We start from the raw sequence: 115,964 nt of genomic DNA, 5'->3' as shown, positions 1-115,964 counted from the left end.
TGTTTAGGGTTTTAACATAACACGAGAGCGGAAATTTAGTACGCCACTCAGACGACGGCAGCGGGCGCAAGTTGAGGAAGGGGATATACGGTTTCCCGTCTTTCACTCGCGTTGCTAAAACATTTGATCTTAGGTAAGCAGCGCGTGACAAGATGAAAATGATAGAATCATGTGGAGAAAAACCTGTGAAGTCATAGGAATGGAATATGGGTTTAGTGGATTTGGTTTATAACTTACAGTTCAATGGAACCAAATTCAAAAACAGACTAAGAATGTACAAAACTACTTCAGATCTAGAGTATTACAAAAATTTCTCTCAAGATCTAGAGTATGACAACCATTAACTTACAGAAATCGTAGTTAGAGTTTTGGATTGTGACTTATATTTTCATGGAAACAACTCAAAACAGAACACGAATGTACACACTACTTGGGATTTATACATTTACAACAATTACTTTCAATATATAACAAAAACAAGGAAAAGATTTATATCAAACAAAAAAACATCAAGTTAGGGTTTAGATTATAAGTTAAACTAAATCAAATACAGAATAGGAAGTAAAAAAGAGTACAAAATCACAAGAAATTTCTTTCAATATATACACACCAAAAGATTTATATCAAAAAAAAAAAAACATCAAGTTAGGGTTTAGATTATAAGGTACATTCATTCAAACTAAATCAAATATAGAATAGAAGTAAAAATCACAAGAAGTTATTTCTAAGATATACCAAAAACCAGCAAAAGATTTATATAGAAAAAAAAAATCACTCAATAGGAAAGTTAGCAGGAAACTTACCAATTCTAGTAGCCTTAGGGTTTACATTTTGGATGTCTTCCTTTTTCTTCAACGCTACAGTGAATGGGTTAACATGACCATATGCCTCCATCTTGACTAACCATAGAAGTTTTCTCAGTTCTCCACAAACCGGCGAGAAATAAATTTCAGTAACTTTTTCCGATACATTTCCGAGCTTGTAGTCTTTAGCGAAATGCATTTCCGTCAATCGGCTCAACGATTGACCTAAAAAACGAGAAACCATTGCTGGTATTTGTTAGGGGTTTTTGCATGAGCAAGGAAGGTTTCTTAACCAGCAAAACCCAAATAGAGGTTTTATACCCTTTTTTTGTGGATTGTCCGAAACTAGACAGTCCCACTAAAACAAAAAAAAAATAGGGTTAATTCTATTTTGGCCCCCTAAAGATGACCAGGTTCTATTTTGGCCCCCTTTTTATTTTTTCCGTCAGTCAACTTTAACTGTTGACTTCTCTTTTCCTTTTCTAACCCTCTCTAGAAACTCTTTCCATCTGTATCCTTTGTCACTTTCTTTTTGCCGGTGGCCGGCGTCCGTCATTAAAAAGAAAAGAATCCTTTTTTCTTCTTGTTTTTCATTCCTCCCCTTTTTTTCACCCCACCACATGAACACCATCTATTCTTCTTTCTAAATTTGTTCCCTCTTCTCTCCCCCTTTTTCTCTCTCTACACTTTCAACTCTCATACCTCATCTCTCCCTTTCTCTCTCTCTCTCTCTACACTTTCAACTCTCATACCTCATCTCTCCCTTTCTCTCTCTCTCTCTACACTTTCATCTCTCTTAAAGTTCTGTTCTTTCCAGCTTCTCCAATCTAACTGAGATCCATCACTTGCAACCGCCTATTCCCACTACCTACCGTCTTCTTAAGATGCTTCCATGGCAGCACTTCACTTGTTCAAGTTAAACCCAAATCTAAACTAATCGATTGTCTATTTCCTGTTTTAATTGATGTTTTTTTTTTTTTTTAGATTCTCAACAATTTTAGACAAGGAATTCGAAGATAGGAGTCTGTGCACATTCAAATCAATATCAATGGTTGTCCTTTGAAGTTTCCAGAATTAATTGGGTCTTTTTCTTCTTGATTTATCACTCACTTTTTCATCATCATCTCAGGATGCATGAAGTACCTCCTCCAAAGAAATCAGAAACAGTTGGAGTTTGATTTCACATTTAGTAGAGAGTGGGATAGCAATTTTACCAAACAGATGAAGATTAATATTCAACCCTAATTCCATTTCGTAACCGATATCCCAATCTCTACCAATATCGAACAAATCAAAACAACATCAAATTTGTTGCTGATGCTATTGGCCTATACCCACAAATCTCTACCGATTTGATATTTTTTCAAATTTGTTTTAACTTTCAAGGTATGATCCATTCTCTACTAATATTCTGGATCTGAAATTGTTCCTGATGTTATTGGCCTACACCCACAAATCAAAACAACATCAAATTTGAAAACAAACATCACGCGTAGAAAAAAAAATTGATCTTTCGGAAACTGAATCATACCCATGTTTTGATTTCAAGATGTAATGATGCTTCTGGTTTTTCCGATCCTGTAACTTTTCTTGCTACAAAGTACTTCGTTTTATCTATTACTCCTGCCATTTTTTGTAGAGAGAGAAAAGGGATGATGGTGGAGGTGTGGTGTCCGGTGGGAGAAAGTGCTAATGGTGGAAGGAGGAGAGGAAAGAAAAGGAATTTTTATTTTTTCTAATGATTGTTGTCGACCGGAAATTGTTCGGCCATCGACGTCCGGCCATCGACGTCCGGCCACCGACAATGGACAAAAAGAAAGTGACAAAGGATACAGATGGAAAGAGTTTCAAGAGAGGGGTAGAAAAGGAAAAGAGAAGTCAACCGTTAAAGTTGACCGACGAAAAAACTAAAAAAGGGGCCAAAATAGAAGCTGGTCATCTTTAAGGAGCCATTTTGACGACTTGGCCATCTTTAGGGTGCCAAAATGGAATTAACCCAAAAATATATATACCTCTAAGGTGTAACCAGTCCCTTGGCTGGGGCACCTATACTTCAAAACATAGTGTAACAAAAAGGTGAGCATTAATGTAAAAGGTCAATGGGATCATTCTGCTCCACGTCGAGTTAAGCCAACTGTTGAAACCGACCTTATATTGGACTCAATGAGTAAAATTCATGAACATTTAATGCATTCCGAATGACAAACACCTTTTATTTATAGTTTAAATTTTTCATTTTAAACAAACATTCAATGTGGTCGTACCCCTTAATAATGCTCTTCAAGAAGCAAATCATAAAAAAGTGAGGGCACGATTCGATCTACGTGATGATACTTAACCAACCTATTTTATTCAAAAAAAATGTAATTTATATCTATTATGGTTATAAATTGCTAAGGAAGAAAATAAATAAGTCTAGTTGAGCAATTTAATCCTAACCGTCTTTTAAATAGTTTTGAAGGAGCTAGGGTCTTTCGCCAATTTATAAGATTATAATAAAAAAAAATGAAGAATTATCCATATGTTAAAAGTAAAATATAGTTAGATTAAATTTGTTTAGTCTTAAAGATTAGAAGTATGATTAGCCTCAATTAAAAAAATAAAATAAAATAGGACTACCCAAGCACTTTCACCAATTTTCAACACAAAAAAAAAACAATTTCACCAAACTTTAGACAATGAGCTATCCTCATCAAAAAAAAAAAACAATGAGCTAGGGTCAACCTTATGACCCATCACTAAACACCTAACCATTTCATACTTTAATACTTTCATGACCATACACACACACATATATATACATTCAATCTTCAACTCCTATTGTATACTCACGAAATAACGATAACTCATCATCTTTCATTATCATCTTCAACGACCTTAGTTGCAAAAGCAGCAACATTTTCTCAATCTTTCAAGCCAACTCACCATCGAAGTAACTACCAACTACGAGGAAGTACTCGTGGTGGTCGATCAAACGCAAGAGGTCGAGGCCGAGCTCGATCCATAATCAATGGGGATCTTATTCTCGTAACCGTAGTTCTTCTTCTTCCATACTTGGGAATCCTTCCCCAATCAGAAAATCAGTCTATTGTTTGCCAAATTTATAGTCGTAATGATCATTCGGCTTTACAATGTTATCATCGAGATGATTATGCATACCAACCCAATTATGTCCCTCAAAGCTTCGTTGTCTACCAACCTCAAGAAGTGCTCGTTGATCCTAATTACTATGCCGATTCAGGAGCATCGAATCATATGATCAATGATGCAACTAATATGACAACTCGAGAAACGTACTACGGAGGTGATCAAGTTGTAATTGGTAATGGTGAATTACTTTCTGTTGAGAATGTTGGTAATATCAAACTTGGTTCCCCTACTTCTTCTATTACTTTGAAGAATGTATTTCATGTGCCTTTTTTTTTTGTTGAAACATTTCATGTGCCTTCTCTCTCAAAAAATTTACTTTCGGTTTCTCAACTAACAAAAGATCTAGATTGTTTCGTTGTTAGTTATCGTGATATGTTTTTTGTACAGGATCGGCAAACGGGGAAGCGGGTACTTCAAGGTCTTAACAAAGGGGGACTTTACCAATGTCCGGGCAATGATTAAGGGAATTCTCTAAGAGTCTCCAATCATTAAATTTTTGTTTTCGAGGAAATAGTACTAAAAATAATGTGTGGCATATGCGCTTAGGACACCCACACTCTAGTACCTTTAAACAAATAATTTCAAATAAAATGCTTACTCATGTTAAGAATTGCTCATCATCTCATATGTGTGAATCTTATGTTCTTTCCAAACACCAACGTCTCCCTTACTCTTTATCAACTAATCATTCCAAAACACATATTTCTGTATTCACACAGATTTGTGGGGACCCTCTCCAGTAACATCCTCTCAAGGATTTAGGTATTTTTTACTATTTCTTGATGAGTCTACTCGCTACACTTGATTGTATTTTCTCAAAGAAAAATCTGATTTCTTAAAATGTTTTAAGGATTTTAAGAACATAGATGAAAATCGGTTTAACTCCAAAATACGAATTTTACAAAGTGGTGGCGGTGGTGAATTTTCTTCGACTTTATTAAAAGAATTTCTCTCTGAACATGGAATTTTTCACCAATTTTCTTGTCCCCATATCCCCCAACAAAATGAGATGGCGGAAAGGAAAATTCGTCATATAGTCGAAACGGGTATTGCTCTTCTACATCAAAGTCATCTTCCAAAGACTTTTTTGCATGATGCTTTTGGCACCGCCGCTTATCTAATAAATCGTTTGCCAACTCCGGTTTTGCAAAATCAATCTCCTTTTTTCTTCTTATTCAACCAACACCCAAATTACAATTTTTTTTAAAGTTTTTGGTTGTAGGTGTTACCCACTTCTTACACCTTATCGGAAAAATAAATTAGAATTTAAAAGTAAACCTTGTGTCTTTTGAGGTTATAGTGACCATCATAAAGGGTATAAGTGTTTCGACCCCACAACCATGAAACTTTATATCTCAAAGGATGTTCTATTTGATGAAACATTGTTCCCTTATGCATTACCTTCCTTGCATGATGTTACTCGAGAGGTTACCGTTAATGAAGCACCTCAATGGGTTTTTCTTGATATCCCTCCCCCTCTCCCTTCACCTTTGCCACAACCATCACCATCTCTCTCTTCCACAACCGAATCTAGTTCATCTTTTCCCTCTGCTCCCACATTGGACACTTCCTTGCCAATTTTGAGTCCTACTGACTTATCCCAAGATCTTCCCTCTAATGATGGTAGCTCTAAGAACCCACTTGCTTCCCAAGATGGCCTGAACATTGATGAGACTCCATTTGTTTTGCCCGTGAATGATAATGCTCCACCGCCGCCGGTTCGAACACAGACCTAGAGAATTAGAAGGATAGAAAGGCACATTTCATGATTTACAAAACCATGAAACAAGCTGATGATCTTCCTAAGCAACAATCTAGCTTCTTCATCTTGGAGACTCCGAATTTTTGGGTTGAGACTTAAGATCGGAAACAAAATGAAAATGATGAAGAGAAATATTTGTTTTTCAATATTTCAGTTAGTAGAGTTCGATTTTGCAAGAAAAAACTGTGAGAATTTGTTTACTAAGTTTGAATGCAACAAAGAAATGTCTCAATCTCCTATTTAGAGTTAATTAAGATTTTCGGAGTTCATCTAGTTTTTTTGACTCACTCATAAACCCCACTTGAGCCTCTTAATACAAGATTAAGATTCAAAGTTTGTAGATGAAAAATGGGCGCATCATTAGACAATTTTTTCATCTTTGTATTCATTAAAAGAATAATAACGAACCCATAAAAATACGTAACAATGAGCAAAAAAACACTTTCAGTGTTGACGAAAAGAAGACGACTAGTTCAGAAAAGGCGAATGAACCCGATTAGGTAAATAATTGTCACACACTTGTTACATAGAATCTGCAAGATTTAAAAAATTTATATAGACAACAAGGATGAATTGTTCAGACTGCATTTAGTTGATCAGCTTCTTCGAGGGCAGAAGGTCGAATCATGGCTTAGTTGATTCTGGGTCGAAAATTCGTCGGGGGGACATATTTGGGTTTGAACTTCGCAAGATCACAGAATTGAGGTAAGAGCCAGTAGGGAAGAAAAAAAAAATTAGAGGAAATACTAAATTTTCTCCATAACATCCTGCAAAACGTCAAAAAAACATGATTTCAGAATGGTGGAGTAAAAGTTCGAGGCGAGGAGTTTTAATATCAAGAACGACTAAATTTCAAGGCCTAGTAAAGATTTTGTTCTTTTACTTTATATGTAATTTGGAATTATTTTTTTAAGTCGGGTAGGGCCGTAGAGGCAGACATGTCTGTTTCAATGTTGACCTTTTCTGTGTTGATTCGTACATTCTTATTTGTAATCCCTTTATATTATATATTCAATCATCATTCGAGAAAAATTCTCAAATGATAAAGTTCATGGTATGCAACTTCCTAGAATGCCACTTAATAAGAGAAAACGATCAGAAAAGTAGAAGTTTTTAGTGCCCTTACCACTTTGTGCAGATGTCGCGGTTGGAAGTGCCGGAATTTTGATCCCTGTAGTACCGTTATTTAGTCACGTTAACGAACAAATCACAAGTATATATATAATTGTAGGCCGTTGGACAAAAAAAGCGAGGTAACAGGACTTAATCTGATTGCAGGATGAAGTTGGTAGAAGGGTTGTAGAGGGCCAAAGGAGCTGCAATATTGTCATTCAGATCACAGACAAAACTGATCCCAGAAGAGCAGTCAAATGTTGCAACTGAAGGCAAGCTTGGCAGAAGGCACCCAGATTCTGTCATCGGAAACGTATCAAAGCGGTAGAAAAGTGAAATAGTTTTGCTAAAATATAGAATTTTAAGAACAAATACTAACAATAAAGGAGTCGTGACTATAGTCCCACATGGACAAAGGGAAGTTTCATGACTGAGAACGTAATATCTAGGGTCTCTCCCAATCGTTCCCATAAGAAACGGTTCCAATCAAGAAAACACCACCTTCATGAAAACAAAGAAGCGAAATACCAAAATAGTACCTTAATAGTAATAAGTGTATCAACATACCTTGCAATCCGACTGTGGTTTCCAATTGTAAATACCACCATATCCAAATCCAGGGAAGGGAGGAAAAAGAGTCATGGGTCAGTAAAAGTCACACACTCAAAATGAGAACACGAGAGAGCATTTTATTTTTCGGTATCAAGAAACATACAGTATCGGTACTAACCTTGGAGAGAAAAATCTTTGAGTGTGATTTGACAAAGGCCATAAACATTTCTTGTTATATTATATTTATGTAGTTTCGTCCCAAGTAAAGAAGCACAATCCAATGCTTGGAAGTTGGTTATGAAGCTTTGCTTTTGCAAGTGAAACACGTAACTCTCCATGGCATTGCAACAAGTTGTTGGATTACTTATTCTATTTCCACAATCCTTGGCAACTCCTTTAGTGTCAGGAAAAATCAGTGGACAAACTAAAGGAAGAACAGGTACAGGTGAGTGATGTTATTCATATAGGTCAGTAATCACGTCGCAAATCAGGTTGTCATCAAAATAAAGAGAAATTGGACCGGCAAAATAACATTTAAGGATATGAAGTGCCACATACTTATATCCACATTTAATTGATTAACAAAGAACCAAGTTACTTGGTACTGTCGTACGGGTCATTATTGCCTAGAATCAATGACTCAATTAGTCGTGATTATAACCAATATTCAGCTGTCTAATCTTTAAACAACATCAAACCTTATTTGCGCCTATATATAACCTATTGTAACTTGGATAAGGGTTTAGCAAACGAAAGCATAAATTGGGCTCTATATATATTAAAGCTACAAACAATGGGTGAGGATCGAGCTTAACCATCTCAAACTTCTTTCTACAAAACATGTGTAAACCCCGCTAATCTAAATTTTCGAAATATTTTGCAAATTTCCACCGAAATTTGTCGACATTTCGTGCCTTGATAACAACCTTATAATAATTTATTTGATAAATTTAAACTTACCTTTATTCACATTGCAATTTGAAAGCCCTCTAAGAAGCTTCTTTGCAGATACAGGATCAAGTCTACTAGTAAGCCACCGCAGGACAATGATTTTACAATCATCAACTCTAGATGATTGTTCAGGCAAAACATTAGCCGTATCAGTACTCGATACACCATAATCTTTCATAGCAATGTTTTTTGCAGCTTCTGATATAGCACTCTGGCAAATCTGACTGCAACACTCATTAACCGGATCAATCTTCCCACAGGCAGCAAGAAGCTTAGAAGAATCCACGATGTTATCAAAATCACGAACGTCTTTAACTGGGCAATAACCTTCAGTGAGATTTGAAAGATGAATCGAACATATAAAGCAGGCATGCATATAACTCAAATTGTGAAGAGGTAAAAACCTCAATTGAAGTTGCTCTCGGATGAAGCCGAGAGAGAGACAATGAAGGCTCTCGCTTGAAGCCGAGAGAGAGAGATATGATCACACTCGGTGAAGCCGAGTGTGTGAGAGGGATAGCTTTGGCTGAACCGAGAGACAGAGAGATGGAGCTTCGGGTAAACCGAGAGGGGGAAAGATGAGATGTTGATCGTGAGAGAGATTGGTAAATACCTTTTGTTTATTAATCACTACTACTTCGGTTTGTACATTATGTGTTGGATCCTTTATATAGGTTTAAAATGGAAGAGTTTAAGGGGTTTAAAACTCTACGATGTTTATCTAAGTACATGTTTATCTAGAATACAACAATCATGATTGTACTAGGAATCCTAATCGTACTAGGTTTCCTATATACTAAGTTCGACCTCATCCACTCGGTTTAGCCAAGTGCAGTGGACCTTCCAACACTCCCCCTCAAGTTAGAGCGGGAATGGAAGTAACGCCTAACTTGCCAATGATGTTCTTGAACGGGTCTGCTCCAAGTGGCTTGGTGAAGATATCTGCTAATTGGTTGTCTGAAGTGGCGAAGCGCGTGGCAATGACGTTGCCTTTAATCTTCACACGAAAGATGTGGCAGTCTATTTCAATATGTTTCGTACGTTCGTGGAATACGAGATTATCAGCAATGTGGAGAGCGGCCCGATTGTCACAGTAAACTGTCATCGGGTCTGTGTGATCAATTCCAAAATCAAGTAGTAGATACTTAAGCCATTGTAATTCACAAGTGAGAATGGCCAAAGCTCGATATTCTGGTTCTGCAAAAGATTTTGCAACCGTTGGTTGTTTCTTTGATTTCCAAGAGAGTGGACTATTGCCTAACATTGTTAAATATCCAGTAGTTGATCTACGGGTTGAAGGATAGCCGACCCAATCTGAGTCACAGTATCCTGTGATATGAAGAGAGCTATTCGCTGATAAGAAGACTCCTTTGTCAAGGGTTCCTTTCAAGTATCGTAGAACACAATGAGCAACGTCTAAGTGTACTTGACTAGGTGATTGCATGAATTGACTAAGATTATTCACTGCGAAGGTGATGTCCGGCCGTGTGACCGTTAGGTATAGTAATCGACCAATGAATCGGCGGTAAACTGACGGATCTTTTAATGGATCACCGTCGGTGGGGCTGAGACGGAGCTTTTGTTCCATGGGAAATTCAGAGGGACGTGCCGCGGTTAGGCCAGAATCTTTCAGAATGTCAAGAGCATATTTCCGTTGACAAAGGAAAATGCATTGCGACGAGCGAGATACTTCGATACCGAGGAAGTATTGTAGACGGCCTAAATCTTTTAGTGAGAAGGCCTTGTTAAGGAATAATTTTAACTTGGAAATAGCATTATCATTATATCCCGTGATGATTATGTCGTCTACGTAGATAAGAACAAAAATCTGAGTGGAGTGCGAGCGGAAAGTGAAGAGAGAATAGTTGCTCTTTGACTGCGAAAAACCTCGTTCAATAAATACAGAAGAGAATTTAAAAAACCATTGACGGGAGGCCTGTTTAAGGCCGTACAAAGATTTATGAAGGCGACACACTTTAGACTCCCCCTGAGATGAGAATCCGGGTGGAAGCTTCATGTATACTTCTTCATGGAGATCGCCTTGGAGAAAAGCGTTATTAACGTCCAACTGGTGGAGAGACCAGCCTTTGATGGCTGCAATAGAGAGAAGAACTCGAACAGTAACGAGTTTGGCAACTGGAGCAAAAGTATCGTTATAGTCGAGTCCCTCGAATTGGGTGTAACCTTTAGCTACTAAACGAGCTTTATAGCGCTCGATGGAACCATTTGAATTAAATTTAATTTTGTACACCCATTTGCAACCAATAGGTAGTTTGCCGGGTGGTAGAGTAGTGATGGACCATGTCTTGTTTTCTTCCAAAGCGGAGATCACTTTGGCCATAGCTTCCTTCCAATGAGAGGATTTCATTGCTTGAGTGAAGGAGCTGGGGTCGGTAGTGGTTAACACCGAAGATAGGAATTGTTGGTGAGACGTGGAAAACGAATTGATTGAGAAGTAGTTTTCAAGCGGATACTTGACGGAACTAGTGTTAGAACACACATAGTCATCCAAATGGGACGGTGGTCGGCGAGACCGTGTTGGACGACCGGAAATCTCCACTATAGGTTCGGAGATTGCTTCGGCAGTCGGTCATTCAGACGAAGTTGTCGAGGACAGAAGTGTCCGTAGTCGCTGGAGGCGCTCCTGGTTGGGGAGTGTCATCAGCAACTTCTGAAGGCACCCCGGTGAGAGGTGATGTGGAAAAGGGACCAGAACCCGGTCCATCAGGGGTGTCTGAAGGCACCCCTCTATCAGTGATATCCCTGAAGGCGTCAGGAACAGTAGCTCCATCGGTGATGGTGCTGCTGTTCGGTGCCGAAACAGTGGGGGATTTTTTGTTTGCCGGAAAGGCGAAAGTGTCATCGTCTTCGATGGAGAGAAACTGCGCCGGTTGGGGGCAGGGTGATGTAGCCGAAGAGTAGGAGGAGGACATGGAAAATTTGTTTTCAACGAATGTGACGTCTCTAGAGACAAAAATTCGTCGTGTGGAGATATTGTAAACACGAAACCTTTTTGTCCATTGGGATATCCAAGGAAGATTCTGGCGGAAGAGCGGGCGTCCATCTTTGTTTTGACTAAAGAAATTCGGGGCATAACAAAGGCATCCGAATACATGTAGATGAGAAAGATTGGGAGGAACACCCATGAGGATTTCATGGGGAGATTTACCATCAAGAATAGGTGTCGGTAACGTGTTAATTAAATAGACCGTTGTGAGAACACATTCTCCCCAAAAGGAGAGAGGAAGGTGAGCTTGAAGTCGTAAGGAACGTGCCACTTCAAGAATGTGACGATGTTTTCGTTCAACTATCCCGTTTTGTTGCAGTGTATAAGTACAACTACGTTGGTGGGTAACCCCTTTTTCGATAAACCAACTTTGTAGAGATGTATATTCGGATCCATTGTCCGATCGAAGGGTCTTTATTTTGCAATTAAATTGTGTTGAGACGTAAGTAAAGAAGTTCATAATTAATGTATTCGATTCGGACTTAGAACTCATAAGAAATATCCAAGTACAACGTGAATAGTCGTCGACAAGGGTGAGAAAATATGGACACCCGGAGGTGGAAGGGACCGGAAAAGGTCCCCATAAATCCGCATGTACCAACTCAAACATATGAGAAGAAGAGGTGGTACGAGTGGGAAAAGGTAAACGACATTGCTTAGAAAGTGGACAAACATCGCACGGTACTTTATTAGATTAAAACTTAAAATTCAAACACGAAAGTTTGGAATTAAAATATTGAAAGCGAGTAAAAGATGGATGACCTAAACGGCAATATCATAAAAGAAAAGACTCATGATTAGAACTATCTTTGACTAGACTAGAAATCGAAAGGATGGGACGCTCCTTGCGAAGGAAGTAAAGGTCGTCATGAAGACAACCATGCCCAATCTTCGTCCTCGTTGTTCGGTCCTGAAAAAGACACAAATTACGGTCAAATAAGACGGTACAACGAAGTGATTTACAAATTTGAGATATAGAAATGAGATTGAATTGAAAAGATGGAATATGAAAAACATCTTCTAGATAAAATCTATTGGAAAAATAGATGGTACCAATATGTTCAACCTTGACCCGTGAACCGTCCGGTAAGCGGACGTATAAATCCGGTGGTGTGGTGGTGATGGTGAGATTGGACAAGGGTTAGCAATGGTGTGGCCGAATAGGGGTGTTGCATGTATATTATCGTGGGGACTGAGATGGGAATACCCTAGTTTGAGATTCAGTTTCACTAATTGATAGTATAAAGAAGGAGAATAACTAATTACAATCTATGATTGCGAACACAACAAAATTCTAATTGCAGAAATTATAATAGTTAGTTAGAATTCAAATTACAATCTATATGATTTCAAATAACAAATGAAAGAATTATAAGAAAAAACGATTGAGACAAATCAAAACCTGAGAAAACGAGCAAAGAAGGATCCTGAAGATGAGGATGATGTTTTGTTAGGGTTGAGGAGGATTCTTGAGTTGGTTCCATGGCCATTAATGAAATGGAACGAAGTGGTTATGATCTGAAAGAAGTTGAAGAAAACCTAAAAGGGATCTGATTTGAAGGAAGAATTGAGAAGGAGAAGAAGAGCGGGAAAGACATATGAATAACCGCGGGACCCGAATTTATAGAACCCATTTTTTCCTTCTTTCTTTCGTCTCTGATTATTCTATCTATGGGTCAACTGCCATATCTAGTTTGAGACTAGCCTAGTATGTGCGGTCTAGATTTTTCTTATACAGCTAATGTGAAAGAATTTGCGGTTTTAAATAAAATATAAAAATTAAAACTTTGAGCTCTTTGTTCGACGATAACTGTCATCGTCAATGTCCGAAACTTATTTTGTTTCTCCAGATTTCTGTCTCACACTCTAAAACTTTGAGCTCTTTGTTCTCTAATTCGACAACAAAAATCAAACAAGAGAAAACTGACCATGGATTTAGGTTGGTGAACAAGGAATGCATTAAAAATAAAACACAAGGGCACACTGCCACGGTTGATCTATTTTGTTTATCCCAAACTATACCTTTTCTTACTGGCACGGATCTATGACAAACTGCCATCGTTGATAGACGATGAAATTGAGGCAGTTGAGATCCACCGTGTTGTATTCGAACCACTATTTCGTAGTTAGAGATTCCTTTTGAGTTTGTGGATGGTTGAAAATCACACAATCAATAGAAGGTCGATTGTGGGCCACCAACAAGTTGAATGATAGACCTCGAGATGAACGAAGTCCTAGCTGGACCTGTAGACAGACAAAAACAAGTTGAACCGTGAAGTTGAGGCAGACAAAAACAAACTGCCATCGTTGATAGACGATGAAATTGAGGCAGTTGAGATCCACCGTGTTGTATTCGAACCACTATTTCGTAGTTAGAGATTCCTTTTGAGTTTGTGGATGGTTGAAAATCACACAATCAATAGAAGGTCGATTGTGGGCCACCAACAAGTTGAATGATAGACCTCGAGATGAACGAAGTCCTAGCTGGACCTGTAGACAGACAAAAACAAGTTGAACCGTGAAGTCTTAGGAACACCGAAATGGAATGCTGAGGGGGCTTCGCTGATCAAGCCAACAAAATATAAATAAAGTAAATAAATGGAATGCCGAGGGTATCACCGTGTTGTATCATCAGAGGGTGGCTCGACTCGTAAAATGGTCGGAGATTGTTTGTCAGGTTTGTTTCCTGGAGCAGGTCGAGAAGTCGACTCGATCAGAGGTTCTAACAGAGCTTCAAGGGTGTTGGAGCTTGAAGATAAAATGTCGTCTTCTGGAATGATTTACTAAAAGATAATAAGTGCAAGAGAGGAAATAAGTTCAGTAGACTGATTGAGAAGATATTCGAGTCATCTAGTTCTAGCTGACATTTGATCCCTTTCGAGTCTGAGTCTCCTTGTATTTATAGGCGACTCATGGACTCGTGGAGTCCGTCAGATCCGAAATACTTGGGGTTTAGGGTGCCCCGAACCCTAAGGGAGACTCATTCGAGCCGTTTATATGTCGCCTAAACCAGCTTGACCTTGTGATTGTTCCACTTCGACTCTAGACTCTTCGTAGTCAGAGATGACTTCAGAACATTTGAGATGGCGTGGGTCTTCGACTGACCTAGTCAAGTGGTACGTGGCTATATCTTGGGAGTTGAGGTTGAATCGACAACCCGCATGCTCGGTTGAGAGCGACCAAGGGGTACTTGGAGTATTATTACTTTTGATGGGTTATTGTTCGTCTAGATGGATGTTTCTATGGGGTTGGAACCATTCAGACTTCTAATGGATCAGATTCCACGCTGGAAAATGTCGAACTTGTAGGCGAGTGGGTTGGGCCCAAGTGATGTTAATGCAAAGTAGGTTGGGCCTAGGCGAAGTCGGCCTAATACGAGTTTTGGCCACTACAAAGTTCATCTCGTATCTTAGATATTTAGAATTTCTTTTGTTCAAGGATCTTTCGTAGATATCCTACCAAGTTGATAGATCTTCTAGAAGATGTTTCCTCCTTTGAGACTCTTCAAGCCCAAGTTAATCAAACACTTAAGATTTTAATCGACTGAGATCTTCATGAAGATTTGGGATTAAGTCGGTAAACGTGCGGCGCGCTTCTGCCTTCTCATGTTTAGGGCGTAAGGCACCGACCCTGCTTATGTGGACCACCTAACTCTCCTTTGAATCCCAGGGGAAGACCTGGTTGTGTTCCGACTTACTGATTCTGGACTTGGGTGACAAACCTCTTTGGACTCAACGGTCATGTTGCCTTGAGACGTGTGGACCCGTTGAACTTGTGATCTTTTCTTGACTTATTGACGACAGTCAACGGTTGACCATTTTATGTCTCATCAAGCAAGGATCGACTATAAACTGTCATCGTCGATGTCCGTTAATTATTTTATTTTCCCAGGTCTCTTTCACACACTCTAAAACTTTAACATCTTTATTCTCCAATTCGACAACAAAAAACAAACAAGAGGAAAACTACTACCGAGGATCTAAGTTGGGAACAAAGAATGCATTAAAAATAAAACACAAGGGCACACCGCCACGGTTGATCTATTTTGTTTCCGCCAAACTATATCTCCCTTTACTGGCAAGGATGGACGACTAATTGCCATCGTCGATGTCCGGTAACTATTTTTTTCTTTTCCAGATCCCCTCTATCTTCTCTGTCACACTTTAAAACTTTGACCTCTTTATTCTCCAATTGGGTAACAAAAACCAAACAAGAGGAGAGATATTACCTGAGGATCTAAGTTGGGAACAAGGAATGCATTAAAATCATATTAGAAGTTTCTTTTTGTTTGTTGAAACAATCACATTAGAAGTTGTGTTCAATTCTTTTTTCTTAGGGAAACCATTAGCACATGGTGATGATGGGTGGGTTTTGATTTCTCTTCAGTTGGAATCAATTTGGACCAATAAAAAAATAACGGAGCAAACTAAAGTTCTACATTTGAGAATTGTGAGTGTCATTTAACCAAAATATTTTTTGTTTGTGAGACGTAGTCTTAGAGTTTGACTTTGAATTTTACTCAATACATTGGCGGAACAATCTGTATGTTGATTTTAAATCGTATAGATGTTAAAAAATTGTTGACGAGAGCATGTGGTCAAAAAATATGTTATACATTAACTTTTGAGAATATGTTTTACAAATAGTTTATGTGGACTTTAAGCCATTTAGTTCGTCGGGCTTTAAGCTATTTTGTTGCAGTCAAAATTCCAAAAAGAAAACAAACAAAAATAAAAACAGATGCACCAGCCAGGAATCGAACCCGGGTCTGTACCGTGGCAGGGTACTATTCTACCACTAGACCACTGGTGCGGTGATGAAGGCATTCTCTGATACAGCTTACTAATCCATAAAACTTTATTATGATATAGATAGGTGTTGGTCTCCACTGTTGAGACGAAAACCACCCAAACTCCAAAATTTCTTGTTCTTGGTAACCCATAAACGTCTGAAATTTCACTTTCATGTGTTTGATTTTTGATTGACTAACAGCAATTCAACCAGAATGCAATATTTGTAAGTTCTCTCACTAGCTTGAAACCCTTTATTCTTTTCTTCCACCATTAATTGATTTTTTTTCTTCATACTTGCAATTTCATTTCATTTCTAGATGTGGTTTGAATTTGGATTTTATATTTATCCAGTGGTAATGAATTTCTCATACTGTAATTATTCTAAAAGAAGGAAAAACAATGAGAAAACTTTAGCATTTAAACAACAAAACAGAACAAAAAAATCTCCAGAAGTTTGTCAAGGGAGTTTTTTTTTTATTAAACTTCTTATGTTTTGCTATTTGGGACATTTTTTTCTTCTTATTTTACCTCACCTAGTAATAGAAAGTTTAGTAAGATTTCTAGCCATTTTCCTTGTTTTTAAAGGACATGGGTTTTGATTTTCTTCATAATATAGTTTAAGAATGCAGTTGGGAGTACTTTTTGATGAAACCATCACTTGTTTACTAGCCTTTCAGTATCCAAATTGTGATGATGTGTTAGTAAATTCAGAATTGCCGGTTTCGCTGCAAAATCTTTCACGAAAAATACCCAAATTCTCTAAGTGAATGGGTTATGTGTTTTTTGATGATAACACATTAACAATGTGCTTAATAGTTTAAACAACATTTTTTCCCCTTAAAAGTAATTACAGGCTGAGTTGTGTCTTTTCTTTGTTTTTATTTTGAACTTGAGTATCTCCTTTAAGGGTTCTATTTGCTCCATGTATCTTATGGTTTTAGTTTTAGTCTTAGACTTCCGCAAGCACTACATTATACCAGTTAATGGGGTTTGTGATATGGTTTGGATGATGGATCTAATTCCCTAGATGGACACCAACTTCTATAACAATGTCTTTTCTTTTTGGGTTTTATTGGTTTTATTGTGTTTACTGTCACATTTAGGCAATTAATCTTGGTCGTTACCTTTGTACCATATGCAGATAAATTTGTACTCAAGGTTATTCAACCGGAAACGGTCTGAACCAGGATCTCACCTATATATAGATTGATTGGATTCATTGGAACTTGTTGTTTCAGCTCCATGTAATGGTGAACCGTTCTTCTAGTTCGGTGAACCTCATATCTAATCCTTATCTAGTTATACACTGTTACTAACTCCAACTTTAATACCATGAACCCTTAAGTACTAGTTTCGGATAATGCTATACTTGGGTGAAGGAGTAGATTGTGGATCACCCCTGCTGATGTTCTTCGTTTATTGGTTGGAACTGTAAATGTTGAAACAAATTTGGTGGTTCAAGAACACATGTTAGCATGCTTTTCTTTTGTCCACGTACTACATGTAGACCGATGCTTCATAATTATTTTCTAATTGTAACTCAATTGATAGGGATTTTTTCTGGTCAATTTTAACCCGTTGCCCATTTTTTTTTCAGGATATAGTAAGCAATAAACTGGGAGGACTACGCACTTTCTTATAAAAGCGTGGCAGCGATAGGCAATGCTCGTTATTCCAGTTAGAAGGTTTCTAATCTTGGGTTTCAAGACGGCATGCTTGAGATTTGGGATTTGGCGTGTTACAAAATGTAAGTTATTGAAATCTCTAAACTATATATAAGCTGAATTGCGGTGAAAATTTTAGAGGCTGGTGTTCTTGGGTTCTCTCATAGAAGAGATCCACGGATACTTCTACTCTTGGGCAGAGTAGACTAGTGTGCTAAAACGTCTCCTATGTGGAGTCTACATTGTCCTAGGAAGCCTTAATAGGATCACTATAAAGTTTTTTTTTTCTTTGGGTTTGCAGTGCCGTAAACTGCACCTTGCTGCCCCTTTTGCTTTGGAAGTGTACCCAGCTTCAGTACAACTTTTTTTTTTATCTGTCAAATTGTTCAAAAAATCCCTACTAAACTTTTGCACTATCATCTCTCCCACAAATAGTTAAATCGGGTTTAGGGTTTTGGGTTTGTCTTGGGGAATTCCTCGAAACGTAATAGAATGCTTAGAATAGTGAGAAGTTCTCAATATTCCAGAGACAGGATGTGAGACTCGGAAGAATACTTCGGTTGCAATCATGTGTTGCATATGAAGAAAGGTGACATCAGGATTTTCAAGGAAAGACCATCGTCTGAGGAAGAGATATTGATGTAGGACAGCAACAGAACTGATGTAGGACAGCAGTAGAAGTTGGAAAGTTTCTGTTTTAGTTGTTCAAATCCAAAGTCTGAATTTATGTTTTCATGTTTTCTGTTTTGTTTGTTAGTTCCTAGGTTATTTAATGTTTTCTAGTAGTCCCTAGGTGTCTTTGATGCTATATAAGCAGTCCTAGTAAGTTGTAATGATCATTCTATCATTTTATCAATTATCATTTGAGTTTCTACTCTATTTTCTCTGGTGGACTCCAGAATTCTATCAATTCAAAACTTACGCTGGTAAGTTTCTTTATCTTCAAGCTTACGTTGCTAAGCTTGTTTTTCGTGCTGCGTCAGATATCCAATTCCATTAAAGGATTGTATACCATTGAAGTAGAATGCATACGTGAGCTAGAATGAAAACGTACATAGATTTCTTATGTAACTGGGAGGCCTTAGTGCATAAGTTGTGACATGTTACATTTCGCTCTAGGCGAATGCAAGCTGTTGCTTAGGTCTTGTATTTGAGGGCAGTCTTTGGACCTAGTCCTGGTAAACTTTTTGTTATTTATTCAAAGTTTCCAAAAAAAAAAACGAATAGTTGAAATGAAAGAGTTCTTTCCTTTTTTTTTTCTGATAAATATTCCGGCCCTGAACGAAAATGCAGTACTGCTAATATGCTCATGTAAAAACTCTTAGTGTCCATAACATATATATATATATATCTATTTATTATTTATATACTGTAATAAAGCACGTTAATTGCATTGATTCCTAAGTAAGTTCATATGCATGTCCTCGTGGTTCATTATTTCTTATATAAAGTTGGATACTTAGGTAATACTAACATATATTCAATGTTCTTTTAGGAGATTATCGGTTTTAAATTTGCCTCTTAATACGGTTCCCCAAACCATTCTGAGGCCAATATTCACTTATACGGTCGATCAACCATCTATGCAATTCAATTCATGTCTATCTTTTATGAAAGACGTAAATAATTCATATACCATGCCTAGTTCCATCTTGAGAGTTCACTCCACCGGAACATTGCAATTTAGCACGGATGCCCGAGATCCATCTCAGGATGGGGAACATCTAAGGCAGCAAGCAAGTAAAGTCGTACTTCGAGATAAGAGTTCCTGCAAGGCATTTCAATTCGGCACAGATTATGAATCTTTAGATCCCTTTGACTACGAGGACGAGAGAGAAAGTGAAAGACGGAGGAAAATAGGGGTAGCGAACAAAGGGAAAACACCATGGAACAAAGGGAAGAAACACAGTGCAGGTAAAGATCATCTAGAATTTATTTACTGGACGCGAAGTCTGTTCTTATATTTAACTATTTATTTACCATCTTTCATTTGCAGAGACCCGTGAGAAGATCAGGAGGAGAACTATAGAGGCTCTGAGTGATCCCAAGGTGAAGTCATGTGAGCATCCGTAAATTTTGTACAATGTCATGGTATCTGTTGAAAACCTTAGACAAGAAAACTTCTTAGAAGTACACTCATATATCCTGTTTGATCTTTGCTCGATTAATGTTATTAAATATGTCTTTTTCTGAATTTGTTCCATTTTCAGGTCAGACAGAAGATGGCTGAATGTCATCGCGCTCATAGGTGCCCTTCCTCTATAATAGCGAAATAAATTTCTGGATGATTTATCTACTTTCTTCTTCACTTAAGCGTTAGGTGGTGCTTGTTTTTTTCCAACTGTTTGCATCTCACTCACCTGAGTCTGACTTGTTTTGGTTAGATGCAAGTTTGCCACTTTAGCTTGTTTTAGACAATGGGCTCTTATTTGGGACTTCTTTTATGTCAGGCTCAAATGAACCCAAAATCAGCCTGAGTCAGCCATTCAGACGAGTTACTTGCATGAGTAAGATGTAAACAAACATTCTGAAATCAAACTCGAGTCAATTAATATCTCGAGTCACATTTCATATACGAAATTGAAAAATCAAACACCATCTTAGTGAGATCAAATTGTTGAAAGTCTTCCTCGTCACATATTCTTACTTAATAAGGTGTTACTCACTGAACCTATGCCTCAAATGTTCTAATCCTGTAGTTCTCAGAGAGTCGGACTTGAATATGAATAACGAGATTTAAATTTTAACTAAACCCATTTCTTGCAGTGAGGAGAACAAGGCGAAAATAAGCTTTGCCCAGAAAAGGGTTTGGAGAAAGCGCTTGAAATTGGTAAGGTTGAGGGAGAACTTTTACATGCAATGGATGGAAAGCATTGCTGAGGCAGCTAGGCGAGGTGGGCGTGACCAACAAGAACTAGACTGGGATAGTCATGAAAAGATCAAAGCAGAGATGCTTTCTCGACGACTTCAGTTGGCTGAAGACAAGATAAGGGCAAAAGAAATTGCAAAATTAAGGAAAGCTAGAATAGCAAAAGAAAAAGAAGAAAAGATTGCAAGGATTGCCCAAAGGAGAAAAGAGAAGGAAGAGAAAGTAAAAGCTTGAGGCGAAGTGAAGAGGAAAACGCGGAGAAAGTCAACCGAAGAGAAAGAACAATTGGCTATTTCTAAGGGTTTAAAACTCAAGGAAAACTTAACAAGGGTAAGTTAACTATAAAATCTCGCATAACTTGTAACTTTGATCACCCACATGATTGTTGTACGTAACCAACTCGTAGGTTTTAAATAGCATTTGTCTCAAGCAGGATAAACATGCAATATGTCGGGGTCTAGCTTTTCGACGAGTCCTATCACCGAGAGTAGAATGCACTTGACCATTTGTAATATAGGTGATCAAAACACCACATAGGCAATTCATACATGACTAGTAGTTGACAGTTCATGCCGCTATTACTGTATGCTAGGGTTTTATCACACACATTACACGTGCGATTATCAAAATTCACACTCCAATAAAGAGATATAGTAGGCCAAAAACTGACCTAATCAAGTTATTAGCTATCTGAATTAACTCTCGTTTTGTCGGTATCTGGACTGTCCTATATTTGGTTGGCTAGTTTTCTTTACTGATATATTTATGGCATATACGCTTGATTGTGATATTGTTTCAATTTAGTGATGTTCGTTCTGTTTTGCTCATAGATTCCCAGAAAGAAAATGTTAGATAGTCAAGTTGCTGCACATGGGGTGTTGACAATTTGCACTCAACCGGCTATTGAGAAACTAGATTTAGAGATTATAGAAAGAGAAAAACAACGAAAAGAAATCTCACTTGCAGATCAAATTCGAGCTGTCAAGAAGCTCAGAGAGGAATTCAGTAGCAAGGAACCTCTGACGACTCTACCCTCAAATTTCCTCATTGAAGAAATAACAGGACAGTCTTGCTCTACCCGCAGCATCCATACAAAGGTAAGTTTACAAACTCCATCGAAGGTGCTGTTTTTTTTTTCTTGTTGACTGAATCTGACTCCTCCGAATGGACTTAAAACCAGCCCAAATCAGTTGTTCACATGAGTCAGATATCACGAGTCCGACAAAAACAAGCATTCTGAAATCCCACTTGACTCAATTCAGACCTCAAGTCAGATTCAGATCTGATTTACTAAGTCTCTTGTCCTTGTATTGTTCAAGTTTTAATGCTAGTAATTATTTTATGAGTTTAGATTTCGGAATCCGATGCATGCTGGTTGGAATCCGAGGAAAGTATGGACGAAATGCAGAAACCTTCAGGTGAGTCGGCCTATTCATCTGGGATCAGCATAAGACAGCAATAACAACATTTTTGTATATGCAAATTCAAAGAGAACATGAAAGAAACACTTTTTTTTTTCGAGTTCCTTTTGTATTTTATGTTGACAACATGAGTAGAACATTTAGTTCTTTAATTTCAGTTTTAATCTCATAATATAGATTGAAGGTTTCAGTAAATGAATGCATTTGGGTAAGAAACACTAACTGCAATTTGTGGTTACCCATTGAAGCCATGTAGACATGTAGTTAACCTGGTACCCGGGTAGACATTTCTGCGCTCTCATATCTCTTGCTCTCTATATCTCTCTCGGATAAATGGACACTTGAGAGCTTGGTCTAAATGGATTTGGGACAGATTTCAGAATGTTTGTTTTGTCTCAATTGTGATGCCTGACTTGTTTCAGTATGATTTTGGTTGATTTTGAATCAATTTGAGTCAGACGATTCAGCCGAGCCAGATGAGTCAGACTGGTCGAATTCAGACAAGAAAAATATGGGTTAATTAGTTCGAATCAACAAGAACCCCTGTTTCATGACTTTGGGTTTACGATGCCCAAAGAATATAACAAGGAGCAAGTAGTCTGAAGAATGTACATAACCTTCGTGTATTCGCGCCAAAACTGGTTAACTTACATTTAAACCTAATTTTTGAGTTGGGTTTTGACCTTGCAGACTAGTTCAAAAGAGGCACCTGAAACTTTCACTTCCATAAAGTAAATGAAGAATTGATAAGATTTTGTGTAAGTTTCTTCCTTTCTTTGCCTCTGTCCCCCTATATGTGACTCTAAGGCTCTCAGTTCTTCCTCGTTGAAATGTCGATCATGGTTCACAAACACAGGTTCAACCATACCGAAATCAATGGGTCTTATAGGCCAAATTTTAAAATCACAAACTTTATTTTTCTCTCTAAGTTTGAATCCCCATGCAATAAGTCGTTAAAGCCTCTGAAGTTGGTTCATCATTGAAGTCTCTTTCTCTCTCTAAACTCATGGCAAACGCACTAGAGGATATAATCTTCGAAACCTTAGAATCACAACCTTTATTTCTCTCTCCAAACGGTAGGATGAGATCATGAGATCGATTTTCGATGAAAAATCAATGTTTTTTTAACTCTACCACCATTACTAAATACACTTGAGATCAGATATGTATATGGTGTACAGATCAACTCGATCCAAACGAACGAGGGGCACTAATAAAACAATATGGTCCAATTGTAAGTAGTGTAGGAGCGCTTATACCATTACATCTATTCATTGAATAAGTGGTGCAGGATAGCTTTATGACCATTAGTGTGTATGTTTGTCTACAAGACAATTCTACGACGACGATGAATATGTTACATCTTTTACACGATAATTCTATGTCGATGATGAATATGTTACATCTTTTATACGATAATTCTGCGACGCTAATGAATATGTTACATCTTTATGACATATCAAAGTTAAACGACATGCGATCCTCTATTGTACTCATACAATCATGTTAGATTGAAAAAAACAAAAATCAACAATATAAACATTTTTTTTTTTTTTTTTGAGGAAAGAAAATAACATTCTGAATAGAGTAATGTAGTACTACTACTACTTCAAGGGGTAACATCTCAGAATGATACCAAACCCGAAAAGATAACAAATCACAAAACCATAGACTCTATCGTCAGGTAAAGAAGAAAAAAACCACCAAGCAAATAAAGCACATTTCATCACAACCATGTAAATCTTTTTCGTCTTACCGATTCACAGGACAAGCGAACTTGATCCCAGGAAACAGATACAAAAGAAGACTATCAATTAGGTCAGCTCTCAGCTCAGCTACTTTAAGCCCAAAATAATGCCGCCTCTGCTACAAATTCTGCTGCTACTGACAAACAAAACGAAAGAAAAACAATATAAACATTTTGACAAAGAAAAAAAAATTGTCCACACGTGGAAGAAGGTAAGAGCTGAAAAAACGACCGTTGCGATCTTAGGAGAGAATTCACAACCTCACCCGTTGCTATTACTCAAAATTATAGTTTCGTCGACATTTACAATTTCTGAAACCCTAGATTTTCTCATCTCTCTCATCTACTCTGGAATCTGGATTGACGAAGACGACGATATGGTTCGCCTGAAATTCTTCACTCCGTCAGCAGCAGTGTTTCGTTACTGATCCGACACCGCTCTGTAAGGATTCTCTAATCTCTCTCTCTCTCTCACTTACTCTCTTTTCTCTCTCTCAAAAACACACTGTCTCCCTCTCTCAAACCAATGATTTAGGAATTATCATGTTAGGGATACAGTTTATGAGTTATGAATTGGTTATTTAGTATTTGAAGTTAGGGTTTCCATGTTATTTTATCAGAGACCATCGAGTTGGTTGTTCACAGGCCGTATTCCAGGAGTTCTCCTGTCCACATAACTAGGGTTTCGGTTAGAGAAAGGATTACTAGTTCATGTTTTAGAGTATAAACATTTTTCTTGTTTAATCTGTTTCTCTTATTAGAATCAGAATTTACAAAATTTTGCAAGATAGTGATCAAGTTTCCCCCTTCTTTCTCACCATTCAGATTAAATGAAAAATCAAACTTTTTCTCTGTTTTGAAAATACAAAAAACAAACTCGGGTTAATGTGAACTGGGAACTGCATTTTCCTTTACTACTACTACTACTACTACTACTACTCTACCAATTACCAGAGAAATGAAATTTAATGTAGAAATTGTACTTCCATTACCAACTTGGGCTATGTTTATCTTTCAAAATAATACTCTGCCCGACTTGCTGGCAGATGTGTCCGACCACGTTAGCCGACTGTCACTATGTTGTATTTCCATGGTTTATAATGAGTTTTTTTTTTGCACCCTCATTTGCCCCCTAATTTTTCCGCAGTCCTCCTTATTTTATAATTCGCATAACTGTGCCAATCAGTTATAAAAATAATTGAATAACTTGTTTGATCTCATTTCCCTTTTGTGCAGAGAAAAAAACGAACCATTCCTCTTCCATTGTTTCTCCAGGCAACAGAAGCACTTCAAAAGCATAACAAAGCCGTTCCCTCCATTTTCCTTTGTTTTCTCTAACCGAAAAACTTCAGAAGCCTGCATTGTGTGTTTTGAATCTCACGAGGTGAGAGGTAAGCATAGCTAAATAGTTTTGTGTTACATGTTCTTTTAACTACTTATTACTGATATAATGTACGGTTATGATTTAGACACATCAGAACCATGTTATGATATGAACGTTATTACTAGGTCACGACCGTTGATTCTAATGAAATGATACAATGTGTGGGATACTTGATCCATTTCATCCAGAAATGGTTAAATATATTAGGGTACTTTTATACTGATTCATATTTAGTCACCTTTATATTAATGCATATTTAGGGTATGTGTGTTTCTAATTTGTATTTACGGTTCTTTTTATGTTGATATATTGTATTTTCTTTTTTATAGAAATGCAATCAGGTAATGTGGAACTCAATGTTTTGGAGACAATGGTTGAGGATGACAAACAAGAAGATGTTGACTCAAACCTACAAGTACCTAGAGTTGGGTTGGAGTTTGGTACCGTCGACGAATTGTATGAATATTGTCTTGCTTATGCTAGAAGAACGGGATACCCAGTTAGGAAGAAATCACAGAAAAAAAGATATGGAGTTTTAACATATGTTTCAGTATGTTGTGCAAGAGGTGGCAAAAATAAGCCGAAAGAAAGCAAACCTGTTCTGCCACAACTTAGTAGTAAGAGTGGGTGCAATGCCAAAGTTAGTGCGAAGCTCAACGGGAGTGGGAAATGGGAAATTACTATTGTCAATCTTGAGCACAATCATATCCTTAGTCCTGGAAGAGTCCGTCATTATAGATGTAATCGAAAGATTAATGCACGTGTGGCCAGACAACTTGATACTTGTGGACATGAGAACACCCCGTCCGAAGAAAGAGATTGTAGAGGAATGAGGGTGCTACGTCTTTCCGAAGGAGACAAAGCGGCGATTCAACAATACTTTTTGACTATGCAAATCAAAACCAATGGTTTTGTCTATAGCATGGATTTCGACGATGAATGTCGCTTACGTAATATTTTCTGGGCAGATAGAAGGTGTAGAGAGGCCTACAAAGAATTTGGAGATGTTGTGACATTTGACACGACTTACCTAACAAAAAATTACGATCTGCCTTTTCTCCCATTTGTTGGCATTAACCATCATGGACAGTCTATTCTCTTTGGTTGTGGTTTATTGTTTAATGAAGACATGGAGGCGTTCATTTGGTTGTTTAGGACATGGCTTTCTTGTATGGATGATAGGTATCCAACTGGCATTATAACGGACCAAGACACAACTATGCAAAAAGCTATTGAGGTCGTATTTCCTAATACAAAACACCGATGGTGTCTTTGGAATGTAATGAAAAAGGTAACTGAAAAACTTCGTAAGCACAATCAATTCGACTTGATAAGTTCTACTCTTCAAGGTATTGTTTATGACACGCTTAGTCCGGAAGAGTTTGAGTATAAGTGGGGACATATGATAAATGAATATAGCTTAGAGGAGGATAACTGGTTGGATAATCTATACAAAGAGAGAAAACGATGGGCACCAGCTTTTGTGAAAACATACTTTTCGGCCGGAATGTCTAGTACTCAACGTGGTGAAGGTAACAAAGCTTTTTTGGATGGATATGTCAACTCAAGAACGACATTGAAGGGTTTTGTTGAACAATACTGTGTTGCTTTAAGGGATAAAGATGAAAAAGAGGCAAAAGAAGATTTTAGGTCATATAATTTGGACATGGAATGTGTGAGTCCATTCGAAATAGAAAAGCAAATGAGGAACATATACACACTTTATAAATTTAGGGAATTTCAAAAGGAACTTATTGGAAAGATGGTTTGTGACTATGTAGATGTTAGGGAGCTTGGTCCCGTGTTCGAATACAACATTTCAGAGTGCAAGGAATTTGGTGATGTTGTTTGTAGGGTGTTATTTGATCCGATTGAGTGTGAAGTTAAATGCAGTTGTTTTCTGTTTGAATTTAAGGGGATTTTGTGCCGACATGCATTAATGGCATTGTGTAGAAATAAAGTTAAGGTCATACCGGATAAATACATCCTCAGGAGGTGGAGGAAGGATGTCAGAAGATCTCATACGAAGATTGGTGTGAACACTAATACAACACCTGAGCAAAAACGATATGATGACTTGTATCTTACATTCACAGAACTAGCAGATCTAGCTGTTGAGGATGAGAAATGCACAGCTCATTTACAAGATTGGATGGAAAAGTATAAGTTAAACGTCGATTCTCAGGATAAAATGGGTAGTTGTTTAAGGACAAGCAAGTCGAAGGGCGAGATGTGCTAGTACCTCGAGTTTTCAATTGATGGATGAACGGATGGAGTCATGGCCCATTGGAAACATTAGTATTGGATGGTTTGTATGGCTTCTGGACTTAGTTTGTAACTATCTTTTCAATTTTTCTTTTTGAGTGGTTCTTAAGACCGACATATTACTTCTGTTTATTTCACGAAATGCCCTGAATCTATTTTGAATGGCTTGAAATCATAGTGGCTTACTTTGAATGGTTTATCTGATTTTGGACAGCAGATATGGCATCGTCGTCCCTGGATCCTTATAACCAAAATAGTTGAAAAAACAACTTCGTTAGAGGGTTTGTTCGCCAAAAAATATTTGGATGTGAAAATCATTCTTTCTTATAGGAAAGATAACGTTTATTCTACTATTTGGCACACCACAAAACACACATTTCTAAATCACACGGTTCACTGTATAGGGTTGAAGTTCCTATCTCAATTCTCAGCACTTCTTCTCTGTAACAATCCACCAGATTCAAGTAATGTGCTTCATAGTTTCTATGCTATACTTTGTTTGCATGACTTGTATTCATAAAAAATGTTATATATGCTCTTAGGATTATTACTATATATGCATGAGAATCAAACTCATAAGATTATGTTAGTACATATAGCAATACCCTAACCATTATGATTCAACAGTTCGCTTCACTAATAATTACTTTCTGTATCATTTCATGCACTTAATGTTTACATTTCTTTCTCTATGTTTCTAAAAGATCTGAAGAGAAGGTTTTGTTTATCTGTTTCAGAGTACAAAAAATCTCTGATTTACAGGTTTCATTGCAATTACCAACTTTAAAGTTCAGGGTAAGGTAAGACCGATTCATCTGTACAGGTTCCATTGCAATTACAAACTCGAGAGTTCAGGGTTAGGTAAGACCGATTCATCTGTACATTGACTAACTAGTAAGTAAGAACAGATTACTGAGCCAAAGCCTGAAAGCCAGGTTCAGTTATAATGGCTACAATCAACCTTTACCCATAAAATTTTCCCTTTACTTTAACTTAGTCTTTTGGCTTTTGGTTCATTCTACATATCTGCTTGCCTCATATGATAGTTCTTTCAATTTCTAAAAGATGTCTATTTTACACGCTGAATACATTGATCATGTCTAGGTGGTCATGTCACTTGCTGCCACTTTATTGAGGGGTTTGAATCAAGTCAGAGATAAATAACATCAAATAATGCTTTCAGTAAAGGTCGAGTGTTTGAATCATTATTTACTTTCATGTTTGTTTAACCTTTTGTGAAACATTTTGTGAATTACGGAAAAATAGTGCTAGCTTCTATTTTGTGAAACGTTTTGTTAATTACGCTAAAATAGATGTTACTTGTGTGGGGGAAAGCTTTTATAAACAGGTTTATAAATTATAGATGCAATAACATAATGTAATGTTCTTTAGTATTTGTACATGATGCCTTGTATACATAGTAAGCAATTCATGAATTATGTTAATATCACATTCAAATCTTATTTCATTTAAAAATTTTTGGTTAAACAATTCCCATCTAGTGTTCATCTGGATGGATAGTGAACAGTTTTCAACTGTCTCGGACTCTCAGTTAGAAACATTCCGTTGAGGTTGATTTATCGAAGTTCGGCAATTGATTGAAATGTGAATCCTGATATGGTTTTCCACAACACTGACGTTGTATCATGCTTATGTTACACGGGAAAAATGCCTAGTGGGTGTTTTCTATTGTCTCAGACTCTCAGTTTCAGTGCCCATTCTACAAGGTAAGACAGTAAAACATTTGGGAGGTAGGATGAGGCTTTAAGTATGTTTAATATATAGTTTGTTATATATTTTCTGCATTATTTTCTTAGCTGAACATTTAGGTCTGCGATTGTAGTTGACATGAACAGAGACTTATACGGCATAAGCACTTAACCATCTGAATCAGATAGATAAGAGGCTGTTTTGTTGTTCAACTAGTTAGGTCCAGAGCATTAACATGATGACATTGTCTGTTCTATCTTACCCTGATTCTTATGAAGTCGAATTTTCTATTGCTAGTTACTTATCATCTATTACTTGATTTATAAATCACACATTTAATGGTTAAATGCTATAGTATTTGGAGATTAGGATTTAGACGCATATCACTCTTTGCCGAATGCAAGTGTTTATGGTCTTGTGATTTTCTTTATTTCACAAAAGAAGTTTCAGACAACTGCGACAACTGATAGATTTCCTTACTAGAGCTATCTTTTCTGAAGCTCATCTCTGTCCAGGTGCCACAGGTAGGCCTAATCAGGGTCTAAATGATCTTGATCCTTTAGTCTAAGTATCTCTTACTGCATTCAACTTGGGCAGGAAAATAGGTCGGGGTTTATGATCTTGATCCTTTAGTCTATATATTATGTCGTTCACTTAAGGGTGGAGAAAAAGCTTGATATTGGTCGGACATGGCTGCCCGAATTCGAAAAGGCCTGTGTAGGACTGCACCCGAAGACAGAGATGGCTTGTTCCAGGGCTTGGTGGGAAACCCTATTAGGCACTTTGTCCATGCCTGAGCCCATCATCTTCACCCGATGGATGTCTCTACATACTTGCCTGTTTGGATGCCCATTGTACTCCATGTGGGAGCCCCAAAGAGTTGCTCATCTTCATTCACGCGGAGAGACTTCCGGTTGATATAGAATTAATAACTCTTAACCCTACTCCTATATAGTATTCTAGTGTTTCTCTCTTTAAAGTTCTCTGTTTCCCCTCTGTTCGTTCTCGTTTTCCCACTCCATTTCTAGGGCAGTTGAGTTGTTGGAGAGAGTTTTTCACTCTCAACACTCAATTTCTCAATCTAATGAAATGATCCATTCAACCATTCAAATGATGAAAATGATAAGTTACAGTGCCCAAACACAGAAAACAATGATTCTTGTTAGATTCTAGGTTTAACATTCAGATTTCCACACCTACATCTACTTGCTTCCAAGAAAAGTCTCTACATATTTCAGTGGGGATGATCAATATTTTTTAATTTCTATACAGATTTAAGCTTTTTCCCTTAGTAAGTTATCAGTTGAGATGGTTAGAGGGCTGCAACATGTATAGGTCAAGAGGTCCCAGAGTGGAGACGGGGGGAACTGTGAGACTGTATTGGTCGACTACATCGTCAATAGCAACTGTGGACATTTTTAAAAATTTTCTCTGTGATCAAATATACAAATAACTATTTTACAACTGACAAATGAATGTGAACGGAAAGTTCACACTTTTCTTATGTACAGTTTGTTTTTTGTTTTCTTCATGTTGCTCTCTGTTTTTCTTTGGCAGCATGAGTACGGACAAACAAAAAATAAAAATGGGGGAATCTATTCGATTTGGTTCATATGGAATAGGTTGTCGTCTTTACCAACGGAAACTTCGAGTTACATATTACTCCCTGTTGGATGCACACGGACACTCAAACTTCTAAGTCAGAACATCTTTCGGATTTAATATAAATAGTGTCCGTTATGATTTTACCGACTGAAAACCGAGAGCTACCCTTATAAAACATTGAACTTAGTTATTCATCGGTAGGATGGGAATCACCATTCAAATCAAAATCTATCGTGAGATTATGGACACTAATACTAGGAAGTGCCAAGAAAGAAATGTGGGAATCACCATTCAAATCAAAATCTATCGTGAGATTATGGACACTAATACTAGGAAGTGCCAAGAAAGAAATGTTTTTTATATACATTCGAACCACTATTGGTCATATTTCTTTTCAGTGAGAAATAAAAAGAATCATATTAAGTCTTTTGTCGGGCTTGTTCATAAGGTGCCTAAGCTAAGTAATTGCGTGATATTATTCAACCAAAAAAATGTAATTGTGTGATACTATGAGAGTCCATGTCTCTCCTATTCAATTAGTATCATAATTCCTAAAACTTTGTAACTATACTTAATATTACTATTTAATAACTTATTATTTATGTAGATGTTTGCTTCTTTTTTATTATAAATATCAACCGTATCTCTATTTCTTGCTCCACGAATATTTCTAATTTAGTTTAAAAGACGCCAGGAATCGTCTCTTGACAGAAAGATTATTTGACCAAAATGTATGTATATGAAAAGTGAGACTGAGAGCAAAAACTGATCCTGGTGGTGAATGCAAATAACAGCGAACAGAACCGGTAAAAGTGGTAAATATATATAACATTCCGCTTAACTATATGTGCCGATCAAACGTTATATATATGGCTAAATGTTTGTGTAAGTGTATTTGGTTGCCTTGGATATTTCATCAAAAAAAATAACTTGGATACAACATCCAAAGATAGTTCAACAAAAAAAAAAGCATCCAAAGATAAAATTGTGATTTGAATTTACTCCATTCCCTTATTCCTTAAAATCTGTCGAGCATAAATAAATGTCAAAATGGAAAAGTCATAATCTAAAAGAAAAATAGATTCAACTTAAAAGAAGAAACAAAAGAGATCTTCTTTAAGGATTATCTTATCTTAATAAGATCTTTCAAATGTGTCACTCCTTGTTGACTTCTAACTTGACCCCTTCATACCATCTTATAGATCACATATTAACCATAGGATTTTTTCCATCCTATCTTATTAAATAATTGGCTTTAATTGAACAAAATCTAATGTGAAAATTAATAAATAACAAATCTTAGAGATTCTTAATAGGTACTTGTGGACGGGTAGAAAGTCACACGGTTAGAAGGATCGTCGGGTGGGCACCAGCAACTAGGCTTCGGGCCTCCAAATAGACGGGTTGACGGGCAGAAGGTCGGTTCTGGTAGCCGGGTAGACGGGTAGGCAGACGTCAGAGAAGGAAACAGCTACTGTCGGGCCAACGTCAGGGTAGAAAACGGGTACCAGTAGCCTGTAAACCTGCACAAGGGAAACACAACCGTGAAGTCCAAAGGGGGCACCGGAGATGGTGTCGGCCAAGGACCCTCCGACGGTCAAGTCAGTAACTTAGTTCGATGTAATAAAGTGAATAAACCGAAGATAGAGTTACTAATGATGGTAGAATCGTTGTAGCGTCGGGGTGGCACGACTCGTAGAGTGGCCGGAGCTCGGTTCTACGGAATGGTGAGTTGTGGTAGCTTCTGGACTACTTGGTCAGCAGAGTAGACTTCTGGTTATGGAAGAGTAGGATTCTGCTTGTGGAAGGGTAGATCTCTGCTTACAGAAGGGTAGACTCCTGCTCACAGAAGGGTAGACTAACGGGGAATGAGAGAAACGAGAAGCCTCTAGCAAGTTCCGATGTAGTTTCGTGGAAGCTTCTAACCGGAATCTCTGCCTTAGGCTAGCTTTAGACCAGAGGTCGTCGGGGTAGGTGATTTGTAGCCGGAGCTTAGTATAGAGTGATTGAAGTGATCGGAGTAGACTTCTGGAGTGCTAAGTAGAGAATAAGTAAGTAGTTTTCGAGTGAGAGTCTGAACCCTTTCCAAGAGTGAGGCTTCCTCTATTTATAGGGTGTAGAGGATAGTAACCGCTCTTGAGGGCGCAGGGTTGTTGGATCCGCAATAGTAGGATCACACTAGACTGCTTCCGTGGCCGTTGATCTCTTGAGAGAGAAGGGTAGCCTTACGATACCCGTTGCCCTAGCCTGTTCGTTGCCAGTAGAAATAGTCCACCACTCCTTCAAAGTAGCGCAAGACTCGGTCTTGTACCATGACCCCAACGTGTAGCAGAATGCTAGGATTGGACTGACCCAATCTCTAACAATTTGGCCACGTGTACGCACAACTAGCTGGAGTGTGGGTGGATCGTCATGGCAGACTTTATCTTGGCATGCCAGGAGCGTGGGCTTGGGTAGGCCTGCTTAGAATTTCTGGGCTTGCGAGGCATGTTGGGCTTTAGGTGGGCTTCCTTGCTAGACCGTAGAGGCTACTGAAGGCACCCCTCATATGTTACACGAGGGTGGGCGCATAAGGAAGGCCCAATGCTGTTTTTTGCCAATACAGTTTGTCCCCCACTCCCTGAGTTAGCGAGTGGCTGACTTAGGGAGTAGTTGTAGCTGGAACTATTAGAATCGTGCCCGGAAGCTCTGTATCGTTGTTTCGTTTTCCCGTGTGGTACGCCGAAGCGTTTTGACATGAGTCGGATAAAGCGGTACCATAGCTGGTGGCTAGCGAGTCAAGGAGACTCGTAATTGATGGAGAGAGACGGATGCCAGAGCGTTGGCCATGTTCGGGACGCGGCAAGTCAGGGGGGAAAGATGGTCGGGTTGACCGAAGGAAGAGGAGCTGAGGCGGGCAGGCGCGTCCTGCCCTGCAGGTGCGCGCAGGGCAGGCGCGTCCTGCCCTGCAGGTGCGCTCAGGGCAGGCGCGTCCTGCCCTGCAGGTGCGCGCAGGGCAGGCGCGTCCTGCCCTGCAGGTGCGCGCAGGGCAGGCGCGTCCTGCCCTGCAGGTGCGCGCAGGGCAGGAAGCTCCTTGCCCTGCTGGGACGCGCAGGGCAGGAAGTTTCCTGCCCTGCTGGGACGCAGGGCAGGAAGCTTCCTGCCCTGTCCCGAGCAGGTTCCTGTCCCGAGGCTCTCTATATATATATATATATATTTTTTTTTATATATATAATATATATATATATATGATACGTATATATTGGAGAAAGGTACCTGAAGTTTTTGTTCCCGGATCGTTGGTTTGGTTCGACAAGTAAGCCGGTTCGGCACGTGACGACCAGTGTCGTTCGCTCGACCTTGAGTCTTCGCAAAATTACTCCGCCAAGTTTTGCTCTTACTGGTGGCATCTCGTCCATAACGCCTTTGAAGGTTCTAGACGGGCCGTGTAGCAATGAGATGTGTCGGACGACGTGGTCCGCTTAACTTGCTTTTCGACTCATATATAAGGGGATGAGGGGTCTTGGACCCTTGTGTTTTGTTGGAGTCATTTTTTGGAGTGGAGTTTGGAGAAAAAGCTAGGAGAGAGAAAAACTTGAAGATCTTGAGGTAATCTTCGAATTTTTCTTCAGCGTTCTTCGTGTTCTTCGTGTTCTTCGTATGTTGGTAGAAAAACTTATATTTTGATCTCCTCGACAACAATTCGTAGCATGTTTTCCGTATTTTGATCTTGTGGTAGCGTAGGGTTCCACCAAATCATGTTTCTTGCCTGCCATGTTAGTATAGTGAACTTGACCCATGCATGCTAGAAAATGTGTAACGGCGGGGTAGAATCACGCCAGGCTTGTGGTAGTCGTGCAAGCTAGGGTAGGATTCCACCAAATCATGTTTCTTGCTTGCCATGTTAGTATAGTGAACTTGACACGTGCATGCTAGAAAATGTGTAATGGCGGGGTAGAATCACGCTAGGCTTGTGGTAGCCGTGCAAGCTAGGGTAGAGATTTCTTACCATGACTATGTGGGCTAGGGTAGCCGTATGTTTGCCTTGTTTTACTCTTGTTGTAGAATTCGGCCAAATTGTGTTCTCTGCGTGCTTTGTTAGTGTAGCGAACCTAACATATCCATAGCAGAATATGTGTGGTGACGGGGTAGGACCATGCTAGGCAGAAAACGTGTAATAACAGGGCAGAATCATGCTGGTCTTGTAGTTGCCAAGTTATCTAGGGTAGGACCTTGTTGCCACCACTGCTGGGGCTAGGCTAGATCCTTGGTAGGAGTACCTTATTCTTACTCGAACGTGTGCTCCGTAGGATGGACGAACGGGTAGGCGACTCTTCTAGTGAGTACGATGGGGCTTCGACACAAGACGGGGTTAGTTCGCGTGTTCCTGCTGGGCGACCTGTGGTGTTGATAAACCCTCCATCTGCTATTACCAACACATGTCTGAAGAGAATCAGGAAGAAATATAAGATACCTAAGGATGTGAAGCTTAGAGCTCCCGGGCCGTCTGAATTGGTAGACGGTGATACGACCGGTACTTCTTCGCGCAGGGCCCTAGCTTGTTTGGTTGGCGTGACGTGTCGTGGATGCCTCCGGGGTGGAGACTTGCTAGTGAGTGATATTTATTGTTTGTTTGTCGATGTTGACGCGAGTTTTGTCGTTTCCTGCCTTACCTGGTCTGTTGGTTCATGTAGATAGCGGGCAGGGCAACGAAATTGACTTTGTAGCACGGGACGCTGTTAGGCGTTTCGACTTCTGCCTGGCTCTTAGCCCCCTTGAGAGGCATTAGGAGGTCATGCTTGGCCATAAGAGAGTTGACGAAGTGACCCTTGGTATGTGCTTGTTGAGTAGAGGGTAAGTTGTGCCCTGCATTTTGCTTTGTACTACTCCGATCTGGGCAGGGATATGCATGCCAACGGCGGGGAAGCGTCATCTGGGCAGAGGTGTCGAATTGTCCGTGTGAACACTATCTTGCCATCTATTGTCCCCCCAGCCTAAGTGTAGAGTTAGTTTGCTCTGGACTTAGGCTGTCATTTTCGTTGGCGTCGTAGGATGGGAGAAGGTTGTCCTTTTCCAGCTTGTCCAAATTCGCCATTAGATTGCCGACCATGCACGCTGCAAGAGGGGTGGTCGATGGCAAATGCCATCGACCTTCGGAAACTCGAGTTAGTGAGTTTTTTACATGTTAAAAAAAAGGTAGCCAGAGGAGGTAGAGGTATGTGTTACTCTCCCTTAGGCAAAGTGTTGGACCATGCTTGTCCTGTTATCCTCGTCGACATCGTAGGATGGGGGAAGGGCGTCCTTCCCCAGCTTGTCCAAGTCTGCCGTTAGATAGCCAGCCTGCACACTGGAATGATGGGTGGTCGATGGCAACGCCATCGACCTTCAGAAACTCGAGTTAGCATCGTCCTGAGATGACAAAGGAAAAATTATGTAAAGGAGGTAAGGGCATGTATTACTCTCCCTCAGGTCGGACTAGGCTTGTTCTGGGCTTAGGTCGTCATCCTTGTTGATGCTGCAAGGTGGGAGAAGAGTGTTCTGTTTCCAGCTTGCCCATGTCTACCGTAGGATAATCAACCTGTACAGAAAAGAAGAAAGGGTGGTCGATGGCATTGCCATCGACCCTCCGACGCCCAAGTCAGTAATGTTCTGAGGAGAGAATAGATAATGGACAGAGGAAATAAGAATATGTGGTACTCCCTGTTCCCCTCTGAGGGGTTCGGTGTGGGCATGTTGTATGCTACCGAGTTACTGGAGCCGCAACTGCCCTTATGCTCCTTGGTCTGGGAGTTGAACCAACTTCACCAGGTGTCTATGTCTACGCTGGTAGACCAGCAGGTCTAATGGGGTGTGTCCCATTTTATTGTCAAGAATCCTGTCACAAAATGGGTGAGAGGGGTAGTCGGTGGCATGGCCACCGACTCTCCGATGCTTAAGTCAGAACAAGTGTTTATTAGAAGCGGTAAGTAAAGTAAAGAGGTAGGGTTAGAAGTGGTACAACTTTAGGTGAGTGGCGTTCCAACTGTTGTTAATGTTAAGCCCATCTTTTGCTTGGAGCTTGTATGCTCCCTGGCCTATCACCCTGGTGATTAGGTAAGGGCCTTCCCAGTTGGGGGCTAGTTTACCTGCTCCAGCCTCTCTGGTATTCTGGAAAACCTTTCGGAGCACCCAGTCGCCTACTTTGAAGGTACGAGCCCTGATGTTCCGGTTGTAATGACGGGCTACCTTTTGCTGGTATGCTGCATTCCTTATTACTGCCATATCTCGAAGCTCGTCGACCGTGTCGAGGTTGTGGTTGAGTTGATCCCAATTTGACTCTTCTGTAGTCCATTGACAACGTACTGATGGTACTCCAGCTTCCACCGGTATGACCGCTTCAGAACCGTAGGCTAGGGAGAAAGGAGTTTCGCCAGTTGGGGTTCTAGCAGTAGTTCGATACGACCAGAGAACCCCTGGCAACTCGTCTGCCCAAGCCCCTTTAGCTTTTTTGAGCCTCTTCTTCATAGTTTTCATGATGGTCTTATTAGAAGACTCTGCTTGTCCATTAGATTGAGGGTAGCGTGGGGTAGAGAAGCTAAGCTTGATTCCCCATCCCTTGCAGAAGTCCTGGAAGTCGAAACTAATAAACTGGGAACCGTTGTCGGTAACGATCTCCTTGGGTACCCCGAACCTGCAAATAACATTTTTCCAAATAAAATTCTTTACCTCGCGGTCTCTGACCTGGTGGAATGCCTCAGCCTCGATCCACTTGGTGAAGTAGTCTGTTACGGCTAGCATGTAAACTCTCTGCCCTGGAGCAGTGGGTAGTTTTCCCACGATGTCCATACCCCACTTCATGAATGGCCATGGTGAGAGTATGGAGTTGAGTTTTTCTGGAGGTAAATGGGAGGAGTTGGCAAACCTCTGGCAACTGTCGCAATTCCTAACGTGACTTATAGAATCTGCTCGCATGGTAGGCCAGTAGTAGCCGGCTGTGAGGACTCGGCTGGCTAGACTACGGCTTCCTGAGTGGTTGCCACATTCTCCTTCATGAAGTTCGGCTAGCACGTATTTGGCTTCCTCTGGAGTAACACATTTGAGATAGGGTCCAGAGTAGGATCTTTTAAGTAGTTGACCTTCCAGCATGGTGAACCTAGCTGCTTTTGCTCTTAGTCTACGAGCCTCATTCTTGTCTTCTGGTAGCTCGTCGGTGGTCAAATAACTTATTATTGGTGTCATCCAATTGTTGTTGGAATCTACACTTGCTACCTCCAGGGCAGGATTTTTCCATGTGGCTGGCCACTGGAGCGTAACTAGTGGGATTGACTGCTCTGACTTGGCTGGGATCGATGAGCCCAGATTGGCTAGGGCATCAGCATGGCCATTCTCCAGCCTGGGTACCTGTGTTATGTTGGCCTCTTCGAAGTCAGCTAACATACCTTTTACCTTGGCTAGGTAAGCGATCATCCTGGCATCTCTGGTCTGGTATGCTCCTTGCGTTTGGTTGACTATCAGTTGGGAGTCTGACTTTATCTCTAGCCTTCGAACACCTATTTCTTTGGCGAGAGCTAGCCCGGCGATCAATGATTCGTACTCGGCTTCGTTATTTGTGGCTTTGAACTCACATCTGACGGCACGCTGGATTTGGTCTCCCTCAGGGGATTGGAGGACTAGCCCTAGCCCGACCCCATTCATGTTACTGGAGCCATCAACCGACAGGGTCCATTTCAGCTTTTTCTGCTCTGCAAGACACAGTAACTCCTTCTCCGCTTGAATTAGAGTACTAGGTGTAAAGTCGGCTATAAAGTCAGCCAATACTTAGGACTTAATCGCAGTACGAGGTTGGTAGGAAATATCATGCTCGCTTAATTCGACAGCCCACTTGGTCAGTCTACCAGATAGTTCTGGTTTGTGAAGCACATTCTTTAACGGGAATGTAGTAACTACGACTATCGGGTGGCACTGAAAATATGGTCTTAGCTTCCTGGCAGCCATTACTAAGGCCAGTGCAAGCTTTTCTAGCTGGCTATAACGGGTCTCTGCATCAAGCAGGGACTTGCTAACGTAATAGACGGGTAGTTGCTTACCTTGTTCTTCCCGTACTAACACTGCACTTACTGCTGTTTCGGAGACTGCTAGGTAGACATACAATTTTTCTCCCTCTTGAGGCTTGGATAGCAAGGGTGGAGAGGTCAGGTACTCCTTCAGTTGCTGGAGTGCCTCTTCGCATGCTGGAGTCCATGCAAATTCTTTGGCCTTTCGTAAGGTAGAGAAGAAATGGTGGCATTTTTCAGAGGAACGTGAGATAAAACGGCTGAGTGCTGCCACTCGACCAGCCAGTTTCTGCACATCTTTGATGCATGTGGGAGAAGGGATGTTCATCACAGACAGGATCTGGTCTGGGTTGGCTTCTACTCCTCTGTGGGTCACCATGTACCCCAAGAACTTCCCTGAAGAAACACCGAAGGAACACTTAGTAGGATTAAGTTTCATATTGTACCTTTCTAGTACGTCGAAAGCCTGTTGGAGATGTTTGAGATGTTCTTCAGCCATCAGAGACTTGACTAGCATGTCGTCGATGTAGACTTCCATGGTGTCCCCTAGCATGCCTGCAAACATTTTGTTTACCAGTCTCTGGTAGGTTGCCCCTGCGTTCTTCAACCCGAACGGCATGACTTTGTAGCAGAAGATGCCTCTTTCTGTGATGAAGGCAGTCTTTTCCTGGTCTGCAGGATGCATCAGTATCTGGTTATAGCCAGAGAACGCGTCCATAAAGCTGAGTAGTTGGTGGCCTGCAGTGGCATCGACAAGCATGTCGATGTGAGGTAGCGGGAATGAATCCTTGGGACAAGCTTTGTTTAAGTCTGTGAAGTCGATACAGACTCTCCACTTCCCATTTTTCTTCTTTACCACGACTACGGTAGCCAACCAGTCGGGGTAGTTGACTTCTCGGACAGACCCAGCTTCGATCAGCTTCTGAACTTCCTCATTTATTACCCTGTTTCGTTCTGGAGCGAATTTTCTACGCTTCTGTCTTACTGAAGGATGGCTAGGATCTACCTGCAATTTGTGTACCATTACCTCAGGGTCGATTCCAGTCATGTCAGCATGAGACCAGGCAAAGCAATCGTGGTGGGTTGTGAGGAACTCGACGAGCTTGCTCCGTAGGGTAGGATTGAGCTTAGAACCAATCTGTACTTTATGATCCGGGAAGTCTGGGTGGATCTGGACTTCATCTAGCTCTTCCATACTTGGGCAGTCCGGATCGGTGCTACTGTGTTTCTCCTTCTGTAATTGCTATAAGGCTGACTTCGGGGCTTTCATTGCGTTTTTGTAGCAATTCCTTGAGGTACTCTGCTCCCCTCTGATCTCTCGGACACCCCAGGGAGTTGGAAACCTGAGCACTTGGTGGAACGTAGATGGTACTGCCCTCATGCTGTGGATCCAAGGCCTACCGAGTATGATATTGTAGGCAGAAGGGCAGTCCAGTACGACAAACACAGTGCTAAGGTTGACTCCTCCTGCGAAGACGGGAAGGGTGACTTCTCCCAATGTGTGTTTCTGTTCTCCACTAAAGCCTACCAGAACAGTAGAGCGTCGACATATGCAAGATTCATCTAAGCCCATACCTTGCAAAGCATTCAAGAAAAGCACATTAGTGGATGAACCATTATCTATCAAAATACGCTTAACTAGAACGTTTGCAATATTAAGAGAGATAACAAGAGCGTCATGATGAGGGTTGACGAGCCCTGTGGCTTCATTGTCTATGAAGCTTATTGTCTGGTTGGTGTAGGCATGAGGAGTAGCTTCTGTAGAGTGGGCTAGAGGGTTGGCTGCAATTCTAGCACTCCTCTTGGCTGCAGAGTGGCTAACTCCGCTCACTTCTGAACCTCCTGAGATTACTAGACACGTCTTCGTAGGAATCGGCTGCTCTGGTTCCTTGACTTGGGTGTCTCGTTGTGTCAGGGTACTCTTCCCTTTCTCTGTCAACAAGTCGGTAAGGTGGCCTCTTTTCAGCAACTCTGCAACTTCTAGCCTGAGGGCTATGCAATCTGTAGTGTTGTGGTCGTGATCTCCGTGGAATTCGCACCACTTGGTTGTGTCTCTCTTCTCGCTAGGAGTCTTTGTCTTTCCTGGCCATCTTACAGTACTGCCCATGCCCTTCATAACCGCTACTAGTTCGACTGGTTCAATGCTTAGGTTGTACTCTGGAATCCTGGTACGAACGGGTCCTTGAGGCTTCTCTGCTGGGCGACCTGATGGAGGGTCAAGTGGCCTTCTGTTCTCCCTAGGAGGGCCACGTCTGGAAGTTGGGTAGGGCTCCCCTGGTCTGCTATCTGTTCTCCGATCTGGTCGTCTAGAGCGACGGTCCCTGTTCCTGTCATCATAAGAATAATATTTGTTTCGGTGGGCTTCGTCTTCCTCCCACCGAATTTCTACCCAAGCGCGAGCCAGGGCATCCTCCATGGTAGTGCAATTGAATTTGGTAAGTTCCTTGTACAACTCTCCTTCTGGCAGTAAGCCTTTTCTGAACGCATCAACGGCAGTCTCTTGGTTGCAGTAGGGAATCGACACCTTCTCTCGGTTGAACCTCCCCACGTAGTCTCTGAGTGGCTCACCCCTTCTCTGGTGGACTCGGTAGAGGTCGCCAGATAGCTTTTCTAGCTTTTTGCTACTGGCAAACTGCTCTACAAATGTGTCTGTGAGCTGGGCAAAGGAGGCGATCGAATTGTTGGGCAGGTTCGTGTACCACTGCAAAGCTGGTCCGACGAGGCTTGAACCGAAGCTCTTGCACATACACGCCTCCCTGAGATCTCTGGGTATTGCAGCGGTGAACATCCTCTGCTTATATGATGCGATGTGATCGTCTGGATCGGAAGTTCCATCGTACATCCTCATGTTAGGGAACGAAAACTTCTTAGGCATTTCTACTAAGGCAATAGCGTCAACGAAAGGTGAGTCTGCGTAGCACTGGGGCAGACTCTTCCTTAGCGGAGCAGGAACTCCAGGGATCCTGGTGATCATTGCCTCCATCTCTGCGAGTTTCCTAGCCATGATCTGCTCCAGAGGAGTACCTGTAAAAGACAAGTTTAGGATGTCAGCTTGTGAGTTAAGGTTTGTCCCACCTGCCACAGTGTGTGAGGGGGGAACAGTAAACATTGAAGAGGAGAAAAGAGGAGCAGCAGTAGAGTGTAAGGGTAGAGTAGAGTGTAGGGGCAGAGCAGAGCTCTGGAATGAAGGCAGAGGCATTATGAAGGGTGTTGTAGAGCCAGCTTGAGTTGCAGGTAGTGTTGTAGAACCACTGACAGTAGTCGATTGCATAGGTGGTTGGCTGGAAGAACTTCCTGGCTCTGGAGTGAAAGGTTGCATCGAAGTAACAGGAGCTCGAAACCTAAGCCCTGTTGATCTTGGTACAGAGAGCTCGGTGATCTTCTCTTGAAGTAGCTGGTTTTCTGCTCTCACCAGAGAATTCTCTTCTTCTAGAGCTTTGAACTTTTGGGCATTCTCCTGTACTTGGGCTGTGAGAGCAGCTATCTGGGCTGAAACGTCGATCGGAGTGGCTACCATGTCGTCTGCCATTGCAAAGGTCGTCTTTGATAGTTGTTGCTGAGGCCCCACGGTGGGCGCCAAACTGTGGACGGGTAGAAAGTCACACGGTTAAAAGGATCGTCGGGTGGGCACCAGCAACTAGGCTTCGGGCCTCCAAATAGACGGGTTGACGGGCAGAAGGTCGGTTTTGGTAGCCGGGTAGACGGGTAGGCAGACGTCAGAGAAGGAAACAGCTACTGTCGGGCCAACGTCAGGGTAGAAAACGGGTACCAGTAGCCTGTAAACCTGCACAAGGGAAACACAACCGTGAAGTCCAAAGGGGGCACCGGAGATGGTGTCGGCCAAGGACCCTCCGACGGTCAAGTCAGTAACTTAGTTCGATGTAATAAAGTGAATAAACCGAAGATAGAGTTACTAATGATGGCAGAATCGTTGTAGCATCGGGGTGGCACGACTCGTAGAGTGGCCGGAGCTCGGTTCTACGGAATGGTGAGTTGTGGTAGCTTCTGGACTACTTGGTCAGCAGAGTAGACTTCTGGTTATGGAAGAGTAGGATTCTGCTTGTGGAAGGGTAGATCTCTGCTTACAGAAGGGTAGACTCCTGCTCACAGAAGGGTAGACTAACGGGGAATGAGAGAAACGAGAAGCCTCTAGCAAGTTCCGATGTAGTTTCGTGGAAGCTTCTCACCGGAATCTCTGCCTTAGGCTAGCTTTAGACCAGAGGTCGTCGGGGTAGGTGATTTGTAGCCGGAGCTTAGTATAGAGTGATTGAAGTGATCGGAGTAGACTTCTGGAGTGCTAAGTAGAGAATAAGTAAGTAGTTTTCGAGTGAGAGTCTGAACCCTTTCCAAGAGTGAGGCTTCCTCTATTTATAGGGTGTAGAGGATAGTAACCGCTCTTGAGGGCGCAGGGTTGTTGGATCCGCAATAGTAGGATCACACTAGACTGCTTCCGTGGCCGTTGATCTCTTGAGAGAGAAGGGTAGCCTTACGATACCCGTTGCCCTAGCCTGTTCGTTGCCAGTAGAAATAGTCCACCACTCCTTCAAAGTAGCGCAAGACTCGGTCTTGTACCATGACCCCAACGTGTAGCAGAATGTTAGGATTGGACTGACCCAATCTCTAACAATTTGGCCACGTGTACGCACAACTAGCTGGAGTGTGGGTGGATCGTCATGGCAGACTTTATCTTGGCATGCCAGGAGCGTGGGCTTGGGTAGGCCTGCTTAGAATTTCTGGGCTTGCGAGGCATGTTGGGCTTTAGGTGGGCTTCCTTGCTAGACCGTAGAAGCTACTGAAGGCACCCCTCATATGTTACACGAGGGTGGGCGCATAAGGAAGGCCCAATGCTGTTTTTTGCCAATACAGTACTCGATATTTAACGTATGTTTTTATTTTTTAAAAGTTCTGATTCTGAATCTTTATATGGTAGAATCATAACGCATCTTAAAAACCTGAACAAAACTTGTTAAACATCAGGATAAAAATTATGAAAGGTTTGTGGTCCTGACAAGTGACAGACTCAAATTGAAATAAGTCGGTGAGACCTTTGTTTCATTTGTCAGTATATCGGAATGTTGCTCGCGAGCCCGAATCGCCCATGGGTACCCGAGCCCATGACTGACCACGGGCACCCGCTACCCGTTGCGGGTAGATCCCGCTCGACCCGATGAAATTTGATGGCCACGCGGGGGTTAAAACCCCTGCCCGACCTTCCGCCCACACCCGAGTTTGATAGGGCAAAGCTCGATGGGTGTCCATATATCTTCGATAAGACGGAGATAACATTTGCCGCTAGATGAGGGATCTCTAAGATTACTAAGACCAAATACAAGCATATATATATATATATACTAGGTGTCCACCGCGTCCTACGGACGCGGTAGATCCCTTTTGGCTAACGCCCTCATGTATGAGCCAACCTGAATATGTGACCTTGCTATTCATCGATTGTGTTGACTATATTTTAGTGGTGCGTGTATACTGGGATCATGCATAACCTAGACGTGTATGTGTCGCGATACATACACGTCTAGGTTATGCATGATCCCAATATACACGCACCACTAAAACATAGTCTAACACAATCGATGAATAGCAAGGTCACATATTCAGGTTGGCTCATACATGAGGGCGTTAGCCAAAAGGGATCTACCGCGTCCGTAGGACGCGGTGGACACCTAGTTGTTAAGGAAATGTATAACCGGCGTTATGATTATGAAAAATAATTAATTTAATTTACAAAATTAGTACGAATGTTAATAAGAAAGGGTATTAAAGGCACTATTAACTTTGATATGAAATAGAAATCAAATAATTACAGCCATTCAAACTTCATGGATATTACAACAAACAGAAAACAAAGAAGAGTAGGTATACATTTTTTTAGACTAATTGGAATTAAAGTTATCAGAGTACACTAACTTTGATAAGAAATTAGTATGAATGTTAATGAAAAAAAATAACATTCGTACTAAACTATCTTTTATTGATAAAAAATAAAAGTTTTTTTTTTGTTTACTTACTCAAACTATTAGTTTTTTAGACTCTAAAAAATAAAGAAATTAGATTAGATACTGATAAGTTAATTTGAATGAGTTCCAGAGAAATAATAATAGATGATCAAATAATTAAAACCATTCAAAGTTCATAAATATTACAACAAAGTGAAAGTAAAGAAAAGATAATATGGATTGCAAAAAGAAAGAGAAAATAAAGAGAAGATTATATGAATTCTAAACTAAGAAACATAAACATTACAACTTCATGGATATAATACAACACGTCAGTATAGTAAACAGTAACAACCCATCTTCCAAATACTTTTCTTGACTTTGTTGTCAATTGGTTGCCATTTCCTGTAAAAACAAAAAAAAATGATACATTAGTTAAATATCCAAACCAAAATGGTAGAAGGTTAGGGTACACATTCAAATTATCAAGATAAAAAAAGATATGAGAAGCTAAAAAAACTCAACGACCAAGAAAAATATAAATTGATGATGAATTGTAATAATTTTGGAGAGATAACCGTGAGGAAACATAGAGAGAGTGGGTACTTTGTAGTTATATATAGTGAGAGAGTAGGAGTAGTTATTTTCAGAAAGTGGTTATAGCAAATTATTTAATTTTTTCGATAAATTTGATAACAGATTAGTGGGAGCAGAGAGAAATACGTGGAGAGGGGAGAATTTAATGCATAGTTTCTTAACTGCTTATCTAAAAAAGTGGGAGGAGATAATCTGTTCTGGTAGAGAATAAATGGAGAGAAAATGGGGGGAGGTGAGAGGTAGTTTGTAACTCCTTATCTAATTAAGTGACACATGGATGGGAAGTTAAATAACTTATTTTCAAGCAATTTGAACCATTAGATCAAGAAACTACATATTATAATCCGACGGACAGGAATATCCGAGAGATAATCCGACGGTCCTGCTCAAAAAACACCATTGTGCTTTATATAATAGATATATATATATATATATATATATATATATAAACATATCAGTATTTGATCAATATAAAATATAACATTAACAATTTACTGAAATATGAAAGAAGAAATGAATTGATTTCCTAAACAAACAAATAAAAAAAATGATTCAAGTATGATGCAGAACTATGCCCGATACTCTAGCCGCCCGTTGCCCGACAACCCGACTTCTTTAGCGGGTGTGGGCGGGTTTTGGTCAGAGGAAAATTAAAAATTACCTACCTGGTCTACCCGACTACCCTAATAGCCAAACAGAAGATCTATCCGACCTGCCCACGGCGGAAGTGTTTTTACCCGTGGGCGCCCATACCCGTCCGATTCCCACCCCCTATTGCTTCGTAAGAAGGCACCCCAATTTCCTGTACTTAAACTGTAGATATATTTTGGAAGAGAAAAAATTGGTCTTAGAGGACGTCTTTGTCAACTTTGTGGGGGAAAAAATGTCAAGTAAGACGCGTCAATCGAGTTAATTTCATCCATTTGATTTAGATGATGTTGTATTATAGCCCTTAGATGCGATCTAATGAAACTCCTACATGTTTTTTTTGTCGACAGGAAACTCATGCATGTTAGTATTTTGGCCGCGCCTTTGGGAAATAAAGAAAAATCTGGCGAGAATAAATTCTCAAGGAATCCATGTTTCTTTGTAAAATCTTTAGGAAATATTTTCTTACGGAGAATAAAAATAAAATTTACAACTTAGGAAAATTAACTTGATATTTCCCAAATAGCTCCCAACTTTGTGACCAGTTTCCTGCCTAGCCCCATACTTTGTCAAAATACTCAGATGGTCCTTTTTTGAGTAACTGTTATAACATCGTTAACTAGCCATCACCTCTCTCTCCTCCATCTCATCAACTCTCTCTGCCACATCGTCTTCTCGCCACCTCATCGTCTCTCCTCCATCTCATCAACTCTCTCTGCCACATTGGTCCCCTCATTTGTTCTAAAATAATTAGATTTTTTTTTGAAATTAACCCAAATTTCAAAAGTGGCCAATTTTGAATTTAAAAAATCATTTTTCTAAGAAGGACAATTTCGAAAACAAAAAAAAAATTGACCATGAAGTTATCTAACGGTGTTAACAAAAGGAGATCAATTACGAAAAACAGGAAGTCATAAAGGAAGCTGGTCACAAAGTAAGGTCGTCGGCCGGTCAATTTTTCGGTCGGCGACTTTCAAACATTAAAATGAAAAATTCGTTCTCTCTCTCTAAGTACTCCGACGAAGGGGTTTCCTCTCGCAGGAGTTAGGTATGTTCCCCAACAGATCTTGGCCTGTTCGTTGAACATTCGCCGGAGTATTTAGAGAAAGAGGAAAGGAAAAAAAATTTGTCACTAGAAACCTCTTACTTAACTCTAGATATATGATTTTTGGAAGAGAAAATTTGGTCTTAGAGGACGTCTTTGTCAACTTTTTTTTTTTTTGGGGGGGGGGGGGGGGGGGGGGGATGTCAAGTAAGACTCGTCAATCGGGTTAATTTCATCCATTTGATTGATCTTGTATTAGAGCCCTTGGATGGGATCTAATGTAACTCCTACATGTTAGTACTTTTTCTTGAGTTATTTCTTTTTTTGGCCCCTATTACGTGACCAAATTCTTTTATGACTCATTATTTTTCGTAAATTCAAATTTGGTCTTATTTTGTGACCTTCGTCAGTTAACTTTAATAGTTAACTTTTTTATTTCTGTAATTACCCTTGTTATAAAATCGATCTTGTAAATTCAAAATTGACCCCCTTTTAAATATGGGTTGATTCCAAAAAAAAAATTAATTTATTTAGAACAAACTAGGGGGTCAAAATGAAATTTGTTTTAAAAAATATGAAAGACACCTCATCACTCCTCCATTTCATCACCTTTCTCATCCACGTCATGTATCTCGCCACTTCATCATCTTTCCCGATGAAGGTCGCCAACCGACCAAAATTTCCGGCGGCCTTCAACCTTTTTTTTTTCTATCTTTCTCTCTAATCTCTCTTTAGTATCTCTCTCTAATTTCTTTCTCTCTCTAATCTTGTTTTCCCTCTCTAATCTCTCTCTCCCTAGCTCTAACGAAGGGGCTCCTCCCCTTCGCCGGAGCTATAGAGAGACATGAGAGAGAAATTAGAGATATATATATATATATATATATATTAGTTAGAGAGAGGGAGATTAGAGAGAAAGAGATGAAAAAAAAGATAGAGTTTAAAATAGAAAACATTAAGTTTGAAGGTCGTCGGAAAATTTGGTCGGCCAACGACCTTCGTCAGAGAAGATGATGAGGTGGTGAGAGATGATGAGGAGAGAGGTGATGAAATGAAGGAGAGATGAGGTGTTTTAATTTTTTTTTAAATGAATTCTATTTTGGTCCCCTCATTTGTTCTAAAATAATTAGATTTTTTTTTTGAAATTAACCCGAATTTCAAAAGTGGCCAATTTTGAATTTAAAAAATCATTTTTCTAAGAAGGGCAATTTCGAAAAAAAAAAAAAAATTGACCATGAAGTTATCTAACGGTGTTAACAAAAGGAGATCAATTACGAAAAACAGGAAGTCATAAAGGAAGCTGGTCACAAAGAAGGGAGTCAAAAAAGAAATAACTCGTTGTTTTGATGTTTTTATAGGCGACCCATTTTTGTGTTGTAAAAACTGGAGTCATTAAGTAGAGTCAATTCAACTTGACCGAAATAAGTACTCGACATTGTCTCTTCCCTCAAACTGCTTAGTCAAAGGGAGCAAATATACTCTTGGTTGTATCCAGTCTAAGATCTCTCTGATTTCTACAAGTTGGAGACTATTCGTAATCTATTAGATATGATAAACTATGTTATTACTTAAAAGGCACTACAATAAACTAAAAACGATGATAAACACTTTCGAGGATTTAACTATTTCGAAAACTTCTCAAACGCCAAATTAAAAAATAAAATCATCAAAAAAAATGTTATGGATTTTAGAACGGCTTTTGAGTAAAAAATAAAAAATTGAGATCTTTTGAAATACTTCTTAAGATTTTTTCTTGAATGATACCAAAACATCAACAAATTTAAGAATTTTAACAAAATAATTGGAAAAACAGTTGAAATGAAAACGGGCCAAAATATCAAAGAGTAATCAGGACGCCTATATACAAATAAGAAGGTGTTGCCTCTTTAGAAACTCCTTACTCTTTTCCTAACCCTAACTCCAACATGTAATAGTTGCCTAACCATTTTAACATATGATGGGTTTTAAAGAAAGGGACCTCTCCAATTGACTTTTTAGTTAAATGGGTTTGTATCTCCTTTTTAAGTACTTGAAACAATGAAATTGTGAGTGTCCGTGTATTTTATCACATGTAAATTATAGACATTAAGTAAATCATCATAAGACATAACTTGGACGAATTTTAAGATTTCTTAGGTCGGCTTAAAGGTCTAAGAGCCAATCATACAATAAATATTCATCGCATCTTCGGATTGTATTTCGATATTGTATCTTTATGATTTTGAGATTCTACATATCTCACCTGAAATGTCCACCTACTAAAATGTGGTGCTCAAAAGGCCGGGCCGGGCCGGCCTGGAATAGAACGGTTCAGGCCGGGTTGCGGGCCGGGCCCAAGCAACCCGGGCTGGAATAGCCCCGGGCCGGGCCAGTCCCGGGTTGGCTAAACCTATGGCCCAGCCCGGGACCGTGAGTTGACCCAGGCCAGGCCTATCCGGGCCAGGCCGGGCCAAACCCGGGTTTGACCAGGCTAATTTTTTTTTTTTTTTTTTTCTAGTTTTTAATATGAAACTCAATTAAAACTTAACTAATCACCACATCCCCAAGTGACGTTACCCCGCTAAACCCTAATCACGAGCTTCATTTTAAGTTTTTAACACTGTATCTCCTTCTAAAACCCTAGTCCATTTCTCTCCCCCAACCAAACAGCTACTCTCTTAAAACCCTAATAATGGCTCCCCTTTCCCGCATCCGTCTCAATTCTTTCATCAAGTCTCGTTATTTCTCATCAATTTTTCATCGTGATTACTCAACACAACCTACTAAACAAAAACCCCAAGATTTGAATTCTCTCATCGACTCCGAAAGTGAACCAGAAAAAATTCTCAATATCTGCCGAACTGCATTTCTCAATCCCAATCATCACCTCGATCGGACCTCTTTTTCAAATGCAATGTCAAAACTCAAAAATTACAAATCTTTTCATGGAATTCCTTCTTTTCTTGAAGAATTAAAATCTCATCCTGATCTTCGAAATGAACGATTTTTCTCTAATGTTATTAGTTTATATGGTCAATCTGGATTGATCGATCATTCTATCAAGACTTTTCAGCAAATGGAAGAAATGGTTATTTCTCGATCAACTAAAACCCTAAATTCTCTTCTTTTAGCTTGTGTTCTTGCAAAAAAATATGATGAGGTAACTAGGGTTTTTCTTGAATTCCCCAAACTTTATAATATTAAGCCTGATCGTGATACTTATAATACTGTTATTATGGGTCTTTGTGAATCTGGTTCTTCTAGTTCTGTTTATCCAATTTTAGTTGAAATGGGGAAAAATAAGTGTAAACCAGATACTACTACTTTTAGAACTATACTTAGTGGATTTTTCAAGGAAGAGAAGTTGAATGATGTTGAGAAAGTGTTAGAAATTATGGAAAAACAAGATCTTGGTAATGTTGTTAGTATTTATAACCTTAAGATTAAGAGTTTATGTAGGGCGAAATTGTTGTTTGAGGGAATGTTATCACAAGGAGTGAAACCTACTTCCAAAACTTATTGTCATCTTATTACTGGGTTTTGTGAGGAGGGTAATTTAGAGGAAGCGAAGAGGATTTTCGATATTATGCCGAAGAAGAGTTGTGACCATTTTCCGACTTTGAAGATGCTTGTCGATGGTCTTTTAAGCGCGTCGAAGGTTGATGAAGCGCGAGAAGTTATTCGGGAAATAAAGAAGTTCACGAAGAATGATGCGTGGGAGGAGATCGAGAAAGCCCTTCCTCAAGAAACTTGAAATGGTATCAGAGGGGGAGTGAAAGCTACTTCGAGAACTTATTGTCATCTTATTAGTGGGTTTTGTGAGGAGGGTAATTCAGAGGAAGCAAAGAGAATTCTTGTTATTATGCTGAACTCCAAAGATGCTTATTGGTGGTCTTGTTAGGTTGATGAAGCACGGGAACTTTAATAGGGAAGTAAAGAAGTTCACCAAAAACGCGGATTCGTCGAAGGAGATTGAGGAAGGCCTTCCTTAATAAGAAGCTTAAAATGGTACGTTTAGTTTTATACTAGAGATAAGTACATGAAAAACTTATGGTATCGAAGATGCTCATTAACTTATGGTATTCATGAAAAACTTATGCCAATGTTTTTGTTTTTTCTTGGATGTGGTTAAAACCTACATAGAAATAAGATGAATGCCACAAGCTCTTTGATTGGCTTTATGTTCAAAGATAACCTAATTTCAATTTTTTTTTTCGATTTAGAATTTTAGATGTTATGTTTCGTGAGCTTGAAACATTTTAGAGTTTGTTATTGTTCTTATTGCATAGAAGAAAGAAGATAGGTCATCTTTTTATGAAGAAAAATGAGTTCATGCTTCACTTTCGGTGTTCTATAACTTTCTAATATGAAATACTTGTTAGAGGACTACAGTTTCGCCATAGAAAGACAACCAATTTTTTTTTAAGGCTGGGTGCGAACACCGTCTAGGCCATCTTAATTTACTGCCAAACTACATATGCATACTTCGAAATTCAGCAGACCAGCTAGGCGCCCATGGTGATGGGAGCTGAAGGTTGGTAAAAAATGGGCTTATTTTAAATCATAATTGTGAGATATAAAGAAGGTTAATTTCATCATGGCTGTCTTGAGGAAACTGGAGAAGTGTTCGGGTGACAAAATTTAGTAGGGAGAAAAATAAAAAAAATTTCCCCAAACAAACCCCTTTCTTGGCGTCGTCGGCCGACGTTGTCAGCAGATTGAAGACAATCGCATGAGTTCTCTCTCTGTCTCTCTTCTCGTTCTAGGGAGAGGAAGGAGAATAGTGGTGAAGTTTGATAGGGAGAGGAAGCAGAATGGTGGTGAAGGCCGGAATAGGAGGTGATGGTGGCGCCAGAGTTGACGGTGTACTTAAGATGAAAGAAAAGGAACCTGAAAAATTTTGGGAAGTTTTATAGGCTCCCATTCTTGTCAAAAGGGCCCCTCCTTTGAATTCTGTACTAGTAACCAAATTCACTAGTCGATATGAGTCTACTGAAATTCAGTCCAATAGCCTATATTTGTGAATTTGGACTGGTACGGACTTTACAAGAGGGACCCTTTTAACAAGAATGGGCCATATAAAACTTCCCTTCATCATATGTTACATGTGTTATTGACAACAAAATCTGGGGTGTGAAACCAAGTATGTTTTGAAAGTGAGGGTTAATGGCAAATATTACCAAATAGTTGTGGGTCATTGTCAAAATAACATTAAGGAGATGATTCCACTAATAGACGGTTAGGATGAACTGTTGAGTAATATAAAAAGGTGAGAGAAAAGCTTGTAATAAATCAGATGATAAAAATCTGTCAGATGTTTGTATTTCGATAAGAAGATAACAAATCAAAACCTCCACTAGAGACTTTCTCTCTCTAGAAAAATTTCAACCCTAAAAAACCATTAATGATGGCGTCAATCCCTTGTTCATTTCATCTAAACGTCCTCCCTTCAAATTCTTCTTCTTCTTCTTCATCTTCTGGGTTAGTAGTTCAGAAATGTACTAGTAATTCTCTGTTTTTAGGGATTCGAAAGAACATGGGATGCTTTAATTCTCCTAAAATTGGACCTTCAAATGGGTCAAGAACAAAATGTTGGTTTAAATTTGGAAAGAATGGTGTTGATGCTGAAGGAGCTGGAATCTATGGTAGCCAGCGTCGTGAAGATTTTGATAGAGACGATGTTGAGCAAGTAAAATTCACTCACTCACTCTTTCTCTAATCCTGTCTTTTGATTGATTTTAGTTTTACAATTATTTGCCCTAATTATGAAATCTTGGGTTTTAGCAATTATGGATTTGAGGTTTAATTAATGTAATTTATTAAGTTGAGTTGGAAGAGAGAAATAACAATTTCATCCATGTAAACATTGTGATTGTATCACTTATGAATGGAAATCGATTCCCGTGGCTTCATAAAAAAAAATGTCATTTATTAAGCTTATGGGGTTTCAGGTACTTGAGTTGGATTAGGTTTTTTTTTATGATTGTTTAGGAATTAGGGTTAGAATTTTAGGTTGTTGATGACCTTGGCATCATAATTGACTCTCAAAATCTCCGGAAATGCTATTTGGCCCTACAAAAAGTGACCGGAATGACCCTTCAAGGCCATATTGCCGATTTCATGTGCGAATATGGCCTTGTTGAGCCATTCCGGCCACTTTCTGATGGGCCATTCATGCCACTTTTTGTCGGGCCATGTAGCATTGTTGTAAATAGTTTGAAGGAAACCAGTGAAGAGATAATGTTTAAATATGGGCATTGATTCTTGAGACTTAGAAAATGAGTTTTTTTTAATGGAAAGCTAGATGATGTGAATGGAATGGTTAGGGACACTCTCCTTAAGGTTGGTCATGACGAAAGAAACTTCTATTTTATTTTAAGTGTAGCCATTCGTAGAAGCTTTTGCTTTCGCGTTCACATCAGTAAATGACTAGACTAACCAAATTTAGCTTGGTGAGATGTGTCAAGGATATAAAAATCAAAAAGAAAGATTACAAGATTAATGATAGTTAGATGACTTCAAATGAAGACTCTTGATATGTTTACAGTTTTTATTTTACTTTCTAGTTTAGCATTGAACAAGTTTTATATTGAGTTGCTTTTGGAGTAGGAAAATCTTGTGTTGTAGCTAGTCTTAGTTTTCACTATTGTGAAGTGCTAGTATCGCTTAGAATTTTAGTTGGAGTCTTACTCGTAACATTGATTGAATAATCCATTCCGTTGATTTTAAAACATTGAGATTGTTGGGAAAAATAGTTGATGCAATTGATTTGAGTTATGCCACATCAGCGTCTAAGTAAGACTTCGAGTGATAACTCTAGGTGAAAGAAGCATTTCCATTTGGAAACTGTCCCTCTACGCGCCAACTATCCCGGTCAAATCCCAGCTGGGTTATGTGTCCAGACAGGATTTGGAGAGAGAAAGTAAAACAGATTCTCTTTCTAAATCCTGACTCGACCACATACATCATGCGGGATTCGGGCGGAATAGTGTCTAGGAAGAGCATTACGGTTGTTTCCATTTATTATTCTAGAAAACTAGATTGTGTGAATTAAACCCTTAGGGGCACTTCCCTTAGGGTTGCTAATAATTAAAGAAAGCTTCTATCTATTTCCAAAGTTTAAACCTCAGGATCTTCTGAACTTTGGTCAAGGGGACATGTTAAGGTCATGAACGAAAAATTGGATGATCAAGAGTTTAACTAAATGTTAGTTGTTTATTGACTAAGACTTTCATAACAAGATTTCCATGAGAGCTTCTATGTGCTTTCCTCCGGACGATTTTTTTTTTTGGTGTACAGATGTTGAAGTTCTCATGATATCCCTTCTTCTAGGTGAGGCCTAATGAATGTGCTTAGCCACTTCGAAACCGTTTGTTTTATGCATCTACTTTTCATCTTCTTGCATCCATCTAGTTGAGGCCTATCAAATTATCCAATTATATTTATACTCATGAGACAACAATCTTGCGACCCCGATAGCGAAAGAAATCCTACTAACGAAATTTAATAATTTTGCAGTACTTCAACTACATGGGGATGCTTGCAGTTGAGGGCTCATACGATAAGATGGACGCTCTTTTAAACCAAAATATTCATCCTGTGGATATACTATTATTGATGGCAGCCACTGAAGGTGATAAACCAAAAATTGAAGAATTAATGAGGGCTGGTGCTGATTACACTGTTAAAGATGCAGATGGAAGAACTGCTCTCGACAGAGCCGCCAGCAATGAAATTAAAGAGTTCATCGTCGGGTTTTCAGTTCAAAAAGCATGATTTGTATTGATTTGAGATTGAGCTCAGAGTTGTAAGTTTGTGTTTCTTTTTTCTGTTGTAATATAGGTTGATTTGTGTAGCTTCTACTCAATAATATGCTTCGATATGGTGTAGAATTGACCTAATCTTTACGAATGAACCAAAGGCTCTTTCTCTCACTCTCACTCAAAGGATGACTCAACCTACTTGTCTTTAACCTAACAAAGATGCAGTAAACCACAAACATAGCAGACACCATAACTAAGTCCATTCTCCTTGTAACAGATAAGAGGTAGGTTGTGCTTGTGGTTGTCAGTCAGGTCTGAAATCGGACTCAATGCCTGAATGGGCCGGATCATCGGACGGTTGATTCGTGGTTGATACTGGGTCCACTTGTTCAGAGAAGGAAAAAAACTCTACTATAGAATAGAGTGGTACTCCTTTTTTTTGACGAGCTCAGATCTGAGTTAACTCTAGTCAGATTTCAAAATGTTTGTTTTTACGTTTGGGATTTCTGACGCTGGTCGGACTCGAGTAAATAGCTGACTTGGGATGATCTTTGGTCCATTTAAATCACATATAACAAGAACAAGTATGAATAAAGAAACCCTTATTTGAATGGCTATTGGGCCTCTAACCTAAACAAGTTAGACTACACTCTAGAGCTAATCATAAACCATAATCTAGATAAGTAGCAAGTTAGACAAGACTACAAGAGCTAATCATAATCCATAATCTAGATAAGTCAGACCTCAAGCAAGTTAGATTCAGACAATAGGATAAAAGAACAAGACAACCTAAAAAAGCCTAGCCTAAAATCTAACAAGAATAATCCATAATGTGGGACTGTCTCAATCAATCAAATAAATGATTATGTACCACTATATTCTTGTTCTTTTTGTGAGCATTATTTGCTATAAATGATCGTACAAATGAACAAATGTACTCATAGATTGATCTTTTTCTCAGCCGAATCGAATATCTGTTTTTTAGCTTTTTCTTCACGCCATCATCCGCAAACACAAACTCGATCGCTGCCCTTGCTAGTTCAAACATTTCTTCTTTCCCAAGACCTAAAAAGTTTACAAAATCGTTTTTCTGTAAGCATTTTTAAGATTCAAGTTCTTCTCCATGACAAGATGAAAAACGAAAAAACGTACCGAATGCAGTGGCAGCAAGATTATATTCGCGAGTAAGACTAGTAGAAAACATCCATGGATCATCGGTACACAACACCAGAGGATGCTTAGATTTGTAAAGATCGACTGCACTCATAAGAGTAACAAAACATAAGAAAACGATTTCTTCTAGCTATCGGGCTTGTAAGTAGGAAACTAGTAATGTTGCGATAGAGGTGAAAATCTAACCAAAATGATGGTATTCTATCGAAGGGAAACATTCAGTCCGGATGTTCGACGTCAGACAAATCTCGACCTGCATATTTTTCAATACTAAATCAGCATCAACGTAAGATTTGGCGATTGAGCTTGTACGTACTCATTTTAGAACGTCAAACCGGTATCTTAGATGACTTCAATTTTTTCCATTCTTCTCCTAGTATAAAACAAGCATGGCCAATCCTCCCGGGAAGGAAATCTAACATTGAGTTGACTTCTTCGCTCCGGTTGGGTACCTAAATTTATCATTTCTTTTAGATCGGCAGACATTTCCAAGTTATAAAGATGAGCCATTACAATCAAAACTTAAAATACCTCTCCGCAATGAAGAGTAACAGCGAGACCTTGTTCCTTGGCATACTTTAGCGCTGGCAAGAAGGTTGCCCTGACAAAAGGTATGAAAAAAAAGGTGACATGAAACTTTAGTCTATTGACTAATTTTACATATAACGGTTAAAGTTTCAACGATTCTTAGATATAGGAAATACCATTCTCCGATAATTGGATTTCCTGAAAGATCAATACCAACAACTCCTAAATCCCTCATTTCCAAAGCCAATTGAACCTAAAAGAAAAAAAGAATCTAGGTTTGAGCTATTACATCCCAAGTCACTTGAAATTTTAATCTACATGAATGAAATGAAACTTCTGGTACCAATTTAAGAACTCAAACAGGAAATGCGTACAGTTTCCATTGCTGCTGCAGTTGTTTCACGACGATCGATACTAAGAAGAAGCCGAACATAAATCTTTTTCTTAGCACCATTAGACGGAGTTGGTGCTGAATTTTTTTGGGTGGTACCAAAAGGACTAAAATCAACATCAATTGTGTCAACAGACCTTAGCCCATCTATTACCGCTTCTATATACGAACGTTTTGTCATTCCTATAGCTGCATTTTTCTGTACAAATTCAATAAATACGAAAACAAGTACCCTTTATTATCAAACTAGGACAAGGTAATGAAAAAATTACTCCTAATTGTTAAGTTTGTGGTCATCCAACTAAAAACAAATTCGAAATGAGTGGAGACTGGAGAGGTCGTAGACACCTTGATTACGAGAGTACCCTCTGTGCATTTAGGTCTATTCTCAGACGCCCCTCACGTTTGGGCGTTCTATCCTCACATACCCCTCGTGTATGGGGTTCTTTTGAGCCTAACACGTGTGTTTTCTGTCAGGTCAGTTGAAACACATGTGTTTGTTGGGCCTAGCTCTGACCCCAGATTAAGATAGTGATCGTCCATCATCCAACTGAAAAATCAATTGCTAATGAACGGAGATAATCTAAATATTATCGTCTAGGTTATGGGAGTATCCTTTGTCCATGTGGGGCTTTTATTATACTAATAATACATGATTATACCTTTGAAGTAGTTCGAAGCTCTACATAAACAATATTTTCAGCAACAAAATCTTCAATAACCTGTTTCAAGATCGAACTATGAGCCACATTATATGCTATACGACTCAAAACTTCCAAAATAATTCCAGTGAGAAAGAGAGATTACTTCTTTGGTAATTCTTGTAACAGTTTTGTGATCAGTAGTAAGTAGATGAATCAAATCAAATAATTTGAAACATTCGACCAAAGAACGATCATCTGTTGCACGCAAAGGGAATAAAATACTCATCTTTCGAGAGAAACCAACAATTCAACCAAACAATCATTAATGAATTGTTTTATATTGTAATGTATCATATACTTATCTTTCAGGCAACGTTTGGCCTGCAGGAATGGAATGTGATTAACAAAAACCGCACTCAGAGAAGGAATGTGATTCCTCTTAAAGGGGAATCCTAAACCCCAAGGATAGGATGGTCGGATTTGGGATTCCCTTTCTCTTGGAATCGTCAGTCAAATAATATAAGGACAAAATCAATTTCTACCTAATCCTGACTAAACCAAATGATATATACTACGAATCACATTGCAGGATTGTTATTCTAATCTCATTTGGTTCCCTGGGCCAAACATGGCCTTAGTCTAGAGTATCTTCTTTTCTTTTCTTTTCTAGGGTTTAGGGTTTTTCCAATTACATCCATGAATTGAAATACAAAGTGGGGAGTTGAATTTTTTTAACTTACCTTTTAAAATTACACTCTCTACATCTTCAAATATCACTCAATCCTTTTCTCCAAAAGCTCTAGCAAGTTCTCTATAGATAAATAAAGAAGTAGTAAAGTTTGAAACTTGGAAAGAGAATCAAGACATGGGTTTTTGTTTTTTTAGATAGACAAACTCAAAATCAAAGAGAAATTATTGTAAAAGAAGCAAAGAAATCGAACTTACAATAGTGTAGAATTTCTAATGGATCCATTGAGATGAGCATGTAATTCAATTTTTGGTTGTGATAAACACCATTCTACTTTCTCTCTCTCTCTATGAGTCTTGTTTGATGATGAGGTTATGATAATGAGGGGAAATCTCTAGTGTCAAATCTATCTAGTCTGAATGAGAAAATCTATTCTTGTTTTTAGAGTTTGTCATGTCAATTTTCTGTTCTTTTAAAGTTTGGAATCTTGTCAGACTTTGATCTAAACAAGTTATCCCTTGCCACATCAACCAAGTAACTAGTAAAAAAAGATAATGCTAATGACTTGTGAGATTTTGCTGTGGGCAGTGAAGACTTTTTTTTTTTTTTTGATGAGAAATGGGCAGTGAAGACTTGTAAAAAGAAATAGTCAAATGTTTTGTTTTGAATGATGTAAAAATGTTCAATTTCTCTCGTGAACCTTTCCTAAATCTCCGCCCCCATTCCAATTTTCCATTATCAACCCCTCTCAAAAGAGTCTTTCGTAACACTAGAAGTTATAGAGTTTGAATGTCTCCTTGAAGATGCTCTTATATCAACCAATCTTCTTTACTACGATTTCAATAAGTGTAACTAATGAAATACTGGTATTGCTAACTACTCCATGTTATATCTTTAACTATAGAACTATCTAAAAGTCGACTCCTTAATCAGGATCTGTAACTGATAATCGGATTTGGGCCTTGATTTTCAGCCGGACCACTGCTGATAATCGGAGGCAAGGGACCCCTGACCCAACTGCAGGGAAGATTAGCTTTGTTTCAGATTGTATTCCAATAGTATTTGGTTTTCTTCCTCTCTCTACTAAGCAACCTATTTTCACTATTTTTACTCATCTTCATCACCACTTTGATGTGATCATATTGCCTTTCACCGTATATATCCATTCTCACTGAATATTTACTATCTCATCTCTAATTTCATTCTAAAGTAATTTCAGGTGGGTGCTTGCTCCGGCGGAGTAGAAGACGGCGAATCACAGAAGCAAGAGTAGTGTCACGATGACTCCACATGTCAGCACAACAGAACCCCTTCAATTTTACAACATGCTGACGTCATTAATCGCATGCATCTGGGGCTTTGGGATTCACCACAATCCGATCCCGCAAAATCCGAATGCTACCTTTCTGGTTTTGTTTAAACCAGGGGTAGGTTTAAATAGTTTCCTGGAAACAACAAAAATGGAACAACAATTCCTTCTCAAACCCAACCCAACTCCCGAGAAGCAACACGTACTGCTAATGCTATGGATTGCATGCATTTTGGATTTAACCCCCCACTTAATTCCTCTCAAAACACACGCTAACTCCTTTATGGCTGCTAACCCTTCATCTTCCTCCTCATCTCTCACCAACCATCCAACCATTAACTCTCAAACAGAAGATCAAACTACTCACAGAGATATTACTCAACTTGCTACTAATATGGAAAAACAATTACATCTCCCTGCTTCTTCTGAAACCATTGTCTACCTTCCCAAAAAGCTCACTCAGGTAATGGACACCATCAATATTCAGAGAAAACTTATAGGGAGGCTTTGTAGCCATCACTTTATCCCTTTGTACAAGATTCAAAATCAGCTTAAGAGAAAATGGGAGGTTTCCTTTCCCTACACTGTAGAACCCATACCTAATAGGTTAAATTACTTCATCTTCACCTTCCAGGTAGCTAAGGATAGAGATAGAGTACTAATTAATAAACCTTATGTGATCCTTGACTACCTCCTTATTCTTCATGCAATGGATGTAGACACGAATCAAGAAACTATCTCTCTTAAACATGACATTTTCACTGTGCAACTCTCACCTATACCACCCTGTTTACAATTTGAAGCTGATATAAAAATCATAGCAAGTCCTCTAGGTCACATTCTTAGGTTCAATCCTTCTCAGTGGGACTCACTTCCTGGGAACAAAATCAAGGTTGATATAGTTTGGGATGTTTCTAAACCCTGTCCAACAGGGACATCTGTTCAACTGGATGGTGACAAAATCAGAATTGATTATAGGTTCTTTCCATTTCCTAAATCTACATGTTTATACTGTCGGATTATTGATCATTCCCCTTACCCATGTCAAGACCCTGATGATCACCACCTTCTGTCGACTGGTACCTCTAGCCTACCTACAACTCTTGAATCCATTTTGTATTCTAACCCCTCTCTCATAACCACTATCATGCCAACCACAAATTGTACTGTGCAAAAAGAAACACCTCTGATTTCCACAACTGAAACCCCCCCTATTGTCCATACTACTAGAACCCATCAATCTCAAGTGCCGATCCTTCCCAATTGGACTAAACCTTTCCTTAAACAGCACTCCACTCATCAGGTTATGAACAAGAAAAGTGCAGGTATTATAATTCAAGAACCTAGTTCTCTTAGCCACTCTACTACTCCATCTCCCAACATCCCTCAAGGGAAAGGTAAAGAGCCCATGTACTACCCTGACTATTCTAGAATGGACATTCGTGAAAAGAGGAAACTTCTAAGTGATGAAAGCCTTGTTAAGGCTACTATCTTTGAAGATACAGAATCATTCCTGGTTGGGTTGGAACAACTCTGGAAAAAGCATAAAGACAATTCCTCAATAACTCACATAAATCATCCTTGGACCATGGAGCTTACTACAACACCAATCACTTCAATAGGAACTGATCGCCCTTTCTCCTGTGCACCATGTAATGTCTCAGACTTACCTTATGTTCCTACCTCTTTCCCTGACATCAACTTTGATGCTATTTATGGAGTGCCTTCAGAGGCTGGAAAGAATCAAATCAAGCCAAAACGATATAGGAACTACAAGCCCAAATCAATGGATAAGGTCAATAGCAGTAAGGTATCTATTCAGAAGTCTCCAGCCACCTCAACTCAGCATACACAGAGTAACATGAATATCATCTCTCAAGGGCAAGGAAGTTCTGTGATTCAAAGTCAAACTACTACCCATGGACCAGCAAGCACCCCACCAATTACCAACACCCAGGTAAATCCTTATTTCATCATCCAGATTACTATTAACTGTTTTAGTAGGCCTTATCACAGATTTCTTCTTGATATCATACATATTTTTAATATTACTGAGATGGTCACTAATTATCCTATCTCCATTCTAAGTTGGAATTGTCAAGGTCTAGGAGGCAAAATTACTAAGCATCATCTAAACAAACTGATTAGACAACATAATCCGGATTTCCTATTCCTTAGTGAAACAAAACAAGGAGATCAATATGTATCTCAATACTTGTCAAGCCAATATTTTGATGCTTTTATCACAATTCCTCCTGATGGACTCAGTGGTGGACTCCTACTGGCCTACAAGCAAACATTGGATATCAAAATTATATACCAATGTAAGAATTGGATTCACATCCAAGCTACTATACCTCAAGATAGTATTCAGACATCATTAATTTTTGTGTATGGGGAAAGTAATAGTGCTCTTAAGAAGGATTTCTGGAAAAATTTCAACACATATATGCAGAACTCTAACAACAGAAACTCTCCCCAACTGATCATAGGGGACCTGAATATTATCTTCCATCCAACTGAAAAACAAGGGGGAAATTATTTGTCTAGTACCCAAATTCATACCATGACATCTCATATTCTGGACTTGGGTTTTGTTGAGACACCTTATGTTGGATCACCATTCACCTGGTCCAATAACCATCAAGGTACTACTTTAGTTCAACAATATTTAGACAGAGCATTAGGTACACAAGAATGGTTCAATTTATACCCTCACTCTCTTGTCACCCACCTGCAAAGGTTGGGATCAGACCACTCTCCCATTCTCCTCAACACCATCATACCTGACACTCAAGGTATGAGACCTTTCAAGTACAATCCAATTTGGTTTAAGGATAGGGATTTCTCTCTTATCATCACAAATCATTGGAGCAAGGAAATGGAGGCATCTCCTTCAATTAAGGTTCATCAAAAGCTTATTCAATTACAACCTATATTACAGCATTGGAACAAGCATCATTATAATAATCTTCAAACTCAGATATCACAATGTTCTTCAAGATTAGATAAATGTGCAGACTACACAGAATATTCAGATCTTATCAAGCATCTAAATTCTCTTCTAGACCAACAGGAGAAATTTTGGAAACTCAAGTCCAGGGATAATATAGTATCTCTGGGTGATAGAAACACTAAGTTTTTCCATGCTATGGCTTCATCTAGAGCTAGAAATAATAGAATCAAAGGACTCCAAGATGAACTAGGAAATTGGGTTGTACAGAATAATGGTATGGAATCCATACTGTTTAAACACTTTGCTTCCATCCTCACAACTATCAAACCCCCAGAAACTCCTCTAGTGGCAGAGCTATTCCAACCAATAATAACTGATAATGTCAATCAGTTATTAACTTCTATACCTTTGGAGGAGGAAATTGCATATACAGTTCACCAATTAAAAGCAGACAAATCACCAGGGCCAGATGGTTATTCACCTTCTTTCTTCCACCAAAATTGGGAGACTGTTTCTTCTGATGTAATTAGCATGGTCCAACACTTCTTCACTTCCAAAGTTATAGCTCAGGAGATAAACCATACACATATAGCTCTGATCTCAAAAACAAAAAACCCAACAACACCTTCAGAATTTAGACCAATCAGCCTCTGCAACAGCACTTATAAAATTATATCCAAACTCCTTGCTAACAGATTAAAACCCTATTTGGATACTTTTATCAGTCCTCTTCAAAGTGCATTTGTTCCTGGCAGACATGGGTCAGATAAGATCCTTCTTGCTACTGAAATTGCTCATTCTATGAAGTCATTGAAAGGCAAACACAAGTATTTTGGACTCAAGCTGGATATGAGCAAGGCTTTTGACAGAATTGAATGGTCCTTTCTTCTGAATATTCTTAACAACTTGGGCTTTTCTGATACTTTTTGTACATTGATTTCTCAATGTATTACCACTACCACCACCTCTGTTTTACTTAATGGAATTCCAGGCCCTTCATTCAGTCCCTCTAGAGGTCTAAGACAGGGAGACCCATTATCTCCCTATCTATTTATAATATGTATGGAATTCCTCAGCAGAATGCTCCTTAAAGCTCAAATCACAGGGCACCTCCATGGATTTAAACAATCCCTCCACTCACCAACTATCTCTCATCTCTTTTTTGCAGATGATAGCCTTCTTTTCCTCAAAATGGATATTCCATCTGTACATCATCTCCTGGACTTACTTAACAATTTTGGGTCTTACTCTGGGCAGCTAATTAACTTCAACAAAAGTGGTATCTTCTTTAGTTCTAATGCTCATAAAAAGCATTGTAGAATAGTTTCCAGGATTCTCAAAGTTAGGCCTATTAATCAAGAAGATCCATACCTGGGTTCTAACATATTCATTGGAAAAAAGAAGATAAAATTTTTTCTTCCTCTCCTAGAAAAGTTGAAGACTAAACTAGCCTCTTGGAAGAAGAACATTCTATCTCAGACAGGCAGAGGAGAGCTCATTAAATCTTCCCTGTCTGCTGCCCCAAGATATCAGATGTCTATATTTAACCTTCCTTGCAAGATTAAACAGGACATAGCATCTCTTCAGAGAGATTTCTGGTGGGGAAAAAAACCAAACTCAAACACTCTCTATCTCAAAAACTGGAATTCCATATGTAAACCCAAATCCTTGGGTGGTTTAGGCTTTCGAAATGTCCATTTAGATAACATCTCTTTGAGAAGTAAGCTGAACTGGGAATTAAGAAATAAACCTGAATCTACATGGGTTACTTTCTTGCAAAGCAAATACAAATTTCACTCAAAGGATAGACTTAACTGCCCTCCAAATGCATCTTGGGTTTGGAAGAATATTTGCAACAACCAACACCTAGTGGATTCTTGTATCACCTGGGAGGTGGGCAATGGTTCTTCAATAGACATATGGTTGGACTCATGGATTCCAGGTGAGCTACCACTTGGACTACCCCATCTTGATAGAGGTTATCATAAAGTCTCTCAACTCATCACAACTTCTAACTCATGGAATCAAACAATTCTTAATCAACTCTTCCCTTCAAGCATAGTCAACAAAATTCTGAGCATACCTATAACTGGTACATCGGATAATCAAAAATGGAGCCTATCTCAATCTGGTAACTTCTCTGTTTCATCTTTATACAAACATCTCATACACACTACAAGTTTGCCATCAGATCCCAATACTCCCTTTTGGAAACTCTTGTGGAAACTAAGATTGCATCCAAGGATAATCCTTTTTCTATGGAAACTTACTCAGAATATATTGCCTATAAATGCTCTTCTGAATTCTTACACAACAAGAATCTCACCTCTATGTCCCATGTGTAAAGAATTAGAAGAAACTCCTCTTCATTTCATCCAGGAATGCAAACACACTAGAGAATTGTTTCAAAAAGTGGGACTATTTTATCACTTCCAAGCTGAACCGAGAAACACTATTGAATGGTGCATGGCTTATTATAATCTTGACAGTCCAAATGTTCCTCCCAATTCACTCACACATCTTGAAAACATTGTGATCACTGCTTGGATACTATGGAAGCACAGATGTGATATAATATTCAAAGGTCTTGAACTAATTTGGATCATCTCCTTCCTGTCATAAACAGCTATATTACTCATCAAACTATGCTTTTGAAGACAGACTCACAGAACAACTCATCATCAGCTTCAAAATGGACACCCCCTCCTCCAGGATGTCTTAAAATTAACTGTGATGCAGCTTGGGACAAATCAACTCTTAATACTTATGTTGCTATTGTTATTTCAGACTCCACAGGAACCCAGCTCGCAAGAGAATCCTGCACCTACTTCAGCAGGTCAGTAGATGAGGGAGAAAGCAAGGCTTGCCTGCATGGTATTAGATGGGCTATAGATCATCATCTCAAGCAGGTCATTTTGGAGGGAGATTCAATGAATGTAAATAACTTTCTTAATCGACGGAATCACTCAACTCATTGGACATCTCTTCATGTTTTGAAGCAAATCAGGAGCCTTGTTTCAACTTTTGATATATTATCTTTTGTTTATATTAACCGTAAGTTTAACAGCTTATCACATAATCTAGCTGTGAACTCTAGGAGAAGCAAAACTTGTATTACTAACTGCTTTCCTAACTGCTTGTTATCTCGATGTAACATCTCCACTAGTATTTTGAATCAATAGATGTTATGTTGTCAAAAAAAAAATGTCGTGTCTATTTGTCTTGATTATGTCAGTGCATCTCCAATCAGACATTCAAATCTGAAAAATTAGGGGGCCGAATCTAACCCGACCAAATTGGTTTATTTTTCTTCCAGGAACCAGCTTGACTTCGTTTTTTATGTTTGAAAACTGTTATGACATGGTGGTGGTGGTTGGGAGCCCTAATTTTTCTTTTTTGGAAGACAGACTACGATCTACGTACGTCGTGATATTTGACATTTGATACATCATAGATGTGATAAGCTCGATAACCGCCCACTCAAATACTAACAAGACCGGGCCTATAGCCCAACAAGAGCTCTAAATTTATTTGTGTCGACAATTTGATGACCTTGTATTGTTAATATAACTTTGCGCCCTAAAACGATGGAATTGGTATCTCACAATTTATTTGGTAAAATTCCCTGATCTATGTAAGACTATTCTCGCAAATGTTCTGAACAATTATGGGTAGAAACACTTTTTTTTCTACTCATTGAAGGTTCCTATTGTTCCTTTTTTAAGGGGCTTCTAATTTGATTCTGGACAATGTTGGATCAAAACATAACATCATTACAGACTACCTTGGTATCAAATGAACTTGCTTTCAATTTATAAGTTCCTTTTGTTTATATAGACGCTAGGCTCTAACCTTGTACCAAGGAGCATAGTTTCTTCTCTCTGCTAGAGAAACACGATATTTTTTTCATTAACATATGTTATCAAGAAACAATTGTTTTCGTTATGACAACCTTACCGAATTGGGTCCCAACTATAAAAATCTCACCCAAAGACCCAACTCAGATAAAGACGCCACCCACTAGAACAGAACAAAAATGACTCATTGAAACCCTTAACTTGGTGATCACATTCCTTTCCCGCCCGCCAAACATGCCCATAGAGGCAATGGCTCATTGGTCACCAATGAAGGTGCTGTTTGTTTTTTTTTATATGTCTGAATCTGAATTGGCTGAATCTGAATTGGCTGAACTGAATTGGTTGAATCTCAATTGGCTGATTACTTTGTAAGTTTGATGTTTGTTTTTTAAATCTGAATTTTTATGTCTGAATCAACAGTTTTACATTTTTACCCCTATTTAATAGTTTTCATATAAAATCCTAATTTTACAAAACCCTACTCTTTCTCTCAAATAAAAAGAAAACTAAACCCTAAACTTATCAATCTCTCTCTCTCTCTCCATTTTGTCTCTCTCTCCCTCTCCACTCTGTGAGCTTCTCTCCGGCGACATGTCTGTCCCGGCGCTCTCTCTATCTCTCCGGGTAAAGTCTACATCCCTCTCTCTTAGTTCCTCTCTCTCTCTCCTCGACAAGATCTTTATCAATATCTATCTCTCCCCCCTCTCTCTTAACCGATGATTGGTTTGTGCTGGTGTGGTGGTGCTGCCTTTTTGTTGTGGTGGTGTATTTAGTGGTGGTGGTGGTGTTCGGGTTTGGTTGTGTTTGGGTTCGGTGGTGTGAGGACTGGTGGTGGTGGTGTTCGAGTTTGGTTGTGTTTGGGTTCAATGGTGTTAGGACTGGTGGTGGTGGTGGTGTTCGGGTCTGATCTGGTGGTGGTGTTCAGATCTGGTGGTGTTAGGTCTGGTGGTGGTGTTTGGGTCTAATTTGGTGGTGGTGCTCAGATCTGGTGGTGGTGGTTCATTTCGGGTGTGGTGGTGGTGGCGGTTCACTCGGGTGTGGTGGTGGTGGCGGTTCACTCGGGTGTGGTGGTGGTTCAGTCGGGTGTGGTGGTGGTTCAGTCGGGTTTGGTGGTGGTGGTGGTGGGGTTCAGTTCGGGTCTGGTGGTGGTGGGAAGAAGGATGTAGTTTGGTATTTTAGATTTTAACAGGGTTATAAATGTCTTTTGCACATTTTCAGATGTTGGACACATTTTTCAGACTTGTTTTGAAGTCTGAAATGTTTGGACATTTACTCAGCCAATTCAGACATGTATTAATTTCAGTTAAAATTTCAGATTAAGCTAAAATCCAAAAACAAACATTTGAAATCTGAATTGGATCTCAATTCAGATTTCAGATCTGAAAATTTAAAAAAACAAACAGCACCGAAGACAATGACTTTCTTTGGGACTGGAGCAAGAAGAAAATCTGTTTTCTGTTGAAATAACAGTGAAAGAGAACAATAATCGTAAATGAAAAGAATAGCAGTCCATACGAGTTATCGTTATAACGGTCCATCAGTGACTATTTTATAGGTGGAGCCTTGGAGGCCTTCGTGTTTAGTCACATTAAGTAGAACTGTATAGCAAATGAGAATAAATTCATTTCATAGATGAAATAGTTCGGTTCTAACAAGCAATCAAAATACATTCAATACATTCGATGAAAATTAGGGTTAAAAAGATAAAGAAACAGATATTACCCATTCTACTTCTTCTTTCCAGCTTTTCCTTCCTTTCTTCTAACAATTTCGTCCGCGTATTTGACTCCCTTTCCTTTGTATGGTTCCGGAGGCCTCCATTTTCTAATTGAAGCGGCAAATTGACCGATAGCACACTTATCATATCCACTAACTGTAATTCTAGTGTTTTCTTCTACCTTCACTTGGATACCGTCGGGAATTTCCATCTTTACCGGGTGAGAGAACCCAAGATTTAATACCAAGTCCTTGTTTTCTAACATAGCACGATATCCAACTCCTATTAATTGAAGTTTCTTCTCAAATCCTTTAGATACACCCACCACCATATTATCAGTAAGAGTCCTGCATCAAATCAAAATCGACACGTAAGAGTTCCCGCCTTATAACTAAGGAGTTTTACCTATTCATCCAATATCTATACTTCGATTCTACCATTTTAACAGGGTGGAAGTATTTAAATAAGAGATGAATATCAACATAGAAAGTCGAAGTTCAAAAGCAAATGTTGGTGTTTTAAACCTTTCGGGTCTATTACTCTAGCTTTTTTCATGTCTATTGAAGTTCAATTTTCAAACCATCTTCCCTTCAAATCTACCGAAATATGGGAAGTCTGGTTAAGTCTTCTCAGTGTACTTTTCGACCCAAGTATCTTGTATGTTTTAACACTGGTTTTCTACGATAATTCTAAAGCTACCTAAGAATAGCATAGTTTATCCAACACGGGGGAAATGAATGACTAAAAAGTTCGATATTAACAGAGATAAGTTAAAGTATCCATTCTAAAATCATTTTGAAAATGAAATTACAAACAACCTATTTCATCCGACCGATGTACATAAATGGAGGAAAGACGATTACCTGAAAAGCCCGTGCATCTGGTTAGCTCGTCTAGTATCCATTGCTTTACTAACTCTAAGTTGACCAGATTCTACTTTCTCGACTTTCACCTCACGAGGGTAAGTCCTTGAGAGCTCCCCAAGAGGACCCTTTACTTTCAAGTCCTGGCCTTCCAATAAGATCGTGACATTCGATGGTACCTCAATTGGGTTCTTTCCGATTCTTGATTCCTTGCACTCTATCCCTTTCCTCAAAAAACCAACACGAGAAACGGGAACACTAGCTACCCGCATTTCACTTAGCTCGCCAAAAAACCCAGATCTCAAATTGCTGAAACACAAGAAAGAAACTCATCTAAGACATCAATCTTTGAACTACCCATTTCCCCTAAAATTGGGAAAAACAATGTAGAAACAAGAATTAAGTTATATCACTCAGACATTATATCAAGTACTTCATAGGCAAGTCAGAAAATCATTACATTAATGAAAACCCCAACCCCAATTGCTCCCAACTTTTAACCTTTCCTAGCAATTACTCCCATACCCATTTTAGATTCCATTGTTTAACCTTTAAAAATGAGGGTTTTTTTTTCAGAAAATACTGATCATAATTGAAGCAAATTTCATTGTTCTGCCATTAAAACTGTAAATTCATAAGCAAAATCATCTTCAAATACAATAAAAATAATAACAAAGTAAAACCCAAGTTGAAATTGTCCTCTAACATTAGGGAAAGATAGGAGTAGAAGAAGATTTACCAAGAGGAGAAAGAAGTGGTGACTGAAGAAGCCATGGTTGGTTGAGCGAGGTAAGCTAACTAAAGAGAAGACTCCACGAGCCACTTTAAAGGCTTTGATATTTACTAAGGTTGAGCGCACACGTATAATTCAGGCTCCAGATTCTCCAATAGATGTGAGACTACCAAAATCGTTATCGATGTTGTCTTTACTTTAGACACCCGGACCCAAAACCAACAAATAAGGAGTTTTGTTGTCGGAGAAGGTTGTCACAAATTAACAGAGAGTGTTTGTACTAGAAGAGAGATTAGAGAAAGTAATTTATTTCTCAACAAAGATAAGAAACAACTGAGTCTGATGTGTTTCTCAGTTCAGATTACATTCTCTATTTATAATAAAAAGAAGCTCAAAATAAAACTGACTCCACTTAGTCCACTAACCCACATACTTCGTAATAGACTCCACTAACAGCATAACAGACTCCACTAACTCCTAAATAAGCTGAAGACTAATAACTAAAGACTCATTCAACTAATCCTGAAAAATAGCAAAGAATAAGTCGCACTAACTTGTAACACTCCCCCTTAGTGCGGACTTTGGGTTGACAATACCAAGAGCAGTTCGGAAGGCTTCAAATTTAGCTTTATCGAGGGCTTTTGTAAAGATGTCAGCGACTTGATCTTCACTTCGTACTTTCTGCAACTCGATGTCTCGAGTTAATACCTTCTCTCGAACAAAATGGTAGTGTGTTTCGATGTGTTTTGTACGTGCATGAAACACTGGATTTTCAGCAAGCTTTTTTGCACTTTCATTGTCACATCGAATGGGGATTGGATAGTCCATACCTGAATTGATTTCTTGGATGAGTCTTTTCAGCCAAATACACTCTTGAGTGGCCATAGTTGATGCAACATATTCAGCTTCACAACTTGAAAGAGCAACAGTAGCTTGCTTTTTACTGCACCACGATATTGCAGCTGAGCCTGTGTTGAAGCAATAACCAGTTGTCGAACGTCTATCATTCACGTCTCCTGCCCAATCTGCATCTACATACCCACCTAGGGAGAACGATACATGTTGCTTGTACATTAAACCGAAATTGTGAGTCCCTTTTATGTAGCGGAGAATCCTCTTTGCTGCAATTAAATGACCCGTGCATGGTTTGTCCATAAATTGAGATATTACTCCAACTGAATATGCTATATCGGGTCTTGTGATAGTTAAATAAAATAAACTACCAACTAGTTGTCGATAAATTGTTGCATCTTCCAATAGTTCCCCTTCCTTCTTAATTAATTTCAAACTAGGTTCCATAGGAGTGGTCATCATTTTTGACTCCTCCATTTGAAATCGATTCAATAAACTTAATGCATACCTTTTTTGAGAGAGAAAGTACCCATCTGATTTTTCAACTTCCAAGCCTAGGAAACAGCTAACTTCACCCAGACTCTTCATTTCAAAGCGAACTGATAAATCATCTCGAAGACGGCTTATTTCAAGTTCGTTTTCTCCGGTAATGATCATATCGTCCACATAGAGAAGGAGAATTGTATACATGGTTGATGTGTTCCTAATAAATAGGCTGGGATCTGCATTTGAAGATTTAAAGCCACAAAAGTCAAGGTATTGAGAAATCTTACCATACCAAGCACGAGGAGCCTGCTTTAGGCCATATAGTGCCTTCTTTAATCGGCACACGTAGTTTGGGAATTCCTTTGATATAAAGCCATGTGGTTGCTCCATAAAAATGTCCCGATCTAGTTCTCCATAGAGAAACGCATTCTTCACGTCAAGCTGCCACAATTTCCAGCCTTTGTAGGCAGCCAATGAAATAGTCGTTCGAATAGTTACCATTTTAGCTACAGGGCTAAAGGTCTCTTCATAATCAAGACCATATTGTTGAGAAAAACCACGTGCAACCAGGCGAGCTTTATACCTATCAATGGTGCCATTAACATTCCTCTTTAACTTGTAGACCCATTTGCAAGTGACTGGTTCAACATCCTTAGGTTTTGGAACAAGTTCCCATGTGGTATTCTTGTGTAAAGCTGATATTTCATCTCGCATTGCTTCCTCCCATTCTGGAAAACCTTTTGCTTCATTGTAACACTTAAGTTCTGATTCTGAAAAATCTCCCATAAGAAAGCATGACACAATACTACAATTGTTTACTTGATAGTCAGTTAAATAATCAGGTTGTCTTCGCTGCCTAGATGACCTCCGAATTGCATTCTCATCTTGTTGAACAGTTTCTTCTAGTGGAGAATCATTTTCTTCTCTTTCTTCTACTGTAGTATCACTAAAAAGAGGTGCTCGATCAGTTTTGTTTATTCCAATATCTGAACCAGATTGATATAATGATACTTCATCAAAAACCACATCACGAGAGACAGTAACTCTCTTTGTTTCTAGATCCATGCATCTCCATCCTTTCCTGTGAGTGTCATAACCAACAAAGATACATCTACTTGCCTTTGGGTCAAGTTTAGTACGATTATTTTTCGGTATATGAACGTAACAAATAGAGCCAAATATGCGAAAATAACTTACATTAGGCTTGATTTGATATAGAGCTTCAAAAGGAGATAATTCTGTCCCTGGCCACGGGGGTAGGCGGTTGATGACATGACATGCTGTAGTTATAGCTGCTGCCCACAATTCTCTTGGGAGGTTCTTAGCATGCAACCATGATAAGCTTGTGTTTGTAAGATGTGCCAACTTGCGTTCGGCAACCCCATTTTGTTGTGGGGTTTGTGGACAAGTCATTTGACGTCGAATACCGTATTCATTGCAATATCGAAAGAAGTGGTCAGACATAAATTCTCCCCCATTATCTGTGCGCAGACACTTAATTGATGATGCAAATTCTTTTTCCACAAGCTGTTTGAACTGGATAAACTTAGAGAGAGCTTCACTTTTATGTTTCATAAAGTATACCCAAGTAAATCGAGAAAAATCGTCCACAACAACCATCACATAATGAAGTCCCGTATAGCTAGGTGTTCTTGTTGGTCCCATAAGGTCTGAATGAACCAGCTGAAATGGAATAGAAGATCTATTTTTCGAATCTGGAAAGGGGAGACGATGCGATTTTCCATATTGGCAACCAGCACACACTACTTCATGCTGAATTTTCTTAAACAATGGAACACCTCCAAGAAGTTTCATTGTGGAAATCTGCTGCAATAGTTGATAGCCAATATGACCCAAACGAGCATGCCAAAGTGTTGCACTTTCATTTTGGCACGTCTTTTCAACATAGACTTCACTTGCTGACAATACATATAATGATTCTTTTCTTTTGCCAGTAAATAAAATATCAGCTTCAATATGTTTTAGATTTGAAAGAATTTTAACACTATCTGGACAAAACAAAACATACCTTCCAGAATTTGTTATTTGAGAGACTGAAGCCAGATTCTTAGCCCTGGGACATGATAAACATCTTGGAGGGAAAGACCTCTCCCATTTGAGTTATCCACCATTACAGATCCTTCTTTCATTACGGGATGTAATGAATTATCAGCGGTTAAGATGGCCTTTTTCCCGTAATGTTCACGGACATTAGTAAGCAATGAAACATCTCCCGTAGCATGATGAGAGCAACCTGAGTCCATGATCCATTCTTTGTTGTAGTCTATGGAGTTCAAAGAGCTGGTAGGTGCATTGCTGTGATGCGATTGATCAATGGCTTCAATTGAAAAACATTGCTCCCATTCTGGATTTTCGGATTCATTACTTTCATAAGCAGCATTTGCATCTGAACCAATGAATTTGACACGACAGTTTTGTTTGATATGGCCTGATTTCCCACACCGATTGCATATAATTCTTACCCGACAGTTCTGCTTTATGTGCCCTAGTTTTCCACATCTGTAACAGCTTCTTGAGATACTTTTAGATTGTCCTTCTGTATAAAACTGTTTGCCATCACCTGGAGAAGTCTTCGAGGAAATGTTTTCTTGATCTTTGGTATAAAGAACATCATCCGCCTGAGAGAGACCTTTGTTATTGTTGGACATTTGTTTCATTAACTCTTCTTGATTAGTTAGTAGATTCTCTAGCTCAATGATTGATGGTTGATTTGCCCATCCTTGTACCGAAGAAATAAACGGCATAAAATCTTTTCTCAACCCACGAATAAGGTAGCGGCGTAATCGCGCTTCACTAATAGGTTCTTCAGAATCCAGTTCTGAAATTTCAGCACACACATTCTTAATTTTCAAAAAATATTCTGGAATAGACATATTACTTTGCACGCACCATTCCAGCCAGTTCATTTTCCAAATATTGCAGCCGCATCGTGTTCTTTTGAGTAAACAATCTTTCAAGTGTATCCCATACTTGTTTCAGTGATTTTACATCACGAACATGCTCAATGTACTCTTTGCTAATCGATGTTCGCAGAGCAAACAAAGCTTTACCACACTTAATCTTCCATTTTCGCCGTAACTCGGCATTTTGGGGTGTATCATCTGGAATTACCATTTCATCACCAGATATTAAGTCTCATAAATCCTGCCCTTGTAGATAAGCTTCCATACATAACTTCCAGTAACTATAATTGTTACCAACAAGTTTGTCTATAGAGATATTAGAAACACCATTCATCTTTAAGAAAACAGCTACAAAACTCAAAGTTCTTCAAATTTCACAGACTCAAGGAACACAACTTCACTCAGTAATAAACTCAAACACTTGATGTGCAACCTGGCTCTGGTACCATGTCACAAATTAACAGAGAGTGTTTGTACTAGAAGAGAGATTAGAGAAAGTAATTTATTTCTCAACAAAGATAAGAAACAACTGAGTCTGATGTGTCTCTCAGTTCAGATTACATTCTCTATTTATAATAGAAAGAAGCTCAAAATAAAACTGACTCCACTTAGTCCACTAACCCACATACTTCGTAATAGACTCCACTAACAGCATAACAGACTCCACTAACTCCTAAATAAGCTGAAGACTAATAACTAAAGACTCATTCAACTAATCCTGAAAAATAGCAAAGAATAAGTCGCACTAACTTGTAACAAAGGTTACACAAGCCCACCCAAAGTTGTCACATCTTTGAAGTCCCAAATTTATAGCATACCAAACAGATATTGAGTTCTTTACATTCTTGAGGATCTCCCATCACTTCTAGATGTAGGAGTGGTGAGACTGAGACATCTGGTTTTGTTATTACAAGAAAAAGAAAATGAAAAACTACTCCATTTTATATACAGATAACTCAGAGACCAAAAATGAAGATCAACTTTATTTTGGAGACACAAGTACTTGTATAGATTCTCATTGAGTTACAAAAAGGAACCAAATCTGTTTCTAAAGAGAGACAGAGAGAGAGCTTAGTTCTGGTTTGCCTTGATTTCATTTGGTTTTGGAATTTTCTTATACTCATAGTTGTCTATGTCAACTTTCTCTTTGAATGCCTGCAAAAAAAAAAAAACAAGAACAATAAGCTACAGTTTTCTATATTCTTCGCCATATAATCAAGAAAGACGAACGATGAAAATAACGGGGAAAATTGTTCTCATTGCTCATTGAATTCTTGATCATATCAAATGTCCGGCGATACAACTAGTTTAAGTTTGTAAGATTTTGTAGTCCAATATGAAACTAGTTTGAGAAAAAACGATACCTTGAGCTCATCTTCAAGTGAAATCTTCTTTGGCTTGTACAAGTTCACAGGTCCTGTTCTAGATAAAGCTTCTCTAGTCTCAATTATCTCCCATTCATGATCATCTTTCACCTTAGCCACGTCTTTGCTGAAAAATGGAAGTTCCAAAGATATCAGAAAAGAAGAAACTTGAGATGGGTTATTAATCTCCAAACGACGAATCAAATCTAATTATATTTCTTAGTTCTTACTTCTTGAAATAAGAAGACAACAATTACAGGAAATAAAGCGAATATCTGAAGAACAAAAGATGATCCTATAACCAGGTAATGTAGATACTACAAACAAGCACTAGCTTTACCCTTGTAGATCTCAGGGTGTTTAGAAATTCGTAAATCGGACCTTGTTAGTGTGCAAGATAGCATACAATGTGTAGAGCTAGGAGAATCTAGAAACTATGATAATGGATAAGTATCAAACACGATTTCATCCTCCCACAATTTTGATTGTTGTTAGTCTCTACATGAAGCGTCGTTCATCTCATTGAGTCTTTGCATATTGTTTCTTGTTAGTTTTGTGTTCCTTATGAATGAGATTTCCTTTTCTCTACAAGATGGCCTAGTAAAAAGATTTTGCACATACGTCCGCATAGGGAGTCCAAGTCTAAAACAACATTGGCATGTTGGTTTAACCACGATCAACAGAAAATTGAGTTTTCGGCCCCATTTTTTGTACTGAGAATGGCCTCAAATACAGCTGATTTTACGACTTCTCAACTAAAGCTGTGCGCAACCAAGTTTATGCAAGGTGGGAGACATACATACTATGAAGAATGATGTATTCAAATATAGGCGCTGTTACCATTTTGTTGTGGGAACGAGTGGGAGACTTCATCGCTATTATGGGTTAGGAGAATTTCTTATACAGCAATGGAAATATTTTTTTTGCTTCTTTGAAACTTAAATATGAAAGGTGGTAGATCATGACGAACGGACGTACGTATGAGTTTATACCAACCTAAAGACCCGAATAAAAAAAAATCTTCAAACTATCGACTCTTTACCCATGATATGATTTCTTCCAACCAAGATATTGCTTCACTTTTAGGTCTAAATTTCAGTCTTAGAACGAAAAAAGTTAGCATAAACATTACGGACAATGTAGTAAACAACTCATTTTCTAAACAAACGCACCAATCTAAGAGTCTAAGACAACCTAAGTAATCAATATATAGTGATTTATCCTATACATTGTATATCGGCTAATGCATATACGATAACAATAAACATGGCTTGTATGGGCGCACCAGTCCGGCTTGAATCTAGAGATGACTAACACCAACATGCTAGATTGATAGCTATGAAAACTTATAATATGAACCCTAAATTTCGAAGAAAACAAATAAAGAAGAACACAAACCTGCCTTGCAAGAGATGACCAAGACCAAGAGATCCAAAAATAGTGAGTGAAATGAGAGGAAGTCCATATCTAACAAATGGGTATTTCCTTCCCCATCTTTTAAACTCAGAAGCTGAACGCCCTATCCTCTCAGTAGTAGCTCCTAAATTCATTGTGTTTTTAGTCGCCATCAATCAAAATCCTGAATACCCATTTCAAAAATTCCATTTTATGATTGATTCAACAATAAACTGAATAGAAATTTGTCTAGTTCAATGACTATCCTAAATGATATCATCTTTAGAACCCTAGATATCCAAAACTAGAACGTAATTTGCAGTACAAGTTTGGAACTTTGGAGGAGGAGGAGGAGGAGGAGGAGGAGGAGGAGGAGGAGGAGACCCAAAATGGCTTGATTTTCATGGGAAGTTATATGGGCACCCACCCAAACAGGCCCAAGTCCCAACTATAGTGATATTTGCAGTTCACCCCCATTTTCGAGATATGACTAGTTTAACCCTCAATTGTATTTTTTCCGTCAAATATCAGTTTAGTGGTGTGTGTGCCAATGGAGTTCATTATAACCATCATTACGACATCACCATCCACCACCGCCATAACCAAGGGCGGAGCCAGGATTTGAAACTATACAGGACTAGCCTAATTTTTTTATAACGAAATTCTTCTTACAGTAAATATATAATAGCTGAAAGTAACATGTAAAGGCAATTTTTTGTGTCAAAGTACAATGTTGCAACATTATCTTCACAAACCATATATGAAAAGTACGAGCATACCTATTAAGAATGCGAAGTTCCTCTGTTGCAATTATATCTGTTACTTTGTCCAAAAGACTACCTATCAAAACAAACATTTCACAATATATCATATACCAAGGATTTATCTATACAATACTGGAAAAACATGTGAGTGAAGATGAAGATAAACCAAAGAACCCTTGCAACCTGAGTCACAAAATTGCAAGCATAAAAATCATGTTAAGAAAAGGTCAACAATTAGCAATTCTTCAAATGCTTAGTTAGTGGAGATACTCGAATTCCATTTTTGGATAGAAAACACTGCTAGTACAAATATCTCATAGAATACATATGAGCATGAATTGATAAAATGAAGATAGAATGTGAAATCTACTGAGTATATATTGGATCTGGTGAATGTTGTCTAAGGGTGGTTATTTACCAGCCAACCGAGGAACAAGGCAATGCCGTTGAAGATGTAAAGCTTAGAACCCTTTTTTTCCAGACAAATCCAGGTACCTGGTACCTGAAAATGTGTTCTGATTGATGATAAGCAAAAAAGCGAATTGGTGTTAACTGTTAAGAAAATCATGTTGAGAAGGAACGAAATCTCGGTCAGCGAAAGCTTACCATCTGAAATTTACGAAAAGAGTTGTGTTTTCGGAAAATAGAACCATTAATATGTAAATTTGTCCTTGGCCACTAATCAGTGAAAGGGAAAGCGCAAACATAGAGAGTCCATGATGCAAAATCTAATAGAGAAAATTGCGAGATTAATCGAAAATTACAAACTATTACTGCGCATACGATCAATGAAGTAACTGATTTACTATGAACATGCTTACAAAATTAATTTGATTCTGTCAGGAAAGTGAAATTCAGATATTTGAATTAATTTCCTCTAAATAACTAATCAGAAATCACAAAATTTAAAGATTGAAGAACAAAATCACCTAATTAACTCTAGGCTCTAATAAGTAACATCAATAATTCAATAACAAGTAACTAAATTATTCCTAACTTTATACTAATCAACTTTATTCCTCAAAATCAAATTTATTTCTGACCTAGAAATGGATTTTCAAAGAGTTCAAGTAACCCTAAAAATTAAAATGATGGATTTTACCTTTGGATTAGCTCAAGCCCTAGGTTCGATTTCCCCCTCTCCAATAGTCGGATGTAGTTTGCATTCACGGCTCTTTCTCTCTCTACTTCTATAGTTTGTGAACAGATTGGTAATAGAAAAAAAAAACCTGGCTGCTTTACCAAAATGCCCAACCTTCATGAGAAATTAAGGAGATTACCCCTGGCTGCTGCATGCTATCCGAGCTACGTGTACACTGCTGCATCGAGACTGCGACGCTACGCTGTGTCGACCAGAAGCGGGATGCGATGCTACTCACGAGCTGGTCAGGGACAGGTTGCGGTCACTCTTTCGATGCCATGCCATTGTGGTGGCACGGGAACCACTGAATGGGGCGGTTTTCATCTCATCGCTGGCGTGTGCAGCCAGGGGTGGTCTGCAGCCAGGAGTGGTCTCTTGCTAGTTCCGCCCTTGTAAGGGAGGACACCAAGTAATCAGGTAATTTGAGGTCTCCTTGTAATGTCTCATTTGACATGAGAAAAAAAAAAGTAGAATAGGCTCAGCCCATCTTTCAACAAAAAAAAGAAATAGGCTCAGCACATGTTAATGAATCTCTCTATTTGGTCTAGGGAGAGTCGTTTTGTCTTCAAGGAAACAAAAAAAAATAGGAAACAAGAAAGTCTAGGTAGAAATCAGACGTGGCTTCCCATGATTGGAGCTTTCGATGATTCATGTCCACTTCCGCTCCATTCATGGGAAGCCACGTCGAACTTCTGAGAAAGCTCCAATCATGAGGAGTCACATCAAATTTTTGCTTTATTCTGAAATTTTTCTTTCCTTGACGTTTTTCCGCAAAGATTACCATTCCAACTACTATAGTTGTATTTGCAACGTCCTACTGACCTAGACCTTGAAAGTTATCGATAATTTTTCCGTTTTGAATATCTTGATCCTTACCTTTTATCTGTAAGTGTAAATGGAAGGGACGGGAGAAACCCATATCCAACGGATACGAGGCTCTATTCTAGGCAAAGTCCCTACGAGCCTACCCAAGAGGCTTGGTATTTACCAATCTTAAGACCACACCTATAGTCCAAGCTCTAGACGCTCTCCGGAACAGGTGGGACTATTAAACTCATTCCCTGATCACCCAAAGGCCAAAATTGGGATACATTCCTACAATTGTGATCAATAAATTAGGATTCCTTCTGTTGCTTACCAAAGGAAAACTTCTAAGAATAATAATGAACAGTTGGACTACGAAAAAAATCGTAATATATAAGATTTACATTATCAAAGATTCCATCTTTTCCCTTGTCAACTAAGACCAAGAACAAGACTACCAAAAAAGATGGGTAGTTTTCGTGAAATATATTATACTAATAATTTCTATTTGTTTATGAAGTTCGATTAAACTGCGTAGTTTTGTGATTGATCTTGATCATTCTTGGCAAGAATAGTGGTACTTTTCGTGGCTTTATTCTTTGCAATGAACTGTTTGAACCAAGTTGCAGATAACTTCGGAGTTCTTTTCTGTGTTGCGAAATCAACATGGAAAAGGCCAAATCTTCTTGTATATCCAAATATCCACTCGAAGTTGTCGAGCAAAGCCCATACGAAGTATGAAGTATCCCCTTACATCTGCTCCTTTCCTACTCATATAACCAAGTAATTCCAATAAATTAGTAGGTTACTCTGACGGTCTGACATAATTATGCAACATGATTTTGAGAACTTCTCAAACGATGGTCACTTTATAAGTGTGAGGAAAAGCCTCACTCTTGACTCTTGATCTACCTATTGAGGTGAAAGAGGCCCAAGACCACACCCAAAATGGTACCGAAGCCGAAGTTTACCGAAGTCTTCCAGATCCTGTTGTGGAGGGGGTGAGGGTGGCATAGTCTCTAGGGTCCAAAGCCTCACCTCCTGAGCTAACTTATGGGGTGAGAGATGTCCAAGACCACTTGGGTGCGCGGACGACCGAAGGCAACACCGACCCACACAAAATGCTTGTGTTGAATATGAATAGTTGTTAAATTTGATGAAAACTTAGCAGTCTAGCGGCTTCTCTCTTTTCATCGATTCCAATAAAAGCTCTTAAGAAACACACATATCTCTAGCATCAAAAGTGAGTTCATGTTCTTACCTGATTGCATTTGCTAATGAATCCAAGTAGCTACTAAGAAAGTTCACTCTGTCGATATCATTCAAGAACTCTCCAGTAGGAGCACTGACATTGTTTAAATCACCATAACCTAAAACACCAACAAGTATATAACATATCTTAGGAAAAAGATCAAGATATTAGAATACTTATTCACCATTTACATATAGATAGATATCCCGATTTGTCTACTCTTACCAGTTTCTGCAATGTACATGGGCGTATTGTTGTATCTCTCCTTTATATATAAAATCATTTTCTCCATTCCTTGTGGATAAACATAGTACAAGTTCATCGATGTCTACATCAAACGAAAAAGGAAGCTTTCATTAATAAACCAAGTTTGAAGTTTAATGAATTATAGTAGCAACGATATAACTTTAACGTACCGGGTTTCCAATGGGAATGCCATTTTTTTCACCAGTTTGTAAGGTAAAACCTTCGGTTTCGGATATTCCCATTCCGTTTTGACAAGTAGAGTGCATACAATCTTTGACATATAAACTAGTATAGTGATTGATTCCAATGAAGTCTAAACTACTCTTTAGTTTCTTTTGGTCATTTTTCGAAAATGAAGGCAACTTGGGTCCAAGCAATTTTCGCATTTCTGAAGGATAACTTCCAAACATAATGGGATCCAAGAACCTGCAATAACATTCATGAGCTGTTGGCAGCAAGCTTATCACCCAAATCTAGGGGTTGTTCATGCTTACCAGTTGAAAAAGAAAGAATGAGCTCTTTCGGCAGCAAGCTTGTCAGCTAAAGAATTGCTCATAGGTTCAAACCATATGGCATTCATCACAATCCCAATGCTACCATTTTGTTCCTTCTGATTATTTGGTAGAGTGTCGACTTAGAAATCTTCTTGTTTTCTTCTAGTGTTAGAGATTGTTAAAGACAAATGAGAAGGTGTCGTAAAAAACGTAATACCTGATATTTGGATCTGTAAAGTTGAACGGCCGAGGCATGAGATAGGATGATATTGTGAGCGGCAATGAATGGTTCGGTTAAAGAGTTACCAAAGGTACAGTTACCAAATGGTCTCGAACAACGAGCGGGTGGGTAATATCCAGTTCGGTAAGTCTGTATAGCTAATATGTTCGGCTCGTTGAATGTGGCCCAGTACTTGACTCGATCTCCAAATGCTTCAAAACACACATCTGCATAAAACCGAAAATCTTCCCTGCAAAAAATTGGTTGCTTTTAAAAAGATGCATCCACCAATCGGCAAGAGATGACAGAGAAAGAAAAAATGAGAGAGTGACAGATTAGCAAAAGATTCCGATGTGAAAGTTTGTCTTGAAAGAGTTATTTGTTACTTAACTGTATTTTGGGACTCAACCAACTTCCGTATCTATCTTCAAGTTCTTGGGGAAGATCATAGTGACTTAAGGTAACAAAAGGTTCAATTCCTGCAAATTCAATCCGAAAAAAGAAGAAAGAGACCCGTTCAAACAACGAAAGAAATTATGCTTAACGAAAGGCCTATGAAGTAGATATTCATACCTTTTCGCAGGAGAGCGTTAATCATATTGTTGTAGTGTTCGATTCCCGCAGGGTTTATACGCCCATACTTTCCTCCTGTTACGTATTTCATTAGCATTTCGACTAGAGGACTAGAGGACTAGTAATGACCCTAAGAGTTGGTTAGCGATCATGGATTTATATTCAGTTTATGGCTGACTCGTGGATTACATTAGGTGTCCGAAACTAAACGACGTCATGGTTCAAATAGAAGGCAAACCAAATGAAAATTTTCAAAAGAAAACCAAGAACGAAAAGGTGAATTGTAATTGAGATTTGATAGGTGGTGTCTTTTCTAGTCTCACTCTCGTCTAACTTAAGAGTACCCAAAATCAACCAAACAATTATACGAGTTAGGACTTACGCATCATGAGTCAGACAAAAACAGACATTCTCAAATCTAACTCGAATCCGTTCAGACCCCGATTCTGACCTAAACAAGTAAATTCATTGGGTAAAAATACTTAACTGGGTAGAATTCTAGCCCATGAAATTGAAAATCGATAGCTATCGACTCCAATAGAGTTCATCAGATCAAAATCATCCTGTGATTTTCACCACAAACACACAAAATCATCAACAAATTTCTAGAAGTTACCCACATTCTACCTTCCTCTAAACATGATTAAATTAAAGATCAAATGTTAACTATTTAATTAATGAGTTACCAGATATCGATCGTAATGATCAACTGCTATATCTCCATTACTACCATCAATAATTTTATCTCCTAATTATAAAAAGAAAAACTTCATCAATAATCTTTCTCTAAAACACCATAACTCTTAAATAATTATGATATTAAGTTAATTAATTAAATTAATGAAAAAATTAATGATAGTATTAGTGTTAATCTAACCTGTATTATGAGTGAAAAAATCCCAATTATTAACCCCTTTTCCATCACTCAAATATGCACCTTCTACCTGCAATTTGAAAAAAATTTCTCCAATACCTTAATCTCACCTACTAATCAAATAATGGGTTTTACTTGTTTTCTTGATTTCTACAACTAAAAGAGAGATAATCAAATCATGGGTTCTACTTGTAATCTAGAAAAAGAAAGAAAGAGAGAGAGAGAGAGAGAGAGAGAGAGAGAGAGAGAGAGAGAGAGAGAGTAGAGAGAGAAAGAGAACCTGATAAGCAGAGGAGGCTGTACCAAATAGGAAGTTAGATGGGAATAATAATGAAGAAGAATGATGATTAATGGTAGAATTGATTACTCTTTCAGTTTCAGCAGCTGATATCAACAAATTAGGTGAGAAGACAAGAAACTGATAGAACCAGACTAGAAATAAACCCTTATTAAACCCTTCTGAGAAGAAGAAGAAGAAGTACTCCATAATCATAGAGATGATCAGAGTAACCTTATTGAGTTATTCTCTCACTCTCTTCTTACTGGTTAATATATCACTTCACCTTCTTGATATAACAAGTAAATTATCCATAATTTCAACAAAAAAAAAAAAAAAAAGTAAATTATCCATAAATTTTCTAAAAAAATGAAATTATTTTATGACATATTGACTTTTTTTTGTTAAAAGTCATGACTCATTGATTAGTAGCAAAATTTTTTGAGGGGTAAGCGGTAAGTTCCCATATGCACGAAAGGCGTAACAATACGGGTAATGTATCAGAGAGTAACTCGGTGAAATAGACATGTCTATGAAGACGTGGACGGACTACCCACCCTTAGACAGAAAGACGGTGCAATAGACATGTCTATGAATTGGATTTGAGCTTTTCCTCCGCACCTTAGGTGGGAACGAATAAAAATAAATAATAACTCATATATATAACAAGTATATTACACATAAATTAAAAAAGAGATATTATATCATACATAGAAAGCTAACTCGTTTTGTAACTATAACATGTCCGTAAATACAAGACTTCTTATTTTAATTCAACAATTTCACGATACTTATATAACAAGTTACAGTTGTGTAGTCTTCGTTACTTGCAAAATAAAAAATAAAAATAAAAAGACGAAAATAAAAATGAAAAATTATATTCATCCCACATATTTTTGTAGACCTATAGTTTGTATCGATATCTTTCGAGGTATTTATCAACATAATCGTAAAGCTTGATTAGTTTTTTATGCGGGAGCAACAATGCTGAATCAGTCAGGGCTGGAACAATCAGAGTTAGAGCAAGCAGCGCTGGAATACGCAGACAAGCATACCAACGGGTTGACCGTTACTTTGCTGAAACCGGTTTCTTTATCACTTTGTGGTGACAACTTTATCAAAGTGTGGTGATCCGGATCTTCCTAGTTACCTGTTACGATTTTACATTCACTCCGTACTCACGTTTCCGGAAAAACGCGTCAGTTTTCTTCTAAATTCTTTTCAAAATATTTTTTGTAATAGCTAATAGGTTCAAATCTTTTTTTTTTGTAATCTCCACTTTACCCTCCGAATATCTTACATAACTAAACAAAAGAAATAATAATAATCTTATTATTTTCTCTTCCTTCCGTAATTTTTTCTTTCTTCAAAAGCTTACGTGTCATTGACAGACATTAAAAAGATCTTTAGTTTTTTTTTTATAACAAACATAGCACTCTACTCATTAATTTGAAAGTTTGTTACATTGTTGCTATGAAGAGAGGTTAAGAGAGTAGGATTACAAAAAGTAACATTAGTTCTACTCTTCCTAGTGCTAATTGCTAAGGAGTTAGCAATCCCATTTAAGCTTCTATGTACATAAAAACATTTAAACAGTTCAAAAGTAGAGGAAGATCTCTTGATATTAGTCAAAATATGCTTAGCTGTCCAATGAACCGAGCTGGGAAGACCATTCAAAAAGCTGTTGATGTTAACTGAATCTCCCTCCAAAATAAGCTTCCTGAAACCATGCTTCTGAGCCCACAAAATACCAAGCTCGGCTGCTTTCCCTTCACCTTCATCTACTGACCTCGAGGTGGTGAGGATGGATTCTTTTCCAAGTTCTGTTCCTGCATGGTCGTGAACAACAATAGCCAGAGCTGAGGTTAAGGAAGATTGTATAAATGATACATCATAGTTTATTTTGATTACTCCCAATGGTGGGGGAGTCCAAGCAGTTGGATTTGATATGGTACTAAGGGGATAGCTTCTTAGAGTCTCTGTTTGTGCTTGGATAGAACTTTTGGCCTGAGCAATGAGAATTTGGATGTCTGGTTCTGCTTCTTTATACACTTTGTTACATCTGAACTTCCAAATATACCACAATGCAATAGACATAACTTCTATAATTGACAGTTGGTGGTTATTGTTGCTCCTTGTCGAAGCCTCATTATAATGTGTGAACCAATCCTGGATATTTGAGCATGAAGAAGGTTTAACTGTGGTTCCTACAATTCTGTCTAGAAGATTATCCACTACAGGGCAGAATAAGAGGAAGTGCATGGATTCTTCTTCTTCTGAGGAGCACAGTGGACAGATGGGAGAGATTTCTGAGATGTATCTTGACAGAAGTCTGTTTAGTGGGAGAATGCCAGTAGCCAATTTCCAAATAAACAACTGAATCCTAGGGTGGACTCTAAGATTCCATATTTCCTTCCATGTTTGAAATGATATAGGTTGAATAGGATCTTGGTTTTGGGAAAATGTTAAATGCTTGTAGAGAGAGGAGACAGAGAAATCACCTGAATTGGAGACAGTCCATTTTTGCTTGTCCTGAGTTGTATCTAATGGAATTGTCTGTATTCTATGAATGATTTCAGGAGAGAATAGGTCTTGAAGAGCTTGTAAATTCCAAGAATGGTTGTTATCTATGAGTTGGGAAACTTTAATGAAACCTCTTGTATCCTCAGGCTTCTCTAGTCTCTGAATCCCAGGAACCCAACTATCAGACCATATGTTTACTGAAGAACCATCTCCTATATCCCACATTATTAGATTATTGATAGATTCCTGGTTTTTGGAAATTGACTTCCATAACCATGAGGTTGGGGTATTAGCTTGTCTAGTGGAGTTGTACTTGCTGCTTACAAGTTGAACCCATGCTGTTGAAGGTTTAGATTTGATAATCCAGTTTAGCTTACCTCTGAGAGCTTGATTATCCTTATAAATGCATCTAAGGCCTATACCTCCCAAAGATTTTGGTTTGCATATGGTTGACCATTTCTTATAGTAAATTTTCTTCTTGTTTTCCTTTGATCCCCACCAAAATTCCCTCTGAAGAGAAGTAATGTCCTTTTTGATCCTTTTGGGGAGATCAAAAATGGCCATTTGGTATCTAGGGGCAGCTGCTAAAGAGGATTTGATGAGTTCTCCTCTTCCAGCCTGAGATAGGAGTTTTTTCTTCCAAAGACTGAGTTTACTGCTCAGTTTTTCAAGCAAAGGTTTAAAATGTTTTATCTTTGATCTTCCTATAAAGATATTGACTCCCAGGTATTGGCTGTCCTTGTTAATGCTTCTAACTTTCAAAATTCTTGATACAATCCTACAGAACTTCCTAGGAGCATTGCTACTAAAGAAGATACCACTTTTTTGAAAGTTGATTGCTTGTCCTGAGGCATCTCCAAATAGGTTTAGGAGATCCACTAGATGATGAACTGCTGGGATGTCCATTTTGATAAAAAGTAAGCAGTCATCCGCAAAGAAGAGATGTGTAAGAATATCAGAAGATTGGTTGAATTTGAACCCCTGAAGGAGACCATTGGAATTGGCCTTGTGAAGTAGTCTGCTAAGTGCCTCCATGCACAGGATGAACAGATATGGGGATAAGGGGTCTCCCTGTCTCAGACCTCTTGTGGGGGTAAATGGTTTGCCAGGGTGACCATTTAAGAGGACTGAAGTAGTTGTTGTGGAGATGCACTGTTTGATGAGCTCACAAAAAGTTTCAGAGAACCCTAACCTTTGGAGAATTCTAATTAAGAAGCTCCATTCTATTCTGTCAAATGCCTTTGACATATCTAACTTTAACCCAAAGTATTTTTGGTTTCCTTTCAAATGATCCATAGAATGAGCTATTTCAGTAGCTAGAATGATGTTGTCAGTACCTTGCCTACCTGGGATAAAAGCATTCTGGAAAGGGCTAATAATGTTATCTAGCAATGGCTTCAATCTGTTGGCTAGAATCTTTGAGATGATTTTATAGGTTGTGTTACAAAGACTAATGGGTCTAAAGTCAGATGGAGAGGTTGGGGATTTAGTTTTTGGGATTAAAGCTATCAGTGTTTGGTTTATAGGATTTCCAATCTGATGTTGCTGAAAGAAATCCTGAACCATCAAAATTATGTCTTCAGCAACTGTTTCCCAATTTTGATGATAAAATGAAGGGGAAAATCCATCAGGTCCAGGGGATTTATCACTCTTCAGATGGTGGACTACTGAGGCTATTTCATCTGCTGTTGGAGTTCTAGTCAGATTGGTGTTGGTGTCTGAGTCAATCACTTGATGGAAGATGTCATCAAGAAAGGTTGGCTCTGGTGGTGAAGAGGTTGATAGAAGGTTTTTGAAATGATTGAGTAGCAAATCTTCCATGCCTTCTTGGTTGACTATCCATTCTCCTAGAGAATTCTTTAGCCCCTTAACATAGTTGTTTCTTTGCCTAGAGGAGGCTAAAGCATGAAAGAATTTGGTGTTCCTGTCTCCAGCAGAGATCACCTGATCTCTTGATTTCAGTTTCCAATATTGTTCTTGTTCTTCTAATAAGTGGTTGAGGCTTTTTAGTAAAGAGGGATAGATGTCCATGTCTTGGCAGTGCTCTAGTTGGTTGGACATTTGAGCTATCTGGGTGAGGAGAAGATTATAATGGTGTTTGTTCCAATGTGATAGAAGGGGTTGAAGGCTAAGAAGCTTATTGTGCACCTTGACAGAGGGGTGGTCAATATTAGCTCCCAACCAGTGATTCTCAATAATACTAGCACATTCCCCATCTTTAAACCATGCTGGGTTGTATTTGAAGGGTTTCTTGGCATAACTTGAGGCTCTGGCTGTGCTCATAATGATGGGATTATGGTCTGAGCCTACCCTAGGGAGGTGTGTAACAGTAGTGAAAGGGTAGACTTGTAACCAAGTGTTGGAAGCTAAAGCCCTGTCAAGTAATTGCTGAACAAGTTGATTATGCATCTTGTTGTTGGTCCAAGTAAATGGGGATCCTTGATAGGGAGTTTCCAGGACTCCTATACTTTGAAAGAGTTTATTTCTAGCCTGAATCTTTGAGACATCCACTGAGTTCCCCCCCACTTTTTCATAGGTGTGGAGAATGATATTTAAGTCTCCAATGATGAGGAAAGGTGTTGATATGTCTACATTGGTGTTGCAATATTCCTGAACAGAATTCCAGAAGGCATCCTTCTTACTACTATCTGGTTCTCCATATATACAGATGATGGTGCAGTTTGTTTCAATGATGGGGTTATTGATTTTAATGTGAATCCATCTGTCGTTTTGGAAGATATTTTCCAAGCTTAAATTCGGTTTGGAGGCTACCACTAATCCACCACTAAGTCCCAAGGGGTTTTGGATAATACATTGCTCATAGTGGTTTTGATTCATAATGTGATTGACATAATTTTCCTTCTGTTTAGTTTCTGAAAGAAAGCAAATGTCTGGTTTGTGCTTGTTTAGTAGTTGCTTCAGGTGATATCTAGTGGTTTTAGTGCCTAAACCCTGACAATTCCAACTAAAGACAGTAATAGGGTATTTTGAAATCATAGTGCAGAGAAAAGAAATGTTTAAACATAGGTAGGAGTAATTTACCTTGTTGATTTGTTGTGGTGAGGAGTCAGCTTGACCTTTGGCAGGGGAGGCTTGAAGAATTACAGTTTGAGAAGCTGTTCCTTGAACTTGGTTTAGACTTGCTTGTTGATTACCTTGCTTCTGAGTATTTGGACCAGTGTTGTTGCTTTCCTTGCTTTGAGTGCCTTGTTTGATAGATGTGTCCTTCATTTGGATTTTAACTTTGCTATTCCTCTGTTTTCTGTTTCTTTGCTGGTCTTTCCTTGTTTCAGTTGTACCATATATTGAGTCAAAACTAATACTATCCGAGAAGGTGCTAGGTATGTTAGGGAGGGATTGAACATTGATCATTGGGGAAGGAAAGGAAGTGGTTAGGTGTTGAGTGAAGTCTTCATCCCAAATGTGAGAGCATCCTAGGTGTTTATCCTCTTTGTATCTTTTCCAGAAGTGTTCAAGGCCTTCAACTAAAGAGTCTGAATCATCAAAGATTGTACATTTAACTGAGTTTTCATCATCTAGGATTTGCTTTCTTTTGTCCCTTCGACTAACTCCAACTGTATTCAGATCTGAGTCCACAGACTTAACTCCTTTCTCTTTCAATGTCTCATCCATCTTACCCTTACCTTTGTCTTTCTTGTCTAAAGTAGGTTCTTTCTGCAACTGAGGGGGAGCAATTGGCTCGTTAATTCTAATCCCATTGTAGTGAGGAGGTTTGTTGTTGTCGACTGTTGGGTTCTTCAAGAATTGTTTAGTCCAATTGGGATTGATGGATCTCATTGGGAGGTTTGTAGGGGCTGTTTTCATTGTGTGGACAATAGGAGGGAGTTCTGTTACTAGAGGGAGTGTGGCTCTTAAATTTTGTTCAGAGGTGCCTATAATAATCGATGAGCTTTCTCCTTGGGTGTCTGTTGGAATTGAATTCATGGGGGTGTTATGGGTTAGGTGCTTTAAAGGTTTGCCTTCTAATCTAGGCTTGAAGCCCACTAAAGATTCCAATGTGACAGGGAGAGGGGAGTATGTTGTTACCTGTACTCCTTGTGATCTGTTAGTGTGGTTATCTATTGGGAGTTGGCAGGGGTTTGGAGAATGATCGATTACCCTACAGTACAAACAGGTTGATTTGGGAAAGGGGAAAAAGCGATACTCGATTCTGGCTGTGGCCCCTTCTAACTGGACTGTTGTACCCGTTGGACAAGGTTTGGTAACATTCCAAGCAATTTCGACTTTTACTTTATTTCCAGGTAATGTTGTCCATTCTGAGGGAATAAACCTGAGAACATGTCCCAAAGGGCTAGCAATGACCCTAAGATCAGACTCGAAATGAAGGCAAGGTGGGATAGAAGACATTACCACTGTGAAAATGTCGAACTGAAGAGGAATAGTAGCAAGGTCAGTGTTAACTTCCATAGCATGTAGAACAAGCAGATAATCCAACACCACATAAGGTTTGTTCATGAGGACTCTGTTTCTGTCTTCTTCCACTTTGAACTCAAATAGGAGACAATTCATTCTGTTAGGGATCGGTTCTATGGTAAAAGGAAAGGAGACCTCCCATTTTCGTTTCAGTTGGTTAAGGATTTTGTATATGGGAATGAAGTGGTGGCTGCAGATTCTTTCAATTAGTTTTTTCTTTGAGTTCATTGTGTCTGCGTAATGGGTTAATCTTTTCTGAATGTAGACTACTGGTTCTTGATTAGGAGGAATATTTAGATGATTTTCCATTTGGTTGGCAAGTTGAGAGACAATGGTGGTTGTGATGGTTTGAGAGTTAATGTTGCCGTCTGTTTTAGAAGTTGCCTGGTTATCTTGGTTAGAAGCTGAACCGGTGTTATCCATAAGGGGTTTAGCGTGTTTTGGATTTGAGAATAATGATGTGATTAAGGGCTCTATGCATGCAAACCATATATACACCTCAACGTGTTGCTTCTCGGTCTTCGTGCATGGAAAGTTGAGCAAGAATGAGAATAGAAACCAGCCTGTTTGGGGATTATCCTGTCTTAATTCCTCTCGAAACCATGATTTGGGTGGTATGTCTTTAAGTGGTTTTGCCATTTCCCAAAGCCAATTGTGGTGTTTTCCAATACCCCACTGATTACCTATATATGACGTCTTAATTTGGGATGAATGCCATTTGTCAAGATCTTGCCTTTTTTTGCAATCTGCCATTTGTCTTAAGAAGGTTGACGCGTGTACGCCTGACTGTAATTCTTCTGCCGCCGATCTGCCGCCGGAGCCTTACCTCACCTGAATGAGAACAGAAACAAAAAACTAAAGGAGGAAGAAGGTGATATGGTTAGTATTTTAGATTAAGAGACCAATTAAGGGGAGCTAATGGTGAAGAAGATGATGATGGAAGGATAGTAAAGGGAGAGATGCAGATGTGAAACTACGAAAGAACTCCCTGCAGTGTTGGGCTCAGGGTACCCTTACCTTCGAAGCTTACCTTGAAGAAACTAGGATAAGCTACAAGATGAGATTCCGGTTACCGTCCAATGCTGAGTTGGGTAAAAGATCTTTAGTTTGATTATCATTTTATTTTTGCTATTCTCATGAAAGAGATTTTTCTAATGGCAGTTAGATATCTCAATCACAATAAAAGGTTGAGCTAGCATTATTCACTTAAATGGTAGATATTACATGCTATTTTTTTTGTTAGGGGGATGTGCATATATCCAAATTGATTTATCTTAAAGAAATATTCCATTTGATACTTTTAGAGAATGGTGGGAAAAAAGGCTTCTTATAGTATAAGAAAGGTCAATCCTACTTGAGGAGCAACCACGTGAAGCTCGTGCAAAGTAATTTTCAAAAAGTGGAAAATTATAGTTGTAGTTTGGCATAGAAGAGCTTTTTCTTTTGATCCAAAGGTACCAAGTTCAATCCCTCCAATGAATTTCTTTTATTTTTGGCCGTAGCTATAGAACATAAAGACTTTGTCAATCAAGATTGACTTAACGAATATATTTTTGATTAGTTCTTTGAATGATTGTTTTTTACCCTTTTGTCATCTCCTCATCCTCGTGCTATTTCTTTCTCCCTCTAGTCTCTCCATTTGCTCCCTGTTTCTCACTTTGATAATTTAACAAAGTGAGTTAGGGTTTGAGAACCCAAGTAATACATTCTTCTTATTTTACTTTCCTTTTCCTTTCTACTTTGAAAACCCTAACTCATTGCACCAAGTCTCAAGATAGAATGCTTCGATAGCAAGATTGTTTCGTGTCAGCAGTCCATTCGACGTGACTTTGATGCCAACGATCATGGGACTTCAAGCTTTCGGGTTCTTCTGTTCATAGTTGTTAGATATTTAACACAGAACACCACGCTAAAAATATTAGAACAGTCTGAGACCACTGATTGTGACAGTCCAAAGTCCACAAATTGGGACAGTCAAAGGGCTTTAGACTAACACGAGTCTGTGTTGTTCAAGCCCAAAAACGACTAGACACAGTCTGAGTGCCTTCGGACTGCCCGAGTCGGTGGGGGCGAGAACAATGAAGCGGGCCAAGAGTAATTTGGGGGCGCCTATAGACACTCCCTAAAGATTAAAGTCTAACACGTCATCTTGATTCATATCCAAACGTGCCACGCTAGACAAAATTGCAGTAGTCATTTCACCACGTCGGCAAATTCCTTAAGATTTTCTCACTAATTACCAAATAACCAGATTTTCCGCTTGCCTCCTCCATTAAAACACAGACATCTCTCTCTCTCTCTAAAATTGACTCAAAAATGGCATTCTGCAAAAACCCTGTTTCTAATACTATCAATAAACCCTACCTTTCTTCATTTAATCCTATTAGGGTTTCTCCCATTTCCGAGAAATTGTCTGTGATTCCTTCTCCCATTAAAGTTTCTTCAATTTCTTGTGCATTAACTAAAGATTCAGCTATTCAAACCGACGAGAAAGAGAAAATGTCAACTATTTTGCAGAGACCCGATTCGTTTGGTCGGTTTGGCAAATTTGGGGGGAAGTATGTACCAGAAACCCTAATGTACGCTCTCTCTGAGCTTGAAACAGCTTTCCGAGCTCTCGCTGGGGACGATGATTTTCAGGTTTGTGAATTTAGATTTCATAATTTCCTTCTGGTTGAATTATTTGGTTAGATTTGAGAGGAGGAAATCAGATTCAGCAGAAAACTTGGTTTAGGGTTTTAGGGTCATTTTTTTTCCTCTTTTGATTAACTAGGTTATATAGATAACCCGTCTAACATGGATTTTATAGGTAATGGCATTTGAATTTTCTTAGGGCAATTTTGGCGCCAAATTCAGCTTTAACCTGTAAAATTTGCCTAGTTAATGGTGTCTGGTTCAAACAAAATTAGGGTTTTAAGCTTCTATTGTTGTAATGGTTTCTTCAACAATAAACTAAAAGCTTTCCAAATCCAAAGGCGAAAAGTTTAGTCTAGGTTGGTCTCAAATCAAAAGTATCAAAGAAACCCTAGACTTTTTTAATTGGTAGCATACTTTTAAGGGAGTATGGAACCCGCAGAACACCTCGAATGAGACCCGGAGGACAGAAACCAAGTTAGTGACCACTCCAGACAAGGGTTGTTGGCTAAACCTAGAAATCTGGAGGACAAAAACCAAGTTCAGGACCGCTCTAAGTCAAGGGTTGTCGGCGAAACCATAGTTCTGTTTAGCATACTTCAAAATGACGGATTTGTGAGTGTATGTATAAGAGATTGCTGTTTATGAGTAGCAATGCTCGTGCTCGTCTATTCTTTATTCTGTGTTAATTTTGTTTACTTGTAGAGAGAACTAGCTGAAATCTTGAAAGACTATGTGGGTAGAGAGACCCCTCTTTACTTTGCCGAGCGACTAACAGAACATTATAAGTCTGCCACTGGCGAAGGCCCAGATATATACTTTAAAAGGGAAGATCTTAATCATACCGGTGCTCACAAGATTAATAACGCTGTTGCTCAAGCTTTGCTCGCAAAACGTTTGGGGAAAAAGCGGATTATAGCTGAGACAGGAGCTGGTCAACATGGAGTTGCTACTGCTACTGTCTGTGCTAGGTTTGGTTTAGAATGCATTATTTACATGGGTGCCCAAGATATGGAGAGACAAGCACTCAATGTTTTCAGAATGCGGCTTCTTGGGGCTGAGGTAAGTGCCCTGCTGCTATTCTTGTTTGCTTTTAGTGCTTATATTATTTGGTACATTTATAGTCCATATACATAATATAATATGTCGTTTGATCCTGTGAGGTCTATAGACTCCAAACCGTACCCATGAACAAAGTCTGGTAGTTCTATTTCTTCCGTTTAGTATATGTGTTTGTAATTCTCGGAATGATGTTTCAGAACTAATTATGTTACCATGCTAATAGTGAATGTTCATAACCAATGTTACCTGGTACACGGATCACTCCCTTACGTGGTACGGGTACCACTACGCGATTCGCTACCATGTGAATATCGGGTACGCTAATGGCGTCCCTCTTCGGTACTCTCTTTTTAATTCCGGTACGTTTTGGACTATTTTCTTAAATAATTCATACTCTTTATGATGCATATATAACAGATATACCTACTCTCAGTCATTCTATCTCTATAAAACCTAAAATCTAAACAAGTTAATAAAAAAAGCTTGTAGTAACTATCCAACTAGTCAAACTTATAGATTTTTAAAAAGGATTTGGGTTAATTTAGACTAACAATTACGATATGCCAAATTTGGGGTACTTGATCATGAACAAGGGCGCGGGAAATCGGGTACGCAGTACACAAGGGGGAGTGGAGTATCTGGTAACGTTGTCCATAACTAGTATTTTTTCTCTTCCAGGTCAGAGCAGTTCATTCAGGCACAGCCACGCTGAAGGATGCCACATCAGAACTATTAGAGACTGGGTCACTAATGTGGAATCGGCCCATTATATATTGGGATCTGTTGCTGGCCCACATCCATACCCTATGATGGTCAGAGAGTTCCATGCAGTGATAGGAAAGGAAACAAGAAAACAGGCACTTGAAAAATGGGGTGGAAAACCAGATGTTCTAGTTGCCTGTGTTGGTGGAGGTTCAAATGCCATGGGGCTTTTCCATGAGTTCGTTGATGACAAAGAAGTAAGGTTGATTGGTGTCGAGGCTGCTGGTTTTGGCTTAGATAGTGGTAAACATGCTGCTACACTAACAAAAGGAGTAGGGGTTCTTCACGGAGCTATGAGTTATTTATTGCAGGATGACGATGGGCAAATAATCGAACCTCATTCTATAAGTGCTGGGTAAAATCGAACTTAGAGTATCTTTTTTATTTGTTATGGTTTTTGACTTTTACACTATATTATGTATTTCAGGGTCAAAACCTATCTTAATATCTCTTCTATTGTATATAGGTTGGATTACCCTGGGGTTGGACCTGAACACAGCTTTCTGAAAGATTTAGGACGTGCTGAATACTATAGCATCACAGATGAAGAGGCATTGGAAGGTACATAGTCAATCTGTATAAATCTTTTTTCTTTCCGTTTCAAGCATTTCTTCGTTATGATTTCTGTGAATTGCATTTGATGGTATTCTATTCTGAAAGCGGATTCACATACAATAGACTGAGATAGTATACTTGTTTACTTATGGTTGGAATGGTTTACTGCTCTGTTAGTAATTTGTCAAAATATTTTATGCAAATGACATTCATGTTATTGACACTGAATCCTGCGCAAATAACATCATCTATAAATCTTCTAAAAGTGCTTCATTTGTGAGAATAGTCCCACATAGATTAAGGAAATCTCATAACTCGAGTATAAAACATTTAAGGCCGCTCCGCTCAACCAACTGGTTTTGAGCTTGATGCCCATAACTTAATGTTGTAGCTGAGCCCATTATGTTGTCTGAAGTACTATGAGGCGACGCAACGGATTTCTGTCCTAGCTTCACTTACTCCCAATTGGTTTTGACTTTTGAGTTGCATATCGACAAACTTGGTATATCTCATGGTAAGTAAAAGATGTAGAAGTAAGTTGACATGTGTCCAGACCAAATTCACCATACAATCTGAAAACAGTCTTTTGCCTGTTTATATTAGAATACATTAACTATCCTAGAGTCTCTTATTAGTCGTTCTTACGATATCATCTATGTCTTGGTAATTTCGAGAAATTTATCAGTTGTTTATGTGCATATGCAGCGTTTAAGAGAGTATCTCGACTTGAAGGCATAATTCCAGCTCTTGAAACATCACATGCTCTAGCGTACTTGGATAAGCTCTGTCCAACTCTTCTGAATGGTACTAAAGTCGTCCTCAACTTCAGCGGTAGAGGTGATAAAGACGTCCAAACTGCCATTAAATATTTGCAGGTCTGAAGTCGGTGTGTTTTTTTCAAACCATCGTTTCATGTTTTAATTGTATTCATTAGTTAGGGCAAATAAAACCACGCCTTTAATAAGTATTTGCAGGCTTCTTTGTCATGAAAAGTTGTTGTATGTTTATTACTACTACAAACATAGTGATCGTATGAAATCGTTCCGATTTATTTATTTGTTTTGAATAACCTTGTATAGATCTAGTCTCTGTTTTTCATGTTTGCCTTTTTTCTCCTTCCGAAATGCTTCATATAACCGTGACATGTGAACCAAACTTCATTTTGTTGCAATGCTGGTGATTTGATGAAATTGTATCGGCTATACCACTGTGATTTGTACATGAAAATGTATAATATAAAATTGGGTTATTTCCCTAATAGCCCCAACTTTGTGACCGGTTTCCTGCCTAGCCCCTTTATCAAAAATACCCAGATGACTCCTTTTTTCAGATTCCGTTATAACACCGTTAACTAGTCATTACCTCTCTCCCATCTAACTCATCGCCTCTCTCTGCCACATCATCTTCTCGCCACTTCATCATCTTCACCGGTGAAGGTCGCCTCATTAGTCGTCTCCTTTATCTAACAATTACTCGACTCGATATTTCATTCGCGGTCAATAATCTTAATCAATTCGTGCGGTCTCCTAGGTCATCTCACCTTGATGCAGCTCATCGGGTATTACGATACCTCAAAGGCTCTATTAGCATGGGTATATTCCTCTCAACTTCTAGTTCCCTTACTATAACAGGGTATTGCGATTTTGACCGGGCAAGTTGTCCCAACTCCAGACGCTTTACCACTGGATATTTCACTCTCCTTAGTTCTAGTCCCATTTCATGGAAATCCAAGAAGCAACCAACTGTTGCTAGATCTTTTGCTGAAGCCGAATATCGGGCTCTAGCTACTCTCACTTGTGAATTGCAATGGCTAAAGTATCTCCTCCATGATTTTGGCATTGACCGTTGCTCTCTAATGCCAGTTCATTGTGACAATCGTGTTGCTCTTCATATTGATACTGTTTTTCATGAACGTACCAAACACATCGAGCTACATTGTCATTTGGTACATGAGAAGATTCATTCTCGTCTTATTGCTCCCCGATATACACCAACTTCGGAGCAACTCGGGGACATCTTCACAAAACCCCTTGGTGCAGATTCGTTTCAAAAGATACTTGGAAAGTTAGGGGTAAAATCACTTTCCCCTCCAACTTGAGGGGGGGGGGGGGGGGGGTATTAGAGAATAGGGCCCAAGCCCACGACAACCACAACTTGGCATAACTGACGGCTACATTTAAGAACATCTCCAATGCAACACTCAATCTTAGAAACTCCAAGTGCCACTTAGGATTTTTATAGTTTTTTCTTAAAAATCATCTCCAATGCAAAACTCTAATTGTCCAACTCATCAATATTTGATTTTCAACCAATAGAAATCGAGTCTTCTATATTTTCTAAAATAACTAATTATTTATTTACAAAAATAACTATGCCACATAAGTAAATAAGATAAGTTTAGAGTTTTGCATTCGAGACAAAAAAAATTGAGGATCTCTATTAACGCCACCTAAGAGCATCTCCAATGCAAGACTCAAGAAAAACTCTAAAAATCTTATGTGTCAAGTGTGAAAAATGGATCTTTAAATGGTCTCTTTCCTATTTGGCCATTTAGAGACACTCTATTTCAAAACCATCTCCAATGCAACACTCAAGAGAAACTCTAAAAACCTACATTTTAGTTTAAAACTAAGAGCATCTCCAATGCAACACTCAATCTTAGTAATTCCGAGTGCCACTTAAGATTTTTAGAGTTTTTTCTTAAAAATCCTCTCCAATGCAACACTCTATTTGGATCTCTAAGATGACGTGTCGAGGGTGGAATAGAGATATCTCAAGAGGACACTCCATTTCTAGAGTGTCCTCTTGAGATATCTCTAACTGTCCAACTCATCAATATTTGATTTTCAACCAATAGAAATCGAGTCTTTTATATTTTCTAACATATCTTATTATTTATTTACAAAAATAACTATACCACATAAGTAAATAAGATAAGTTTAGAGTTTTGCATTGGAGACAAAAAAAAAATCGAGAATCTCTACTAACGCCACCTAGGAGTGAGAATCTCAAATGGAACTTGACACATAGGATGAACAAAGATTTTTTTGAGTTTTGCATTGGAGATGCTTTAATTGATTTGCTTATGTGGAGAGAAACTCAAGAGGACACTCTAAACTCAAATTTGAGTATCTTGAGAATCAGGAAATTGGGCTGGAGACCCAATTTTTTGTTTCTTTTTGTCAAAAAGACAAGTTATCTTTTTTTCCTTCTAGGCACCATGAAAAGTTTGGAAATAGGCTTGAAGGACAATTCTAAAAATCCCTTAATTTTGTATACCTGAATTGACCTTTGTATAAAGGAAAATTTTAGAAACACCCTCAGATTTTCCAAAAACCCTCACATTTTATATAATCTTACTTCTTAGTTACTTATTTTGTTAGGGTTTGATTTTGCGAAGCTTTGCAAACTAGTTTGCAAACTGATTTGCAAACTGGTTTGCACTACTTTGCAAATTGGTTTGCAATCTGGTTTGCCTTGCAGAGCTTTGCAAACTGATTTGCAAACTGGTTTGCAATCTGGTTTGCCTTGCAAAGCTTTGCAAACTGATTTGCAAACTGGTTTGCACTAGTTTGCAATCTGGTTTGCCTTGCAAACTAGTTTGCAAACCAATTTGCAAACCAGTTTGCAAACCAATTTGCAAAGCAGTGCAAACTAGTTTGCAATAAGGTCAGTTTTGTCTTTTCCCTATATTAGATAATTTACAAAAATGCCACAGGGAGCTGACGCCCATAAAAAACTGTCCAATCCCTTTTAACCAAAGGCCAAAGTTTTTAGGGAGTTTTGGCCAAATTTCCCTAAACATAAAGGGTATATATTGTCTAGGAAAACAGTCCAAATCGAAAATGGCGTCCGAAGAAGAACGCACCTAAAGCACCCGATACTCATATGGTAGGGTAACACGTACCGATACCCGTACCACGTACTGATACCCGTACCAGGTAACATTGATTCAGATTCAGGCTAGTCATACAAGTCTGATTCAAACAATAATGAAAGAAGCATACACACAACCCTAGTCTTGACCATTTTATCTGACTGAACAGATAAAATAAGTTGAATCAAGAGTAGCAGAAAGTTCAGTTTTCAAATACAAGAATCAATACTCTAATTGATACCAGAAGATCATCTCATACAAATTTTCAGTGACAAATCTCATTTCTCACAAATTGAACACTTCAATAGTACCTTTTTTTTCCTCATAAAGACTAAAAAAACTGTGGTCAAAATTTCGGCGTAAAAGTCCAAATTAAGGAGAAAATTCTCAGATGAACTTACTAACAAAATGACTATTTGGAACAGGAACTGGAATTGGTCGTCCTGGCGGGAACTGAAGCTGAGATAACGGGACGTGAACAGGTAATGCAAAAGGTTGCTGCCCGCTGTTCACCATGTAAGGTGGTGGCGGAGTCGCACATACCTGTATACCCTGACCTGCTGCTAATGTTGCTGCTGCAATTCCTACAAAATTGAAGATGAATAAAATCCTACATATTTAGGTTGCGGATTAAAAATAAACAGTTTATTGAAGCTTGGACTATCATGGTTATATCGAAGATACAAGAACGGCTGGTAGTCTAGCAACCACACCCGTTTTTCGACGAAGTGGGCCGTTCGAAAGAACCCACAATATTAATCTAAAGGACAAAACGCGGATGTTCTTGTTGATAATTATGAAGGAATAACGAGTATTACAATTGATAAGTAAGACCCGTGCTAAACTTCCAAATTTGTAACTGTGTCACTCTGATCTGCTACTTTTGTTTATATTCATCAGTTGGTAGATGAATATAAAGTTTACCAATAATAAGCAGCATCGTTTCTATAGAATGTATCACATCAATGTTGCACATTTGTACATTACAGTGTTGCAAAATGAACATAACTTGCAGCTTCAAAATCTTAAAATCATATTTTTTTAGTTTTATTACCTTGTTGCTTCGGAAAATGGGCTTGAGGGTGAGCAAACAGAGGATGTGGTGATGGGGTTGTTGCAGTCTGAATGACATCCTAAGCAATAATTACAACAGTCAGTAACCTTCAAAATATAATAACCAATTAAACATTCAATAACTAAGAATCACGCTACAAGCAAAAGCTACAGAGGAGAGAGAGAGAGAGAGAGAGAGAGAGAGAGAGAGAGAGAGAGAGAGAGAGAGGAAAATGTGACCATTGGAGGGAATTCTCTTGTGGCCGTTTAACTCTTCAGAGGCGAAAAATGTCCATGTTACGAAAAATATACGAAATGAAGTCACTGATCCGATTTGCTTCCAGACAGTTACTTGAATATTATTTAAGTGAGTGAGTTTGTCTTGTGATGTCTAACTCTGGCTCTATCGACAAACACACAGACATCTTGACATTTCCATTTTATAGAAAGGGTGCCAACTGCCAACTATACACATATGTGGGTTTCTGCGTAAGAAATAGAGCTCTTTACGAACCAAGGCAGTGTTTATTTTATTCGAGCCAGTCTTTACCTCACCTGCCAGTATTAGTTTCGAGTGATGTATGATCTGAAAAACTCCACTTATTCAACAAGAACTTTCCTGGTTGGGACAATTAAGCTGGGTCTTAGTCTAAACAAGTCGAAATCACCAATTGGATCTTATCAACTTTCTCTGAAACCTAATATCATATTGTGATTAGTGAATAAGAACTAAAGATATAAAATTCCCTTGTGCCACCAAAAATGGGATATCTTCATTCCATAGAGAACTTCATATAGGTTCCATGTATGTCATCTACTGGATAACTAAGAATCGATGTGATCTACTAACACTATATCGGGCTTGGGACAAACCGACAAAGTATCGGAAATATATTGCGACAAGCTTGTGTTATGCAGTTATCAGCTTCATGCATTTATAGTTTTATAATTTTACACTGAAGAGAAAATATAGAATCAGATGCGCATAGAGTATACAAAGGTTTAATGTCTTACATGTGAAACGGGATGCATATAAACAAGCTGTCCAAGTCTGTGACCCGTAACCTGAGACCAACAAGGAAAAAGTAGAGTGACAAAATGAAAACCCATGGATCACTAAATAAGCGTTTCAGAATTTTGTAACAATGTATACTTCTAACGGTCCAAACAATATCCTGAAATGCATCGAAACTTCGAAAGTCACTGTAAACCCCTTAATATAAAGATCGGACTTAAATTGCATATTCCTATTACTCACAGATTGAGGATTTGGGTGAACATATGTTGGTCCGGCTTGAAGAGGAGCATAGTGGCCTGCATATCTAACTGGTTGGATCCTGCTATCCATGTGCTGGAGCCTGCTATCCACGTGCCCAATAATCTATCCGAGGAAAGAAAATCACAGAAAGCTTAGTACAATTGCATTTAACAATCGATGAAACTGAAGAAAGGAGCTTTCAGTAACAATGGCTATATGTTTCCTAAGAACATGGAGAAACAAAAAAAAGGCACTTGGTAATCAAAGTGTGTATATATGTGTGTATATATGTGTGTATATATATATAATAAACAGCAAAGAAAGTTCAACTACTTACAGGTTGTGGATAGTGCGAACCAGGGGGATAGTGCGAACCAGTGACGTCATTTAGAGCCACCATATTATTGTAATGGACAATCTTTATAGGCTGAGGAGTGAAAGTGTTGACTCCTGGTTCTGGTTGTGGATTAGGTACTGCTACGACAGTGGGCCTATTCTGGATATAGGGCATGCTTGTAACTGTTGCTGCTGCGGCGGCTGCTGCAGGAGGAGCTGCTGTTCTGGGTACAAGTATTGGTGAAAAGGTTTTTGCTCCTGGATTAAGCTTAAACTCCTATACAAGTTATACAAGTAATTTAATATACAGTCATACAGATATTGTCTAGTTAATTATCATTTTAAAAAAAAATACAAACACTAAGTAACAAGACTTATAGTCCAAATAGAAGATTTTAAGATGCATTTTCTCATACCTAGATGGATATAGATTATAAACTAATGACTTGCATCATATTTCATAAGTGTTTTAGGCTTTTAGCTTACCTTGGAACTTGAGTCAGAAACTGTTGAAGCAACAGAAATATTTGGTGACTGACATTGATTAGAATGTGATTCTGAAGTTATGTTAACTGCAGTAGAAGAAGCTGCAACTTCTGGAACATCTGACAAAGTGTCTACTACAGTTTGCCTCTCGCCGTCATGGACTCCTGGACTTTGATGTGCAGGAACATGATGAGACGATGATTTCCCATCTGAAGGCATCTGCCTGAATATTTCCACGTGCCTTTCACCAACGGATTCTGGCTGAGGAAGGATTGCTTCTGCCACAAAAAAAAATCAACCACCTTTCTAAAGCAACTTCAAGGAACTCAATGTACCAAGATAATAAAGAAAAATTCGCATGTGGAAACCTAGAACCTAAATGGGCATAGATATGGATACTTCGCTAATGGAACAGTATATGAATACGCAGTTTTGCATGATGAACAAGCAAAATAATTGGAGAGACTACGAGACATACTTCAAAGATGTAAGTTATCAGTTAGGTAAGGTCAGCTGTTTATAACAATCTCAAATTCTCAACTACTGCCTATTATCAGACCATACTCTATTCGTGCACGATCCTTACTTACAGTCTAAGTAACCATTCTTTTATATTGTTCTCTTCTAATAAAAGCGAACACTCAAAACAAAAACTAGGACATTCTTTTCGGTCAGACGACTCAAAGTTCAGACCAGGTGAGGTGTAATAAGGTATTATGTGCATTACCTGAAGTAGAGTCCTTATTTTGAAGCTGCACAAAAGAAATATATTTTATTAGTTATAATCCAAACGGAAGCAGACCATATGATTTCTTATTCGAATAACAACGGCCCTTAAAATAAATTATTCAAAGTTGTATTTCATTCAACATACAGTTTCTTCATTACGAGCCCCGAACTGCTGGCGAGATCGGTTGTTCTGTGACTGGGACTTGCCTTTCCCAACCTGACTGTCAGCAGGTGACAAACAGAAATCTGAGCTCGAAAAATCATTAACAGCAAAAAAAGACCAAAAGGATGAAGTGAAAAACTGATAGAACAACTGATTATTCCCAAATGCCACACAACTACGTAGCAACTCATAGTAGAGTGAGGTTGAGAACCACCCATAAGTGGCTCCACAAATTACTGTCTATGACTTAAAACAGAAAATTAATGTTTGAAAACCAATCAATATATCTTGTGGATTCTTACCCCTCGTCAACTGTAATTAATGGTACAGTGGATGCTTCCTGTTTCTGCAATCACTCAAACGAAACGCAAGAAAGGGTCACATATTTCCAGAATAAGATATGTAAATTGGAATAAACAAATACATTTCTCGTTCAGTTGAAGTGTTTGCTTTTTTTTTTTTAATCTGAAACCCGAAATAGTTTTGTACGTTAAAGATGAGTTTTTGTATTCTATCTATCTAACTGACATAGATCTTAAAACAAGTTTCCTTCTCAACTACACAAGTTTTCAACAATAAAATACGTCCTAGTCCGAGACTGGGAGTACACTTGATTTAATCTGATGTTACTGAAGAGACAAAAATATGCATTGACTCACATGTAAAATACATATAAATAGCATATCGTTTTCAGATCCAGATTAGAAAAAGAACACCATCTAAGTACAACACTTTCAGAATGTCATTACTCACCTTAGTAGAATATACACCATTTGCTTTGCAGGTTTCAAGTTCCACTCTACTTCTCACTTGTTTAGCTGCCGCTTCTCTGATGATTTGTCCCTCGCCAACAACTATCTTCGGACCATGACTGTTCTTGTTTTTATTTTGACTTGAACTCCTGTACCAATAGACGAGGTTTGGTATGAGAAGAAGAATCTCTGAACCAATGGGGGTTGTAGGATGTTAATTAGCTACTCAAACTATCATGCTAGTCAATCCCAGAGTTTGACAGAATGTCTGTGGTTATAAGGAGGCATTTCAAGTGTTACGAAGCATAATCGACAGCCATAAGAATATTAAGTTCATCAACCAACAACAATAACGCAATTTACAGTCTATCTACATATCTAAATCTCAACATATCACACATTCCTTGCAGAAACTCAAAGAAACACGAGATCACATATATTTTAGCAGCAAATAGCTAAGATATCATCATTGGAACTTTATATCAGTGCTAAAAATATCTTCCTCCATTCAGTCAAAACAGCCAGTCATATCTAATATGTAGGTAAATAAAGTGTTTGAGCTCAAACACAAACTCTAATCGATAAGCACGCACTAAAACTAAAATGTACATGAACAATTTTGATTCTCTACACAAAAACAGTTACCTAATCTGGCTTCTCTTCGATGAGGCAGCATTGCTAGATTTAACTACTTTCAGATCGTTTTGTGACAACCCCGAAGACCGAACAGGTCCATTGGCTGCTTCAACATCTTCACGAACTATGCTGCCACCGATTCCTTCAGCTGGAAGCATAACTCCCTATATTGAAAATCAATTTTCACACCGATATATCATCAAAAGTTCAAAACAACAACACTAACAATTCAATTATATTGAAAACAGATTAAAACTACGCTATTAACAAAATACCTTGGCAATTACTTGGACTAGATCCTTTGACTGTACTACAAGTGTATCTATAATAAACAGAACCATCTTTGACCTGAACTTCAACTGGTAAACCTATAATAGTCATGGTGGTGAAGAGTAAAGCATCGCTAAGAGAAGAAGAAGATGAAGAAGAAACGTCAGGGTCTTGTGGTAGATCTTTCACTTTGTAACCCATTGTAACTTTCTCTCTCTAGAAATGAGAAATCTCTCTATCTCTATCTCTCTCTCTCTCGCTCTGTCTGTCTTGTTCTTCTTCTTTTTCGATTTTGAACACTCAAATAGGTTTGGAGATTTTATTTGAATAGGGAAAGTGAAACGCCGATATAAAGCCGAGAGGTTCATGTTGACACGGCCCTGACACGCCACTCAGGCACGTGCGTCTGGGTCTAGAGTGTCTGTACTTTGTACTCACTTTGCCAGCCATGTCATATGGACACACTTCTTTGGTCATTCATTGGTGGCTTGAACCAAGTCCTTCATAGCAGATAAATCTTGAGATCAACCGTGAATGAGCAATGGTGGTGGTGTGTGCTTTGTGGTGGTCATGGTGTGTGGTGGTGTGTGCTTGGTGGTGGTCATGGTGTGGGGTGGTCGTGGTGTGTGTATGGTGTTGACTGTAGTGGTATGTTGTTGTGTTCGTGGTCTGACTCTAGTTTATGATGATGGTCAGGTGGTGTTGTATGTGTGTGGTGGTGGTGTGGTCTGAGATGATGGTGGGGTCTCTAATAGTTGTATGGTGGTTTGTGGTGTTGGTGGTGGTGGTGGTGGTGGTGATGATTAAATCTATGTGGTTGGTCTTAGTCTCGGTCCGACCAAAGGCCGAGACCGAAACAAGACCAAGACGGACCGAGAAACTCAGTCAGGACAACATGTGTAGCTAATAAGTATTAAGTAATAAGTTTGATGATATGACTCTTCATTACCTCATAATTTCCGAAATTAAAACATAAAATTATTTGGATGGTTCATAATAAACAAATTCTTATCATAATAAAAAAAAAATATATTGTATTCCTGACCTACCACAACTTTTAAAGCTTTTACAAAGCAAAAAAAACTTCAAAATATCTAAATAATATTTTTGCTACTTATCTTATATTGAATGAAAATATAATATGTAGTTAAGAAGGTAATGAATAGTAGTATAAAATTTGAATTTTAAGTTCCAAACAAAAAGTTCCAAAATATTAAAAGATGATGTCTCGTCTCAGTTTGTCTCGATCGTGACACCTAAAGTTCACCCTAACTCGATGTTTCGACCGAGACCAAGATTCTCGGTCGTCTCGAGCGGGACCAACTACATCTGGTTAAATATGAGACACGAGATTCTCTAAGTAATGCGGGGTATAAGTGTCATTCGACACATTTCAGAAATTGTCCACACCTTTCAGACTTATTTTGAAGTCTGAAATATGTGGGCTTGTTTTCAGCCCACTCATTAGACCACGACCTAATGCAGTTAATTTTATACTTTCTTAAATTGAAAAACAAACGTTTGAAAACTGAATTGAGACCAAATTTGGATTTTAGATCAAAAAAACAAACAAACGCAACCTAAATCTACTATTGTTGGAGTTATATGTCCTACCTTGATATATTATGTCACCTATTGTCGAGCAAAATATTTGTCAGTTTTGACCAAGTCAATAAGTTGACAGATTAACCGAAATACAATACTCACAGGGCAACCTTTGTGGAAGTCGCCAAGGAGGCACATCTAATGGAGCCCGGTCACCTAAGCCATAACATGAGTCTCCCAAGTCCCAACTGCCTTAAACCTTGCTCCAACTTGGACGCAAGCCAAACCAAGTCAGTTTTGGTAAGAGCTCTGTCTTGGATTTCATAATAGCAATGGAGGCATGCTGAAATCAGCTCGCCACCTTGAGCCCAGTGCTGCCTCGGGACACGCGAAGGTGGAGCCGCTATGAGGTTTACCCCGACTTGAGCCTTGATTTGTCATAGGCTCAGAGCAGAGAGAACAACTAAAAAAAATTCTTTTAGAACCCGCAATAACGCGAACAAAACAACGGGTAGTACAAGGTAAGAACATGGCAACGATCCACTTTTCATGCATGAATCGTTAAATGGCAGAAAATCTGTTAATTTCAAAAGATACGCGCTTATCAGATATTATCCTCTTTACGACCGTCAACACGTGGCTTTCATTAACTGAGTCACGCTATCTACATATGGTAGAGGATTTAGGAGCCTAAGAGCGAGGTTATCATGTTCTAATATCGAGACTAATTTGGATTTTTTGTGTTGCCTAATGGGATTGGGTCTGCTCTATAAAATGTCACCTAATTAATTTTTAAGTTGTAGTTGCATTGGAGGTATCTTTTGAACAGATGATCTCAAGGTTTCATCCAGTAAAAGAGAATCTTAATTTGGACTTGATACATAATAGGACAATTAGATTTCTTTTTTGAATTTTACAAGGAAGATGCTTAAGAAGTATCTCAAGAGGAATCTCAAATCAGTAGATATTGGGCGAGTTTTATTACAAAATTTCGAATCAAATCCACTAATTCCAAATTCAGTGGGTTTGATACGGTTTTTTTTTGAATCGTATTACCACTACTACGTACAACTCAAATCGGTTGGCACTGGCCGAATTTTGTTATAAATTTCCGTTCAAATCCACTGATATCAACGGCAGAGCATTGGAGTCAAATTCAGTAAAACTTAAACCAAATTGTAAAACATAATTAGGACCACATCCGTTAATTTTGGATGGTCTCGTTACCAAATATTGTCAAACTAGATTTACCAAATCAAAAGGAGTGCGCGACAAGTGATAACACTACTCCTACTCCCTTTAAAGTTTCTCTGTATTTTAATTGGCCGCTGTTTTGGGGAAAGCATTAAAGTTTCCGGGGAAGACGGTGGAAAACAAAAAAAAGTTAAACCAAACACCCCTTTAATGTCGCCGGAAAAAAGTCGCCGGTCGGGTGTTACCGGCGACTTCATCATCTTCTCTCTTCTCTCTTCTCTTTCTCTCTCTTCTCTTTCTCTTTCTTCTCTCTCTTCTCCCTCTCTTTCTTCTCAAGGTCTCCGGCGAAGGGGAGGAGCCCCTTCGCCGGAGCTCGTCTGGTTGAAGAACAAACCAGACGAGATCTGGTTTGTTCTTCAAACCAGACGGGATCTGGTTTGAAGAAACAAACCAGATCCCGTCTGGTTTGAAGAAACAAACCAGATCCCGTCTGGTTTGTTCTTCAAACCAGACGGGATCTGGTTTGTTCTTCAAACCAGACTTCCGGCGAAGGGGCTCCTCCCCTTCGCCGAAGATGGAAAAAAAAAAAAAAGTTCGCCGGAAATGGTGTAGTCGTCGGAGATGGTGGAGTCGTCGGAGAAAGGAAGAAGAAGCTGAAAAGGATTTGGTTGTTTGGGGGAAATAAAAAAATCTAATTTTTTTTTGTTTCCACCCAAAACTTCACACCCCGGAAACTATTTAGCTTTCCCCAAAGCGCTGGCCTTTTAATTTTGGTTGAAAAAACAATCATAAAGATTTGTAAGCTTCTTTAACCAAAAAAAAAAGAAAAAGATTTGTAAGTGAACCTAAAATCCTACGTGTAAAATCCCTAATACATGATTGGCTTATATTTGTTGTCAAAAATAATGACCATCAGATTAATATATTATATGTGACGGTCAAATCATAAAAAAGCAACAAAAATGAAATAGGCAGTCTTCTCCTGCTTTCTAAGATTCAGCTCGACTCTTGTATATTTGGGGGGGAATTAGGGTTTGGGTTAGAGATTGGGGAAAATTTTGAGAATGGCTCAAGCAGTTGAAGAATGGTATAAGCAGATGCCCATTATCACTCGTTCATACCTAACTGCATCAATTATCACCACCATTGGATGCTCTCTCGAGGTTTAATTTCTTCTCCTTCTCACATGTATTTTGATTATTGGTTCTATTTGTATTGTTTAGATCACTTTTTCAGGAAATTAGGGTTTGGGTTTTTACTCTGGGAAATTTGGCCAAAACTCCCTAAAAACTTTGGCCTTTGGTTAAAAGGGATTGGACAGTTTTTTATGGGCTTCAGCTCCCTGTGGCATTTTTGTAAATTATCTAATATAGGGAAAAGACAAAACTGACCTTATTGCAAACTAGTTTGCACTGCTTTGCAAATTGGTTTGCAAACTGGTTTGCAAACTAGTTTGCAAGGCAAACCAGATTGCAAACTAGTTTGCAAGGCAAACCAGATTGCAAACTAGTGCAAACCAGTTTGCAAATCAGTTTGCAAAGCTTTGCAAGGCAAACCAGATTGCAAACCAGTTTGCAAATCAGTTTGCAAAGCTCTGCAAGGCAAACCAGATTGCAAACCAATTTGCAAAGTAGTGCAAACCAGTTTGCAAATCAGTTTTGCAAACTAGTTTGCAAAGCTTCGCAAAATCAAACCCTAACAAAATAAGTAACTAAGAAGTAAGATTATATAAAATGTGAAGGTTTTTGGAAAATCTGAGGGTGTTTCTAAAATTTTCCTTTATACAAAGGTCAATTCAGGTATACAAAATTAAGGGATTTTTAGAATTGTCCTTCAAGCCTATTTCCAAACTTTTCATGGTGCCTAGAAGGAAAAAAAGATAACTTGTCTTTTTGACAAAAAGAAACAAAAAATTGGGTCTCCAGCCCAATTTCCTGTTATGTTTATAGTAGATAGACCTACCTTCAGACATACTGTCTCTGTAGAATTTACAATCTAAAAAGTTAATTAAAACAATTCTTGTAGTTAACCACTCAACTAGTTGAGTTTATATTATAAAGATTTTGGATTTATTAAGAGTGAAAATTCCAGTAAGCTAATATTGGATTATTGGATTGCGAATCCACCCCCACCCAAAGAGGGTACGAAGCACTTGGGTGCCCGTGTTCGGTATTTCAAGAGAGGAGAGTATCATGTAACGTTGATTTGAATTGTGTCTGAATCAAACAAATCGAAAAGAATCAACCATTGGGACGAGTTAGACATAGACAAAAATGAAAGTTGTCAATCCGACTCCAGCAATCAATAAAATGTATCAAGCTTTATATACCATAAAACATATTATGTATATTTGAAGTTTGACAAAAAAATGTACTCCATTTTTGAAGCCCACAAACATCTAGACCTCTTTTGGCAACACATGGAAAAAAAAATGTTTCTAGGAGTTTGTAATAAATTTTTAACCCAGGTCCACCATATAGAAAGATAATAACTGTACAACAAAAAATGGAATCCCACAGAAAACCATAGTAGTGTTGCTTGTGGTTTAGTTGGTCGTGTTGGTCTCCAAAGGAAACGAGAGAGAGAGAGAGACCGTTTTTTAGTCAAGCAATAAACATGTTGTGCCGACTTGCCCCATGTTATGCAGTCATGGCACGACTGACTTCTAGCCTCTTTTCTTTTGGATGTACCATGTCTGAATGCGAGGCTTACCGAACTTTTTTTTTTGATGAACAAAAGGCTCACCAAACTGAGATGATAAACCCAACACCTTTGTAGGCACGATATAGACCTGCTGTCGCAGGCACGTGATAGACACAACTAGGGTTCTCAATATGTTGAGGTCTCATTTGGGTATACACATAGCTTATATTATGAGCTTTTCTATAAGCCCATAAATAAAAGCGCTTTTTAAAAATCTGTCTGAGTCGTTTGGTATGCTACATAAAAAGTGTTTTTATATCTTTAAAAGCTAGGTGTGACATTTGGTAAAAAAATGTTATCTTCGTATTGTAGTTATCAAACAATATGCCTATATCATTATATTAATAAAAAAAATTTATAAACATTAAATATTAAAATAAAATAATAGAATTTTTTTAATTTTCATAAACACATAAAGATCAAAATTTGAACCTAATGCAGTGGTGATAGTGCTCAATGGTAGTGGACGTGTTATGGTGGTGCTTAATGGTGGCGGAGTTATAGTAGTGATGGTGGTTGTAGAATGGAGGGGGTGTTGGTGGTTAGGGGGTAAAGTTGCAACGGCGGTAGTGAAATGGGGTTGGTGGAGGTGGTATATAGTGTGGTGGTGGAGTGGTCGATTTGTGGCGATGGTGGTGAAGTGGTTGTGGTAGTGGTGGAGTTGCACCGAAAGTGAAGCTACGTCGGAGGTTGTGGAGTTGCGGGTTAGATGGCGAAGCGTTCGGTGATGGTGGTAGAGTGGTGACGAAGGTGGCAGAGTGGTTGTAAAAAAATTTGATGGTTGTAGAATAGTTGTGATGGTGGTGGAGTTGCGGCGAAAGTGGTGGAGTGGTGGTGATGGAGTTGCGCCGGAAGTGGTATGGAAGTGGTGAAATGGTGGCATAGGCGGTGGGGTGATTGTCAGAGGTGGTGGAGTGATTGTGGTGGCAGAGGTGGTGGGGTGGTTGTGATGGTGGTGGATATTTATTGATGGTGACAAAAAAAAATATTTTATATTATTTTCATAGTTAGCTTTTAATAAGCAGCTATAAAAAAGCCACAAAATTGTGACTTCTGCTTTTTAGAGAAAATGAAATTTTCTAGTTTAAAACGATCTACAGCTTTTTTGAACCAAACGCGTAAAGTTTTCAATGAACGCTTAAAATATGCTAAAAGCTGGCTTTTAACTTTTTTTAAGCGGAACCAAACGAGGCCTAAGTGTCATACCAAATGTTGTTGTGGCCTAACACACCCAAAATGTATCAACACGACCACTAGATATAGCTTGTGTTTTAGAGTGGGTCGTGTTGCTCCAAAAACGTATGACACGATATGCTTTTAGTCTGACAATAAACATGTCATGGCCATCTGCCACGGCTGAAGTAGTCATGCTAGGGCTGACTTATCCTTCGTTTTTAGGCCGTAGCAGTTTAAGCACAATGACCACTAAGCCACAACCAGTGAACCACTAAGCCTATCAGGAGGTAAGCAATAAGGTTCTGTTTTCACTCTCATTTTTGTATCATAGAGAGCATCATTTAAACCCTAGATTTTAGACATTCTTGACTCATACTACTTCCCATCTGATGATGGGGATAATATAATACATGTTTCTTGTATGTTGAGTTGCACCTCAAGTGTTCGACAAAATGTCTCAACTAGTAGGGTTTAAGTTTCTAAATTTTATCTAATACCAAATAGTGATAATCTTCTCTAATTGGTGTTTAATATGAGCTTACAATTTCAAAATTATATCTTGGTAGATAAAGATCAATGGCTAAGTATATATTAGCATATTTACATTTTAAGTGATAATTTTCGTCTTTTGTAAATTTTATTACTTGAGCAAGCCAAGATTTTAGATTATTATTACATAAATTATTGTTAGAGCCCATTGATCCAAACTCTCCTTAAATACCAGCTTACGAGGAAATGATTGCCCTAGGTTTATCTACTTTGCAAATTCTAATGTCCAGACGATGTGGGATAATGGTAATACCTCCTTTAAACTTTAAAGGCAGGGATGGAGTCTCAGTTGGCATTCCCCCTCCACCCAATGCTAAGGTTACTTAGCTTTGGTACCATGTTAGAGCCACTGAGCCCAACTCTCTTGAATGCCAACTTACAAGGTAATGATTGCCCAAGGTTTATCTGCTTTGAGAATTAAAATATCAAGGAAATGCGGGTCCAAATCCAACTCTTTCTATCTCTTCTTGATTCATCTTTAGTTCAATCCTTCACTAATCATGTGCAAGTACCTTGATATCCCCCTTATAGTTATATAATTTGATATCCAAATCCAACTCTGTACTTTGTTCTATATAATTGTGCAGTTATCATCATAATATATACACGTAGGTGACAATATCCAGGTGTTCAGGAAAATGCCTCATAGAACTCGACCAATGGCATCACTCTTGGTGTTTCTGGGTGTCAATGCTATTTTGCTGTCGACTATATCTCCTGTGTATGATTTTGTTTGCTTCCTTCCTTACTGGGAAAGAAGGGTAATTTCTTGTCTTTATTCAACTTTTGTTTTTCTCATTGTTAACATGATTGATTTCTCGTGTTTTTTAGTTATCTTTCGTTATTTTTGGTATTCATTTTCGCTTTCAGCTGTTAATTTCATACTTGGTGGAAGTGATATGCTTTATTCATCCTTCACAATATTGTAGTAAACGGGAATGAGGTGATAACTGGTAAATAAATAAGTTGCTCTATGAGTATCATCCTTTTGCCATTGGTTAGGTGTAAATTAAGACTTCTTGTGTACTAAGTATATAACTCCTTTCTATGCACAAAAGCAGTGAAAGTTTGCCCAGCTTCAATGGTTAAGCCATATTTTCTACCCAGAGCCACGGGTAGTGTCTGATGTTTAATCCTATACACATATGGGTTTGTCGTGGACTTTACAGATAGTGAACTCTATCTGCTAGATTTAGAGCTCGCCTAGACTACTGATTTTACAGAAAAGAAATCAGTAAACCAGCAAGAAAAACTTGCAGTTCTTGAATAATCAGTGAATGGTAGTGGAGTTTAAATAGTTCATATTTCGCCTTTTTTTTGAGAAAAAGCTTTGGCCATCTGTAGTTGTCCTTTAAGATGACTCAACTCTGATAGCTGTATGACTTCCTCTTGAAGTCTTTAGCACTTGTTTATTTTACAAGCCTAAAAAATCCGTTACTGAACTCAATCAGTGAATCAATTAAAACCATTGATACTTCAATTATAGAGATTCTTAAATTACAAAACCCCTAATATAATTACGATTACAACTAATAATACCATGTAATTTCCAATATAACCATGGAAAACATAAAATATAAGACACTCTTAGATAAATACTTGCAACAGAAAAAAATATGTACGAAGAACACCGGTTAATAGAGATTTTTTTTCTTTTTCTTTACCTAAGAAAAAGAAGAATAGTTTAAAGACTACACAATGGTTGAGTATATGAAGGTCCCCAGTTCGATTTCATGCGCTCACCCATCCAACTTTTATTTTTCTCCCTGGCATATATCCCTTTTTCTTTTTTCCATTCCTAACAGTAGCCAGACAAAGTTGTTTAATAACCTAATAAACAAAGTAAATTTCATAAACAAATTAGAGAAAGAAGAACTGAAAAATAGAAGGGGTGAATATACCTTTAAAAAGCTTGACTTGTAGAGATCATTGAATTAAATCCTCTCTATCTAAGAAGAATGACAGTGATTATTATAGAAAAGATTAAACAAAATCAAATGAAGACAGAAAAAAACCTAGCTCGTGATGTCGCTCATACAAACCAAATGAGAGTTTTATCGATTTGAGGATCTTCAAAGCATTTTAAGCAGAATTTTTATGAGGATATGGATGTAGTAACTGAAAATTCAATGACATTGAAAAGGGAGACGGAGGAATAGAGGCGTTAGGATTTGTGGGAGAGGATATGAAGCTAAAGAAGATGAATGGACAAAGAGAAGTTGATAAGGGCCGTTAGATTCAATGTGCATGAGAAGATGGGGTGCCAAAAGATCAACCTGGATTTTATGTTAATAGCAATTAATGACTAAATGAAATTAATGACTAAATGTGTATATTAAAACGGAAAAATCCAACGGCCCCCGAAAGATCAACGTGCATTTTATGTTATATTAAAACGGAATTAATGACTATATGTGTATATTAAAACGGAAGAATCCAACGATTCAAATTAGTTCTGATCTGAAATGGACGGTCGGATTTATCTCCAATGTTTGTCCCAGTCAGCACTTTGCAACCTGTTTTATTATATAGATTTTTGCTCACTAATTTCAAATGTTCTGTTTCCACGAAAAGTTTCTTGAACGAACTGATAGCTGAAACTTTTCATTAAATCCGATGACTAGTCTAGAAATCAACAATTTAAGCAAATGCAAGATTAGTGATAGCTTGAAAGACATGAGCTTATTGAGTAAATTCTGAAGATATAAAGTCTAAAAATTTATTTCATTACATGAAAAGCTTGTTTTGCTGCATAATTTCCTCATATTATTGGTTCTTTTGCAGAGAGAGTGGCGACATAAAGAACGAGAACTTGCTCTAATGGAGGCGGTACATGAATAGGTATGACCATGGGTGTATGCTTCCAAATTCATGTTTTAATAGAGATTTCTCCTGTTTTCATTTTAGTTTCGTGATAAAATAATATTTCTATATTGAAAAGTAAATTCCGTGTACCAAATAAAAGAATTAATGCCGTTTTCGGATGTCCACATAAAATTGATAGGCTGTCTCTAATTCTCTATTACTGTCACGTGCGAAAAGACTAAATTATGACATTCTTTCGAAATGAAAAATGGTGGGGTTTATAAAGACCGTAAAACTTCATAAGTCTGAATTGATTCTAAGTTCTCAGGCAAAGCTTTTAGAATCCGAGTCTGACTCATATACTTGCTTCGGGCTTTTCATTCCCTGCGAAACCTAAATAGGTCAGGTTTCGGCTGGCCCGAATGTTTTGCCCTGGTACCCTTACCCTGTTACCCATGTGGTAGGACTTGTACAATCTTACTAGTAGTAGTCAAATTTGTCATGTTAGGCATCTCTTTTAGCTTCAACACTGACCTAATATATCATTATATTGTCAACAACAAAGTTGGTGGGGTGTCAGTCTCTAGTTCTCAGGCTTCCCCACCTGCTAGCTCTTCTTGTTGACCTTCTCCTTGAACTTACTCCAACCTTTTAATAAATTTCAATGCTTATGATATTAGACTTTTATAAAGATGATCAAAGAGTTGATATTATTCCTTATCAGATTAGAACTCCATCAATTCATTTACTCTAATTTATACAATTTGTCAGAAATTGTTTTCTTAGATATTACACTTCGTTTGTCGAAAATTTGTGTACTAGATATTTTCATTCTTTGAATTTATAAGCCTAATGGTGAAAAGTGATACAAGAGTAGTCGGACGTGTTTTTATGGTCTTTTGAGTTCTGAGTTAGTTCATCTCGTTTTTTTTTTTATCATATAAATGCTAAATTGAAGAAAAATAATATTTTCACTCGATTCTTTTATCAGACTGCTAAGAAAATATTTACTGAAATAAGGGTATCTTTGAAGTTGACAATTCGACACGACGCTATAATTATTGTATTATTTTTTTGAAGAATAGGCAGGAAAATATTAGAAAATTATGTACATGATTACCTTTTTCTTTGATTGTACAAAATTATTGA

General features: G+C 38.5%; 6 protein-coding genes and 5 pseudogenes across 19 annotated transcripts; 6 read left to right on the top strand and 5 right to left on the bottom strand.

Moving 5' to 3' along the window:
• Positions 1 to 16,247: 16,247 nt before the first annotated feature.
• Positions 16,248 to 22,301, top strand: LOC147530406 (uncharacterized; annotated as a pseudogene). The gene is made up of 8 exons (XR_015229249.1): positions 16,248 to 16,354; positions 17,729 to 17,878; positions 19,291 to 19,709; positions 19,792 to 19,844; positions 20,006 to 20,043; positions 20,562 to 20,994; positions 21,495 to 21,761; positions 22,016 to 22,301. The product of XR_015229249.1 is annotated as an uncharacterized LOC147530406 (transcript).
• Positions 22,302 to 23,991: 1,690 nt separating this feature from the next.
• Positions 23,992 to 28,920, top strand: LOC147530405 (protein FAR-RED IMPAIRED RESPONSE 1-like). Of its 4 annotated transcripts, none has more exons than XR_015229247.1 (5): positions 23,992 to 24,274; positions 25,069 to 25,223; positions 25,546 to 27,524; positions 28,219 to 28,281; positions 28,586 to 28,920. XR_015229247.1 is itself a non-coding variant. In XM_086651376.1 (3 exons), the coding sequence occupies exon 3, from the start codon at positions 25,548 to 25,550 to the stop codon at positions 27,453 to 27,455; it is 1,908 nt and encodes a 635-aa protein (XP_086507502.1). In that variant the 5' UTR covers positions 23,992 to 24,274; positions 25,069 to 25,223; positions 25,546 to 25,547; the 3' UTR covers positions 27,456 to 27,680. The 4 variants fall into 4 exon arrangements, 2 of the variants coding, with proteins under 2 accessions (XP_086507502.1, XP_086507503.1); XR_015229248.1 differs by having other exon boundaries at positions 24,015 to 24,274; positions 25,069 to 25,216; XM_086651376.1 differs by lacking the exons at positions 28,219 to 28,281; positions 28,586 to 28,920 and having other exon boundaries at positions 25,546 to 27,680.
• A 20,686-nt stretch (positions 28,921 to 49,606) lies between these two features.
• On the top strand, positions 49,607 to 51,214 carry LOC147530404 (pentatricopeptide repeat-containing protein At1g11630, mitochondrial-like). The gene has a single exon (XM_086651380.1). It carries the CDS (start codon positions 49,718 to 49,720, stop codon positions 50,777 to 50,779), a length of 1,062 nt encoding a protein of 353 aa, XP_086507506.1. The 5' UTR covers positions 49,607 to 49,717; the 3' UTR covers positions 50,780 to 51,214.
• A 1,100-nt stretch (positions 51,215 to 52,314) lies between these two features.
• Positions 52,315 to 54,959, top strand: LOC147530403 (protein LHCP TRANSLOCATION DEFECT-like). Its single transcript, XM_086651379.1, has 2 exons — positions 52,315 to 52,714; positions 54,544 to 54,959. Exons 1-2 carry the CDS (start codon positions 52,430 to 52,432, stop codon positions 54,799 to 54,801), a joined length of 543 nt encoding a protein of 180 aa, XP_086507505.1. The 5' UTR covers positions 52,315 to 52,429; the 3' UTR covers positions 54,802 to 54,959.
• Positions 54,960 to 55,616: 657 nt separating this feature from the next.
• Positions 55,617 to 57,810, bottom strand: LOC147530402 (N6-mAMP deaminase-like; annotated as a pseudogene). Its single transcript, XR_015229237.1, has 9 exons — positions 57,688 to 57,810; positions 57,543 to 57,602; positions 56,864 to 57,079; positions 56,666 to 56,742; positions 56,493 to 56,562; positions 56,297 to 56,413; positions 56,148 to 56,214; positions 55,941 to 56,045; positions 55,617 to 55,853 (listed from the first exon to the last, which is right to left on the bottom strand). The product of XR_015229237.1 is annotated as a N6-mAMP deaminase-like (transcript).
• A 10,127-nt stretch (positions 57,811 to 67,937) lies between these two features.
• Positions 67,938 to 69,707, bottom strand: LOC147530401 (large ribosomal subunit protein uL6c-like). The gene is made up of 3 exons (XM_086651359.1): positions 69,654 to 69,707; positions 68,915 to 69,223; positions 67,938 to 68,398 (listed from the first exon to the last, which is right to left on the bottom strand). The coding sequence occupies exons 1-3, from the start codon at positions 69,686 to 69,688 to the stop codon at positions 68,062 to 68,064; spliced, it is 681 nt and encodes a 226-aa protein (XP_086507485.1). The 5' UTR covers positions 69,689 to 69,707; the 3' UTR covers positions 67,938 to 68,061.
• A 4,915-nt stretch (positions 69,708 to 74,622) lies between these two features.
• Positions 74,623 to 78,672, bottom strand: LOC147530400 (uncharacterized). 4 transcript variants are annotated; one of them, XM_086651371.1, is made up of 7 exons: positions 78,535 to 78,653; positions 78,039 to 78,160; positions 77,851 to 77,934; positions 77,448 to 77,508; positions 76,672 to 76,852; positions 75,274 to 75,400; positions 74,623 to 75,064 (listed from the first exon to the last, which is right to left on the bottom strand). In XM_086651371.1, the coding sequence occupies exons 5-7, from the start codon at positions 76,839 to 76,841 to the stop codon at positions 74,981 to 74,983; spliced, it is 381 nt and encodes a 126-aa protein (XP_086507497.1). In that variant the 5' UTR covers positions 76,842 to 76,852; positions 77,448 to 77,508; positions 77,851 to 77,934; positions 78,039 to 78,160; positions 78,535 to 78,653; the 3' UTR covers positions 74,623 to 74,980. The 4 variants fall into 4 exon arrangements, with proteins under 4 accessions (XP_086507497.1, XP_086507498.1, XP_086507496.1 ...); XM_086651372.1 differs by lacking the exon at positions 78,039 to 78,160 and having other exon boundaries at positions 77,851 to 77,947; XM_086651370.1 differs by lacking the exon at positions 78,039 to 78,160.
• A 1,215-nt stretch (positions 78,673 to 79,887) lies between these two features.
• LOC147530399 (beta-glucosidase 47-like) lies at positions 79,888 to 83,575 on the bottom strand (annotated as a pseudogene). The gene is made up of 12 exons (XR_015229271.1): positions 83,317 to 83,575; positions 83,040 to 83,106; positions 82,849 to 82,907; positions 82,650 to 82,725; positions 82,163 to 82,237; positions 81,981 to 82,068; positions 81,587 to 81,839; positions 81,370 to 81,485; positions 81,046 to 81,301; positions 80,855 to 80,957; positions 80,639 to 80,747; positions 79,888 to 80,144 (listed from the first exon to the last, which is right to left on the bottom strand). The product of XR_015229271.1 is annotated as a beta-glucosidase 47-like (transcript).
• Positions 83,576 to 92,543: 8,968 nt separating this feature from the next.
• On the top strand, positions 92,544 to 96,346 carry LOC147530398 (tryptophan synthase beta chain 1-like; annotated as a pseudogene). The gene is made up of 5 exons (XR_015229270.1): positions 92,544 to 92,910; positions 93,610 to 93,966; positions 94,645 to 95,083; positions 95,195 to 95,289; positions 95,989 to 96,346. The product of XR_015229270.1 is annotated as a tryptophan synthase beta chain 1-like (transcript).
• Positions 96,347 to 99,366: 3,020 nt separating this feature from the next.
• On the bottom strand, positions 99,367 to 105,133 carry LOC147530397 (uncharacterized; annotated as a pseudogene). The gene is made up of 12 exons (XR_015229269.1): positions 104,849 to 105,133; positions 104,583 to 104,737; positions 103,939 to 104,086; positions 103,488 to 103,531; positions 103,168 to 103,243; positions 103,021 to 103,045; positions 102,294 to 102,571; positions 101,809 to 102,084; positions 101,472 to 101,594; positions 101,228 to 101,278; positions 100,215 to 100,293; positions 99,367 to 99,744 (listed from the first exon to the last, which is right to left on the bottom strand). The product of XR_015229269.1 is annotated as an uncharacterized LOC147530397 (transcript).
• A 6,438-nt stretch (positions 105,134 to 111,571) lies between these two features.
• On the top strand, positions 111,572 to 115,511 carry LOC147530396 (uncharacterized). Of its 3 annotated transcripts, none has more exons than XM_086651386.1 (3): positions 111,572 to 111,748; positions 112,598 to 112,771; positions 114,795 to 115,511. In XM_086651386.1, the coding sequence occupies exons 2-3, from the start codon at positions 112,649 to 112,651 to the stop codon at positions 114,849 to 114,851; spliced, it is 180 nt and encodes a 59-aa protein (XP_086507512.1). In that variant the 5' UTR covers positions 111,572 to 111,748; positions 112,598 to 112,648; the 3' UTR covers positions 114,852 to 115,511. The 3 variants fall into 3 exon arrangements, with proteins under 3 accessions (XP_086507512.1, XP_086507511.1, XP_086507510.1); XM_086651385.1 differs by lacking the exon at positions 114,795 to 115,511 and adding an exon at positions 112,881 to 113,007 and having other exon boundaries at positions 112,637 to 112,771; XM_086651384.1 differs by lacking the exon at positions 114,795 to 115,511 and adding an exon at positions 112,881 to 113,007.
• The last annotated feature ends 453 nt before the right edge of the window (positions 115,512 to 115,964 follow it).

Source organism: Eschscholzia californica, unplaced genomic scaffold, assembly GCF_041429995.1.
Source record: "Eschscholzia californica isolate CP2 unplaced genomic scaffold, dmEscCali1.0.p SCAF_7, whole genome shotgun sequence".
NCBI classification, from domain to species: domain Eukaryota; kingdom Viridiplantae; phylum Streptophyta; class Magnoliopsida; order Ranunculales; family Papaveraceae; genus Eschscholzia; species Eschscholzia californica.
Note: the sequence above shows the minus strand (reverse complement) of the source record. Positions and strands in the feature narration are given on the sequence as shown.

Coding starts and splice junctions, on each gene's coding strand:
- LOC147530405 (XM_086651376.1), top strand. CDS start 25,548: ATGCAATCAGGTAATGTGGAACTCAATGTTTTGGAGACAATGGTTGAG.
- LOC147530404 (XM_086651380.1), top strand. CDS start 49,718: ATGGCTCCCCTTTCCCGCATCCGTCTCAATTCTTTCATCAAGTCTCGT.
- LOC147530403 (XM_086651379.1), top strand. CDS start 52,430: ATGATGGCGTCAATCCCTTGTTCATTTCATCTAAACGTCCTCCCTTCA. Junction 52,715..54,543: donor ATAGAGACGATGTTGAGCAA/GTAAAATTCACT, acceptor ATAATTTTGCAG/TACTTCAACTACATGGGGAT.
- LOC147530401 (XM_086651359.1), bottom strand. CDS start 69,688: ATGGCTTCTTCAGTCACCACTTCTTTCTCCTCTTG. Junction 69,224..69,653: donor ACCACTTCTTTCTCCTCTTG/GTAAATCTTCTT, acceptor CTTGTGTTTCAG/CAATTTGAGATCTGGGTTTT. Junction 68,399..68,914: donor CAGATGCACGGGCTTTTCAG/GTAATCGTCTTT, acceptor GATTTGATGCAG/GACTCTTACTGATAATATGG.
- LOC147530400 (XM_086651373.1), bottom strand. CDS start 76,841: ATGGCGACTAAAAACACAATGAATTTAGGAGCTACTACTGAGAGGATA. Junction 75,401..76,671: donor GGTCATCTCTTGCAAGGCAG/GTTTGTGTTCTT, acceptor TCCATTTTTCAG/CAAAGACGTGGCTAAGGTGA. Junction 75,065..75,273: donor CACTTGAAGATGAGCTCAAG/GTATCGTTTTTT, acceptor TTTTTTTTGCAG/GCATTCAAAGAGAAAGTTGA.
- LOC147530396 (XM_086651385.1), top strand. CDS start 112,649: ATGCCTCATAGAACTCGACCAATGGCATCACTCTTGGTGTTTCTGGGT. Junction 112,772..112,880: donor TTCCTTACTGGGAAAGAAGG/GTAATTTCTTGT, acceptor TTTCGCTTTCAG/CTGTTAATTTCATACTTGGT.